Source organism: Pan paniscus, chromosome 1 (assembly GCF_029289425.2).
Source record: "Pan paniscus chromosome 1, NHGRI_mPanPan1-v2.0_pri, whole genome shotgun sequence".
Lineage (NCBI taxonomy): Eukaryota > Metazoa > Chordata > Mammalia > Primates > Hominidae > Pan > Pan paniscus.
Genome location: NC_073249.2, coordinates 215099418 through 215242050, shown reverse-complemented (window position 1 = coordinate 215242050; position 142633 = coordinate 215099418). Strand labels below are relative to the sequence as shown.

Genomic DNA, 142633 nt, shown 5'->3' with positions numbered 1-142633 from the left:
CATGTTGGTGTGCTGCCCCCAGTAACTTGTCATTTAACATTAGGTATCTCTCCAAATGCTATCCCTCCCCACTCCCCACACAACAGGCCCCAGGGTGTGATGTTCCTCCTCCTGTGTCCATGTGTTCTCATTGTTCAATTCCCACCCTATCACAAGGACAAAAAAAAAACACCGCATGTTCTCACTCATAGGTGGGAATTTTTGTGTGTTTAATAGATACAGAGTTTCACCATGTTGCCCAGACTGGTCTCGAACTCCTGACCTGAAGTGATCCATGCGCCTCAGTCTCCCAAAGTGCTGGGATTACAGACGTGAGCCACCACACCGGGCCAATTGCTGGACTCTCATGACACACATGGATATGGTATCACAAAGGCAATTTTTTCCATAATCCAATTTATTTATATTATTGGTAGTGAGCTAATGTTGACGTCCCCAAGTTAGCAATTCAGTGGCTATACCCATGACAAACGTTTCCATGCATCACGTGGTCAACAGCATTTGCTCCTGGGTTCAAGAGATTCTCTTGCCTCAGCCTCCTGACTATCTGGGATTACAGGGGCCCGTCACCACCCCAGGCTAATTTTTTGTATTTTTAGTAGAGACGGGTTTTTACCACATTGGCCAGGCTGGTCTCAAATTCCTGACCCCGTGATCTGCCTGCCTCGGCCTGCCAAAGTGCTGGGATTACAGGCATGAGCCACCACGCCTGGCCATTAACCATTCTTAAAATATCACATTGCATTCTTTAAAAGTTTTATATCTTTCATATACGTAAATTACAACACAAATATTTATACTCAACTAGTATTTACATTATAGTAAATTTTCTTTTCTTGCTCTGTCCCCCAGGCTGGAGTGCACTGGTGCGATCACAGCTCACTGCAATCTTCGCCTCCCGGGTTCAAGCGATTGTCCTGCCTCAGTCTCCTGAATACCTGGGATTACAGGCGAATGCCACCACGCCCAGCAATTTTTTTGTATTTTGAGTAGAGATGGGGTTTCACCATGTTGGCCAGCCTGGTCTCAAAATCCTGACCTGAAGCGATCTGCCCACCTCAGCCTCCCAAAATGCTGGGATTACAGGTGTGAGACACCAAGCCTGGCCATGACAATAGCCTCAGCCTCCCAAAGTGCTGGGATTACAGACATGAGCCACCGCTCCTGGCTCATAATAGTAAATTTTTAAAAATACCGTATAATATAATCCTTGCAACATTAAATTACACCATCTGGTCTGATCTACCAGCAGATGGCACCCGAGACCTATGGATTGGACATTTTACTCTTCTTAGGAATGAATCCAGTCCAGAAATGCCCACCCTGCCCCCTGCTGGCTCCTAGGGCTCTGCTGTTTGGGGGAGTCATGATGAAGTTGTGGCAGAGGGTAGAAGATGAGCCCCATTGCATGCCCTGGGTTCTTGTTGCCTCCCTGTTATCAGGAAAAGGAGGTGAGATTGAAAGATGAAAATTGCTGGGACTTCTGCTGAGAAGAGAAAAAAGAACAAGATGTATTCATCTAACTGTGTGCCAGTCCCCATGCCAAGCCCTAAACATGAACCATCTCATTGGATCCTTCCAGGGTCCTATAAGCTGTTGGACATCATCATCCTCATTTTACAGGGACCTGAGGCTCTTGGCTAAGATCCCTGACAGCAATACCAGCCCCTGAATCCTCAGCAGGATCCTTCACTTGGGTGCCCATTATGCAGGCTTCCTCAGCACAGGGAAGGTCACTCATCACCCACAGGCCCTTGATCATTATCCACCCTTTGATGATGTGAGATTCCAGAACACCCTGCACTGGTCTCTTCCTTGTTAGGGAGAGAGGGGAGTTGTTATGAGAAAATCTCTCATCGATCTGACCTAGCTCCCTAATAAGAAATAACTTTTTTAAATGACAGATGGAAATATTTAAAAAGTGTTACATACCTGTATAGTTTTAGTATTTTACTTAAAGGGAATGTGGCTGTCTTTACTGGCTACAACCAGTTTAATTCAAGAAGGGCTGCTAGTCATCAGGGGAAAAAGCAAGGGTTTGTGCTGCCCAGAGCCTCCAGCTAATACACAATATGGACATCCCCTTCCAGGGCAGCGGGAAGAGAGTGGCTCCTTGTGCAGTGAAGCTGACGTCCACCAACTAAGGCTTCTGGAAGCATGTGGAGACTCACAGGGAGTGGGCAGGGTCTCGGCATCTGGCTAGCGGTGAAAGACCCTGAGAAGAAGGTGCTTTCCATGTGGATTGGCTCACTGTTCTTGCCCAGTAACGTTCCAGGCCCTTGGTGTCCACCTAGTGTGTATTAACCCACTGAACAGCCACAGAAACTAACAAGGAATTAACAGACATCTAAAGAAGTGAAGAACTGGAGGAGGCCAAGCCAAGCGTGGTGGTCCACGCCTATACTCCCTGCATTTTGGGAGGCCAAGGCAGGAGAATCACAAGCTCAGGAGTTCCAGATCAGCCTGGACAAGACAGCGAGACCTTGTCACCACACAAAAAAACAAGCATACAGGCGTGGTGGCTCACACGCCTGTAGTCCTAGCTCCTCAGGAGGCTGAGGTGGGAGGATCACTTGAACCCAGGAAATTGAGGCTGCAGTGAGCTATGATTGTGCCACCGCACTCTAGCCTGAGTGACAGGAGACCTCTAAAAAACAAAACAAAACAAAAAAGCCTGACACAGTGGCTCACACCTGTAATCCCAGCACTTTGGTAGGCCTACTTGCGTGAATCACCCAAAGTCAGGAGTTTGAGACCAGCCTGACCAACATAGTGAGGAAACCCTGTCGCTACTAAACATACAAAAATTAGCTGGGCATGGTGGTGCATGTCTGTAATCCCAGCCACTTGGGAGGCTGAGGCAGGAGAATCATTTAAACCCCAGGTGGAGGTTGCAGTCAGCTGAGATGGCACCATTACACTCTAAACTCCATGCTGGGCAACAAGAGTGAAACTCTGTCTCAAATAAAAGAATGGGAGGAAACTGATTACAATAACCAAATTTCATTTAAATGCCTTGATTTTCTTGGGCTGCATCTTATTGATTGGACAACTCAGTCAGTGCCTTTTGTTTTTTCCATCAATAACTGAAGATTCCTGAGGCTTAAACTGGAAAACAGGTTACTTAATAATACAGGGCACCAGACAGATTCTGCTCAGTTTTCCTTTATTTCTGATTGTTTCTTTACAACCATGCATGCAAGAGTAACTCCCTCAAGTATTCTCAAGCCTGCACTCTAGACATTCAGATTCCCATTTTCGACTCTACAGGACACAGGTCCCCAAAGTCCCATCGAATCCATGGCAACATTTCCCGCAAGTCCGGCCCCTGCTTGATCAGCTTTCCTTTCCCACTTTCAGAGCCCATGTGTGAAACGATGGGTTCTGTGCTCCCTATAGGGTGTACCTAAGACCTAGGTTTTAGTTTCCAAGTGTCCAGAAGAAAGCGTTTGACATATCCCCCAAAATAGGCAGGCATTCAACAGCAGCATTGATCTGCCTCCAGGTCATAAAATGACCTGTCGCCACAGTCAGGGCAGTAGTCAGTACAGAACAAGATCCTCTTGGGGTGCCTTAAGTCCCTCACTCTCTTCATCAGCTCAGCCCTAAGTTGGGCAAATCTGCTCCAGCAGAGAGTACCATCAGCACCATAACTCTCCCGCGGGGCAGGATACAGCTCCAGGCATAACTTTCTGAGTATGATTGTGTGACTCAGCAGGTTCTCCAGGGTTGCCATGCAGATGGGATTTCCACAGAAGCTGAAGGTGTTGAGCTCAAAGCAGTGGCTCAAGGCAGGCAGGATGGTGTTGACTTGGGAGTCTACGATGCCACAGTCATCTAAATCCAGGTACTCAAGGGTGGCTGCAACTTTTTCTAGGAGAATTTGGAGAGGCACAAGACTGTAATTGGTCAGTCTGATGCCATTCAGGTCCAGGGTCTTTAGTTGACTGATGCTCGGGCACTGGGATAGATGCTTCAAGTCTGATTCCAAAAGCGCACAGTTAGTTATTGCGAGGATCTTTAACGAGGTCTTCAGACAGCTGCGGAGAGAGAGCAAGAAGTTAATTCTGGGGAATCATAGGGGTGAGTGGAGGGTGGTGGGGAATGACTTCAAGGTAATGGATGGAGACCATTTTACCCAAGCCCAGGGTCATTCTGATTGTCTGATGGTCAACACTTAGGAAGCAGCGTGATGAAGACCTTTGCCACTGAGGTCAATTCCACTTTAGGCCTGGCGCAGTAACTCACACCTGTAATCCCAGAACTTTGGGAGGCTGAGACAGGTGGATTCCTTGAGATCAGGAGTTTGAGACCAGCCTGCTGATCATGGCAAAACCTCCTCTCCGCCAAAAATCCAAAAATTAGCCAGGTGTTGTGGCAGGCGCCTGCAATTCCAGCTACTTGTGAAGCTGAGGCAGGATAATTGCTTGACCCAGGAGGTAGAGGTTGCAGTGAGCAGAGATCATGTCACTACACTCCAGCCTGGGTGACAGAGCGAGACTCTGTATTTAAAAAAAAAAAAAAAGGGAAAAAATAATTCCATTTGAGGCTGAGTCATTTCACCGTCATTTATAGGAATGGATCAGGTTCTCAGAATCCCTGAAGCTCCCTTTCCTCATCTGTCAGGCAGAAAACCACATCCGTGGGCTACAGGAGCCCAGTGGAGATTCAGGCATAAAGGACAAACCCAGACAGGATCCTGCAACATCAGCTGGGGTGGGCAGGCTGCAGGCGTCCCTGACACGCCTGTATCATCAGCAAACCATCTATCACTTTCACCATTCTTTGTGCCTGCTCCCTGACCCTCTGTTTCAGAATCATGCATTTCCTAGGTAATTAATTTACCTGGAGCTCAAAAGAAACTTTTACAACAGGGAATTAGAGATGGGATCATTCATGTTCACCAAACTGTGGGGCACAAAGCTGATTTTCTGACATGTGCAGGTTTGCTGAGCATTCCCCTCTTCAGTGCCCACTTCACTTCCCTACTTCCCATCATCTTCTTAAAAATTATCTTGTTGGCTGGGCGTGGTAGCTCTCGCCTATAATCCCAGCACTTTGGGAGTCCAAGGTGGGTGAATCACCTGAAGTCAGGAGTTGGAGAATAACCTGGCCAACATGGTGAAACCCTGTCTCTACTTAAAATATAAAAATTAGCCAGGTGTGGTGGCCCACGCCTGTAATCCCAGGTACTCAGGAAGCTGAGGCAGGAGAATCGCCTGAACCTGGGAGGCAGAAGTTGCTGCGAGCTGAGATGTCACAACTGCACTCTAGCCTGGACAATCAAAGTGAAAATCCATCTCAGAAAAAAAAAGTTATCTTGTTTGTTTTTACTTTTATTTATTCATTTCTGACAGGGGTCTTGGGATGTTACCCAGACTGGTCTTAAACTCCTAGGCTCAAGCTATCCTCTTGCCTCGGACTCCCAAAGTGCTAGGATTACAGGCATGAGCCACCGCCCCTGGCCTATTTTTCATCATCTTAACTTAGACACACGTCCTCAGGAAGAATTCAGAAAGGCACCCTCACTAGATCTGAACCCCCCAGTAGCTAGCTTCCTAGCATGGCAGCCTCTCTATAGCATCTCCCCTAGCTGATCCCTCTGCCTCTATTGGGAGGGTTGCGTGATACCCATTTCAGGACAGGGCCGCCAACAGGACAATGCATAGACATTCTAGTATCCCCTTCACTGTTTCATCCTCATAGGCTGGCTCACAGTAGAGGCCCACTAGTGTTTAGTGTAACAGGCTCTGCTGTGGTCTGCAGAGAAAGCTCATCACCCTCCCTCACCTGAGCAGCTGGTCCAGGTGGCCTTCGAGGAAAGAAACAGAGTTCATATAAAGCTTTTGGAGGCAGCGCAGCTTGAGGAACTGAGTGGTGAACTGGGTAACAATCTCCTTCTTCTGCTCTGGGGAAACGTAGCGAGAGACATCCATGTGGGAGAGAACGAGCTTCTGAAGATTCCTCATGTGGCCCAGGTATGGGGTAAACTGTGTCAGGATGGGCAGTATCCACTTGCAATTCACTTCCACCTCCTGGATACAGTCTAGGTTCACCATTTTCAGGATGCTTCTGATATTGTGGAAGGGCATTCCCAAAATTTTCAGCTTCTTACAGCACAGGTGTAGTAAATCTTTCCTCTGCTTGACCCATAGAAGGAGGTAGGTGAGGTATTCATCCAGAGTCCTGTTCTTGAGCCAAAGTTCTATGAACACAGTCAAGGGCTGCTGTCCTCTCATCCTTGGACAGTCCTGCACTGTTTTTTTGTTCCTCTTGGCATTGAGGAAGCACCCGTGGGCCATAGCTTCAGACCAAACCATCCAGAAGTTCTCACAGACATCCTGTAAATCCAGCACTTGAAGTTTCCATCTCCTGTGGGAAAATAGAGGTGAGACTGAGAATTTCAGAACTCATTTCTGAACTTAAACTCCACATCCTGGATAGCAGCTCCTCCTCTCCCTGCTTCTTGTCCCTCTCTCTGACTTTTCTTCACCCTGTTTTCCCCTTGGATCCTGCCCACTTCCACATTTTTTTTTTTTTTTTGAGACCAAGTCTCCCTTTGTCGCCCAGGCTGGAGTGCAGTGGTGTGAGGTCACCTCACTGCAACCTCTGCTTCCCGGGTTCAAATGATTCTCCTGCCTCAACCTCACAAGTAGCTGGGATTACAGGAACCCACCACCATGCCCAGCTAATTTTAGTATTTTTAGTAGAGTTGGGGTTTGCCATGTTGGACAGGCTGGCCTCCAACTCTTGACCTCAGCCTCCCAATGTGCTGGGATTACATTGTGAGCCACCGTGCCTGGCCCAGTTCTCACTTTTCATGGTGCCTTTCAGTGCCATTAGAGGAGAGGTTCCTGTTACCTCCATGGACCTTGCATGGTGAGCAGTGCTTTCCCTGAGGAGTTGGTGAATGACCAAGTCCTCTCAGCTTCCTCACCACCACCATCCCCCACTTGGGCCTCCTCACTTCTCATGACCCAGTTGTTCCTTCTGTTGGACACCTGGGCCCTCCCCACCAGCCCACCTGGGCCACCTCACCTGGGATGAACCCCTTGGGTAAGCAGTGCATCAAGCCCATCCAGCACAGCTTGGAATGCCTCCAGACAAGGCATCTTTATCAGAGGCCTCAGAGGGAGGCGGCGGAAGGGCCAGGCCTGCACCATCAGCTTCAGGGCCTCACAGCGTCTCCTGCTGAAGGCCTCCATGAACAGTGGGGGGAAAAGTTCCATGGGCAGCTCCTGCAGGGTGGAGATGGCCAAGGCTTGGTCCTTCAGCAGGCTCCGCCCCGCAAGCTCCAGGAGTCTGGGTGGAGTCCGGATGCTCATCTTCATGAATCTGCAGGGAAAACTTCCAGAGGACAAACCCAGAGAAAAGGCATCACTCTCAGGACAAGCCCATGCAATCTCATCTTCTCCTATGGCAAAAGTCACTGCTCTGGCAATGGTGAAAGAGCCCTCAGTTTACTCCAATTCTACTCTGTACTCAGTGGCCATTAAGCCAGCATTCTGCCTCTGCTGCATCAGCATGAGCGTCTCCCAAGCAGTGAGGAAGCAGGGCCACCACTAGCCCTTCCTTTCTATACAGTGTTCCATCCAGTGACTAGTGAGTGTGGAGGAACCTGAAAGCGAACCCCTCCTACCATTGGGGGAAATTACTAATTACTCAAGGTTCTAAAACAATGGGAATGGGAGTGTCACAAGCCTACATGCCCACATTTTCAGTTCCTACAAATAAGCTTGTTGGGAACATTCATGGAGCATCCCTAGAATAGGTTCTATTTGTTTTCTTTTCATTATTTAAGCTTGCTTTCTCTTTCTCTCTCTTTCTTCTTTCCTTCTTTCCCTCTCTCCCTTCCTTCTTTCTTTCTTTCCCACTCTCTCTCCCTTCTTTCTTTCTTGTCTTCTTTCCCTGCCTCCCTTCTCTCATTCTCTCTCTTTCTCTCTCTCCCTCTCTCACTCTCTTTCTGACAGGGTCTTGCTCTGTCACCCAGCCTGGAGGGTAGTGGTGGGATCTCAGCTCAGTGCAGCCTTGACCTCCAAGCTCAAAGGATTCTTCCCCCACAGCCTCCTAAGTAGCTGGGACCACAGTTATGCATCACCACACCCAGCTCATCTTTTATTTTTTGACTTTTTGTAAAGACAGTGGATTTCGCTATGTTGTCCAAGCTGCTCTTGAACTCCTAGTCTCAAGCAATCCACCCCCCTTGGCCTCCCAACATACTGGGATTATAGGTGTGAGCCTCCTCCCCAGCCTTATTATTGAAAATTTCAGTGAGAAGCTTTGAAAGCTATGTGACACTGTTATGCATCACTCGCAAGATAGACGTTTCCAATGCACACCTCTTACACATATTCAAACTGAACCACTTTGGCAGGGTGCAGTGACTCACACCTGTAATCTGAGCATTTTGTGAGGCCAAGGCAGGTGGATCATCTGAGATCAGGAGTTCAAGATGAGCCTGGCCAACATGGTAAAACCCTGCCTCTACTAAGACAGCAAAAATTAGCCAGGTGCAGTGGTTTGCACCTGTAGTCCAAGCTACTAGGGAGGCTGAGGTTGGAGGATCGCTTGAACCCAAGAGGCAGAAGTTGCAGTGAGCTGACATTATACCACTCCACTCCAGCCTGGGAAATAGGCTAGATTGAACAGAGAGACAGAGAGAGCTACATTTGACTAGACTTCTTAATCTCTACCCAGTTAATCCTGATTGGATTTTTGGCTTTCTTAAAGATCACTGATTGAATTAATATTCATCCATCAAAATGAAACATTTAGGGATAGGGTGAAAGTCCAAGACTCATTCACTGATTCCCTTCACAAACGTGGAGTTTTACTAATATGTGTCCTTCAAAGTCCTGAGTGTGAGATAGGGAAGGGTTGAATCTCTTCCTGATATTAGACACAAAGAAAGCAAACTTGAAAGTATCTTTGTTGAGGGATCCTTGGCCACATCAAATTTATCAAAATATTTCAGAGTTAAAACAGTTTTCAAAGACAGAGATGACAGTCCCTAAGAAAACACAATAGAAATCTTCATATATCCAATGATCACCTGGGTGGCATAAATTTTTTGGTGTTGAAGGAGCTGAATCTCACTTCATCGGCCAGGTAAGAGTGCAGTGGTGTCATCTCGGCTCACTGTTACCTCGGCCTCCAAGATTCAAGCAATTCTCATGCTTCAGGCTTCCACGTAGCTGGTACTACAGGCATGCACCCCCCACAGCCACGTCTCCATTCAGGGGGAAGAATTACAGTGAGGACGTGATTGGTTTAAAATTAAGGTCATAGATCCTTTTTCGTTAAGATATTGTTTTTGTTTTTTGGACAGGGTCTCTCTCTTTTGCCCAGGCTGGAGTACAGCAGTGGTGTGAGCATGGCTCACTGCAGCCTCAATCTTCTGGGCTCCAGTGATTCTCCCACACCAGCCACTCAAATAGCTGGGACTACAGATGCATGTCACCATGCTCGGCTAATTAAAAAAAAAAAAAAAAGTAGAGGCCAAGCACCAGTGACTCACAGCTGTAATCCCAGCACTTTGGGAGGCCAAGGCAGGTGGATCACTTGAGGTCAGGTGTTCGAGACCAACCTGGCCAGCGTGGTGAAACCCCACCTCTACTAAAAATACAAAACTTAGCCAGGCATGGTTTCAGATATCTGTGACACCAGCTTCTGTGGATGGAGACTGAGGCATGAGAATTGCTTGAACCCGGGAGGTAAAGGTTGCAGTGAGTTGAGATCGTGCCACTGCACTCCAGTCTGGGCAACACAGTGAGACTCCATCCCCACCCTCAAAAAAAAAAAAACACTGTGTAGAGGAGGGTTTTTGTCATGTTGCCCAGGTTGGTCTCAAACCCCTGGGCTGAAATGATCCTCCCACATTGGCCTCCAAAATTGTTGGGGTTAAAGGCGTGAGTCACTACTCCCTTCAAGAATTTTGAAATGACCTAAACCAAAGCACAATCAACTTTTTTGAAATAAAGACAGAACTGCATTTAGAGGAAAACATTCAAAGCCTCAAATTGTTCATATGAAAAAAAAAAAAGGACAGGATATAGCTCTGTGCCATCGTTGGCTGCACTGTCACAATCCCAGACCGACTGACTCTAGGTCAGATGGGAGTGTTCTTACAGAAATTAGTGACTTACCAGATCTGGATGTAGTCTAGAAGGTGTTCAGACCTCAGGAAGAACCAGGCAGGAACTCCAGGCTTGAAGACTTTGGGTCTCTCCTGTGGGTCTTTAGAAGCTTTTATTGACCTTTCTAATCCCAACTCCCACCCACGCCCCTCCACGTATCCGCTGCTAGCTTCCAATCAGAAAGTGATATCTGATTGCATTTGTGAAGCTCCACCCAGTTAATCCTGATTGGGTTTTTGGCTCTCCCCAGATTACCGGATTTAATCAGATGTCCATTCATATGACATATCTATATTCACTTCATGAAGCAAGAAATTGACAGTGTTAGGGATAGGGTAGAAGTCAAGAATACATTCATTCAAGGCCAGACGAAGTGGCTCACACCTGTAATCCCAGCACTCTGGGAGGCAGAGGCAGGTGGATTATCTGAGGTCAGGAGTTTGAGACCAGCCTGGCCAACATGGTAAAACCCTACCTCTACTAAAATTACAAAAATTAGCCAGGTGCGGTGGTCTGCGCCTATAGTCCAAGCTACTAGGGAGGCTGAGGCAGGAGGATCGCTTGAACCCAGGAGGCAGAGGTTGTAGTGTGCTGACAATACACCACTGAACTCCAGCCTGGAAAATACGCTAGGTTCAAAAAAAAGAAAAAAGAAAAAAGAAAAAGAAAAAGAAAAAAGAGAGAAAGAGAACTACATTTGATTCGACTTCTACCCAGTTAATCCTGATTGGATTTTTGGGTTTCTTCCAGATTTACTGATGGAATTAGATATTCATCCATCAAAGTGAAAGATTTAGGGTTAGGGTGAAAGTCCAGGACTCATTCACTGATTCCCTCCACAAACATGGAGTTTTACTAATATGTGTCCTTCACAGTCCTGAGTGTGAGATAGGGAAGGGTTGAATCTCTTCCTGATATTAGACAGAAAGAAAAAACTTGAAAGTATCTTTGTTGAGAGATCCTTGGCCACGTCAAATTTATCAAAATATTTCAGAGTTAAAACAGTTTTCAAAGACAGAGATGACAGTCCCTAAGAAAACACAGTAGAAATCTTCATGTATCTAATGATCACCTGGGTGGTATAATCTAACTTTTTTTGGTGTGGATGAAGCTAAGTCTGACTTTGTCGCCCAGGCTGGAGTACAACGGTGCCATCTCAGCTCAGTGTAACCTCCACCTCTGAGATTCAAGCAATTCTCATGCTTCAGCCTTCCACGTAGCTGGGATTACAGGCATGCACCCCCACACCCATGTCTCCATTTGGGTGGAAGAGGATGTGATTGGTTTAAAATTAAGGTCAAAGATCTTTTTTGATTGATTTTGTTTTTGTTTTTTGGACAGGGTCTCTCTCTTTTGCCCAGGCTGGAGTACAGCAGTGGTGTGAGCATGGCTCACTGCGGCCTCAATCTTCTGGGCTCAAGTGATTCTCCCACACCAGCCACCCAAATAGCTGGGACTACAGATGCATGTCACCATGCTCGGCTAATTAAAAAAAAAAGTAGAGGCCAAGCACCAGTGACTCACAGCTGTAATCCCAGCACTTTGGGAGGCCAAGGCAGGTGGATCACTTGAGGTCAGGTGTTTGAGACCAACCTGGCCAGCGTGGTGAAACCCCACCTCTACTAAAAATACAAAACTTAGCCAGGCATGGTTTCAGATATCTGTGACACCAGCTTCTGAGGATGGAGACTGAGGCATGAGAATTGCTGGAACCCGGGAGGTAAAGGTTGCAGTGAGTTGAGATCGTGCCACTGCACTCCAGTCTGGGCAACACAGTGAGACTCCATCCCCACCCTCAAAAAAAAAAAAAACACTGTGTAGAGGAGGGTTTTTGTCATGTTGCCCAGGTTGGTCTCAAACCCCTGGGCTGAAATGATCCTCCCACTTTGGCCTCCAAAAGTGTTGGGGTTAAGGGCATGAGTCACTGCTCCCTTCAAGAATTTTGAAATGACCTAAACCAAAGCACAATCAACTTTTTTGAAATAAAGACAGAACTGCATTTAGAGGAAAACATTCAAAGCTTCAAATTGTTCGTATGAACAATGCATCTTGTTCTTTTTTTTCCCCTCCTAATAGAAGTCCTAGCATTCTTCACCCTTCAATCTCACCTTCTATTCCTGATAACAGGGAGGCAGCAGAAACCCAGGGCGGGCAATGGGACTCAACTTCTACATGCCACCACGACTTAATCATGATTCCCCCAAACAGCAGAGCCTCAGCAGCCAGCAGAGGGTGCGATGGGCGGGGCAGGACTGAGTTCATCTCTAGTGATCATGAGATAAAAATTTCCAACCCATGAGACTCATGTGCCATCTGCTGGTTGCTCAGACCATCTGGTGTAATTTACTGATGCAAACAGGGTGATATTGAGTGATATCTCCAAAAATCTGCTGTTATGTAAATGTTTATAGAGGATAAATATTGTGATTTATATATAACACATTTATACATATTGAATATATATATATTGAAATTTTAACTTATAATGGCAATTTGGTATTTTAAAGTATGTAGTGCAATATTTTAAAAATGTCTGTGGGCCAGGCACAGTGGCTCACGCCTGCAATCCCAGCACTTTGGGAGGCCAAGATGGGTGGATCACGAGGTCAGGAGATCGAGACCATACTGGCTAACACAACGAAACCCCGTAGCTACTAAAAATGCAATAAATTGGCCGGGTGTGTTGGTGGGCACCTGTAGTCCCAGCTACTCAGGAGGCTGAGGTAGGAGAATGGCGTGAACCCAGGAGGCAGAGTTTGCAGTGAGCCGAGAGTGTGCCACTGCACTCCAGCTTGCGGGACAGAGTGAGACTCCGTCTCAAAAAAAAAAAAAAAAAAGAAAGAAAGAAAAAAAAAGAAAATGTTTGTGTTGGTCTGGGCAGCACATATACTAAAACTGGAATGATACAGAGAATATTAGCATGGCCCTTGCACAAGGATGACATGTAAATTTGTGACACGTTCCATATTTTTCAGGAAACAACAGATGCTGGAGAGAATGTTCAGAAATTAGGCATGCTTTGACACTGTTGGTGGGAGTGTAAATTAGTTCAACCTTTGTGGAAGACAGTGTGGCAATTCCTCAAGGATCTAGAACTAGAAATATCATTTGACCCAGCAATCCCATTACTGGGTATATACCCAAAGGATTATAAATCATTCTACTATAAACACACATGTACACATATGTTTACTGTGGCACTGTTCATAATAGCAAAGACTTGGAGCCAAACCAAAAGCTCTTCAGTGATACACTAGATAAAGAAAATATGGCACATATACACCATTCAATACTATGCAGCCATAAAAAATGATGAGTTCAGGTCATTTTCAGGGACATGGATGAAGCTGGAAATCATCATTCTCAGCAAACTAACACAAGAACAGAAAACCAAATACCACATGTTTTCAGTCATAAGTGGGAGTTGAACAATGAGAACACATGGATACAGGGAGGGGAACATCATACACCAGCGCCGTGGGGGTGTTGGGGAGGGATAGCCTTAGGATAAATACCTAGCGTAGATGACGGCTTGATAGGTGCAGCAAACCACCATGGCATATGTATCGCTATGTATCCCTATGCACATTCTGCACATGTATCCCAGAACTTAAAGTAGATTTAAAAAATGCTTAATGTGGTTTTGAGTCTCAAATAAAATGACACCTCCAAAACTGATTTTGAAGATCAATGAATAAGAAATGCTCTTATTTAAAAATATTTAAATTTATACAATTTTGGAGCTGGAAGGAAGTGCAATATTTTTAGGGAAATATGATTTATTTTCTTAGAGCAGTTATAAGGTTGCAGTGAAGTTGAGCAGAAAGTAGAGCATTCCCACATACTTCATGACCCCACTCTAGCACGGACTCCTAAAGGATCAACGTCCTGCCCCAGCGTGGTCCATTTGTTCCAATGCATGAACCACACGGACCATCCTTATCACCCAAAGTTCATAATTAACATTAAGGGTTCACATCTGGTGCTGTATATTCTATGAGCTCTGATGAATTGATGATGACAAGTATTCACCCTTATAGCATCATGCAGAGTAGCTTCAGTGCCCTAAAAATCACCTGTTCTCTTTCTATCCATCCCACTGTACCCTGACTCCTGGCCCCCCCAGGCTTTCTACTGTGTCCATAGATTTGCCTTTTCCAGAATGTCATGTGGCCTTTTCATGTTGGTTTCTTTCACATGGTTATGTGCATTTACTTTTTTTAATGTCTTTTACGACTTAATAATCTACACTGTCAGGATGTGCTACAGTATATACATCCATTTATCTGCTGAAGAACATGTTGGTCCCTATTAAGTTTTGTCTATTGTGAATGCAGTGGTTAAAAACATCCAGGTTTTAGGTTTTCTCATTTGGGTAAGTGCCAAGGAGCGTGGCTGCTGGGCCATGTGCCTAGGTTGTGTTTGATAATGATTTTTTTCCTGGACAATCTCATGTGGTAGACAGAGATTGCTTCTTCAAGGGGAGGGACTGTGTCTCTGTCACCCTGTGGTCCCACAGCAGAGCATGGAGCCTGGCAGGTGGCTGTAAATGCTCATTGATCACATAGTGCTTAGAAATCACTTTATAGCCACTACAATGCAAATGTCGGGCAGTCAACATGAGCTGCCACCAATAATATAAACACGTTGAATATGGATGAGGTCACCCTCCTTTTGCCGGAGTCACTACCTGTGTGTCACGGCAGTGCCGTCATCACATGGATGAACTTCATGTGTTTTTTATAGATTTCCCCCCATGTAATACAGGACACAGTCTTTAAACAAAGAGTCACCAGGGTTCCTGATGGCCACTGGCCTGAGTCTGTCCCCTTGGAACTAAGGGCCCTCATAACTGCACTTACCTACCACAGGCGTCCCTGTAAGCACCACTAGAGGGCGAGCATCTTCACCAAACCTGATGGACCCAAGAAGTCTGACCTGAATGTCTCCCTGCTAGGCAGGAGTCCTCAGAGCAATCTTCTATCCAGTCCAGATGGAGGGAACTGGAAGAGTCTCCTCAAACCCAGGACCAACAAAGAGATTCCCTCCAAGATCCCAATTAGGGAGCCAGGACAGGGACTGAGAGGGAACAGGGAAGGGAAGGCACCATAGGTCCCAAAACCTGGAACTGATGGAGAAGGTCCCCTCCAGAAACTGTTTGGAGAGAACCAGCTGGGAAGAATCAAAGTCTCTGAGATCTTCCACCTAAGAGCTGGACATCTGAATTCAGGAAGACTTACCTGAGGCCTTCCCATGGCGCAATCGAGAAGAGCTCACGGGGCTCTTGCCAGTGCAGGATGCATTGGTTCTGGAGGCATCAGGAAGAGATCGGAGGTCCCCTTTGAATCCCACTTCTAACACCAATGAGGTCCACTAAAAATTATGGGGTCTATAGATTTAGAAAAAAGGAGCGTAATTTCTTCTAAAGGTTTACAACCTGCTCGCTGGGAAATGGGCCTCCAGGGAGGACCTGAGGCAAGCGCTTGGAGGGAGGGAAGGTGACCCAGGAATCTATGCTGAACCTGTTGGCCGCCAAGTGTGCATATTCAGCAGGTTATTGGAGCAGCTATGAAAATTCACAGGGCGGGGGATGCATGCATGTATGGTGAGCAAATATACATGTCACATACGTCCCAGGTTCACCTGGTGGTTGAGGCTTTACATTTAAATGCATTATAATTAGGTTCTCTGCATCCAGAGGTGAAGTTGGGACATGAAGGTCCCCAATTCCTAACTAAAGGGCCTGGGGAGTCACCTTCTACAAATCACAAAGTCCCCTCAGAGGGGGTTTATTTAACCCTATATAAAGTGGCTTGAGGCTGAGCGCAGTGGTTCACGCCTGTAATCCCAGCACTTTGGGAGGCCAAGGCAGGCAGATCACTTGAGGTCAGGAGTTGGAGACCAGCCTGACCAACTTGGAGAAACACCATCTCCACTAAAAATACAAAATTACCTGGGCATGGTGGTGCATGTCTGTAATCCCAGCTACTTGGGAGGCTGAAGCAGGAGAATCGCTGGAACGCAGGAGATGGAGGTTGTGGTGAGCTGAGATCACACCATTGCACTGCAACTGGGGCAACAAGAGCAAAACTCGGTCTCAAAATCCATAAATAAATAAATAAATAAATAAATAAATAAAATAAAGCGGCTTGTTTTCCAGCCTGACTCAGGGTAGCCCAGAGTCTTCTGAAGGTGCTGGTGAGGAAGCTCAAGGAGGCTTTGGCCATTGTCCAGATCCTCAGAGAAAGGACTGCTCACCATTCAGGGTCCACTGTGGGAACAGAAACCTGCTTTTTCCCAGTGGAAGGTAAAGGGACTAGAAGTGGGGAGCAGTCTGAATCAAAAGAGAAACCGGACTGAGAAAAGTCAGAGAGAGAACAGGGAGCAATGAGAATGAAAGCAAAAGTCAGGGATGGCTCCTTCTAAATTCTGAGCTTCTCCCTTACTTTACCTATAGGAGGTGGAAACTTCAAGTGCTGGACTTGCTGGATGTTGATGAGAATGTCTGGGCCGGATGGCCTGGAGGCTAGGCCCTGTCCTCCTCCCCAGAGGCCATGAGTAAGAGGCAGACAGCAGAGGACTATCCAAGGATGGGAGAGCACCAGCCCTTAAAGGTGTTCATAGACGTCTGCCTCAAGGAAACACCCCAAGATGAATGCCTGAGATACCTCTTCCAGTGGGTTTACCAAAGGAGAGTTTTAGTACACCTGTGCTGTAGTAAGTTGGTGAATTATCTAACACCCATTAAATATCTTAGAAAGTCATTGAAAATAGTCCACCTGAATAGTATTCAGGAGCTGGAAATTCACAACATGTCCTGGCTGCATCTGATAAGAAAGCTTCATTGTTACCTGAAGGAGATGAAGAATCTTCGCAAACTCGTTTTCTCCAGGTGCCATCATTACACGTCAGACAATGACCTCGAGGAATGGTTACTCACCAAATTCAGCCTGTGTTCCTCAGGCTGGAACACCTCCAATTGCTTAAAGTAAAATTGATCACCTTCTTCAGTGGGCACCTGGAACAGCTGATCAGGTGAGAAATGATCGTGCACTTTCTCTGTAGACCACAACACAGCCTTTTTTTTGTTACAGCAAACGCTAGAAGGCATAACTTTTGTGTCAGCCAGTGGCGACATCACAGTGAAGGGGACACCAGAATATCAACACATTGTCCCATTCAGTGCTCCATGTTCTGGAGTGGCTATCACAGGATCTCTGCAATGAGGGCAGCGGGGTCACCTGGGGTAGAGGCTAGAGAGCTACATCATGTACAAGCCAGGTAGTGGGGGTTTCAGCTCTACTGGGGGGTGCATATGTGAATTTCTCGTTACAAAGTGTGTTTCAAGTTGATATGATATAAAAGAGGTAATACAGGAGGGTATGAAAGGAGGGATAGCACATCAAACCTGTGCATTTCACAGTAGAATCTCTGTCCTCACCAGCTTAGTGATCACAAATGATCCTGTCTCTAATTCCCTGTCTGTAAAAGGTTGTTTTGAACCCCCGGAAAGGTAACTGACATGGGAAATGTGTGCTTCTTGAACGGAGGCTGAGGGAGTAGGCGTGAAAGTGGTAAAAATGATAGGTGGTTTGCAGATGCAGGCACGTCAGGGAGCCCCTGCCAGTAGGTAGCCCTAGCTGATGACCCTAGACCTTGCTCAGTTGAGTTCTTCGTGCACATCTCCCACTGAGTACCTGTGGCCCAGAGATGAACTTTTCTGCTAAAAGATGAAGAAAAGAGGCTTTAGTGATGTGATTTTGTGGCCTTGAACCAATCACACAAGCAATGGTGAAAGGATCGAGGCTAAACTAGGACTGCCCCTGAATGATCAGAGTCCTCATCACACAGCAACTTGCATGTGGACCATCATCATATGATGGGAATAAACTTGTGTTTGGGTGAAGCAGACATTTCCCTTTCAGTTATTCCCCACCACCTTCATCTAACTGGTATCACTGCCCAGAACTAACTTCTTGATCTCCACAGGTGCCTCCAGAACCCCTTGGAGAACTTGGAGTTAACTTGTGGCTACCTATTGGAAGAGGACATGAAGTGTCTCTCCCAGTACCCAAGCCTCGGTTACCTAAAGCATCTGAATCTCAGCTACGTGCTGCTGTTCCGCATCAGTCTTGAACCCCTCGGAGCTCTGCTAGAGAAAATTGCTGCCACTCTCAAGACCCTCATCTTGGAGGGCTGTCAGATCCACTACTCCCAACTCAGTGCCATCCTGCCTGGCCTGAGCCACTGCTCCCAGCTCACCACCTTCTACTTTGGCAGAAATTGTATGTCTATGGGCGCCCTGAAGGACCTGCTGCGCCACACCAGTGGGCTGAGCAAGTTAAGCCTGGAGACGTATCCTGCCCCTGAGGAGAGTTTGAATTCCTTGGTTCGTGTCGATTGGGAGATCTTCACCCCACTTCGGGCTGAGCTGGTGTGTACACTGAGGGAAGTCAGGCAGCCCAAGAGGATCTTCACTGGTCCCACCCCCTGCCCTTCCTGTGGCTCATCACCGTCTGAGGAACTGGAGCTCCATCTTTGCTGCTAGGGAAGGCGTGCCTAGCGGGGTAGAGAAATCCAAAGTTCTCTTCTAGGCCCTTGGACACTAAAATCTAGTATGTAGGTGCAAGTTATGTTTGTTTTTTCTTATTTCCTTTTTTAATAATTCTAAAATTTTATTAAAGAACATTTGAGACAGGGTTTCGCTGTGTTTCCCCAGCTGGTCTGAAACTGCTGGGCACATGGGATTCTCCTGCCTTGGCCTCCTAAAGTGCTAGTATTACTGGCATGAGTGATTGTGACCAGGCCACATGCAACTTACAGGAAGCACAGAATTCTTTGCTTCAGGCAGGTGCTCAGTATGAGGGAAAAAACATAACAGCAGGGGGCAAGACTAGAGGAAAATGTTGAGGTGGAGTCAATGAGACCTTACAGGACCCATGACCTACAGAGTCAGAAAGAGAAGCTAAAGTTCTACAGTGATGAGAATGTTATCCCTGCAGGGACGGTTACCAAGGAATATCAGAAATAACCTCAATGAAAACTTTCTGGTGTCCTCTGTATTTGATTGACTTGTTTTAGCGATTTATACATCAGAAATCTCTAGTAATTGAGTTACTGATGGAAAAGTATCAAAGTACTCTGTTGTCTGTGATTGAGATTCAGCTGCAAAACATCTAATTCCCACCCATTCCTTTTCTTTGCTTTTTTTTTAAAAAAAAAAAATAAATAAAAGACAACATCTTGCTTTGTCACCCAGGCTGCAGTGCAGTGGTCCCATCTGGGCTCACTGCAATCCTATCCTTCGGGTCTCAAGTGATTCTCATGCCTCAGCCACTCTAGTAGCTGGAATTGCATGCAAGTGCCACCAAGCCTGCTACTTTTTGTATTTTTAGTAGAGACGTGGTTTTTCCATGTTGACCAGGCTGGTCTTGAGCTCCTGGCTTCAGTGATCTGCTGACCTTGGCCTCCCAATGTGCTGGGATTACGGGTGTGCCAATGATCTCCACCCATTCTTTACTTCTCTTCAGTCATCTGTTTTTTCCTTACATTTTCGCCTGCAAGGAGCAGCTCAGTCAGGCACAAAGGGACGGGCAGAGAGGGGCCCCGAGGAGAAGATGGGCTTGAGGTGGTAGGCAGAGCTGGGATCAAGCTACAGGGGCCTTTGTTGGGAAGCAGAAATGGCACCTAGTTCAATGACCCGGCCAGCTATGGGGCCACTGTGCCCACCCTGCTAACAGTGCCAAGTTCCTGGGTGTCGAAGGGAGGTTCTGTGCTAATCCTCCTGGGGCTGCATTTCCAAGATCTGCCCCCCACAGGGGTGACCACGGAGACTGACGTTCCTAATTGCTGGGTCTGGGGACCACGGTCCACTCCTGGAGGCACCCCACCTTGGCAGGGTTGTGAGCCAGGCCTGTGCCCCATGTTCCTGAGGCAGACAGCTGTGCCACCCACACCCTCTCATGGCTTAATGAGACCCGCTCCCAGGTCTGGAGCCTCTACAAAGCCTCAAACTCACTCCTCACTGCCTGCTGTTAGCCTGCAATATTCTTAACTAGAGTGCAGTTGGGGCTCATTAAACCAGACCCAGAAGCATTGGGTTTGTTTTTGCAGGGTTGGCCAGAGCTGCTGTGAAACTGCATCGCACCTGTCACCTCTGTGGAGAAACACAGAGAGAGGGCATAACTGAGGCTACGTTCAGTTTGAACCTGATGGGATCCTGGGACAAGAGGGAGTCCTGGCCCTCCTGAGTTGGCAGGACAGTAGCTCCAAAGGCACAACTGAAGCTGCCCAGGTCGCAGTTCCAACCAAGGTCCCCCAGTGCTCTTGAGGGCTCAGGAGGTCTCCCCTTCTCCTGCAGCATGGGGGTGTCTGCTCCCACTGTGTGGTCCCTCCTGGCACCTGCTGTAATTTTGGAGCGGGCTTGGGGTCAAGCATGTATGCTGTGGCAGCCCAGATGAGTGTGTGCATGCTCAGGTTAGTGCTGATGCACCGTCCGCCTGCTGTCTTGAACACTCTGGGCTTTGGGCCCTGATGAGCATGGGAGGGAGGCTGAGAGGGGGCTGAGGACAGATCAGTGCTGGCCTTTGGATGCTCCTTGATGCAAGTGACCTGGGCGCCATGGGTGGTGGTGGGAGGCAGACAGACACCTGGATGGGAAGACGAGGGTACCTGGTGAGGCTCTACCTTGTGACCAAGGAGGGCCTGAAGCCCGTGGGCTGGTCCACCAGTGCTATGGACCAGAGTGGGAATATGTGGTGCCTTTTCTGTGCCTGCCAATGGCTACCTATGACCCAAGCAGCACATACTTCCTTCCCCATGACGCCCCAAAAGCCCCAGATTCAGGGAAAACATCAGAATGAACAGTGGCAGAGTGAAACTACCCCCTCTTGGGATGATTTTCCTGCAGAGACAAGCAATCCACTCCGGGGCCTTTTCTCTACTGAGAGCTGTGGAGATGATGAGATGACTTTCCTGGAAAGAGCAGCAGACACCACTGTGTACTCCAGGGACAAACATGGAAGCTGCTTTTGCTGTGCCTGGTTCATTTGCAGCCTTGCAAAAATCTGGCACCTGTGCTGGCACCTGGAGCTGCCTGCCCCACTGCTGCAGGAGCCAGTGACTGTCCAAAGTGGCCAGACCCCCTGCTCACTCACACACCCCTCACTGCTCCAGTCCTGACCCTCCCTTAATAGGCATGTGATCCAGGCCTGAAGCATGAGCCAAGCATAGTCTACCAGTCTGAGTGGGCAGAACAAACCCAGTGAACCCCATCAAAACTCTGGCAAAGGTGCCCCCAGCCATAGAGGCTTCTGGCCAGAAAAGTCACATCCCAAGGATTTCATAAGAGAAAATTACTTAAATACAAAGAAAGACAATAAGAAAGGAAGGATGGAAGAGAGAAGTCTCTAACCAACCAGAAAACAAGAAATTAAATGGGAGTACTAAGCCTTTATCAATAACAACAATGAAGACAATATATCTCAGTTCTGCAAGTGAAAGTCTTAGGGTCGTTGAATGAGTAAAAGAATAAGACCATACTATATGCTGTTTTCCAGAAACTCACTTCACCTATAAGGACACATGTAGTCTGAAAGTGAAGGGGTAGAAAAAGATATTCCATGCAACACACCTGTATTTCCAGCTAACTGGAAGACTGACATGGCAGGATCATTTCAGCCTGAGAGGCCGAGGCTGCACTGAGCCGAGATTGCACCACTGCACGCCAGCCTTAGAAACAAGAGTAAGGCTCTGTCTTTCAAAAGAAGAAGAAAGAAAAGAAAAGCAAAGAAGATGTCTCTTCACATTTTATGCTGCACAGGCATTTTTTTTCTGATCTGCACTGCACTGCCAAGCCAGGTGTATTCTGTTGAGCTCACTTTGCAGCTGCCTTGCTTCTTGTTTATCCTAAGTAGCACCCAGAATAGTAGGTGGCACATTGCAGGCACTCAGTCAAAGGTTTTTTTTTGTGTTTCACATTTTTTTGTCTGTTTGTTTTGTTTGTTTGTTTGTTTTTGAGACAGAGTTTCACTCTTGTTGCCCACCCAGGCTGGAGTGCAATGGCGTGATCTCAGCTCACTGCAACCTCTGCTTCCCAGGTTCAAGCAATTCTCCTGCCACCACACCCGACCAATAGGAAGGGGAGGCACTGGATGTTAATAGTGTCAAATGTGCCAAAATCTTCTGTGTGGTTTTTCCCCAGAGTCTCCCCCTCCAGGGCCACCTGAAAATCCTCAGCCCGGGACAATGCAAGATTTTTTTTTGACTGAGGATCACTGTGCTCCTTCTAGATCCACCAGAAAGTGCCAGGCAGTCTGATAGGTCCTGGTTTGACTTACATCCAGCAAGACCTTCACCTGGTTGGCACGAGTAGATATGGGGTCACTTGGATGACAGGGACTCCAGTCCAGACCCCATTCTACCCCATTCCCTCCTGCAAAGATCAATCCTCACAGTCCTATGAGGCTGTGGCAAGTGCAGAGACAGAACTGCACCATATCCAATGTGCCTCCCTTCCCCTGGCCTCACACCAAGTCTCCCTCCCTCTGACATGTCCCTTGTCTTTGCATCCAGGGTGGATGTTTGCCATTGACTCTCTCTCCCCATGTCTCCCTGCTAGACTGACTCTTTGCCCCTGGGGTGAGATGGGGCAGCCACTGGAACCTCATGTAGACCAGGGTGAAATCAAAGGGCCTTAGAAACTCACAGCTCCACATCCAGGCACAGGTCCTTTGAGGATCTCAGACACAAGTCCACAGCTTATCAGGGACGTGGCTCTGTGAAAGCCAAATAACCCGGCCCCCTACCCTGCTGCCATCTCTCTCCTCTGTACTTACTCTGGCCCACATCAGCTCCTCTGGGCCACTCCCTTTCTGGGCCGTGTTCTTTTCCTTAGTCCCCCTGGACTAATCAGACCTCCCAGACCTCCCCCACCAATCACATGCCTATCATATAGTAAAACCCAGCCCATGGCCCCTAACAGGGGCCCTCTCAGCCCTTCTAATAACCTCCGGCCTAGCCATATGATTCCACTTCTACTCCACAACCCTGCTCGCACTAGGCCTACTAACTAACACGTTAACCATATACCAATGATGACGTGATGTAATACGAGAAAGCACATACCAAGGCCATCACACACCACCCGTCCAAAAAGGCCTCCGATACGGGATAATTCTATTCATTACCTCAGAAATTTTTTTCTTCGCAGGATTTTTCTGAGCTTTCTACCACTCCAGCCTGGCCCCCACCCCCCAACTAGGAGGGCACTGACCCCCAACAGGCATCACCCCACTAAATCCCCTAGAAGTCCCACTCCTAAACACATCTGTATTACTCGCATCAGGAGTATCAATTACTTGAGCCCATCACAGCTTAATAGAAAATAACCGAAACCAAATAATTCAAGCACTGCTTATTACGATTTTACTGGGTCTCTACTTCACCCTCCTACAAGCCTCAGAGTACTTCGAATCCCCTTTTACCATTTCCGATGGCATCTACGGCTCAACATTTTTTGTAGCCACAGGCTTCCACGGACTCCACGTCATCATTGGATCAACTTTCCTCACTATCTGCCTCATCTGCCAACTAATATTTCACTTTACATCCAAACATCACTTCGGCTTTGAAGCCGCCGCCTGGTACTGGCACTTCGTAGATGTAGTCTGACTATTTCTATACGTCTCCATCTACTGATGAGGGTCTTACTCTTTTAGTATAAGCAGTACCGTTAACTTCCAATTAACTAGTTTTGACAACATTCAAAAAAGAGTAATAAACTTCCTCCTAATTTTAATAGTGAATACCCTTCTAGCCCTACTACTAATAATTATTACGTTCTGACTACCACAAATCAACGGCTACATAGAAAAATCTAACCCTTACGAATGTGGTTTCGACCCTATATCCCCCGCCCGCATTCCTTTCTCCATAAATTTTTTCCTAGTAGCCATCACTTTCCTATTATTTGACCTAGAGATTGCCCTCCTATTGCCCTTGCCATGAGCCCTACAAACAACGAACCTACCACTAATAGTCATATCGTCCCTCTTATTAATCATTATCCTAGCCTTAAGCCTGGCCTACGAATGATTACAAAAGGGGTTAGACTGAGCCGAATTGGTACATAGTTTAAATAAAACGAATGATTTCGACTCATTAAATTATGATAATCATATTTACCAAATGCCTCTTATTTATATAAATATTATGCTAGCATTTACCATCTCACTTCTAGGAATACTAGTATACCGCTCACATCTGATATCTTCCCTACTATGCCTAGAAGGAATAATACTATCACTATTCATCATAGCCACCCTCATAACCCTCAATACCCACTCCCTCTTAGCCAATATTGTACCTATCACCATACTAGTCTTTGCCGCCTGCGAAGCAGCAGTAGGCCTAGCCCTACTAGTCTCAATCTCTAACACATACGGCCTAGACTACGTACATAACCTAAACCTACTCCAATGCTAAAACTAATCATCCCAACAATCATATTACTACCACTAACATGATTCTCTAAAAAACGTGTAATTTGAATCAACACAACCACTCACAGCCTGATTATTAGCACCATCCCCCTACTATTTTTTAACCAAATCAACAACAACCTATTCAGCTGCTCCCTGTCCTTCTCCTCCGACCCCCTAACGACCCCCCTCCTAATACTAACTGCCTGACTTCTACCCCTCACAATCATAGCAAGCCAGCACCACCTATCCAACGAACCACTATCACGAAAAAAACTCTACCTCTCTATATTAATCTCCCTCCAAATCTCCTTAAGTATAACATTCTCAGCCACAGAGCTAATTATATTTTATATCTTCTTCGAAACCACACTTATCCCCACCCTAGCTATCATCACTCGATGGGGTAACCAACCAGAACGTCTGAACGCAGGTACATACTTCCTATTCTATACCCTAGTAGGCTCCCTCCCCCTACTCATCGCATTAATCTACACCCACAACACCCTAGGCTCGCTAAATATCCTATTACTCACTCTTACCGCCCAAGAACTATCAAACACCTGAGCCAACAACTTAATATGACTAGCGTACACAATAGCTTTTATGGTAAAGATACCTCTTTACGGACTCCACCTATGACTCCCTAAAGCCCATGTCGAAGCCCCTATTGCCGGATCAATGGTACTTGCTGCAGTACTCTTAAAATTAGGTGGCTATGGTATAATACGCCTCACACTCATTCTCAACCCCCTAACAAAACATATAGCTTACCCTTTCCTCATACTATCCCTATGAGGTATAATCATAACAAGCTCCATCTGCCTACGACAAACAGACCTAAAATCGCTCATTGCATACTCTTCAATCAGCCACATAGCCCTCGTAGTAACAGCCATTCTCATCCAAACCCCCTGAAGCTTCACCGGCGCAGTCATTCTCATAATCGCCCACGGACTTACATCCTCATTACTATTCTGCCTAGCAAACTCAAACTATGAACGTACCCACAGTCGCATCATAATTCTCTCCCAAGGGCTTCAAACTCTACTCCCACTAATAGCCTTTTGATGACTTCTAGCAAGCCTCGCCAACCTCGCCCTACCCCCCACCATTAACCTTCTAGGAGAACTCTCCGTGCTAGTAACCTCATTCTCCTGATCAAATATCACTCTCCTACTTACAGGGTTCAACATACTGATTACAGCCCTATACTCCCTCTACATGTTTACCACAACGCAGTGAGGCTCACTCACCCATCACATTAATAGCATAAAACCCTCATTCACACGAGAAAACACTCTCATATTTATACACCTATCCCCCATCCTCCTTCTATCCCTCAATCCTGATATTATTACTGGATTCACCTCCTGTAAATATAGTTTAACCAAAACATCAGATTGTGAATCTGACAACAGAGGCTCACGACCCCTTATTTACCGAGAAAGCTCATAAGAACTGCTAACTCGTACACCCATGTCTAACAACATGGCTTTCTCAACTTTTAAAGGATAACAGCCATCCGTTGGTCTTAGGCCCCAAAAATTTTGGTGCAACTCCAAATAAAAGTATTAACCATGTATGCTACTATAACCACCTTGGCCCTAACTTCCTTAATTCCCCCCATCCTCACCACCTTCATTAACCCTAACAAAAAAGACTCATATCCCCATTATGTAAAATCCATTATCGCGTCCACCTTTATCATTAGCCTTTTCCCCACAACAATATTCATATGCCTAGACCAAGAAGTTATTATCTCGAACTGACACTGAGCAACAACCCAAACAACCCAACTCTCCCTGAGCTTTAAACTAGACTATTTCTCCATAATATTTATACCCGTAGCACTGTTCGTTACATGGTCCATCATAGAATTCTCACTATGATATATAGACTCAGACCCAAACATCAACCAATTCTTCAAATACTTACTTATCTTCCTAATTACCATACTAATCCTAGTCACCGCTAACAACCTATTCCAGCTCTTCATCGGCTGAGAAGGTGTAGGAATCATATCCTTTCTACTCATTAGCTGATGATACGCCTGAACAGATGCCAACACAGCAGCTATTCAAGCAATCCTATATAACCGTATCGGTGACATTGGTTTCATCCTAGCCCTAGCATGATTTCTCCTACACTCCAACTCATGAGACCCACAACAAATAACCCTCCTAAGTGCTAATCCAAGCCTTACTCCACTACTAGGCTTCCTCCTAGCAGCAGCAAGCAAATCAGCTCAATTAGGCCTTCACCCCTGACTCCCCTCAGCCATAGAAGGCCCCACCCCCGTATCAGCCCTACTCCACTCAAGCACCATAGTCGTAGCAGGAGTCTTCCTACTCATTCGCTTCCACCCCCTAGCAGAGAATAACCCACTAATCCAAACTCTCAGACTATGCCTAGGCGCTATCACTACCCTGTTCGCAGCAGTCTGCGCCCTCACACAAAATGACATCAAAAAAATCGTAGCCTTCTCCACTTCAAGCCAACTAGGACTCATGGTAGTCACAATCGGTATCAACCAACCACACCTAGCATTCCTACACATCTGCACCCACGCCTTCTTCAAAGCCATACTATTTATATGCTCCGGATCCATTATCCATAACCTCAACAATGAACAAGATATTCGAAAAATAGGAGGACTACTCAAAACCATACCCCTCACCTCAACCTCCCTCACCATTGGCAGCCTAGCATTAGCAGGAATACCCTTCCTCACAGGTTTCTACTCCAAAGACCTCATCATCGAAACCGCAAACATATCATACATAAACGCCTGAGCCCTGTCTATTACTCTCATCGCCACCTCCCTGACAAGCGCCTATAGCACCCGAATAATTCTCCTCACCCTAACGGGCCAACCTCGCTTCCCAACCCTCACTAACATTAACGAAAACAACCCCACCCTATTAAATCCCATTAAACGCCTAACAATTGGAAGCCTATTTGCAGGATTTCTCATTACCAACAACATTCTCCCCACATCCACCTCCCAAATGACAATCCCACTTTACTTAAAACTCACAGCCCTAGGCGTTACTTCCCTAGGACTTCTGACAGCCCTAGACCTCAATTACCTAACCAACAAGCTCAAAATAAAATCCCCACTATATACATTTTTCTTCTCTAACATACTCGGATTCTACCCTAACATTATACACCACTCAATCCCCTATCTAGGCCTTCTTACAAGCCAAAACCTGCCCCTGCTCCTCCTAGACCTGACCTGACTAGAAAAGCTACTACCTAAAACAATCTCACAATACCAAGTCTCCGCCTCCATTACCACCTCAACCCAAAAAGGTATAATCAAACTTTATTTCCTCTCTTTCTTCTTCCCACTCATCTTAACCTTACTCCTAATCACATAACCTATTCCCCCGAGCAATCTCAATTACAATATATACACCAACAAACAATGTTCAACCAGTAACTACTACTAATCAACGCCCATAATCATACAAAGCCCCCGCGCCAATAGGATCCTCCCGAATCAGCCCTGGCCCCTCCCCTTCATAAATTATTCAACTTCCCACACTATTAAAATTTACCACAACCACCACCCCATCATACTCTTTTACCCACAACACTAATCCTACCTCCATCGCCAGCCCCACTAAAACACTCACCAAAACCTCAACCCCTGACCCCCATGCCTCAGGATACTCCTCAATAGCCATCGCTGTAGTATACCCAAAAACAACCATTATTCCCCCCAAATAAATTAAAAAAACCATTAAACCTATGTAACCTCCCCCATAATTCAAAATAATAATACACCCAATCACACCACTAACAATCAATACTAAACCCCCATAAATAGAAGGCTTAGAAGAAAACCCCACAAACCCCATTACTAAACCCACACTCAATAAAAATAAAGCATATGTCATTATTCTCGCACGGACTACAACCACGACCAATGATATGAAAAACCATCGTTGTATTTCAACTACAAGAACACCAGTGACCCCAACACGCAAAATTAACCCACTAATAAAATTAATTAACCACTCATTCATCGACCTCCCCACCCCATCCAATATTTCCGCATGATGGAACTTCGGCTCACTTCTTGGCCCCTGCCTAATCCTTCAAATCACCACAGGATTATTCCTAGCCATACACTACTCACCAGACGCCTCAACCGCCTTCTCATCGATCGCCCACATCACCCGAGACGTAAACTATGGCTGAATCATCCGCTACCTTCACGCCAACGGCGCCTCAATATTTTTCATCTGCCTCTTCCTGCACATCGGCCGAGGCCTATATTACGGCTCATTTCTCTACCTAGAAACCTGAAACATTGGCATCATCCTCCTGCTCACAGCCATAGCAACAGCCTTTATGGGCTATGTCCTCCCATGAGGCCAAATATCTTTCTGAGGAGCCACAGTAATTACAAACCTACTATCCGCCATCCCATACATCGGAACAGACCTGGTCCAATGAGTCTGAGGAGGCTACTCAGTAGACAGCCCTACCCTCACACGATTCTTTACCTTTCACTTTATCTTGCCCTTCATTATCACAGCTCTAACAGCACTTCATCTCCTATTCTTACACGAAACAGGATCAAATAACCCCCTAGGAATCACCTCCCACTCCGACAAAATTACCTTCCACCCCTACTATACAATCAAAGACATCCTCGGCTTATTCCTTTTTCTCCTCACCCTAATGACATTAACACTATTCTCGCCAGACCTCCTAGGTGACCCAGACAACTACACCCCGGCTAACCCCCTAAACACCCCACCCCACATTAAACCCGAATGGTACTTTCTATTTGCCTACACAATTCTCCGATCCATCCCCAACAAACTAGGAGGTGTCCTCGCCCTACTACTATCTATCCTCATCCTAGCAGCAATCCCCATCCTCCATACATCCAAACAACAAAGCATAATATTCCGCCCACTAAGCCAATTGCTTTACTGACTCCTAGCCGTAGACCTCCTCATCCTAACCTGAATCGGAGGGCAACCAGTGAACTACCCCTTCATCACCATCGGACAAGTAGCATCCGTATTATACTTCACAACAATTCTAATCCTAATACCAATTACCTCCCTAATCGAAAACAAAATACTCGAATGAACCTGCCCTTGTAGTATAAGCTAATACACCGGTCTTGTAAACCGGAAACGAAAACTTTCTTCCAAGGGCAAATCAGAGAAAAAGTCTTTAACTCCACCATCAGCACCCAAAGCTAAGATTCTAATTTAAACTATTCTCTGTTCTTTCATGGGGAAGCAAATTTAAGTACCACCCAAGTATTGGCTCATTCATTAACAACCGCTATGTATTTCGTACATTACTGCCAGCCACCATGAATATTATACAGCACTATAAACACTTAACTACCTACAATACATAAAAACCTACTTCCACATTAAAACCTCCACCCTATGCTTACAAGCATGCACAATAATTAACCCTCAACTATCAAACATAAAACACACCTCCAAAGACAACCCTTCCCCCCCCGGATACCAACAAACCCATCCCCCCTTAACAGTGCATAGTACATACAGCCGTACACCGTACATAGCACATCACAATCAAATCCCTTCTCGCCCCCACGGATGCCCCCCCTCAGATAGGGGTCCCTTGACCACCATCCTCCGTGAAATCAATATCCCGCACAAGAGTGCTACTCTCCTCGCTCCGGGCCCATAACACCTGGGGGTAGCTAAAGTGAACTGTATCCGACATCTGGTTCCTACTTCAGGGCCATAACATTCAAAGTCTCCCACACGTTCCCCTTAAATAAGACATCACGATGGATCACAGGTCTATCACCCTATTAACCAGTCACGGGAGCTCTCCATGCATTTGGTATTTTCGTCTGGGGGGTGCGCACGCGATAGCATTGCGAAACGCTGGCCCCGGAGCACCCTATGTCGCAGTATCTGTCTTTGATTCCTGCCTCATCCCATTATTTATCGCACCTACGTTCAATATTACAGCTTAGCATACCTATTAAAGCGTGTTAATTAATTAATGCTTGTAAGACATAATAACAGCAGCAAATGTCCACATAACTGCTTTCCACACCGACATCATAACAAAAAATTCCCGCAACCCCCCCCTCCCCCCACTTCTGGCTACAGCACTCAAACACATCTCTGCCAAACCCCAAAAACAAAGAACCCTGACATCAGCCTAACCAGACTTCAAATTTCATCTTTTGGCGGTATGCATTTTTAACAGTCACCCCTCAACTAACATGCCCTCCCCCTCAACTCCCATTCTACTAGCCCCATCAATGCAACCCCCTACCCACCCCACCCAGCACATACACCGCTGCTAACCCCATACCCTGAACCAACCAAACCCCAAAGACACCCCACACGGTTTATGTAGCTTACCTCCTTAAAGCAATACACTGAAAATGTTTCGACGGGCTTATGTCACCCCATAAACAAATAGGTTTGGTCCTAGCCTTTCTATTAGCTCTTAGTAAGATTACACATGCAAGCATCCCCGTCCCAGTGAGTCACCCTCTAAATCACCACGATCAAAAGGAACAAGTATCAAGCACGCAGCAATGCAGCTCAAAACGCTTAGCCTAGCCACACCCCCACGGGAGACAGCAGTGATAAACCTTTAGCAATAAACGAAAGTTTAACTAAGCTATACTAACTCCAGGGTTGGTCAATTTTGTGCCAGCCACCGCGGTCACACGATTAACCCAAGTCAATAGAAACCGGCGTAAAGAGTGTTTTAGATCAATTCCCCTCAATAAAGCTAAAATTCACCTGAGTTGTAAAAAACTCCAGCTGATACAAAATAAACTACGAAAGTGGCTTTAACGCATCTGAACACACAATAGCTAAGACCCAAACTGGGATTAGATACCCCACTATGCTTAGCCCTAAACTTCAACAGTTAAATTAACAAAACTGCTCGCCAGAACACTACGAGCCACAGCTTAAAACTCAAAGGACCTGGCAGTGCTTCATATCCCTCTAGAGGAGCCTGTTCTGTTCCCAGACCTCCCCCACCCCAGGCTGCCACAAGCACCTTCTTAGGCATCCACTCTGCTCTCAGAGTGAGCTTCTCCTCAGATCTTTATTGGGGAAAAAAGGAGGGCAGCCCCTGATCTTGGAAAAGACGGTCACAAATGCGACCTGGAATGAGATCCTGTTGAGGACTAAAGAAGTCCAGCAGGGCCTGAACAGTGATTTCTACTGTTAGAAACATGGAGAGGGCAAACACCACAGGCAAAGAAAGCCCTGACTCAGAAACAGACTTACTGCATTCCAGGTGCAGCCTCGTCAGCAATAAGGCTGGGCAAGGGGATCCTAGAAGGGATGGGCCCCTGCACTGGGACCTGTTCCAGGCTCTGCCAACAGCCTGGCACTTCTAGGAAAACCAGAGGAGTCAGCTCTTCCTGTGGAAGGCAGACAAACTTCCCCTCCATTGGTCCTGGGTGCCTCTTTAGGTCCAGAAGAGCAGCTGAGGAGCTCCCTGCTTTGTGCCTTACTATGTGCACCCAAAAAGCTCAGTAGAATTTGGAGAGAATGTATGAGTCACTGCTGATTCCAGGGAGAGTGTCTCTTAGCATTGTTTGTGGCCATACTCCTCAGGTGCAGGAGAGATCGGCTGACATTTCCAGGAAGCAGAGGATTCAGCTTCTCTCACAGCTCAGGCTGGGGGAGGAAAACAGAAGTTCAGAAATATTTTAGAGACCCCCATCAAAAGCCTGGAGAAGCTTTGGAATCCCAGTAGAAATTCTGTGAGTGGAAATGAAGTCAGGCCGTCCCTTCAGATGGGCTCTGAAAGCTACTCTGACCTGGACAGCAGAGGAGCACCTTCAGAAGCACAGGCAACCAGAACATGGTAGAAAGGCCCCCCAGACTGCAGGATTCTCACTGGGGTCCTGAGGATGGTGCAGGATTCCCCCAAGGGGTTCATTTTTCTCCCAAATTCTTCAGATACACAGCTTGCACCATTCATGCTTCCAGATTGAAAAGTCTCCCTCCTTATGTCTGACCACACTGCTCCTCTCTGGGCTCTGCCCCAGCTCACACACTCAGATTCACTCTTCCCAAGGTGGTATTCTGAGGGAAGCCCATCCTGTTTGTGAGTAATGATGCTTCACCTTCCAGTAAGAGTCAAGACTGTGTCTGCCCTCTCTGCCCTCAAAGACACTGTGATGTTTTACGAGTCTGCATTATGTCTTTTGTAATTAGGTTTTTTTAATTTTTAAACTCAATCTAGAAGGAAGTCTTTCAATCCTTTTGTCTAGATGCCCACAAAATACCTGCCATGTTTTATGCCGTCTTGGTTCCCTCCTAGGGTCCCATGAAAACACTCAGTCCTGTCCAGCCCAGCCCCAACCTCACTTTGTAATTTAGGCCTGATTTCTTTCAGTGATGCCTTGACCTTAACCTTGAGATAAATTACACCCTCAGTAGTTCCTGTCTTCCACCTGAATGGGCATATGATCTACCATGTTAGGTAGCACAAAACCCAGGTGACCAGTGGATACACTGAGATTTTTATTGTGTTTTTAGGGATGACATCACTGTCTTCTTAAAGCTGTTTTAACTCTGAAAAGTTTTGATACTTTTGATGTGGCCAAAGGTTCTCCAATAAAGATACCATATATATATATATGTATTTCTAATGTCTGAAACAGATTAAACCCTTCCCTGTATCACTATGAAGGTCACATATTAGTCAAACTTTACCAATATTTATGGAATAAGTGAATAAATGAGTTTTAGTCCTTCACCCTGTTATTAATTCTTTCACTTTCATAAGTCCATATCTAATTTAATCACTTAATAAGAAGAAAGTTGAAAACTCAATCACCGTTAACTGGGTGGAAGTTCAGGATCCAGTTGGATGTCATTTTTGGATTGGAAGTTGGTAATTGAGAAGGGGGTCATGGTGAGAAAAGTCAATAAAACTCCTTAAGATGCACAGAAGAGACCCAAAGCCCTGGCTCCTGGAGCTACTGCTTGATTCTCGGAGAGGTCCCAGCACCCTGCAAAGTGAGTCCAGATCTGGCGAGTAACCACGTATTAGGGATGTGCCCATTTGATCTGATGTTCTGTATAGCGTGTCACACAAAAGTCTGGAAGACACTAGCACATACACTGTGAAGAGAAGTCTCAAAAAAAGGGAAGATTATAGAAGACACTTGCTCTGTGTTTTTGGAATGTTTTTCATTGAGAATTCTGTCCAGAGAAGGGAAAAAGAATGAAAAACGAGGAAGCTCACCCACATGTACCTCTATGTACCTTTTACCATGCTGGACTTTCTTTTGTTTTGTTTTCTTTTCTGTCTCTCTTTTTTTTTTTTTTTTTTTTTTTTTTTTTGATATGGCATCTCGCTCTGTTGCCCAGGCTGGAGTGCAGTGGCATGATCTTTGATCACTGTAACCTCCACCTCCTGGGTTCAAGCAATTCTCCTCCCTCGGCCTCCCCAGTAGTTGGGATGATACCTGCCACCATGCCCAGTTAATTTTTGTATTTGTTTTTATTATACTTTAAGTTTTAGGGTACATGTGCACAACGTGCAGGTTAGTTACACATGTATACATGTGCCATGTTGGTGTGCTGCACCCAGTAACTTGTCATTCAACGTTAGGTATCTCTCCAAATGCTATCCCTCCCCACTCCCCACACAACAGGCCCCAGGGTGTGATGTTCCTCTTCCTGTGTCCATGTGTTCTCATTGTTCAATTCCCATCCTATCACAAGGACAAAAAAACAAACACCACATGTTCTCACTCATAGGTGGGAATTTTTGTGTTTTTAATAGATACAGAGTTTCACCATGCTGCCCAGACTGGTCTCGAACTCCTGACCTGAAGTGATCCATGCACCTCAGTCTCCCAAAGTGCTGGAATTACAGACGTGAGCCACCACACCGGCCCAATTGCTGGACTCTCATGACACACATGGATATGGTATCACAAAGGCAATTTTTTCCATAATCCAATTTATTTATATTATTGGTAGTGAGCTAATGTTGACGTCCCCAAGTTAGCAATTTAGTGGCTATACGCATGACAAACATTTCCATGCAACACACGGTCAACAGCATTTGCTCCTGGGTTCAAGAGATTCTCTTGCCTCAGCCTCCTGACTATCTGGGATTACAGGGGCCTGTCACCACCCCAGGCTAATTTTTTGTATTTTTAGTAGAGACGGGTTTTTACCACATTGGCCAGGCTGGTCTCAAATTCCTGACCTCGTGATCTGCCTGCCTCGGCCTGCCAAAGTGCTGGGATTACAGGCATGAGTCACCACGCCTGGCCATTAACCATTCTTAAAATATCACATTGCATTCTTTAAAAGTTTTATATCTTTCATATATGTAAATTACAACACAAATATTTATACTCAACTAGTATTTACATTATAGTAAATTTTCTTTTCTTGCTCTGTCGCCCAGGCTGGAGTGCACTGGTGCGATCACAGCTCACTGCAACCTTCGCCTCCCGGGTTCAAGCGATTGTCCTGCCTCAGTCTCCTGAATACCTGGGATTACAGGCGAATGCCACCACGCCCAGCAATTTTTTTGTATTTTGAGTAGAGATGGGGTTTCACCATGTTGGCCAGCCTGGTCTCAAAATCCTGACCTGAAGCGATCTGCCCACCTCAGCCTCCCAAAATGCTGGGATTACAGGTGTGAGACACCAAGCCTGGCCATGACAATAGCCTCAGCCTCCCAAAGTGCTGGGATTACAGACATGAGCCACCGCTCCTGGCTCATAATAGTAAATTTTAAAAAATACCGTAGAATATAATCCTTGCAACATTAAATTACACCATCTGGTCTGATCTACCAGCAGATGGCACCCGAGACCTATGGATTGGACATTTTACTCTTCTTAGGAATGAATCCAGTCCAGAAATGCCCACCCTGCCCCCTGCTGGCTCCTGGGGCTCTGCTGTTTGGGGGAGTCATGATGAAGTTGTGGCAGAGGGTAGAAGATGAGCCCCATTGCATGCCCTGGGTTCTTGTTGCCTCCCTGTTATCAGGAAAAGGAGGTGAGATTGAAAGATGAAAATTGCTGGGACTTCTGCTGAGAAGAGAAAAAAGAACAAGATGTATTCATCTAACTGTATGCCAGTCCCCATGCCAAGCCCTAAACATGAACCATCTCATTGGATCCTTCCAGGGTCCTATAAGCTGTTGGACATCATCATCCTCATTTTACAGGGACCTGAGGCTCTTGGCTAAGATCCCTGACAGCAATACCAGCCCCTGAATCCTCAGCAGGATCCTTCACTTGGGTGCCCATTATGCAGGCTTCCTCAGCACTGGGAAGGTCACTCATCACCCACAGGCACTTGATTGTTATCCACCCTTTCATGATGTGAGATTCCAGAACACCCTGCACTAGTCTCTTCCTTGATAGGGAGAGAGGGGAGTTGTTATGAGAAAATCTCTCATCGATCTGACCTAGCTCCCTAATAAGAAGTAACTTTTTAAAATGTCAGATGGAAATATTTAAAAAGTGTTACATACCTGTATAGTTTTAGTATTTTACTTAAAGGGAATGTGGCTGTCTTTACTGGCTACAACCAGTTTAATTCAAGAAGGGCTGCTAGTCATCAGGGGAAAAAGCAAGGGTTGGTGCTGCCCAGAGGCTCCAGCTAATACACAATATGGACATCCCCTTCCAGGGCAGCGAGAAGAGAGTGGCTCCTTGTGCAGTGAAGCTGACGTCCACCAACTAAGGCTTCTGGAAGCATGTGGAGACTCACAGGGAGTGGGCAGGGTCTCGGCATCTGGCTAGCGGTGAAAGACCCTGAGAAGAAGGTGCTTTCCGTGTGGATTGGCTCACTGTTCTTGCCCAGTAACGTTCCAGGCCCTTGGTGTCCACCTAGTGTGTATTAACCCACTGAACAGCCACAGAAACTAACAAGGAATTAACAGACATCTAAAGAAGTGAAGAACTGGAGGAGGCCAAGCCAAGCGTGGTGGTCCACGCCTATACTCCCTGCATTTTGGGAGGCCAAGGCAGGAGAATCACAAGCTCAGGAGTTCCAGATCAGGCTGGGCAAGACAGCGAGACCTTGTCAACACTTAAAAAAACAAGCATACAGGCGTGGTGGCTCACACGCCTGTAGTCCTAGCTCCTCAGGAGGCTGAGATGGGAGGATCACTTGAACCCAGGAAATTGAGGCTACAGTGAGCTATGATTGTGCCACCGCACTCTAGCCTGAGTGACAGGAGACCTCTAAAAAACAAAACAAAACAAAAAAGCCTGACACAGTGGCTCACACCTGTAATCCCAGCACTTTGGTAGGCCTACTTGCGTGAATCACCCAAAGTCAGGAGTTTGAGACCAGCCTGACCAACATAGTGAGGAAACCCTGTCGCTACTAAACATACAAAAATTAGCTGGGCATGGTGGTGCATGTCTGTAATCCCAGCTACTTGGGAGGCTGAGGCAGGAGAATCATTTAAACCCCAGGTGGAGGTTGCAGTCAGCTGAGATGGCACCATTGCACTCTAAACTCCAGGCTGGGCAACAAGAGTGAAACTCTGTCTCAAATAAAAGAATGGGAGGAAACTGATTACAATAACCAAATTTCATTTAAATGCCTTGATTTTCTTGGGCTGCATCTTATTGATTGGACAACTCAGTCAGTGCCTTTTGTTTTTCCATCAATAACTGAAGATTCCTGAGGCTTAAACTGGAAAACAGGTTACTTAATAATACAGGGCACCAGACAGATTCTGCTCAGTTTTCCTTTATTTCTGATTGTTTCTTTACAACCATGCATGCAAGAGTAACTCCCTCAAGTATTCTCAAGCCTCCACTCTAGACATTCAGATTCTCATTTTCGACTCTACAGGACACAGGTCCCCAAAGTCCCATCGAATCCATGGCAGCATTTCCCGCAAGTCCGGCCCCTGCTTGATCAGCTTTCCTTTCCCACTTTCAGAGCCCATGTGTGAAACGATGGGTTCCGTGCTCCCTATAGGATGTACCTAAGACCTAGGTTTTAGTTTCCAAGTGTCCAGAAGAAAGCGTTTGACATATCCACCAAAATAGGCAGGCATTCAACAGCAGCATTGATCTGCCTCCAGGTCATAAAATGACCTGTCGCCACAGTCAGGGCAGTAGTCAGTACAGAACAAGATCCTCTTGGGGTGCCTTAAGTCCCTCACTCTCTTCATCAGCTCAGCCCTAAGTTGGGCAAATCTGCTCCAGCAGAGAGTACCATCAGCATCATAACTCTCCCGCGGGGCAGGATACAGCTCCAGGCATAACTTTCTGAGTATGATTGTGTGGCTCAGCAGGTTCTCCAGGGTTGCCATGCAGATGGGATTTCCACAGAAGCTGAAGGTGTTGAGCTCAAAGCAGTGGCTCAAGGCAGGCAGGATGGTGTTGACTTGGGAGTCTACGATGCCACAGTCATCTAAATCCAGGTACTCAAGGGTGGCTGCAACTTTTTCTAGGAGAATTTGGAGAGGCACAAGACTGTAATTGGTCAGTCTGATGCCATTCAGGTCCAGGGTCTTTAGTTGACTGATGCTCGGGCACTGGGATAGATGCTTCAAGTCTGATTCCAAAAGCGCACAGTTAGTTATTGCGAGGATCTTTAACGAGGTCTTCAGACAGCTGCGGAGAGAGAGCAAGAAGTTAATTCTGGGGAATCATAGGGGTGAGTGGAGGGTGGTGGGGAATGACTTCAAGGTAATGGATGGAGACCATTTTACCCAAGCCCAGGGTCATTCTGATTGTCTGATGGTCAACACTTAGGAAGCAGCGTGATGAAGACCTTTGCCACTGAGGTCAATTCCACTTTAGGCCTGGCGCAGTAACTCACACCTGTAATCCCAGAACTTTGGGAGGCTGAGACAGGTGGATTCCTTGAGATCAGGAGTTTGAGACCAGCCTGCTGATCATGGCAAAACCTCCTCTCCGCCAAAAATCCAAAAATTAGCCAGGTGTTGTGGCAGGCGCCTGCAATTCCAGCTACTTGTGAAGCTGAGGCAGGATAATTGCTTGAACCCAGGAGGTGTAGGTTGCAGTGAGCAGAGATCATGCCACTACACTCCAGCCTGGGTGACAGAGCGAGACTCTGTATTTAAAAAAAAAAAAAAGAGAAAAAATAATTCCATTTGAGGCTGAGTCATTTCACCGTCATTTATAGGAATGGATCAAGTTCTCAGAATCCCTGAAGCTCCCTTTCCTCATCTGTCAGGCAGAAAACCACATCTCTGGGCTACAGGAGCCCAGTGGAGATTCAGGCATAAAGGACAAACCCAGACAGGATCCTGCAACATCAGCTGGGGTGGGCAGGCTGCAGGCGTCCCTGACACGCCTGTATCATCAGCAAACCATCTATCACTTTCACCATTCTTTGTGCCTGCTCCCTGACCCTCTGTTTCAGAATCATACATTTCCTAGGTAATTAATTTACCTGGAGCTCAAAAGAAACTTTTACAACAGGGAATTAGAGATGGGATCATTCATGTTCACCAAACTGTGGGGCACAAAGCTGATTTTCTGACATGTGCAGGTTTGCTGAGCATTCCCCTCTTCAGTGCCCACTTCACTTCCCTACTTCCCATCATCTTCTTAAAAATTATCTTGTTGGCTGGGCGTGGTAGCTCTCGCCTATAATCCCAGCACTTTGGGAGTCCAAGGTGGGTGAATCACCTGAAGTCAGGAGTTGGAGAATAACCTGGCCAACATGGTGAAACCCTGTCTCTACTTAAAATATAAAAATTAGCCAGGTGTGGTGGCCCATGCCTGTAATCCCAGGTACTCAGGAAGCTGAGGCAGGAGAATCGCCTGAACCTGGGAGGCAGAAGTTGCTGCGAGCTGAGATGTCACAACTGCACTCTAGCCTGGACCATCAAAGTGAAAATCCATCTCAGAAAAAAAAAGTTATCTTGTTTGTTTTTACTTTTATTTATTCATTTCTGACAGGGGTCTTGGGATGTTACCCAGACTGGTCTTAAACTCCTAGGCTCAAGCTATCCTCTTGCCTCGGACTCCCAAAGTGCTAGGATTACAGGCATGAGCCAGCGCCCCTGGCCTATTTTTCATCATCTTAACTTAGACACACGTCCTCAGGAAGAATTCAGAAAGGCACCCTCACTAGATCTGAACCCCCCAGTAGCTAGCTTCCTAGCATGGCAGCCTCTCTATAGCATCTCCCCTAGCTGATCCCTCTGCATCTATTGGGAGGGTTGCGTGATACCCATTTCAAGACAGGGCCGCCAACAGGACAATGCATAGACATTCTAGTGTCCCCTTCACTGTTTCATCCTCATAGGCTGGCTCACAGTAGAGGCCCACTAGTGTTTAGTGTAACAGGCTCTGCTGTGGTCTGCAGAGAAAGCTCATCACCCTCCCTCACCTGAGCAGCTGGTCCAGGTGGCCTTCGAGGAAAGAAACAGAGTTCATATAAAGCTTTTGGAGGCAGTGCAGCTTGAGGAACTGAGTGGTGAACTGGGTAACAATCTCCTTCTTCTGCTCTGGGGAAACGTAGCAAGAGACATCCATGTGGGAGAGAACGAGCTTCTGAAGATTCCTCATGTGGCCCAGGTATGGGGTAAACTGTGTCAGGATGGGCAGTATCCACTTGCAATTCACTTCCACCTCCTGGATACAGTCTAGGTTCACCATTTTCAGGATGCTTCTGATATTGTGGAAGGGCATTCCCAAAATTTTCAGCTTCTTACAGCACAGGTGTAGTAAATCTTTCCTCTGCTTGACCCATAGAAGGAGGTAGGTGAGGTATTCATCCAGAGTCCTGTTCTTGAGCCAAAGTTCTACGAACACAGTCAAGGGCTGCTGTCCTCTCATCCTTGGACAGTCCTGCACTGGTTTTTTGTTCCTCTTGGCATTGAGGAAGCACCCATGGGCCATAGCTTCAGACCAAACCATCCAGAAGTTCTCACAGACATCCTGTAAATCCAGCACTTGAAGTTTCCATCTCCTGTGGGAAAATAGAGGTGAGACTGAGAATTTCAGAACTCATTTCTGAACTTTAACTCCACATCCTGGATAGCAGCTCCTCCCCTCCCTGCTTCTTGTCCCTCTCTCTGACTTTTCTTCACCCTGTTTTCCCCTTGGATCCTGCCCACTTCCACATTTTTTTTTTTTTTTTTGAGACCAAGTCTCCCTCTGTCGCCCAGGCTGGAGTGCAGTGGTGTGAGGTCACCTCACTGCAACCTCTGCTTCCCGGGTTCAAATGATTCTCCTGCCTCAACCTCACAAGTAGCTGGGATTACAGGAACCCACCACCATGCCCAGCTAATTTTAGTATTTTTAGTAGAGTTGGGGTTTGCCATGTTGGACAGGCTGGCCTCCAACTCTTGACCTCAGCCTCCCAATGTGCTGGGATTACATTGTGAGCCACCGTGCCTGGCCCAGTTCTCACTTTTCATGGTGCCTTTCAGTGCCATTAGAGGAGAGGTTCCTGTTACCTCCATGGACCTTGCATGGTGAGCAGTGCTTTCCCTGAGGAGTTGGTGAATGACCAAGTCCTCTCAGCTTCCTCACCACCACCATCCCCCCTTGGGCCTCCTCACTTCTCATGACCCAGCTGTTCCTTCTGTTGGACACCTGGGCCCTCCCCACCAGCCCACCTGGGCCACCTCACCTGGGATGAACCCCTTGGGTAAGCAGTGCATCAAACCCATCCAGCACAGCTTGGAATGCCTCCAGACAAGGCATCTTTATCAGAGGCCTCAGAGGGAGGCGGCGGAAAGGCCAGGCCTGCACCATCAGCTTCAGGGCCTCACAGCGTCTCCTGCTGAAGGCCTCCATGAACAGTGGGGGGAAAAGTTCCATGGGCAGCTCCTGCAGGGTGGAGATGGCCAAGGCTTGGTCCTTCAGCAGGCTCCGCCCCGCAAGCTCCAGGAGTCTGGGTGGAGTCCGGATGCTCATCTTCATGAATCTGCAGGGAAAACTTCCAGAGGACAAACCCAGAGAAAAGGCATCACTCTCAGGACAAGCCCATGCAATCTCATCTTCTCCTATGGCAAAAGTCACTGCTCTGGCAATGGTGAAAGAGCCCTCAGTTTACTCCAATTCTACTCTGTACTCAGTGGCCATTAAGCCAGCATTCTGCTTCTGCTGCATCAGCATGAGCGTCTCCCAAGCAGTGAGGAAGCAGGGCCACCACTAGCCCTTCCTTTCTATACAGTGTTCCATCCAGTGACTAGTGAGTGTGGAGGAACCTGAAAGCGAACCCCTCCTACCATTGGGGGAAATTACTAATTACTCAAGGTTCTAAAACAATGGGAATGGGAGTGTCACAAGCCTACATGCCCACATTTTCAGTTCCTACAAATAAGCTTGTTGGGAACATTCATGGAGCATCCCTAGAATAGGTTCTATTTGTTTTCTTTTCATTATTTAAGCTTGCTTTCTCTTTCTCTCTCTTTCTTCTTTCCTTCTTTCCCTCTCTCCCTTCCTTCTTCTTTCTTTCCCACTCTCTCTCCCTTCTTTCTTTCTTGTCTTCTTTCCCTGCCTCCCTTCTCTCATTCTCTTTCTTTCTCTCTCTCCCTCTCTCACTCTCTTTCTGACAGGGTCTTGCTCTGTCACCCAGCCTGGAGTGTAGTGGTGCGATCATAGCTCAGTGCAGCCTTGACCTCCAAGCTCAAAGGATTCTTCCCCCACAGCCTCCTAAGTAGCTGGGACCACAGTTATGCATCACCACACCCAGCTCATCTTTTATTTTTTGACTTTTTGTAAAGACAGTGGATTTCGCTATGTTGTCCAAGCTGCTCTTGAACTCCTAGTCTCAAGCAATCCACCCCCCTTGGCCTCCCAACATACTGGGATTATAGGTGTGAGCCTCCTCCCCAGCCTTATTATTGAAAATTTCAGTGAGAAGCTTTGAAAGCTATGTGACACTGTTATGCATCACTCGCAAGATAGACGTTTCCAATGCACACCTCTTACACATATTCAAACTGAACCACTTTGGCAGGGTGCAGTGACTCACACCTGTAATCTGAGCATTTTGTGAGGCCAAGGCAGGTGGATCATCTGAGATCAGGAGTTCAAGATGAGCCTGGCCAACATGGTAAAACCCTGCCTCTACTAAGACAGCAAAAATTAGCCAGGTGCAGTGGTTTGCACCTGTAGTCCAAGCTACTAGGGAGGCTGAGGTTGGAGGATCGCTTGAACCCAAGAGGCAGAAGTTGCAGTGAGCTGACATTATACCACTCCACTCCAGCCTGGGCAATAGGCTAGATTGAACAGAGAGACAGAGAGAGCTACATTTGACTAGACTTCTTAATCTCTACCCAGTTAATCCTGATTGGATTTTTGGCTTTCTTAAAGATTAACTGACCGAATTAGATATTGATACATCAAAATGAAAGATTTAGGGATAGGGTGAAAGTCCAGGACTCATTCACTGATTCCCTCCACAAACGTGGAGTTTTACTAATATGTGTCCTTCAAAGTCCTGAGTGTGAGATAGGGAAGGGTTGAATCTCTTCCTGATATTAGACAGAAAGAAAAAACTTGAAAGTATCTTTGTTGAGGGATCCTTGGCCACGTCAAATTTATCAAAATATTTCAGAGTTAAAACAGTTTTCAAAGACAGAGATGACAGTCCCTAAGAAAACACAGTAGAAATCTTCATGTATCTAATGATCACCTGGGTGGTATCATCTAATATTTTTTGGTGTGGGTGAAGCTAAGTCTCACTTTGTCGCCCAGGCTGGAGTACAGCGGTGCCATCTCAGCTCACTGTAACCTCCACCTCTGAGATTCAAGCAATTCTCATGCTTCAGCCTTCCACGTAGCTGGGATTACAGGCATGCACCCCCACAGCCATGTCTCCATTTGGGTGAAAGAGGATGTGATTGGTTTAAAATTAAGGTCAAAGATCCTTTTTGATTGATTTTGTTTTTGTTTTTTGGACAGGGTCTCTCTCTTTTGCCCAGGCTGGAGTACAGCAGTGGTGTGAGCATGGCTCACTGCGGCCTCAATCTTCTGGGCTCAAGTGATTCTCCCACACCAGCCACCCAAATAGCTGGGACTACAGATGCATGTCACCATGCTCGGCTAATTTAAAAAAAAAGTAGAGGCCAAGCACCAGTGACTCACAGCTGTAATCCCAGCACTTTGGGAGGCTAAGGCAGGTGGATCACTTGAAGTCAGGTGTTTGAGACCAACCTGGCCAGCGTGGTGAAACCCCACCTCTACTAAAAATACAAAACTTAGCCAGGCATGGTTTCAGATGTCTGTGACACCAGCTTCTGAGAATGGAGACTGATGCATGAGAATTGCTTGAACCCGGGAAGTAAACGTTGCAGTGAGTTGAGATCGTGCCACTGTACTCCAGTCTGGGCAACACAGTGAGACTCCATCCCCACCCTCAAAAAAAAAAAAAAACGTTGTGTAGAGGAGGGTTTTTGTCATGTTGCCCAGGTTGGTCTCAAACCCCTGGGCTGAAATGATCCTCCCACTTTGACCTCCAAAAGTGTTGGGGTTAAAGGCGTGAGTCACTGCTCCCTTCAAGAATTTTGAAATGACCTAAACTAAAGCACAATCAACTTTTTTGAAATAAAGACAGAACTGCATTTAGAGGAAAAAATTCAAAGCTTCAAATTGTTCATATATATATAAAAAAAAGGACAGGGTATAGCTCTGTGCCATCGTAGGCTGCACTGTCACCATCCCAGACTGACTGACTCTAGGTCAGATGGGAGTGTCCTTACAGAAATTAGTGACTTACCAGATCTGGATGTAGTTTAGAAGGTGCTCAGACCTCAGGAAGAACCAGGCAGGAACTCCAGGCTTGAAGACTTTGGGTCTCTCCTGTGGGTCTTTAGAAGCTTTTATTGACCTTTCTAATCACAACTCCCACCCACGCCCCTCCATGTATCCGCTGCTAGCTTCCAATCAGAAAGTGATATCTGATTGCATTTGTGAAGCTCCACCCAGTTAATCCTGATTGGGTTTTTGGCTCTCCCCAGATTACCGGATTGAATCAGATGTCCATTCATATGACATATCTATATTCACTTCATGAAGCAAGAAACTGACAGTGTTAGGGATAGGGTAGAAGTCAAGAATATATTCATTCAAGGCCAGACGAAGTGGCTCACACCTGTAATCCCAGCACTCTGGGAGGCAGAGGCAGGTGGATTATCTGAGGTCAGGAGTTTGAGACCAGCCTGGCCAACATGGTAAAACCTTACCTCTACTAAAATTACAAAAATTAGCCAGGTGCGGTGGTCTGCGCCTATAGTCCAAGCTACTAGGGAGGCTGAGGCAGGAGGATCACTTGAACCCAGGAGGCAGAGGTTGCAGTGAGCTGACAATACACCACTGAACTCCAGCCTGGAAAATACGCTAGATTCAAAAAAAAAAAAAAAAGAAAAAAAGAAAAAGAAAAAGAAAAAAGAGAGAAAGAGAACTGCATTTGATTCGACTTCTTCCCAGTTAATCCTGATTGGATTTTTGGGTTTTTTCCAGATTTACTGATGGAATTAGATATTCATCCATCAAAGTGAAAGATTTAGGGTTAGGGTGAAAGTCCAGGACTCCTTCACTGATTCCCTCCACAAACATGGAGTTTTACTAATATGTGTCCTTCACAGTCCTGAGTGTGAGATAGGGAAGGGTTGAATCTCTTCCTGATATTAGACAGAAAGAAAAAACTTGAAAGTATCTTTGTTGAGGGATCCTTGGCCACGTCAAATTTATCAAAATATTTCAGAGTTAAAACAGTTTTCAAAGACAGAGATGACAGTCCCTAAGAAAACACAGTAGAAATCTTCATGTATCTAATGATCACCTGGGTGGTATCATCTAATATTTTTTGGTGTGGGTGAAGCTAAGTCTCACTTTGTCGCCCAGGCTGGAGTACAGCGGTGCCATCTCAGCTCAGTGTAACCTCCACCTCTGAGATTCAAGCAATTCTCATGCTTCAGCCTTCCACGTAGCTGGGATTACAGGCATGCACCCCCACTGCCATGTCTCCATTTGGGTGAAAGAGGATGTGATTGGTTTAAAATTAAGGTCAAAGATCCTTTTTGATTGATTTTGTTTTTGTTTTTTGGACAGGGTCTCTCTCTTATGCCCAGGCTGGAGTACATCAGTGGTGTGAGCATGGCTCACTGCGGCCTCAATCTTCTGGGCTCAAGTGATTCTCCCACACCAGCCACCCAAATAGCTGGGACTACAGATGCATGTCACCATGCTCGGCTAATTTAAAAAAAAAGTAGAGGCCAAGCACCAGTGACTCACAGCTGTAATCCCAGCACTTTGGGAGGCCAAGGCAGGTGGATCACTTGAGGTCAGGTGTTTGAGACCAACCTGGCCAGCGTGGTGAAACCCCACCTCTACTAAAAATACAAAACTTAGCCAGGCATGGTTTCAGATGTCTGTGACACCAGCTTCTGAGGATGGAGACTGAGTCATGAGAATTGCTTGAACCCGGGAGGTAAAGGTTGCAGTGAGTTGAGATCGTGCCACTGCACTCCAGTCTGGGCAACACAGTGAGACTCCATCCCCACCCTCAAAAAAAAAAAAACACTGTGTAGAGGAGGGTTTTTGTCATGTTGCCCAGGTTGGTCTCAAACCCCTGGGCTGAAATGATCCTCCCATTTTGGCCTCCAAAAGTGTTGGGGTTAAAGGCATAAGTCACTGCTCCCTTCAAGAATTTTGAAATGACCTAAACCAAAGCACAATCAACTTTTTTGAAATAAAGACAGAACTGCATTTAGAGGAAAACATTCAAAGCTTCAAATTGTTCATATGAAAAAAAAAAAGGACTGGATATAGCTCTGTGCTATCGTAGGCTGCACTGTCACCATCACAGACCGACTGACTGTAGGTCAGATGGGAGTGTCCTTACAGAAATTAGTGACTTACCAGATCTGGATGTAGTTTAGAAGGTGCTCAGACCTCAGGAAGAACCAGGCAGGAACTCCAGGCTTGAAGACTTTGGGTCTCTCCTGTGGGTCTTTAGAAGCTTTTATTGACCTTTCTAATCACAACTCCCACCCACGCCCCTCCACGTATCCGCCGCTAGCTTCCAGTCAAAAAGCAATATATGATTACATTTGTGAAGCTCCACCCAGTTAATCCTGATTGGGTTTTTGGCTTTCCCCAGATTAATGGATTGAGTCAGATATCCATTCATATCACATATCTATATTCAGTTCGTGAAGCAAGAAATTGACAGTGTTAGGGATAGGGTAGAAGTCAAGAATACTTTCATTCAAGGGTGTGCGAGGTGGCTCATACCTGTAATTCCAGCACTTTGGAAGGACAAGGTGAGTAAATCACCTGATGTCAGGGGTTCAAGAGGAGCCAGGTCAAAAAGGTGAAACCCTGTCTCTACAAAAATACAAAAATACAAAAATTAGCTGGGCATGATGGCAGGCGCCTGAAACCCAGCTACTTGGGAGGCTGAGGCAGGAGAATTGCTTGAACCCAGGAGGCAATGGTTGCAGTGAGCCAGAATTGTGCCACTGCACTCCAGTCTGGGTGACAGAGGGACATTCTGTCAAAAAATAAAAAAATCATTCATTCATGAACTCCACAAACACTGATGGTATTTTACTAATATGTGCACTTCATAGCCTTGAGTGTGAGGCAGGGAAGGATTTGATCTGTTTACGACATTAGACAGAAAAATAAAATCTGAAAGTAGTGTTGTTAGGAGATCCTTGGCCACATCAAAATATAAAAATGCTTTATACTTTAAAAAGCTTTATAAAAACAGAGGAGTCATCCCTACGAAATCAGAATGAAAATCTCAATGTATTGAATGGTCTTCGGGATTTTGTATAACCTAAGGTAGCAGATTACATGCTCGTTCTGGTGGAGGAGAGTTGCCACTGAGGGCGTGAGTGGTCTCAGGGCTTAGGTTAAGGCTTCTTTGGAAGAAATTGAAACCACATCCATAAACTTTATTAATTTAATCAGTGAAGAAGGGAGGGAGAGAAACAAAAATAAACCAAGCTTGCAACACATTCAGCATTCATCAGGAGGTCTTCTTGCTCTCTGACCTGGTTCTTCATGGTTGCTGGCAGCCTACTGTTCCAAAATCATATAGACCTTAGATTACAGTTCCCCTTAACTTCCCTGCAGACAACGATTCAAGCATTGCAAAACATTAACTTTTTCATCTGAGATATTCTTTCAGGTTCTGCATGTCAGTGAAACTACTGATGCCAGCTGATCTGAAGGGCCCTGCAAGGCACCAACTCACCAAAGAATGCAGTTTCTACATCCTGTTGACTTCTTCCCTCTTACCGCTACCCCAACTTTCCGGCCCCTTGCTATCCAGCATCCACTGGAAACCCTCAGTACTCCTTGGGGAGATGAATTTGAGGATCTCCTCCTAGCTTCTCATTTAGCCGCCTTGTGATCAGTAAACTCTCTGCTGCAAACCCTGCTGTCTCAAAATATTGGTAAGCTACTGTGCAGCAGGCATAAGAACCTGATGGTCCTGTAATAAAGTCATGCGAAAATTACAAATGGGAAGTGAGGGTGGAGCTGGTCAGGGTTGAGCTGGGTTTTTAATGGGAACCTGGGAGTGAACCAAGACTTGCTGAACATGTTGGGGGTTATTGAGTGGGTGTAAGAGGAATCTATCTAACATTGCACTGATGCCCTTTTGGTTTTAATCCTTATGACCAAGTATGAGTCTTTCAAAACAATTTGTATAATCCTCCTTATTTTTCCTTTCAAAACCTTCAACTTCCTTTATCTCCCCAAATAATCTCACATCTATTCCCATTTCTTTGCTTACTTCATAATAAACATTTTTTTTTTACAGAGTCTTCTTCTCTGTTAAGTAGACCATATATGTTGTTGCCACACAAGATTCGCAACCTGGTTCTATGGACAGAAAGGGTCAAAAGGATCCCATTCCTCAACAGCTGGGGGTGATGTAAAGGTCATGGTTATTCTTTGTCATATCTGCACCTGCATATTGCCAGTGAAAACTTGCAGGTCACATTGGGCAGGCTTCCAAATTCACCACCTGTGGAAGGTCTTTTGCTTGGCTTACATCCTGTCCCTGAGTAAAGAGTCTGATCGTGACTTCATGAGTGCTTCAAACTCTACAAGTATTGATGAAGGCTTCCACCCACTGACAGTGAGAAGGCACTGATTTGATGCTGATCATGAAGTTTTGCTGGTTGTCTTGCAAGGAATATGTTTTATTCTTTTATCTTGTCATCTAAAGCCAATGATTGTAACCTCTGTATTGTCCCTTCCAATGGAAAAAACAAAAACAAAAACTCAACTCTATTTGAGCCTTGTCAGGTCAATAAAACAAAAGAAAATTTAAAAAATAATTGATAGGAGGAGTCCCATTCCCAGGCCGGGCACGGTGGTGGCTCACACCTGTAATCCCAGCACTTCAGGAGGCCAGGGCAGGTAGATCACGATGCCAAAAAATTGAGACCATCCTAGCCAACATGGTGAAACCCTGTCTCTGCTAAAAATACAAAAATTAGCTGAGCATGTTGGCACCCACCCATAATCCTAGCTACTCAAGAGACTGAGGCAGGAGAGTCGCTTGAACTCAGGAGGAGGAGGTTGCAGTCAGCCAAGATTTCACCACTGCACTCCAACTTGGTGACAGAGCGAGACTCCGTCTCAAAACGAACAAACACAAACGAACAAACAAACAAAGAAAAAATCTGGAAAAATAAATTCTGAAAGAATTTCCATCTCTATGAATTCATCTTCAGAACTGATAGCATTTCCTGCTTGGCATTTTTTGCCTACATTTTTGGCATAAGATCTATCAACAAAAAGTATGAACCCAGGTTTGTGTAATGGAATATCTTAAACATCAATAGGAGGAGTCAATAGTTCTGATGCCACACACACAGGTATGGTCTTCTCCATCATCAGGAAATGGTAACCAAGTGGTAGAGTTTTCCAGAGTGTAGCATTTGAAATGGAGATTTGAAGGTGACAAGGAAAGGATTTTGTAAGACATTAGTGTACAAGTTGAGCAATGTTGGTTCCTGTCACAATATTTTTATTGATTTATTTATTTTATTCATTTATTTTTTGAGATGGAGTCTCGCTCCGTCACCAGGCTGGAATGCAGTGGTACGATCTCAGCTCACTTTGACCTCTGCCTCCCCGGTTCAAGCAATTTTCCTGCCTCAGCCTCCTAAATAGCCGGGACTACAGGTGCATGCCACTACATCTGGCTAATTTTTTGTATTTTTAGTAAAGACGGGGTTTCACCATGTTAACTAGGATGGACTCAATCTCCTGACTTCGTGGTCTGCCCGCCTCGGCCTCCCAAAGTGCTGGGATTACAGGCCTCAGCCACCATGCCCGGTCGGTTCACATCAAAATTTAAGAGGTATTCAATTGCATATGAAACTTGTAGGCAAAGTTTATTTCTTTTTTCTTTAAAGCATTAATTAATTAATTTATTTATAATGTATTTATTTATTAATTTTTTTTTGAGATGGAGTTTCACTCTTGTTTTCCAGGCTGGAGTGCAATGGTGCGATCTCGGCTCACTGCAACCTCTGCCTCCCGGTTCAAGTGATTCTCCTGCCTCAGTCTCCCAGTTAGCTGGAATTACAGGCACAGGCCACCACACACAGCTAGTTTTTGTATTTTTAGTAGAGAGAGAGTTTCACCATATTGCCCAGGCTGTTCTGGAACTCCTGACTACAGGTGATGCACCCACCTCGGCCTCTGAAAGTGCTGAGATTACAGGCATGAACCACCGTGCCCGGCCTACACTCATCACTTTTAATACTTTCTACATCACATGAAGAAGAAGAGCAGAAACACTTGAGTACTTCATGAAGGTCAAGGTTGGTATGAGTTTGGATTCCAATATGATCAATTTCTGCTTTTAGGGAAACAAGCAGTTCAGGTTAAGGAAGGTCAGGAAACTCTAGGGTTTTCTCTCCCTCCAAAGAAAGCTTTACGCATCACCTTAACAGAGAAAGCAAATCTCATCCCCATGTTGTCACTTAATAAAAAGCCACACTTTCCTAAAAATGGTCCAAATGTCATTTGGACTGCTTCAAACACAGGAATTTTCTGAACTTCATGTGAAACCCCTCCTCAGAAATATTTTCCTTTCTCCAAGGGATTTGCTGATATATTGGCTGTAAACTGGATATGGCAGCCCTGGTTTCCACCAATACTGTACCTAAGTCTGCAATGATCTTAATCTCAGCTTCTCCATTTTTATTTAAAGCTATTATAGAAAACAATTTACCAGAGAGTTATTTTAAATTCCATCAATATGGAGGCATCAGAAATGTCCTCTAGCCAGATGTGGTGGCTCATGCCTGTAATCCCAGCACTTTGGGAGGCTGAGGTGGGGGAATAACCTGAGGTTGGGAGTTGGAGACCAGCCTAACCAACATGGAGAAACCCTGTCTCTACTAAAAATACAAAATTAGCCAGCTGTGGTGGTGCATGAATGTAATCCCAGCTGCTTGGGAGGCTGAGGCAGGAGAATCACTTGAACTCGGGAGGTGGAGGCTGCAGTGAGCTGAGATCCCACCATTGCACTCCAGCCTGGGCAACAATAGTGAAACTCTACCTCAAAAAAAAAAAAAAAAAGTCAGAATAGTAAAGAAAAACAAAAAAGAAATGTCCTCTAATGTGAACAACCTCTGGGACAAAGCCTTCTGTCCAATAGACACCTGGTGCATAGGTGGACAATTTTCATTCCAATGGCCTGTTTCAAAGGTGGCAGGCAACTCTAGCAGGGTTTCTGTGTTTACACCAAACTGGATTTGAGTTTTAGTAGTAAGGGGAGCTCCCCCATAAAAAACCAACAGAAAATAATGGATGCTATGAAGAATATGGAGAAATGAGAACCCTGGTACAACACTGGTAGTTATGTAAATTCGTACAGCTACTATGGAAAGCAGTATGGAGTTTCCTCCAAAAAATAAAAATAGGATTACCATATAAACCATAAATCCCACTGCTGGATATATATCCAGAAAAAAAAAAAAGAAATATATCCAGGAGATATCTACACTACCATGTTGGTCAGGCTGGTCTCGAACTCCTGATCTCAAGTAATCCACCTGCCTCAGCCTCCCAAAATTCTGGGATTACAGGCATGAGCCACCGCACTCAGCCTGCACTCTCCTATTTATTGCAGCACTATCTACAATAGCCAAAATTTGGAATCAACATAAGTGTCCATCAACAGATGAATGGATCAAGAAAATGTGGTAAATATACACAACAGAATATCATTGAGCCGTAAACATGAAGGAAATCCTGTCCTCTGCGACAACATGGATGGAACTGGAGGGCGTTATGTTGGGTGAAGTAAGCCAGATACAGAAAGACAAACATGGCATGTTCGCACTCATATTTGGGAATTAAAAAACACGAAACTTAAAAATAGTAAAATGACGGCTATCAGAAGCTAGGAAGGGTACTGGGAAATAGAGAATAAGAAGGGGATGGTTAATGGGAACAAAAACAGAGACAGGAATAAGATCTGGGGTTTAGTAGCACAATAGGGCAACTCATGTTGACAATAGTTCGTAGTAAATTTCTACATAATTAAAACAATGGAATTGGAATGTTGCTAGCAGAAAGAAATGATAAATTCTTGAGATGGTGGATATCCCAGTTACCATGATTTGAATATTACGCATTTTATGCTTGTATCAGAATATCAGGCCAGGTGCAGTGGCTCATGTCTACAATCCAAGCACTTTGGGAGGCTGAGGCAAGTGCTTTTCCTGAGGTCAGGGGTTGGAGACCAGACTGGCCAACATGGTGAAACCACCTTTCTACTGAAAATACAAAAATTAGCCAGGTGTGGTGGCGGTTCCTTGTAGTCCCAGCTACTCGGGAGGCTGAGGCAGGAGAGTTGCTTGAACCCAGGAGGCTGATTTCTAGAGACTTCTGATACATAAATGTCTAAAACAGGTTGATCAATCGTGGAAGACACCAGAAAGTTTCCATTCAGGTTCCATTTATTTTTGACATTTTTAAATAACCATCCTTGCGGTGGTAACTCCTGCATCAGTCTACAACTTCAGGCTCCATTTCTGAGTCTAGAACACAGGTCCCTGAAGGCCTCATTGATTCCAAGTCAGCATTTTTAACCCAGTCCTGCCCCCGGCTGAGTCACCTTTGTTTTTCCACTCACGGTGAGCAGGTGCCTGAAACACACAGCTGTGTGCTTCCTTTAAGAAACGGCTGACCGGGCCCGGCTGCACACACTTGTAAACCTGGAACTGTGGAAGCCCAAGGCGGTCAGATCACTTGAGGTCAGGAGTTAGAGGCCAGCCTCCGCCAACATTGTGAAACCCTGTCTCTACTAAAAATACAAAAATTAGCCGGGCTTGGGGCCCACACCCATAACACCAGTTACTTGGCAGGCTGAGGCAGGAGAATGACTTGAACCCAGGAGATAAAGCTTGCCATGAGCTGAGATTGTGCCACTACACTTCATCCTGAGGGACAGAGTGAGACTCTGTCTCAAAAATAAAATAAAATAAAATAAAAATATAAACAATTAAATTAAATTCAAATAAAAAATGCACCCATGTACAAGATTTTAGTTCCCAAGTGTCCGGAAGAAAGCTTATCCATCCCACTAACCAGGCCTTCCCTAGGAGCAAAGATGGAACTCCAGTTTCTCAGATGGCCATGAGCCACAGGAAGGGCAGGGGGTGGGACCAAAGAAGATCCTCCTGTTCTGCCTGACTTCCCTGAGTGTACGCATCAGCTCAGCCCGAATTGGGGTGAGGATCTCCCAATTGGCATGATCCCTGTTGTCAAGACACTCCAGAGGCGCAGGATACATGTCCAGGCCTAACTTGCTCAGCCTGCCTGTGTGACGCAGCAGATCTTTCAGAGCATTCATGGATGTCTGATTTCCATGAAAGTAGAAGGTGGTGAGCTGGGAACAGTGGCTCAGGGCAGGCAGGGAGACCCTGAGTTGGGGGGCCTGGATCCGACAGTTCTCTGAGACGAGGGTCTTCAGAGTAGCATCAACTTTCTCCAGCAGAACTCCAAGGGGCTCAAGATTGGTGGTCCCCATCAGGATATGAATCAGACACAGCTCCTTTAGCTGACTGAGGCTTGGGCACTGAGACAGACACTCCATGTCCCGATCAGTTAGGTAAGCATCACTGAATATAAAGGCCCCCAAGGGGTTCTTGAGGTACCTGGGGAGAGCAAGAAGTTAGTTATGGGCAATGGTGCCAGTTAGAGGAGGGGGGTGGGAAATCATCTCAATGGTAAACTTGAAGTGGGCATTGAGTAATTCTGCACCTTACTACCACACAGGTGTTATAGTAACTGCAACGGGGAAGCCTGTTTCACCCAAACACAAGTTTGTTCCCATCACCAGATGATGGTCTGCATGCAAGGTGCTGCCTGATGAAGACTCAGATCATTCAGGGGCAGCTCTATTTTAGGCTCCGTCCTTTCAGCCTCGCTTGTGTGATTGGTACCACTCTCACACCTACTCCCTCACCCTCCATCCCAGAAGCATGCACTTCCCATATCAATTACCTTTCCTGGAGTTCGAAACAACCTTTCACACACAGGGAATTACAGACAGGATCATTGGTGTTTATTAAGCTGCTGAGGACGGAGCTTCTACTGTGAAATGCACAGGTTTCATGCACTTTCCCTTCTTCTTTTTCTTTTCTTTTTTTTTTTGACACAGAGTCTCACACTGTAACTTAGGCTGGAGTGCAGTGGCACAATCTCAGCTCACTGCAGCCTTCACTTCCCTTGCCTCAGCCTCCCAAGTAGCTGGGATTACAGGTGCCTGTCACCATGCTCAGCTAAATTTTGTATTTTTAATAGAGATAGGGATTCACTGTGTTGGCCAGGGTGGTCTGAAACTCCTGACCTCGTGATCTGCCTGCCTCAGCCTTCCAAAGTCCTGAGATTACAGGCGTGAGACATCGCACCAGACTGCACTTTCCCTTCTTTCATACCCTCCTCTTTATGAAGAATACGTTTTCATCATATTAACTTTATACACACTTCCTAAGGAGGAATTCACAAATGCACCTTCACTAGATCTGAACCCCCAACTAACTAGCTCCCTATACATCTCTCTCTGTAGCATCTACCCCAGGCCATCCCTCTGCCCTTATTTGAGTGGTCTTGTGATACCAACTTCAGGATATAGAACACTGAACAGCTTAATGAGTTGACATTCTAGCATCCCATTCCCTGTGACATCCCCAGTGGATGGCACACAGTAGATGCCCACTAACGCTTACTGTGAAAAAGAACAAAACTATGTGTTATGGTCTGCAGAGAAAGCCCAGCATTGTTTCCTACCTGAGCAGGTGCTCCAGGTGCTCTTTGATATTACTGACCTTTCTTATATAATGCATCTGGGGGTAGTACAGGCAGAGGAATGGACAATCCAAGTCAGGAATGAACTGCCATTGGCCGCTCACGTATAACTCAGGCTCATAACCGAAGGCTAAAAAGTTTGCGAAGATTGCTCATCTGGCTCAGGTAAGGGGCAAACTTTCCTGTTTTATTGAGAGAGCACTTTTTCCAGACTTCCAACTGCTGGATACTGTCTGGGTATGTCTTTTCCAATAGATTTCTGAAACTTGAAGTTGGCATTGAGTAATTCTGCACCTTACTACAACACAGGTGCACTAGGCCTCTTCTGTAGTGGATCCACCTTCAGAGGTAGCTCAGGCATTCATCCTGTGTACTTTCCTCTAGGCAGAGGTCTATGAACACCTTCAAGGGCTGGCACTCTCCCATCCTTGGACAGTCCTCCACTGTCTTCCTCTTACTCATGGCTTCTGGGGAGCAGGGGAGGACCCTGACTCCAGACCATATGGTCCAGAAATTCTCATCAACATCCCTCAAATCCAGCACTTGAAGTTTCCACCTCCTGTGCGTAACATAAGGGAAAAGCTCAGAATGTAGGCAAGGACCGACCCTTGACCTGAACTTTCACTCCACATCCAGGACATGAGTCAGCTGCTCCTGTCCCAGTGCTCCTCCTTCTGTCTTTTCTCCATCCCGTTCCCCCTTGGATTCTGCGTGGTACCCACTTCTAGTACCTTTACCTTCCACTGGGAGGAAGCAGGTTCCTGTTTCCTCAGTGGACCCTGTATGGTGAGCATTCCTTTTCCGGAGGATCTGGGCAATGGCCAAGGCCTCTCATGGGCACCATCAGAAGCCTCTGAGCCACCCTAGCTCCCACACACTGCCACTCCTCCTGAGCCAGCTGTCCCTTCCCTGGATGCCTGGACCCTTCCCACCAGGCCACCTGAGTCACCTCAACTGGGGCAAACCTTCTGGAACACTAGTGTATCAAGTCCCTTCAGCACAGCTCGCAAGGTCTCCAGATGAGGTGTCTTCATCAGGGATCCCAGAGGGAGGTGAAGGGAGGGCCAGGCCTGCACCATCAGCTTCAGGGCCTCACAACATCTCATGCTGATGGCCTCCATGAACATCAGAGGGGAGACCTCCCTGGGCAGCTAGTCCAGGGTGAAGATGGTCAAGAACTGGTTCCTCAGCAGGCTCTGCCCTGCCAGCTCCAGGAGTCTGGATGGGGCCTGGAGGCTCATTCTGACAAATCTGAAAGGAAAAACTCTACAGCACAATCCAGCAAAAAGGCAAGTTCCTCAGGCCGATCCCCTGCAACCCCCAATTCTCCCAGGGCCCAAGTCATTTCTCTAGCATGTGTGAAAGAGCCCTCAGTTTACTCCAGTTCCTTTCTGCAATAAGTGGCCACAGAGACATAGTTCTACCCTTCTGGTACCATGAAGAATGTGTCCCAACTTCTAAAGAGCAGGCAAGATCCCTCCTAGTCTATGAATTATTAGCCACTGATCCACTAAACTCATAGCACTGCAAATGTTACCGAGGATCTCTGAAGCTCAGATCTCATACCCAGCTACTCTTTTATTTTTTGACTTTTTGTAAAGACAGTGGGTTTCACTATGTTGTCCAGGCTGGTCTTGAACTCCTAGACTCAAACAATCCACCCACTTTGGCCTCCCACAGTGCTGGGATTGCAGGCATGAGCCTCTGCCTGGTCTCATTATTGAAAATTTCAGTGAGAAGCTTTGAAAGCTATGTGACAGTGTTATGCATCATTGGCAAGACACAGATGTTTCCAATACACACCTCTCACACATATTCAAAATGAACCACTTTGGCAGTGTGCAGTGACTCACACCTGTAATCCCAGCACTCTGGGAGGCAGAGGCAGGTGGATTATCTGAGGTCAGGAGTTTGAGACCAGCCTGGCCAACATGGTAAAACCCTACCTCTACCAAAATTAGAAAAATTAGCCAGGTGCGGTGGTCTGTGCCTATAGTCGAAGCTACTAGGGAGGCTGAGGTGGGAGGATCGCTTGAACTCAGGAGGCAGAGGTTACAGTGAGCTGACAATACACCGCTGCACTCCAGCCTGTGAAATAGGCTAGATTCAAAAAAAAAAAGAAAAAAAAAGAAAAGAAAAGAAAACAGAGAGGGAGAACTACATTTGATTCGACTTCTTAAACTCTACACAGTTAATCCTGATTGGATTTTTGGCTTTCTTCCAGATTAACTGATTGAATTAGATATTCATCCATGAAAGTGAAAGATTTAGGGATAGGGTGAAAGTCCAGGAGTCATTCACTGATTCCCTCCACAAACATGGAGGTTTACTAATATGTGTCCTTCATAGTCCTGAGTGTGAGATAGGGAAGAGTTGAATCTCTTCCTGATATTAGAGAGAAAGAAAGCAAACTTGAAAGTATCTTTGTTGAGGGATCCTTGGCCACATCAAATTTATCAAAATATTTCAGAGTTAAAACAGTTTTCAAAGACGGAGTTGACAGTCCCCAAGAAAACACAATAGAAATCTTCATGTATCCAGTGATCACCTGGGTGGTATAATCTAATTTTTTTTGGTGTGGGTGAAGCTGAGTGTCACTTTGTCGCCCAGGCTGGAGTGCAGCAGCTCCATCTCAGCTCACTGTAACTTCCGCCTCTGAGATTCAAGCAATTCTCATGCTTCAGCCTTCCACGTAGCTGGGATTACAGGCATGCACCCCAACACCCATGTCTCCATTCGGGAGGAAGAATTACAGTGAGGATGTGATTGGTTTAAAATTAAGGTCAAAGATTCTCTTTGGTTAAGGTTTTTTTTTGTTTGTTTTGTTTTTGTTTTTGTTTTTAGCAGGGTCTTACTCTGTTGCCCAGGCTGGAGTACAGCAGTGGTGTGAGCATGGCTCACTGCAGTCTCAATCTTCTGGACTCAAGTGATTCTCCCATGTCAGCAAACCAAATAGCTGGGAATACAGATGCATGCTACCATGCCTGGCAAATTAAAAGATATATATATTTTGTAGAGGCTGACCACCATTGGCTCACGGCTGTCGTTCCAGCACTTTGAGGGGCTGAGGCAGGAGGATCACTTGATGTCAGGAGTTTGAGACCAACCTGGCCAGCATGGTGAAACCCCACCGCTACTAAAAATACAAAACTTAAGCAGGCATGGTGGCAGAGGGATGTAATACCAGCTACTCAGGAAGCTGAGGCTTGAAAAGCCTGGGAGGAAGAGGTTGCAGTGAGTTGAGCTCTTGCCACTGCACTCCAACCTTGGCAACAGAGTGAGACTCCATCCCCGCTTCAAAAAAAGAATGTTTTGTAGAGATGCATTTTTGCCATGTCGCCCAGGTTGGTCTCAAACACCTGGGCTCAAATGAACCTCTCGCTTTGGCCTCCCAAGGTGTTGAGGTTATGGGCATGAGTCATTGCTCCCATCAAGAATTTTGAAATGACATAAACCAAAGCACAATCCAATTTTTTGAAATAAAGACAAAACTGCATATAGAGGAAAAAATTCAAATCTTCAAATTGTTCATATATATATATAAAAGACAGATATAGCTCGGTGCCATCAAAGGCTGCATTGTCCCAGTCCCAGACCAGCTGACTATAGATCAGATGGGAGTGTCCTTCCAGAAATGAGTGACTTACTAGATCTGGACTGAGTTTGCAGAGTGCTTAGACCTCAGGAAGAACCAAGCAGGAACTCCAGACTTGAAGACTTTGGGTCTCTCCTGTGGGTCTTCAGAAACTTTTATTGATCTTTCTAATCACAATTCCCACCCACACCCCTCCATGTATTCAGTGCTTGCTTCCAATCAACAAGTGCTATCTGATTGCATTTCTGAAGCTCCACCCAGTTAATCTTGATTGGGTTTTTGGCTGTCCCCAGATTACTGGATTGAATCAGATATCCATTCATATCAGCTATCCATATTAAGTTCATGAATCAAGAAATTGACAGTGTTAGGAATAGGGTGGAAATCAAGAATTCACTCATTAAAGGCCGGGTGAGGTGGCTCACACCTGTAATCCCTGCACTTTGAGAGTCCAAGTTGGCTGGATCACCTGAGGTCAGGCGATCAAGACCTGCAACGCCAACATGGTGAAACCCCATCTCTACAAGAACACAAAAATTATCCTGGCATGATGGCAGGTGCCTGTAATTCAGCTACTCAGGAGGCTGAGGTGGGAGAATCGCTTGAATCCAGGAGGCAATGGTTGCAGTGAGCCAAGATTGCACCATTTCACACCGTTCTGGGTGACAGAGTTAGACTTTGTCAAAAAAAAAAAAAAAAAAAAGAATTCATTCATTCATGAACTCCGCAAACACTGATGGAATTTTACTGATATATGACCTACATAGTCCCGAGGTTGAGGCAGGGAAGGGTTTGATCGGTTCCGGATAGTAGACAGAAAAATAAAACCTGAAAGTAGTGTTGGGAGATCTTTGGCCACATCAAAATTATAAAATTGTTTTATAGTTAAAACAGATTTATAAAACAGAGGAGTCATCCCTACAAAATCAGAAAAAAAATCTCCATGTATCGAATGGTCTTGTGGGTTTTATATCACCAAAGGTAGCGATTTATTTGCTCATGCTGGTGGAAGAGAGGTGCCACTGAGGGCTTGAGTGGTCTCAGGGCTTAGGTTAAGGCTTGTCTGGAAGAAATTGAAACCGTATCTCTAAACTTTATAACTTTAATCAGTGAAAAGGAGAAGGGGAGAAACAAAAACAAACCAAGCTTGCAGCACATTCAGCATTCACCAGGAGGTCAGCTTGCCCTCTGACCTGCTTCATCATGGTTGCTGGCAGCCTACTGTCCCCAAATCGTGTAGAACTTAGACTACACTTCCCCTTAACTACGCTGCAGACAACAATTTAAGCATTGTGAAACATTCACTTTTTCATTTGAGATATTCTTTCAGGTTCTGCATGTCAGTGAAACTACTGATGCGAGCTGATCTGAAGGGCCCTGCAAGGCATCCACTCACCAAAGAATGCCGTTCTGACATCGTGATAACTTCATACCTCTTATTGCCATCAAACTACACCAACTTTCCAGCCCCTTGCTATCCAGGATCCACTGGAAACCCTCAGTACTCCTTGGGGAGATGAATTTGAGGATCTCCTCCCAGCTTCTCATTCAGCCACCTTGTGATCATTAAACTTTCTGCTGCAAACCCTGCTGTCTCAGAATATTGGTAAACTACTGTGCAGCAGGCATAGGAACCTGATGGTCCTGTAACAAATTTATGTCAAAATTATAAAGGGAAGTGAAGGTGGAGGCTGGTCAGAGTGGAGCTGGGTATTTTAATGGAATCCTGGGAGTGAATGAAGACTTGGTAAATGTGTTGGGGGTTATTGAGAGGGTGGAGGAGGAATCTTTCCAACATTGCACTGAGGCTCCCTTGGTTTTCATACTTGTGACCAAGAATGAGTCTTTCAAAAAAATTTATGCAATTCTCCTCATTTTTCCTTTCAAAACCTTTGTCTTCCTTTACCTCCCCGAATAATCTCACATCCATTCCCATGGCTTTGCTCATTTCATAATAAAAATCCTTTTTTTTTTTTTTTGTGGAGTGTCTTTCTCTGTTAAGTAGACCATATATTTTGTTGCCACACAAGATGAGTAACCTGGTTTTATGGAGAGAAAGGGACAAAAGAATCCCAATCCTCAACAGCTAGTGATATGAAGGTCAGGATTATTCTTTGTCATATCTGCACCTGCATATTGCCAGTGAAAACCTGCAGGTCACATTAGGTAGACTTCCAAATTAATCATCTGTGGAAGGTCTTATGATTGGCTTACATCCTGTCCCTGAGTAAAGAATCTGATCTTGACTTCATGAGTGCCTGAGACTCTTCAAGTAGACTGATGAAGGCTTCACCCAGTGACAGTGAGAAGGACACTGATTTGATTCTGATCGTGAAGTTTTGCTGGTTGTCTTGCAAGGAAAATATTTTTGCCTGTCATGTTGTCATCTAAAGTCAATGATTGTAACCTCTGTATTGTCCCTTCCAATGGAAAAAACAAAAACAAAAAAGCTCAACTCTGTTAGAGCCTTGCCAGGATAAAACAAAAGAAAATTAAAAAAAAACAACTGATAGGAGGAGTCCCATTCCCTTCTTTCAACCTTTCTTATAAAAGCATTCCAACTTGTAACAGACTTTGGAAAACACTCATTTTGTCAGTGTGTGTCTTCCAGGTCGATCCTGACATTTAGCTTCCAATGAAGCTTTGTTTAATTATTTCTGCCTCAACAGCCTGGGCAACAAGAGTCTGGGACACCACCTAGATTAGACCCAGTTACACTAATGTTTTCTATGCATAGAGATAAATTACCAGTAATGAAATCAATAATAGTCATAGGCCACCCATTTGCACCTATAGCTTCTTCCAGTACCAAGTCATTTAATTATCAATATTAACCAACCTTCCAAAGGAAGGATAACAAACCTTATCATGAAGTTAGCATCCTCAATTGCTTCCCAACTGTGTATGAGAGCAGGTTCTACTATTATTTGGGATCCTTCCCTTTCATCTAAATGACTCCATAGCCAGTAATTGCTTTGGTTAGTGAGAGTGGCTACATTTTGAACAGGAGACCTTAGAAAGTGTTTGGTTTGAGTGGTGAAAGTACCTAACAATATAAAATACAGGTTTGAGAATTTTGTGTTAATACAAAACAAAACCAAGTCTCAGTCAATGGAAGAAGATCAAATGGAGTCTTGCTCCATTGTCTTGGAAAAGCTGTCTGCCAGGTGATGATGTCTGCTTCTAGGGAAGACTTTTCCTAGGGTATCTTTAAGTTTCAGTCATCTGGTACGGTCCCGTCCATTGCTGCTCATGCGCAGATTTCCCTTGGTGTCATTTCTAAAGGATGCAATCTCCAAATGCTAGGGCAGGAAGATCTAAGCATCACTGAAAGCCTCCTTCACCTACTGGAAATAGTCTTTGAAATTCTGCATCAAGGTCTTGCAGTATTAATTCATATTGTTACTGAATGATGGGCTCACTCTCCTAAGTGCATAGAACCCAATACTATGACACCATCTTTGAGAAAAGAAAAAAAGATTCGGCCAGGTGTGGTGGCTCATGCCTATAATCCCAGCACTTTAGGAGGCTGAGGCAGGCAGATCCCGATGTCAGGGGTTCAAGACCAACCTGGCCAACATGGTGAAACCCCACTTCTGCCAAAAATAATAAAATTAGCTGGGTGTGGTGGTGTGTGCCTGTAATCCCAGCTACTTAGGTGGCTGAGGCAGGAGAACCCCTTGAACCCGGGAGGCAGAGGTTGCAGTGAGCCAAGGTAGCACCACTGTACTCCAGCCTGGGCAACAGAGACTCTGTCTCAAAAATAAATAATAATAATCCAGATTTCTTTGTCAGTTTAGCTAATTTTAGTTTAAAGATACCATTTGTTCACTCAACCTTTATAGAATACCAAGGATAATGAAGTTAATGCTAGTGTCATTGGATCTGTAAAATTTTATCTGTGTGATAACCTGCCCAGTAAACTGAATTCTCATACCATTAGAGATTTCTCCAGAATTGCCCCAGAAAGGAAGCACATTTTATAATCACTTATTTGCTATGACTGCATCATCAGCCTTTCTAAAAAGGTAAGCTACAACTCATCCTGAAAATGGAAACCCAATCACAAGAATTTTAGCCTTTTTACACGGCTCACTGTCATCATTTGTCCATGACAACCCCCCTTCTTGCAGCTATATATGTGTATGTCTACCTATTCATATCTATATCTATATCTATCTGTTTCCTTTTATTACCATTATTCACTTCCACTCCCCTTTCCATATATTGCCACTCTACTCTTTGACCTAGCCTTGAATTTGCATGTGACCTTATATAATATAAGTATATGGAAAGTATATAGAATATATACTTGCATTTTTATGTGTATTTATTTTAATCCACATATATGCTATTGCGTAGGGTGCTAGAGAAGAGGGCCTCACAATTAATTGTCCAGTCCCGGACACTTTGGAGAGTGAATGGACATGCTGTTATAATTATTATTAGTAGTATTTTTTGGAGATGGAATCTTGCTGTGTGGCCAGGCTGGAGTGCAAAGGTGCTATCTTGGCTCAATGCAACCTCCACCTCTCGGGTTCAACTGTTTTTCCTGCCTCAGCCTCCCAAGTACTTGAGAATACAGGTGCCTACCACCATGCCCGGCTATTTTTTGTATTTTTAGTAGAAATGGAGTTTCTCCATGTTGGCCAGGCTGGTCTCAAACTCCTGATCTCAGGTGATCCACCTGCCTCGGCTTCCCAAATTGCTGGGATTACAGGTATGAGCCACCATGCCCGGCCTCTCGCGTGCCTTTTTAAGTTGATGGGAAAATGACAGCCAGGATAATTTATGACCATAGTGAGAATTATTGGAAATCTTTAAGGCTGTTTTTCTTACAAAACCACAATGGTAGGATTAAACAGTCTGAATGGGACGCTAGCATGTAGAGCCTTCTAAACTCTCTTTCTCTCCTTTTTTGGGGAATTTGGGATCTGCCTACTGATTACAATTAATTGCACTTTTTTAACTGTTTGATTAAGATCTTTTTTTTTTCGACAGTCTGACTCTGCTGCCCAGGCTGGAGTACAGCACTGGTGTGAGCATGGCTCACTGCAGCATCAATCTTCTGGGTTCAAGGGATTCTCCCACCTCAGCCACCCAAGTAGCTGGGACTACAGATGCATGCCACCATGTGTAGGGAAAAGAAAGAGAGATCAGACTGTTACTGTGTCTATGTAGAAAAGGAAGACATAAGAAACTCCATTTTGACCTGTACCCTGAAGAATTGCTTTGCCCTGAGATGCTATTAATCTGTAACTTTGCCCCAACCTTGAGCTCACAAAAACACGTGTTGCATGGAATCAAGGTTTAAGGGATCTAGGGCAGTGCAGGATGTGCCTTGTTAACAATATGTATACAGGCAATATGCTTGGTAAAATCATCGCCATTCTCCATTCTTGATAAACCAGGGGCACAATGCACTGTGGAAAGCCACAGGGACCTCTGCCCTGGAAAGCCGGGTATTGTCTAAGGTTTCTCCCCATGTGATAGCCTGAGATATGGCCTCTTGGGATGGGAGAGACCTGACCATCCCCCAGCCCAACTCCCGTGAAGGGTCTGTGCTGAGGAATATTAGTAAAAGAGGAAGGCCTCTGGCAGTTGAGAAAAGAGGAAGGCCTCTGTCTCCTGCCTGTCCCTGGGAATGGAATGTCTCGGTATAAAACCCAATTGTAGATTTGTTCTATTCTGAGATAGGAGACAAACTGTCCTGTATTGGGAGGTGAGACATGTTGGCAGCAATGCTGCTCTTTTATTCTTTACTCCACTGAGATGTTTGGGTGGAGGGAAGCATACATCTGGCCTACATGCACATCCAAGCAGAGTACCTTCCCTTGAACTCATTTGTGACACAGATTCCTTTGCTCACGTTTTATGCTGAGCGCCGGTCCCCTGGGCCCCCTGTTCTTTCTCCATACTTTGTCTCTGTGTCTTATTTCTTTTCACAGTCTGTCGTCCCACCTGATGCGATATACCCACAGGTATGGAGAGGCTGCTCCCCTTCAACCATGCCCATCTCATTTTTTAAAAAAGAGGCAGGGCATTGGTGGCTCACTGGTGTAATCCCAGCCCTTTGGGAGGCCAAAGCAGGTGGATCACTTGAGGTTAGGAGTTTGAGACCAGCCTGGCCAACATGGTGAACTGCCATCTCTATCAAAAATATGAAAATGAGCTGCTCATGGTGGTGGGTGGCTATAATCCCAGCTACTCAGGAGGCTGAGGCATGAGAATCGCTTGAGCCTGGGAGGCAGAGGTTGGAGTGAGCTGAGATTGTGCCACTCCATTCCAGCCTGGGTAACAGAGTGAGCCTCCATCCCGCCCCTCAAAACAAATGTTTCGTAGAGACAGGGTTTTGCCATGTTGCCCAGGTTGGTCTCGAACCCCTGGGCTCAAATGATCCTCCCGCCTTGGCCTCCCAAAGTGTTGTAGTTACAGGCATGGGTCACTGCTCCCACCAAGAATTTTTTTTCTTTAAATTGCTGGTTTAATAAGGACTTGTTTATTTTGAGGAAAAAGGTCCCAAACATCAAGCTGTTCACAAAAACAACCCACAGTATCAACTTTAGAAAACACATTTGAAGACTAAAACACCAATTTTGTTTCTGAGGATGCATTTGACATGCCAACTCTCATTCACAAAAATACATTGTTAGATTTTTGTTGAACTGCCCCACACAGCACACTAATATGGGGTGTAACACACATACTTCTAACTCCAAGCTGCTTTCAGGAGCTACTCAACTGAATGAGATTGCCTTTGCAGTTAGGGAAGCAACTACTGAACTTATGTATGAAAGAAAAGAACCGTATTCCCTGCATAAAAAGAAATTATTTTGGAGACAGTTGATAAAAACCATACAACCTTTTTACTGTTAAGTCATAAAGAGGTGTCAAAATTAAAAGCAAAAATTACAGGGTAAGACTTAGGAAAACTACTAGGGGTGTCAAGGGAAGTGAAAATGGGACTAGGCGCAGGGCAATATGAATTAATGAATGTGGGAAGGACAAGGATGGGGAGAACAGTAAGCATGTGCTGAAGATACTAAGGGAGAGGTTCTGGTGAAAAATTTGTTGTTAGACAAGCTCCTAGGTAAAGAAACAATGGGATAAGATTTCTCAACCCCACTATGTGCTTAAGAGTCATCCTGGCCATTGGTGCTGTCTCTGTTATCCTCTCCTTCCTCAGCCTCTTTTTCATTATTCTTGATCAACTCTAGCTGGTTGTCCCCCTGATCTTCATTATCATCATCATCCAGTGGGTCCCCCTCCTCAGCAGAGTCTTCTGCACCCCCCTCAGACTCCATCTTCACATGAGTCTCATCGTTCTTCATGGAGCTACTGCTCTGCTCCTCTTCTGACTTAGCATTTTTCACCTCTACCTCTTGTTTGCTCTGTTCCTTTTCAATTTTTTCCAGGTTTTCCAGGAGAGAATCCACTTTCTGTTTTATCTGGGTCAACTCCTGCTTAATGGCCTGAAGGTCATCTCCTTTCAGCTTTCCAGACTTGGAAGATCCCCGCTTTCCACTCTTAGAATTGAAGCCACTTTTGCCCCTTCGTGAGGTGTTTCCTGATACACGCTGACGTTTCGAGGGCACTACAGTCAGAGCAATGGGAGGAGGAGGAGGTACACGTGCTGGGAAACTGTACATCCCATCATAATAATGCCGTTGAAAGCCATAGTCCAAGTCAAAAGAGGAGCCGTACATCTCCGCTGCTGATCGTTTCACACCTGCGTTTCCTCGGTTCACTTTTGGCTCTTCAGCCAGGTTAATATCTACAACTTGGCTAGCAATCATTCTGCCATCCTCTCCTGCTACAGCAGCCCGGGCATTTTTCTCCTTATCATATTGAACGAAGGCAAAGCCCTTATGAACAGAGCAGCCCGCAATTTTGCCATACTTGGAAAAGATCACCTCCACATCCGATTTCTTGACAACAAGAGTGTTGAGATTCCCAATGAACACACGGGAGTTCATGGAGTGAGGATCCGTCTTGTTGGTAACGTTGCTGGCCATTGTGTTGGATGATAAGGTTTCTCCAAAAGCCAAAAACAGGAGGAGGGAGGGAGAAGAGATTCGATTCTAAGTCTCCTACTGCCGGGTTCTACGTGGAGAAGCTGACTGCAGCTCGAGGCCAGAAATGTGGCCACAACAGCTCAGTCTTCCTCTCTTCACAAAATGGCTCCCAACAAGAATTCTGAAATGACGTAAAGAAAAGCACAATCAACATTTTTGAAATAAAGACAAAATTGCATTTAGAAAAAAAATCAAAGCTTGAAACAGTGCTCTAGAATAGCGTGGTAGCACTTTTACAGTTTCTGGTTAATTTTCTTTTTGAGATGGAGTTTCCCTATTGTTGCCCAGGCTGGAGTGCCATGGTGTGGTTTGGCTCACTGAAATTTCTGCCTCCTAGTTACATGTGATTCTCCTGCTTCAGCCTCCTGAGTAGCTTGGATTACAGGCACTCACCACCATGCCCAGCTAATTTTTGTATTTTTAGTAGACACGGGGTTTTGTCATGTTGGCCATGCTGGACTCAAACTCCTGACCTCAGGAGATCTGCCCACCTCAGACTCCCAAAGTGCTGGGATTACAGGAATGAGCCAGCACGCCCAGCTACAGTTAGCATTTCTATACATACCTTCCAAATGCTGTGGAATACCATCACACCACTTTTACAGTTCCAGTGAATTAGTTTGTTTTTTTCTGCGATGTACTCTGAGTGTGTCACCCAGACTGGAGTGCAGGGCCCTGAGCTGGGCTCCCTGGAAACTCTGCCTCTGGGCTTCAAGTGATTCTCCTTCCTCTGCCTCCAGAGTAGGTAGGATTACAGTCATGCATGACCACATCTGGCTAATATTTAAATTAATTAATTTATCAATTTGTTTATTTTTGAGTCAGAGTCCAACTCTGTCACCCAGGCTGGAGTGCAGTGGTACGATGTCGGCTCACTGCAACCTCTGCCTTCTGGAGTCAAATGATTCTTAATTTTTGTATATTTAGTAGAGACATGGTTTCATTATGTAGGCCAGGCTGTTCTCAAACTCCTGACCTCAAGTGATCTGCCTGCCTTGGTGTCCAGCAGTGTTGGGATTACAGACATGAGCCACAGCACCTGGTCCATTTCTGGTAGAAAATTTTCAAAATAAAAAATAATGGCATCGATTTTAGGGAGTCCCTTTACTGTTCCCCCAGCATGTTCATGGTGTAAACTGAGAATGGAGGCTGTCTGGGCCCACGGGACACTCATTCTGAATGCTTTAGGGTGGTAAGTGACAAGAAATTTTTCCTCAAAGAGGTAGAGCTTGGATTTCAGGATCCTCAGTGGCACTGTCCAGTGGTTCTGGGATTCAGTGGAGCGAAGGATGAAAATTAATGGGTCAATGGTCTCTTTGACCCCTCCTTCCTTGGTGTTTGGAAGATATTCTTCCTGGTTTCCTTGGAAGCAGGAGAAGAAGTATAGATGTGAGGCCACCAAGCACAGTGGAATTGGGGTAAAGTGGTAATTTTTCTACCTCTACCAGAGCAATGATATTGGTCCTAGGGGAAGATGAGGTGATTGTGTTTGCCCTGAGAGTGATACATTTTCCCTGGATTTGTCTTCTAGAGATTTTTCTTGAAGATTCATCAGGATGAGCATCCAGGCCCCACCGAGACTCCTGGAGCTGGCAGGGCAGAGCCTGCTAAGAGACCAGGCCTTGGCCATCTCTGCTGTGGAGGAGCTGCCCAGGGTGCTCTATCTCCCACTCTTCATGGAGGCCTTCAGCAGGAGACACCTCCAGACTCTGACGGTGATGGTGCAGGCCTGGCCCTTCACCTGCCTCCCTCTGGGATCGCTGATGAAGACGCTTCATCTGGAGCCGTTGAAAGCATTGCTGGAAGGGCTTCATATGCTGCTTACACAGAAGGATCGCCCCAGGTGAGGTGACCCAGGAGGGCTGATAGATAGGGCTTAGGTGTCCAGGGAAAGAACAGCAGGGTCAGGCAGAGAAGTAACCCAAGTGTGGCCCAGAGTCTTCTGATGGTGTTGGCGAGGAAGCTCAGGGAGGCTTTGGCCATTGTCCAGATCCTCAGAGAAAGGACTGCTCACCATACAGGGTCCACTGTGGGAACAGAAACCGGCTTTTACTCAGGGGAAGGTAAAGGGAATAGAAGTGGGGACCAGTCAGAATCCAAAGGGAAAAGGGATTGAGAAAAGACAAAGAGAACAGGGAGCACTGAGGACAGGAGCAACTGATTTATGGGATGAGAATGAAAGCAAAGGTCAGGGATGAGTCCTTCTAAATTCTGAGCCTCTCCCTTACTTTATCCATAGGAGGTGGAAACTTCAAGTGCTGGATTTGCGGGATGTTGATGAGAATTTCTGGGCCATATGGCCTGGAGCCTGGGCCCTGTCCTGCTTCCCAGAGGCCATGAGTAAGAGGCAGACAGCAGAGGACTGTCCAAGGACGGGAGAGCACCAGCCCTTAAAGGTGTTCATAGACATCTGCCTCAAGGAAATACCCCAGGATGAATGCCTGAGATACCTCTTTCAGTGGGTTTACCAAAGGAGAGGTTTAGTACACCTGTGCTGTAGTAAGCTGGTCAATTATCTAATGTCAATTAAATATCTCAGAAAGTCATTGAAAATAATGTGCACATGTACCCTAAAACTTGAAGTATAATGAAAAAAAAAGAAAATAATATACCTGAATAGTATTGAGGAGCTGGAAATTCACAACACGTGCTGGCCACATCTGATAAGAAAGCTTCGTTGTTACCTGAAGGGGATGAAGACTCTTGGCAAACTCGTTTTCTCCAGGTGCCATCATTACACGTCAGATAATGAACTCCAGGGATGGTTAGTCGCCAAATTCAGCTCTGTGTTCCTCAGGCTGGAACACCTCCAGTTGCTTAAAATAAAATTGATCACCTTCTTCAGTGGGCACCTGGAACAGCTGATCAGGTGAGAAAGGATTGTGCACTTTGTATGCAGACCACAGCACAGACTTGTTCTGTTACAGCAAACACTAGAAGGCATGTACTGTGTGCCAGCCAGTGGCAACGTCACAGTGAAGGGGACACCAGAATGTCAACACATTGTCCCATTCAGTGTTCCATGTCCTGGAGTGGCTATCACAGGATCACTGCAATAAGGGCAGAGGGGTCACCTGGGGTAGAAGCTAGAGAGGGACATCATGTACAAGCTAGTTAGTGGGGGTTTCAGCTCTATTGGGGGTGCACGTGTGAATTTCCTGTTACAAAGTGTGTTTCAAGTTGATATGATGTCAAAGAGATAATAGAAGAGGGTATGAAAGGAGGGAAAGCACATCAAACCTGTCCATTTCACAATAGAAGGTCTGTCCTCACCAGCTTAGTGATCACGAATGATCCTGTCTCTAATTCCCTGTTTGTAAAAGGTTGTTTTGAACTCCAGGAAAGGTAATTGACATGGGAAATGTGTGCTTCGGGGATGGAGGTGAGGGAGTAGGCATGAGAGTGGTAAAAAGTGACAGTTGGTTTGCAGATGCAGGCATGTCAGGGAGCCCCTGCTGACATGTAGTCCTAGCTGATGTCCCTAGACCTTGCTCAGTTGAGTTCTTTGTGCACATCTCCCACCGGGTACCTGTGGCCCAGAGATGAAGTTTTCTGCTAAAAGATGAAAAAAAAAGGCTTTAGAGATTTCATGGCCTTGAGCCAATCACACAAGCAATGGTGAAAGGGCTGAGGCTAAAATGGGACGGCCCCTGAACGATCAGGGTCCTCATGATGCAGCAACTTGCATGAGGACCATCATCAGATGGTGGCAACAAACTTGTGTTTGGTTGAAGCAGGTATTTTCCTTGAGGTTATTCCCCACTACCTTCATCTAACTGGTACCATTGCCCAGAACTAACTTCTTGATCTCCACAGGTGCCTCCAGAACCCCTTGGAGAACTTGGAATTAACTTGTGGCAACCTATTGGAAGAGGATGTGAAGTGTCTCTCCCAGTTCCCAAGCCTCGGTTACCTAAAGCATCTGAATCTCAGCTACGTGCTGCTGTTCCGCATCAGTCTTGAACCCCTCGGAGCTCTGCTAGAGAAAATTGCTGCCTCTCTTGAGAGCCTCGTGTTGGAGGGCTGTCAGATCCACTACTCCCAACTCAGTGCCGTCCTGCCTGGCCTGAGCCACTGCTCCCAGCTCACCACCTTCTACTTTGGCAGAAATTGCATGTCTATTGACGCCCTGAAGGACCTGTTGCGCCACACCCGTGGGCTGAGCAAGTTAAGCCTGGAGACATATCCTGCCCCTGAGGAGAGTTTGAATTCCTTGGTTCGTGTCATTTGGGAGATCTTCACCCCACTTCGGGCTGAGCTGATGTGTACACTGAGGGAAGTCAGGCAGCCCAAGAGAATCTTCATTGGCCCCACCCCCTGCCCTTCCTGTGGCTCATCACCGTCTGAGGAACTGGAGCTCCATCTTTGCTGCTAGGGAAGGCGTGCCCAGTGGGGTAGAGAAATCCAAAGTTCTCTTCCAGGCACTTGGACACTAAAATCTACTATGTAGGTGCAAACTATTTTTCTCTTTTCTTATTTATTTCATTTTTTAATAATTCCAAAATTTTTATTAAAGACAATTTGAGACAGGGTTTCTCTGTGTTGCTCTGGGATCCTCCTGCCTCCGCTGGGCTTATGGGATCCTCCTGCCTCAGCTTCCTAAAGTGCTGGGATTACTGGCATGAGTGACTGTGTCCAGGCCACATGCAACTTAAAGGAAGCACAGGGAAGTGCTCAGTGTGAGGGAAAAAAAACATAACAGCAGGGGGCAAGGCTGAAGGAAAATATTGAGGTGACATCAATGAGAACTTCAGGGACCCGTGTCCTACAGAGTCGGAAAGAGAAGCTAAAGTTCTACAGTGATGAGAATGTTATCCCTGCAAGGATGGTTACCAAGGAATATCAGAAATAAAGAGCCCCTGAATGAAAACTTTTAACCTGTTGTAGCAATTTATCCACCAGAAATATCTAGTTATTGAGTTACTGATGGAAAAATAATGAAATACTACTTTGTCTGTGATTGAGTTTCAGCTGTAGAACATCAAAGCAACCAAATAAAATTTGATCATTTTAAGTATTTCCCACCCATTCTTGTTCTTTGTTTTGTTTTGGAGACAATATCTCAGTTTGTCATTTAGGCTGGAGTGCAGTGGTGCAATCTGGGCTCATTGCAATCCTTTCCTTCAGGGCTCAAGTGATTCTTGTGCCTCAACCACTCAAATAGCTGGGACTGCAGGCACGTTCCAGCAAGACTGGCTGATTTTTGTATTTTTAATAGAGATGGGGTTTTTCCATGTTGATCAGCCTGGTCTCAAGATCCTGGCTTTGAGTGATCCACTGACCTTGGCCTCCCAAAGCGCTGGGAAAACAGGCATACAGATGATCTCCACCCATTCTTTACTTCTCTTCAGTCATCAGTTTTTTTCTTACTTTTTTGCCCAAGGGGAGCAGCTCGGTCAGGCGCGAAGGGACGGGCAGAGAGGGGCCCCAAGGAGAAGATAGGAATGGGGTGGTGCCACGCTCGCACAAGATGTGCGGATGCCAGGCCCAGAAGGCATAGCTGGGGCCATCCATTAGGGGGCCAGGGTGAGAAGCAGAAATGGCACCTGTTTCAAGGACCTGGCCAGCTATCTGGCCACTGTGCCCATCCTGCTAACAGTGTCAAGCTCCCAGGTCTTGAAGGGAGGTTCTATGCCGATCCACCCCATGCTGTGTTTCCGAGATCCGCCCCCCATAGGGGTGACCAGCCCGATTGCTGGGCCTGGGAACCATGAACCACTCCTGGAAGCACCCCCGTTGACTGGGTCATGAGGCAGGCCTGTGCTCCATTTCCCTGAGGCAGCCAGCTGTGCCACCCACACCCTCTCATGGCAAAATGGAACCTTGTCCCAGGTCTGGAGTCTCCACCACAGCCTCTACTTCACTGCTCACTGCCTGCTGTTAGCCTGCAAGCTCCTGGATGATAGTGCAGTTGGGGCTGGTTAAACCACACCCAGGAGCATTGGGTTTGTTTGTGCGGGGTTGGCCAGAGCTGCTGTGTACCTGCTTCTCAACTGTCACTTCTGCAGGGAAACACAGAGAAAGGGCACAGCCAAGGCTGCGTACACTTCAGAGCTGATGGGAGCCTGGGACAAGAGGGAGTCCTGGTCCTCCTGAGTTGGCAGGGCAGTAGCTCCAAAGATGCAACTGAAGCTGTCCAGGTCACAGTTACCAAATGAGGTCCCCCAGTACTCTCGAGGGTCCAGGAGATCCCCCCTTCTCCTGCAGCTTGGGGGTGTCCGCTCTCACTGCCTCATCTCTCATGGCACCTGCTCTAATTTTGGAGTGTGGTTGTGGTCAAGCCCAGATGCTGTCACAGCCCAGGCGGGTCTGTGCACACTCGGGTCAGTGCTGATGCACCATCCCACTGCTGTCTTGAACCCTCTGGACTTTGGGCCTTGATGAGTGTAGGAGGGAGGCTGAGGGGTGTTGCGGACTGATCAGCACTGGTCTTTGGATGCTCCTTGGTACAAGTGACCTGGACTCCATGGTTGGTGGTGGGAGGCAGACAGAATCCTGGACAGGAAGGTGAGGGTCACTGGTGAAGCTCCACCTTCTGATCAAGGAGGGCATGAAGCCCGTGGGCTGGGCCACCAGTCCTATGGACCAGAGTGGGAACATGTGTTGCCTTTTCTGTGCCTGCTCATGGCCACCTATGACCCAATGAGTGCATACTTTCTCCTGTCTGATGTCAAAAAAACCCCAGACTCAGGGAGAACATTAGGAAGACCAGTGGCAGAGAGGAACTACCCACTGTTGGGATGATTTTCCTGTAGAGACAAGCAACCCACTCCGGGTCCTTTTCTCTGCTGAGAGCTGTAGAGATGATGAGATGACTTTCCTGCAGAGAGCAGCAACCCACTCCAGGGCCTCCTCTCTACTGAGAGCTGTGGTGATGATGGAATGACCTGCCAGGAGGGAGGGGTCACGCACCCCAGGGCCTCCTCTCTGCTCAGAGCTAAACACTCATCAGGACGCCCTGGCTGTAGAAAGAAGTTACCCACTGTGGGTCTCTGAGCTATTCTATTGCTCAGTAAAGCTCCTCTTTATCTCACTCACCCTCCACTTGCCTGCATATTTCACTCTTCCTGGTCACAGGACAAAAACTTGAGACCCGCCTAATGGTGGGGTAAAAGAGCAATAACACAAATAAAGCTGAAACATGCCCCTTGCTCACCAAATTGTAGGTGAAGAGAAAAAGAGAAGAGCGACTACTCTTCCAGGAGCCCAGATGTGGGAGCTTCCTGAGCCAGGGCTGTGACTCCCTTTTGGGGGTTCTGCAGTTCCTGGCATTTCCAAGCTTTCAGTGTTGGTGTCACTGTGTATTCCAGTGACAACCATGGAAGCTGTTTGTGCTGTGCCTGATTCATTTGCAGCCTTGCAGAAATCTGGCACCCATGCTGGCACCTGGAGCTGCCCATCCCACTGCTGCAGCAGCAGCAGCCGGTGACCGTCCAAAGTGGCCAGACCCCCTGCTCACTCACACACCCCTCACCACTCCAGCCCTGACCCGCCCTTAATAGGCATGTGCTCCAGGCCTAAAACATGAGCCAAGCATAGTCTACCAGGCTGCATGGGCAGAACGAACCCAGTGAACCCCATCAAAACTCTGGCAAAGGTGCCCCCAGCCACAGAGGTTTCTGGCCAGAAGAGTCACATTCCAAGGATTCCAGAAGAGAAAATTACTTAAACACAAAGAAAGACAATAAGAAAAGGATGGAAGAGAGAAGTCTCTAAACAACCAAAAAACAAGAAATGAAATGGGAGCACTAAGCCTTTATCAATAAAAACAATGAATATAATTTATCTCAATTCTGCAAGTGAAAGGCATAGGGTCTTTGAATGAGTAAAAAAATACGACCCTACTATAGGCTGTTTTCCAGAAACTCAATTCACCTATAAGCATACATGTAGATGGAAAGTGAAGGGGTAGAATAAGATATTCCATGCAACTGGAAACCAAAAACAGCAAGAGTAGCTGTACTTATATCAGGTAAAATAGATGCCAAATCTCACAATGCACTCAGGTAAAACAGAATACAAATCTGAGCTTGTAAAATAATAGACTACGCTTACACAAACTATGCCTAGAAAGAACATACATCAAAATAATAGAAGCCAAAAATGACAAATCCACATGCAACATCATATTGAATGAAGAAACGTTGAAAGTATTCCTGCTAGGAACTATAAGCAGACAAAAATGCTCACTTTATCCACTTGTAATCAACATAGGACTGAAAATTTTTGTCAGAGCAATCTGGTAAGCAAAAGGAATAAAGTATAATTAAATTGGAAAGAAGGAAGTGAAACTACCTGTGTTTGCCAATGATGTGATCATATGTGCTTAGAAAACTGGAAAGATTCCACCAAGACTCGTAGATGCGATAAGTGAATTCACTTAAATCTCAGGTACAACATGAATATGTACAAATCAGTACCACTGTTTGATACCAACAACAAGCAAGCTGAGAATCAATTCAAGAACTCCATCCCTTCACAATAGTTGCAAAACAACAACAAAAACAGTGACAATAACAAAAACAACCTAGGAATACACTTAACCATTAGGTAAAGGATCTCTATCAGATGAACTACAAGACACTGCTGAAAAAAATCATAGACAACAAAAAAGTAGAAAAACATCCCATGCTCATGGATTGACAGACACAATATTGTGAAAATGACCACACTGCCCAAAGCAATCTAAAAACTGCAAACATCAAACATCAATCTAAAAACGTCAGTCTAAAAATTTCATACACCAAAATACAAACACCATTTTCACAAGATTAAAAAAAGAATCCTAAGATTCATATGGAGATGAAAAAGAGGCTGAAGAGCCAAAGCAATCCTAAGCAAAATGAACAAATATGGAGGCATCACATTACCTGACTTCAATTTATACAGTAAGGCAATAGTAAGCAAAACTGCGTGGTGCCAGTATGAAGGTGGAGACATAGACCAATGGAATGGAATAGAGAACCCCGGAATAAAGCCACATACTTACAACCCAGCGGTAGGACTGCTGCTTCTCAGTTTGTGCTGAGTGATGCCCCTTGGGGATATGGGGCCAAAGTTACTGGATTTTTCCCCCAAGAAAACCAGAGAGTGAATTGGGATATCCTGTGTGATTTTTAGACTGACTATTGCCATAGTTCTTAGGTCGTCTCCAGGTGCCCAGGGACTCAATCACCAACCAGTGTCCACATTCTTGTCACCGCTGCAAGAAAGAGTTTAGGAAGTAGGCAGAATGAAGCAAAAGGCAAGAAGTGTCTATTGCAAAGCAAAGGAACACACTCAAGAGAGGGCTTATTCAGGAGAGCGAGTCAGGTACAAGAGAGTTTGGGTTTCTAATTTTATAGGATTTCTAAGGAGAGGTGGAAATAATCATTAGGATTTTAAGAAAAAATGGTGAAGTTTCCTTAGAACTGAGGTGTCACTTATTTATTTATTTATTTATTTATTTATTTATTTATTTATTTATTTATGTTTTGAGATGGAGTTTCGCTCTTGTTGCCCAGGCTGGAGTGCAATGGCGCGATCTTGGCTGACTGCAACCTCTGCCTCCCGGGTTCAAGCAATACTCCTGCCTCAGCTTCTGGAGTAGCTGGGGTTACAGACATGCACCACCACACTCGGCTAATTTTGTATTTTTAGTAGAGACGAGATTTCTCCATGTTGGTCAGGGTGGTCTCAAACTCCCGACACCAGGTGATCCGCCTGCCTCAGGTTCCCAAAATGTTGGGATTACAGGCATGAGCCACTGCACCTGGCTAGGTGTTAACTATTTTTATACTAAATATGGGCATTCTCAGAACCGTCCTGGCGCTGGTGTGTGACTTACTGTCATAATAGGTGTATAATTAGGCCTGGGGTAGGGCAAGGGTCAAACCCAGTGCCATGTCTGACCAATTCAGTGTCAGCCAGCATAGCCCCTTCATGCTTGTTCGGATCTTATTGGTCAAGGCTTATCCTTATTCTTGCAGCTAATTTTACAAGCTCTTTTCTTGCTGCTATATGAAATCACTGCTTGATATTTTCATGCTTCTCCTGTGACCAGCCAGCTTTCCTATTTTATGGGTATTTCCTTTCTTCTCCCTTCCCTTCCCTTCCCTTCGCTTCACCTCCTCTCCTCTCCCCTCCCCTCCACTGTCTTGTCTTTTCTTTTCTCTTTCTTTCTTTCTTTCTTTCTTTCTTTCTTTCTTTCTTTCTTTCTTTCTTTCTTTCTTTCTCTCTCTCTCTCTTTCTATCTTTCTTTCTTCTTTCCACTTTAAGTTCTGTGGTACATGTGCAGAATGTGCAGTTTTGTTACATACGTATACACATGCCATGGTGGTTTGCTGCACCCATCAACCCGTCATCTACATTAGGTATTTCTCCTAATGCTACCCCTCTCCTAGCCCTCCACACCCCGAGAGGCCCTGATGTGTAATGTTCCCCTATCTGTGACCATGAGTTCTCATTGTTCAACTCCCACTTATGTGGTGTTTTGGTTTACTGTTCCTGTGTTAGTTTGCTGAGAATGATGGTTACTAGCTTCATCCATGTCCCTGCAAAGGAAATGAACTTATTTTTTATGACTGCATAGTATTCCATGATGTATATGTGCCACATTTGCTTTATCCAGTCTATCATTGATGGGCATTTGGGTTGGTTCCAAGTCTTTGCTGTTGTGAATAGTGCTGCAATAAACATACTTGTGCATGTGTCTTTATAGTAGAAGGATTTATAATCCTTTGGATATATATCCAGTAAAGGGATTGCTGGATCAAATGGTATTTCTGGTTCTAGATCCTTGAGGAATTGCCACACTGTCTTCCACAATGGTTGAACTAATTTACACTCCCACCAACAGTGTCAAAGCATTCCTATTTCTCCACATCCTTTCCAGCATCTGTTGTTTCCTGACTTTTTAATGATCACCATTCTAACTGGCCTGAGATGGTATCTCACTGTGGTTTTGATTTGCATTAGAGAAATGCAAATCAAATGACCAGTGGTGATGAACATTTTTTCATATGTTTGTTGGCTGGATAAATGGTTTTCTTGGAGAGTTGTCTGTTAGTATCCTTCACCCACTTTTTGACAGGGTTGTTTGTTTTTTTCTTGTAAATTTGCTTAAGTTCCTTGTAGATTCTGGATATTAGTCATTTGTCTGATGGATAGATTGCAAAGAATTTTCCCATTCTATAGGTTGCCTGTTGACTCTGATGATAGTTTCTTTTGCTGTGCAAAAGCCTTTATTGTAATTAGATCCCATTTGTCAATTTTGGCTTTTGTTGCCATTGGTTTTAGCGTTTTAGCCATGAAGTCTTTGCCCATGCCTATGTCCTGAATGGTATCACCTAGGTTTTCTTCTAGGGTTTTTATGGCTTTAGGTCTTACATTTAAATCTTTAATCCATCTTGAGTTAATTTTCGTATACGGTGAAAGGAAGGGGTTCAGTTTCAGTTTTCTGCATATGGCTAGCCAGTTTTCCCAACACCGTTTATTAAATAGGGAATCCTTTCCCCATTGGCTGTTTTTGTCAGGTTTGTCAAAGATCAGATGGTTGTAGATGTGTGGCATTATTTCTGAGTCCTCTGTTCTGTTCCATTGGTCTACATATCTGTTTTGATAACTGTACCATGTTGTTTTGGTTACTGTAGCCTTGTCGTATAGTTTGAAGTCAGGTAGCGTGATGCCTCCAGCTTTGTTCTTTTTGCTTAGGATTGTGTTGTGTATACAGGTTCTTTTTTGCTTCCATATGAAGTTTTAAGTAGTTTTTTCTAATTCTGTGAAGAAACTCCATTAGAGCTTGATGGGGATAGCATTGAATCTATAAATTACTTTGGGCAGTATGGCCATTTTCATGATATTGATTCTTCAGACCCATGAGCATGGAATGCTTTTCCATGTGTTAGTGTCCTCTCTTATTTCCTTAAGCAGTGGTTTGTAGTTCTCCTTGAAGAGGTCCTTCACATCCCTTTTAAGTTGTATTCCTATGTATTTTATTTTCTTTTAGCAATTGTGAATGGGAGTTCACTCATGCTTGGCTCCCCGTTTGTCTATTGTTGATGTATAGGAATGATTTTGATTTTTGCATATTGATTTTGTATCCTGAGACTTTGTTGAAGTTGCTTATCAGCTTTAGGAGATTTTGGGCTGAGACGATGGGGTTTTCTAAATATACAATCATGTCATCTGCAAACAGAGACAATTTGACTTCCTCTCTTCCTATTTGAATACTTTTTATTTCTTTCTCTTGCCTGATTGCCCTGGCCAGAACTTCCAATACTATGTTGAATAGGAGTGGTGAGAGAGGGCATCCATGCATTGTGCTGGTTTTCAAAGGGAATGCTTCTAGCTTTTGCCCATTCTGTATGATATTGGCTGTGGTTTGGTCATAAATGGCTCTTATTATTTTTACATATGTTCCATCAATACCTAGTTTATCTAGAGTTTTTAGCCTGAAAGGGTGTTGAATTTTATCGAAGGCCTTTTCTGCACATATTGAAATAATCATGTGGTTTTTGTCATTGGTTCTGTTTATGTGATGGATTACGTTTATTGATTTGCGTAAGTGGAACCAGCCTTGCGTATCAGGGATGAAGCCGACTTGATATTGGTGGATAAGCTTTTTGATGTGCTGCTGGATTCGGTTTGCCAGTATTTTATTGAGGATTTTTGCATCGATGTTCATCAGTGATATTGGTCTAAAATTCTGTTTTTTTGTTGTGTCTCTGTGAGGCTTTGGTGTCAGGATGATGCTGGCCTCATAAAATGAGTTAGGGAGGTTTCCCTCTTTTTCTATTAAGTGGAATAGTTTCAGAAGGAATGGTACCAGCTCCTCCTTGTACCTCTGGTAGAATTCGACTGTGAATCCATCTGGTCCTGGACTTTTTTTGGTTGGTAAGCTATTAATTATTTCCTCAATTTCAGAGCCTGTTATTGGTCTATTCAGAGATTCACCTTCTTCCTGGTTTATTCTGGGGAGGGTGTATGTGTTGAGGAATTTATCCATTTCTTCTAGATTTTCTAGTTTATTTGCATAGAGGTGTTTATAGTATTCTCTGATGGTAGTTTGTATTTCTGTGGGATCCGTAGTGATATGCCCTTTATCATTTTTTATTGCGTCTATTTGATTCTTCTATCTTTTCTTCTTTATTAGTCTTGCTAGCAGTCTATCAATTCTGTTGATCTTTTCAAAAAACCAGCTCCTGGATTCATTGATTTTTTGAAGGGGTTTTTGTGTCTCTATTTCCTTCGGGTCTGCTCTGATCTTAGCTATTTCTTGCTTTCTGCTAGCTTTTGAATATGTTTGCTCTTGCTTCTCTAGTTCTTTTAATTGTGATGTTAGGTTGTCAATTTTAGATCTTTCCTGCTTTCTCTTGTGGGCATTTAGTGCTATAAATTTCCCTCTACACACTGCTTTGAATGTGTCCCAGAGATTCTGGTATGTCATGTCTTTTTTCTCATTGGTTTCAAAGAGTGTCTTTATTTCTGTCTTCATTTCGTTATGTACCCAGTAGTCATTCAGGAGCAGGTTGTTCAATTTGCATGTAGTTGAGCGGTTTTGAGTGAGTTTCTTTTATTATTATTATTATGATTTAAGTTTTAGGGTACATGTGAATGACGTGCAGGTTTGTTACATATGTATACGTGTGCCATGTTGGTGTGCTGCACACATTAACTCGTCATTTAGCCTTAGGTATACCTCCTAATGGTAACCTATGCAGCCATAAAAAATGATGAGTTCATGTCCTTTGTAGGGACATGGATGAAGCTGGAAACCATCATTCTCAGCAAACTATCACAAGCACAAAAAAACAAACACTGCATGTTCTCACTCATAGCTGGGAATTGAACAATGAGAACACATGGACACAGGAAAGGGAACATCACACACTGAGTGAGTTTCTTAATCCTGAGTTCTAGTTTGATTGCACTGTGGTCTGAGAGACAGTTTGTTTTAATTTCTGTTCTCTTACATTTACTGAGATGTGCTTTACTTCCAACTATGTGGTCAATTTTTGGAATAAGTGCAGTGTGGTGCTGAGAAGAATGTATATTCCGTTGATTTTGGATGGTGAGTTCCGTAGATGTCTATTAGGTCCGCTTGGCGCAGAGCTGAGTTCAATTCCTGTATATCCTTGTTAACTTTCTGTCTCATTGATGTGTTTAATGTTGACAGTGGGGTGTTGAAGTCTCCCATTATTATTGTGTGGGAGTCTAAGTCTCTTTGTAGGTCTCTAAGGACTTGCTTTATGAATCTGGGTGCTCCTGTATTGGGTGCATCTATATTTAGGATAGTTAGCTCTTCTTGTTGAATTGATCCCTTTACCATGATGTAATGGCCTTCTTTGTCTCTTTTGATCTTTGTTGGTTTAAAGTCTGTTTTATCCGAGACTAGGATGGCAACTCCTGCCTTTTTGTGTTTTCCATTTGCTTGGAAGATCTTCCTCCATCCCTTTATTTTGAGCCTATGTGTGTCTCTGCATGTGAGGTGGGTTTCCTGAATAGAGCACACTGATGGGTCTTGACTCTTTATCCAATTTGCCAGTCTGTGTTTTTTAATTGGAGCATTTAGCCCATTTACATTTTAGGTTAATATTGTTATGTGTGAATTTGATCCTGTCATTATGATGTTAGCTGGTTATTTTGCTCTTTAGTTGATGCAGTTTCTTCCTAGTATCGATGGTCTTTCCAATTTGGCATGTTTTTGAAGTGGCTGGTACCAGTTGTTCCTTTCCGTGTTTAGTGCTTCCTTCAGGAGCTCTTATAGGGCAGGCCTGGTGGTGACAAAATCTCTCAGCATTTGCTTGTCTGTAAAGGAATTTATTTCTCCTTCACTTATGAAGCTTAGTTTGGTTGCATATGAAATTCTGGGTCGAAAATTCTTTTCTTAAGAATGTTGAATATAGGCCCCCACTCTCTTCTAGCTTGTAGATTTTCTGCTGAGAGATCCGCTGTTAGTCTGATGGGCTTCCCTTTGTGGGTAACCTGACCTTTCTCTCTGGTTGCCCTTAACATTTTTTCCTTCATTTCAACTTTGGTGAATCTGACAATTATGTGTCTTGGAGTTGCTCTTCTCAACGAGTATCTTTGTGGCATTCTCTGTATTTCCTGAATTTGAATGTTGGCCTGCCTTGCTAGATTGGGAAAGTTCTGCTGGATAATATCCTGAAGAGTGTTTTCCAGCTTGGTTCCATTCTCCCCATCACTTTCAGGTACAGCAGTCAGACATAGATTTGGTCTTTTCACATAGTCCCATATTTCTTGGAGGCTTTGTTCATTTCCTCTTATTCTTTTATCTCTGAACTTCTCTTCTCGCTTCATTTCATTCATTTGATCTTCCCTCACTGATACCCTTTCTTCCAGTTGATTGAATCAGCTACTGAGGCTTGTACATTTGTCACGTAGTTCTCGTGCCATGGTTTTCAGCTCCCTCACGTCCTTCAAGGACTTCTCTGCATTGGTTATTTTAGTTAGCCATTCTTCTAATTTTTTTTTTCAATGTTTTTGACTTCTTTGCCATGGGTTCGAACTTCCTCTTTTAGCTCAGAGTAGTTTGGTCATCTGAAGCCTTCATCTCTGAACTCATCAAAATCCTTCTCCCTCTAGCTTTGTTCCATTGCTGGTGAGGAGCTGCGTTCCTTTGGAGGAGGAGAGGAACTCTGATTTTTAGAGTTTCCCGTTTTTCTGCTCTGTTTTTTCCCCATCTTTGTGGTTTTATCTACCTTTGGTCTTTGATGATGCTGATGTACAGACTGGGTTTTGGTGTGGATGTCCTTTCTGTTTGTTAGTTTTCCTTCTAAAAGTCAGGACCCTCAGCTGCGGGTCTGTTGGAGTTTGCTGGAGGTCCACTCCAGAACCTGTTTGCCTGGGTATCAGCAGCAGAGGCTGCAGAACAGTGGATATTGGTGAACAGCAAATGTTGCTGCCTGATCGTTCCTGTGGAAGTTTTGTCTCAGAGGAGTACCTGGCCATGTGAGGTGTCAGTCTGCCCCTGCTGGTGGGTGCCTCCCAGTTAGGCTACTTAGGGGTCACAGACCCACTTGAGGAGGCAATCTGTCCATTCTCAGATCTCCAGCTGCGTGCTGGGAGAACCACTATTCTCTTCAAAGCTGTCAGACAGGGACATTTAAGTCTACAGAGGATTCTGCTGCCTTTTGTTTGGCAATGCCCTGCCCCCAGAAATGGAGTCTGCGGAGGCAGGCAGGCCTCCTTGAGCTGCAGTGGGCTCCACCCAGTTCCAGCTTCCTGGCTGCTTTGTTTACCTACTCAAGCCTCGGCAATGGCAGGCGCCCCTCCCCCAGCCTTGCTGCCACCTTGCAGTTTGATCTCAGACTGCTGTGCTAGCAATGAGTGAGGCTCCGTGGGCATAGGACCTTTTGAGCCAGTCACGGGATATAATCTCCTGGTGTGCCATTTGCTAAGACTGTTGGAAAAGCACAGTATTAGGGTGGGAGTGACCGGATTTTACAGGTGCCATCTGTCACCCCTTTCTTTGACTAGGAAAGGGAATTCCCTGACTCCTTGCACTTCCCAGGAGAGGCAATGCCTCACGCTGCTTTGGCTCACGCTCGGTGCACTGCACCCACTGTCCTGCACCCACTTTCTGACACTCCCCAGTGAGAAGAAACTGGTACCTCAGTTGGAAATGCAGAAATCACCCGTCTTCTGCATCGCTCATGCTGGGAGCTGTAGACTGGAGCTGTTCCTATTCGGCCATCTTGGCTCAACCCCCTAGTTAATTTTTTATCTTTAATAGAGACAGGGTTTCATCATGTTGGCCAGAGTCATCTTGAACTCCTGACTGAAGTGATCCACCCACCTTAGTCTCTGAAAGTGCTGAGATTACAGATGTGAGCCACTGTGCCTGGTCAATTGCTGGACATTCATGATACACCTGGAGTATCCACAGTATCACAAGGGCCATTTTTTTCCATAATCCAATTTATTTATATTATTGGTAGTGAGCTAATGTTGATGTCCCCAAGGTAGCAATTTAGTGACTATACCAATGATAAACGTTTCCATGCATCACGTGGTCAACAGCATTTGCTACCAAGTGCCACATTCCATGCTCAGCAGTGGGAACACAGGATGATGGAGACAAAGTTCCTGACCTTTAGCAACAATATCGAACAAGTGAGATTGTCAAGAAAGAAGAAATCATTGTAAAACATACCATACCCCTACAATTCCGTAATCATGCTCCTGGATATTTAATGAAGTGAGTAAACCCACACCTGGATGTTTACAGCAACTTATTCATAATCGCCAAAACTTGGAAGCTAGCAAGTTGCCCTTCGGTCAGTGACTGGATAAGCAAACTGATCCATCCAGTCAGTGAACTATTATAAAGCTGTAAAAAGACATGAAAAATTCCTAAATGCACGTTATTGTACAAGTGAAAGAAGGCAATCTGAAAAGACTCATCCTGTTAGACATACCAGAAAAAGCTTTTGCATTTTTCTAAGGAGACAGTAGAAAGCCCAGTGGATGCAAGGGGTTGGGAGTACAATGGGATGAATGGGAAGAGGACAGAGGACTTCTAGGGAAAGAAAACTACTCTCCATGATGCTCTAATGGTGGATACATGTCATTATCCCTTTGTTAAAATACACAGAATTTACAAAACCAGCAATGATCCCTCATGTGAACTATGGACATTGGGTGATAATGATGTGTCCCTGTGGCTCATTGGTTGTGATGAATGCTCTGTGCTGGTGTGGGTGCTGATCCTGTGGGGGTGCTGTGTATTGAAGGGGGAAGAAGGTAGATGAGAACTCTGCAGTTTCTGCTTAGTTTTTCTGTGAATCTAAAACTGCTGTAAAGAAAAAAATAGGCTGGGCGTGGTGGCTCACGTCTATAGTCGTAGCATTTTGGGAAGCCGAGGCGGGTGGATCACCTGAGGTCAGTGGTTCCAGACCAGCCTGGCTAAAATGACAAAACCCTGTCTCTACTAAAAAAAAAAAAAAAATAATAATACAAAAATTAATCAGGTGTGGTGGTGCATGCCTGTAATCCCAGCTACTCTGGAGGCTGAGACAGGAGAATTGCTTGAACTCTCGAGGCAGAGGTTGCAGTGAGCTGAGATCGTACCACTGCACTCCAGCCTGGGTGAAAGAGTAAGACTCCATCTCCAAAATAAATAAATAAACGCAAGGCTGGGTGCGGTGGCTCATGCCTATAAGGGCTCACTCCCAGCAATTTAGGAGGCCGAGGCAGGTGGTTCGCTTGAGCCCAGAATTTCAAGACCAGTCTGGGCAACATGGTGAAACCTGGTCTTCACTAAGAATACGAAAATAAGCCAGGCATGATGGTGCATGCCTGTTGTTCCAGCTAATCGGGGGACTGAGGCAGGGAGATCACCTGAGCCTAGGAGGTCAAGGCTGCAGTGAGCCGTGATCATGCCACTGCACTCCAATCTGGACGACAGAGTGAGACTTTGTCTCCAAATAAAATAAAATAAAATAAACTCAATATTTTTAAAAACTGTAATGTTTCCTTTCAAAGCTAAAATTGTATTATTCTAAATATATTTTAAAGCAGAAATGATTATTGTTCAGTGTATTTAAAATTAGTTTTTAAAATCTCATTTGTTTTGACATTTCAAACCAAGTTAAGTATTCTTTTTCTCACCCTCCTTGAGACGGAGTCTTCCTCTTTCACCCAGGCTGGAGTGCAGTGGTGCATTCTTGGCTCACTGCAACCTTTGCCTCGCAGGTTCAAGCAATTCTCTTGCCTCAGCCTCCTGACTATGTGGGATTACAGGCACCTGTCACCACGCCAGGCTAATTTTTTGTATTTTTAGTAGAGACGGGGTTTCATCATGTTGGCCAGGCTGGTCTGGAACTCCTGACCTCGTGATCTGCCCACCTCGGCCTCCCAAATACAGGCATGAGCCACCACACCTGGCCATTAACCATTCTTGAAATATCACGTTGCATTCTTTAAAACTTCTAATCTTTCATATACATAAGTTACAACACAAATATTTATACTCTAATAGTATTCACATTATAGTAACTTTTTTTTCATGCTCTGTCGCCCAGGCTGGAGTGCAGTGGTGCGATCTCGTCTCATTGCAACCCTCACCTCCCGGGTTCAAGTGATTGTCCTGCCTCAGCCTCCTGAATACCTGGGATTACAGGCGAATGCCACCACTCCCAGCAAATTTTGTGTATTTTTAGTAGAGACGGGGTTTCACCATGTTGGCAAGGCTGGTCTCAAAATCCCGAGGCTGCCTTGGCCTCCCAAAGTGGTGGGATTAGAAGTGTGAGACACCATGCCCGGCCATAATAATAAATTTTATTTTATCTTTTTTTTTTGAGACGGAGTTTTGCTACTGTTGCCCAGGCTGGAGTGCAATGGCTCAGTCTGAGCTCACCACAACCTCCACCTCCCAGGTACAAACGATTCTCCCACCTCAGCCTATCAAGTAGCTGCAATTACAGATGTGCGCCACCACGCCTGGCTAATTTTTTGTATTTTAAGTAGAGAAGGGGTTTCTTCATGTTGCTCAGGCTGGTCTCAAACTCCCAACCTCAGGTAATCCACCTGCCTCAGCCTCCCAAAGTGCTGGAATTACAGGTATGACCCACTGCACCTGGCTCATAATAGTAAATTTTTAAAAACACCATAAAATATAATCCTTGCAACACTCAATTATACCATCTGGTCGGATCTATCAGCAGATGGCTCCCGAGACTTACGGATTGGAAATTTTGATCTTATTATGAATGAATCCAGTCCAGAAATGCCCACCCTGCCCCCTGCTGGCTCCTGGGGCTCTGCTCTTTGGGGGAATCATGATGAAATTGTGGCAGAGAGTAGAAGTTGAGCCCCATTGCATGCCCTGAGTTCTTGTTGCCTCTCTATTATCAGGAAAAGGAGGTGAGATTGAAAGATGAAAAGTGCTGGGACTTCTGCTGAGAAGAGAAAAAAGAACAAGATGTATTGATCTTACTGTATGCCAGACCCCATGCCAAGCCCTAAACATGAACCATCTCATTGGATCCTACCAAGGTCCCATAAGCTGTTGGACATCATCATCCTCATTTTACAGGAAGCTGAGGCTCTTGGCTAACATCCCTGACAGCAACACCAGCCCCTGAGTACTCAGCAGGATCCTTCACTTGGGTGCCCATTATGCAGGCTTCCTCAGCACAGGGAAGGTCACTCATCACCCACAGGCCCTTGATCGTTATCCACCCTTTGATGCTGTCAGATTCCAGAACACGCTGCACTAGTCTCTTCCTTCATAGGGAGAGAGGGAAGGTGTTATGAGAAAATCTCTCATCAATCTGACCTAGCTCCCCAAAAAGATGTAACTTTTAAAATGTCAGATGGAAATATTTAAAAAGTGTTACATGCCTGTATAGTTGTAGTATTTTACTTAAAGGGAATGTGGCTGTCTTTACTGGCTACAACGAGTTTAATTCAAGAAGGGCTGCTGGTCATCAGGAGAACAAGCAAGGGTTGATGCTGCCCAGAGTCTCCAGCTAATACACAATATGGACATCCCCTTCCACGGCAGCGGGAAGAGAGTGGCTCCTTGTGCAGTGAAGCTGACGTCCACCAACTAAGGCTTCTGGAAGCATGTGGAGACTCACAGGGAGTGGGCGGGGTCTCAGCATCTGGCTAGTGGTGAAAGACGCTGAGAAGAAGGTGCTTTCCGTGTGGATTGGCTCACTGTTCTTGCCCAGTAATGTTCCAGGCCTTTGGTGTCCACCTAGTGTGTATTAACCCACTGAACAGCCACAGCAACTAACAAGGAGTTAACAGACATCTAAAGAAGTGAAGATTTGGAGGAGGCCAAGCCAAGCGTGGTGGTCCACGCCTATACTCCCTGCATTTTGGGAGGCCAAGGCAGGAGAATCACAAGCTCAGGAGTTCCAGATCAGCCTGGGGAAGACAGCGAGGCCTTGTCTCTACTAAAAAGAAGTATCCAGGTGTGGTGGCTCACACAGCTGTAGTCCTAGCTACTCAGGAGGCTGAGGTGGGAGGATCGCTTGAACCCAGGAAATTGAGGTTGCAGTGAGGTATGATTGTGCCACTGCACTGTAGCCTGAGTGACAGGAGACCTCTAAAAAACAAAAACAAAAAAAAGCCTGACACAGTGGCTCACACCTGTAATCCCAGCACTTTGGTAGGCCTACTTGCGTGAATCACCCAAAGTCAGGAGTTTGAGACCAGCCTGACCAACATAGTGAGGAAACCCTGTCTCTACTAAACATACACAAATTAGCTGGGCATGGTGGTGCATGCTTGTAATCCCAGCTACTTGGGAGGCTGAGGCAGGAGAATCATTTAAACCCCAGGTGGAGGTTGCAGTCAGCTGAGATGGCACCATTGCACTCTAAACTCCAGCCTGGGCAACAAGAGTGAAACTCTGTCTCAAATAAAAGAATGGGAGGAAACTGATTACAATAACCAAATTTCATTTAAATGCCTTGATTTTCTTGGGCTGCATCTTATTGATTGGACAACTCAGTCAGTGCCTTTTGTTTTTTCCATCAATAACTGAAGATTCCTGAGGCTTAAACTGGAAAACAGGTTACTTAATAATAGACGGCACCAGACAGATTCTGCTCAGTTTTCCTTTATTTCTGATTGTTTCTTTACAACCATCCATGCAAGAGTAACTCCCTCATGTATTCTCAAGCCTGAATTCCACTCTAGACATTCAGATTCCCATTTTCGACTCTACAGGACACAGGTCCCCAAAGTGCCATCGAATCCATGGCAACATTTCCCCCAAGTCCAGCCCCTGCTTGATCAGCTTTCCTTTCCCACTTTCAGAGCCTATGTGTGAAATGATGGGTTCTGTGATCCCTTTAGGATGTACCTAAGACCTAGGTTTTAGTTTCCAAGTGTCCAGAAGAAAGCGTTTGACATACCCATCCAAATAGGCAGGCATTCAACAGCAGTATTGATCTGCCTCCAGGTCATAAAATGACCTGTTGCCACAGTCAGGGCAGTTGTCAGTGCAGAAAAAGATCCTCTCGGGGTGCCTTAAGTCCCTCACTCTGTTCATCAGCTCAGCCCTAATTTGAGCAAATCTGCTCCAGCAGAGAGTACCATCAGCACCATAACTCTCCCGCGGGGCAGGATACACCCCCACGCATAAGTTTTTGAGTATGATTGTGTGGCTCAGCAGGTTCTCCAGGGTGGCCATGGAGATGGGATTTCCACAGAAGCTGAAGGTGTTGAGCTCAAAGCAGCGGCTCAGGGCAGGCAGGATGGCATTGACTTGGGAGTCCATGATGCCACAGTCATCTAAATCCAGGTACTCAAGGGTGGCTGCAACTTTTTCTAGGAGAATTTGGAGAGGCACAAGACTGAAATTGGTCAGTCTGATGCCACTCAGGTCCAGGGTCTTTAGTTGACTGATACTCGGGTACTGGGATAGATGCTTCAAGTCTGATTCCAAAAGCACACAGTTAGTTATTGTGAGGACCTTTAACGAGGTCTTCAGACAGCTGGGGAGAGAGAGCAAGAAGTTAATTCTGGGGAATCATAGGGGTGAGTGGACGGTGGTGGGGAATGGCTTCAAGGTAATGGATGGAGACCTTTTTGCCCAAGTCCAGGGTCATTCTCATGGCCTGATGGTCAACACTTAGGATGATGCGTGATGAAGAGCTTTGCCACCGAGGTCAATTCCATTTTAGACCCAGCCAGGTAACTCACACCTGTAATCCCAGAACTTTGGGAGGCTGAGACTGGTGGATTCCTTGAGATCAGGAGTTTGAGACCAGCCTGGTGAACATGGCAAAACCTCCTCTCTACTAAAAATCCAAAAATTAGCCAGGTGTGCTGGCGGGAGCCTGCAGTTCCAGCTACTTGGGAAGCTGAGGCAGAAGAACCACTTGAACCCAGGAGGTGTAGGTTGCAGTGAGCAGAGATCATGCCACTACACTCCAGCCTGGGTGACAGAGCGAGACTCTGTATTAAAAAAAAAAAAAGGAGAAAAAATAATTCCATTTGAGGCTGACTCATTTCACCATCATTTACAGGAATGGATCAAGTTCACAGAATCCCTCAAGCTCCCTTTCCTCATCTGTCAGGCAGAAAACCACATCCCTGGGCCACAGGAGCCCAGTGGAGATGCAGGCATAAAGGACAAACTCAGACAGGATCCTGCAACATCAGCTGGGGTGGACGGGCTGCAGGCGTCCCTGACACGCCTGTATCATCAGCAAACCATCTATCACTTTCACCATTCTTTGTGCCTGCTCCCTGACCCTCTGTTTCAGAATCATGCATTGCCTAGGTAATTAATTTACCTGGAGCTCAAAAGAAACTTTTACAACAGGGAATTAGAGATGGGATCATTCATGTTCACCAAACTGTGGGGCACAAAGCTGATTTTCTGACATGTGCAGGTTTGCTGAGCATTCCCCTCTTCAGTGCCCACTTCACTTCCCTACTTCACATCATCTTCTTAAAAAGTATCTTGTTGGCTGGGCGTGGTAGCTCTCGCCTATAATCCCAGCACTTTGGGAGTTCACGGTGGATGGATCACCTGAAGTCAGGAGTTGGAGAATAGCCTGGCCAACATGGTGAAACCCTGTCTCTACTTAAAATATAAAAATTAACCAGGTGTGGTGGCCCACGCCTGTAATCCCAGGCACTCAGGAGGCTGAGGCAGGAGAATCGCTTGAACCTGTGAGGCAGAAGTTGCTGCGAGCTGAGATGTCACAACTGCACTCTAGCCTGGACCATCAAAGTGAAAATCCATCTCAGAAAAAAAAAGTAATCTTGTTTGTTTTTACTTTTATTTATTCATTTCTGACAGGGGTCTTGGGATGTTACCCAGACTGGTCTTAAACTCCTAGGCTCAAGCTATGCTCTTGCCTCAGACTCCCAGAATGCTAGGATTACAGGCATGAGCCACTGCCCCTGGCCTATTTTTCATCATCTTAACTTAGACACACGTCCTCAGGAAGAATTCAGAAAGGCACCCTCACTAGATCTGAAACCCCCAGTAGCTAGCTTCCTATTATGGCAACCTCTCTATAGCATCTCCCCTAGCTGATCCCTCTGCCTCTATTGCGATGGTTGCGTGATACCCATTTCAGGACAGGGCCGCCAACAGGACAATGCATGGACATTCTAGTGTCCCCTTCACTGTTACATCCTCATAGGCTGGCTCACAGTAGATGCCCACTAGTGTTTATTGTAACAGGCTCTGCTGTGGTCTGCAGAGAAAGCTCACCACCCTCCCTCACCTGAGCAGCTGGTCCAGGTGGCCTTCGAGGAAAGGAACAGAGTTCATATAAAGCTTTTGGAGGCAGCGCAGCTTGAGGAACTGAGTGGTGAACTGGGTAACAATCTCCTTCTTCTGCTCTGGGGAAACGTAGCGAGAGACATCCATCTGGGAGAGAACGAGCTTCTGAAGATTCCTCATGTGGCCCAGGTATGGGGTAAACTGTGTCAGGAATTGCAGTTTCCACCTGCAATTCACTTCCACCTCCTGGATACAGTCTAGGTTCACCATTTTCAGGATGCTTCTGATATTGCGGAAGGGCATTCCCAAAATTTTCAGCTTCTTACAGCACAGGTGTAGTAAATCTCTCCTCTGCTTGACCCATAGAAGGGGGTAGGTGAGGTATTCATCCAGAGTCCTGTTCTTGAGCCAAAGTTCTACGAACACAGTCAAGGGTTGCTGTCCTCTCATCCTTGGACAGTCCTGCACTGGTTTTTTGTTCCTCTTGGCATTGAGGAAGCACCCATGGGCCATAGCTTCAGACCAAACCATCCAGAAGTTCTCACAGACATCCTGTAAATCCAGCACTTGAAGTTTACACCTCCTGTGGGAAAATAGAGGTGAGACTGAGAACTTCAGAACTCATTTCTGAACTTAAACTCCACATGCTGGATAGCAGCTCCTCCCCTCCCTGCTTGTTGTCCCTCTCTCTGACTTTTCTTCACCCTGTTTTCCCCTTGGATCCTGCCCACTTCCACATTTTTTTGTTTTTTTTTTGAGACCAAGTCTCCCTCTGTCGCCTAGGCTGGAGTGCAGTGGTGTGATGTCACCTCACTGCAACCTCTGCTTCCCGGGTTCAAATGATTCTCCTGCCTCAACCTCACAAGTAGCTGGGATTACAGGAACCTCCCACCATGCCCAGCTAATTTTAGTATTTTTAGTAGAGTTGGGGTTTGCCATGTTGGACAGGCTGGCCTCCAACTCTTGACCTCAGCCTCCCAATCTCCTGGGATTACATTGTGAGCCACCGTGCCTGGCCCAGTTCTCACTTTTCATGGTGCCTTTCAGTGCCATTAGAGGAGAGGTTCCTGGTACCTCCATGGACCTTGTGTGGTCAGCAGTGCTTTCCCTGAGGAGCTGGTGAATGGCCAAGTCCTCTCAGCTTCCTCACCACCACCATGCCCCCTTGGGCCTCCTCACTTCTCATGACCCCGCTGTTCCTTCTGTTGGACACCTGGGCCCACCCCACCAGCCCACCTGGCCCACCTCACCTGGGACGAACCCCTTGGGTAAGCAGTGCATCAAGCCCATCGAGCACAGCTTGGAAAGCCTCCAGACAAGGCATCTTTATCAGAGGCCTCAGAGGGAGGCGGCGGAAGGGCCAGGCCTGCACCATCAGCTTCAGGGCCTCACAGCGTCTCCTGCTGAAGGCCTCCATGAACAGTGGGGGGAAAAGTTCCGTGGGCAGCTCCTCCAGGGTGGACATGGCTAAGGCTTGGTCCCTCAGCAGGCTCCGCCCCGCAAGCTCCAGGAGTCTGCGTGGAGTCCGGATGCTCATCTTCATGAATCTGCAGGGAAAACTTCCAGAGGACAAACCCAGAGAAAAGGCATCACTCTCAGGCCAAGCCCATGCAATCTCATCTTCTCCTATGGCAAAAGTCACTGCTCTGGCAATGGTGAAAGAGCCCTCAGTTTACCCCAATTCTACTCTGTACTCAGTGGCCATTAAGCCAGCATTCTGCTTCTGCTGCATCAGCATGAGCGTCTCCGAAGCAGTGAGGAAGCAGGGCCACAAGTAGCCCTTCCTTTCTATCCAGTGCTCCATCCAGTGACTAGTGAGTGTGGAGGAACCTGAAAGCGAACGCCTCCTACCATTGGGGGAAATTACTAATTACTCAAGGTTCTAAAACAATGGTAATGGGAGTGTCACAACCCTGCATGTCCACATTTTCAGTTCCTACAAATAAGCTTGTTGGGAACATTCATGGGGCATCCCTAGAACAGGTTTTATTTGTTTTCTTTTCATTATTTAAGCTTGCTTTCTCTTTCTCTCTCTTTCTTCTTTCCTTCTTTCCCTCTCTCCCTCCCTTCTTTCTTTCTTTCCCCCTCTCCCTTCTTTCTTTGTCTTCTTTCCCTGTATCCCTTCTTTCATTCTCTCTCTCTTTCTCTCTCTCCCTCTCTCACTCTCTTTCTGACAGGGTCTTGCTCTGTCACCCAGCCTGGAGTGTAGTGGTGGGATCTCAGCTCAGTGCAGCCTTGACCTCCCAGCTCAAAGGATTCTTCCTCCTCAGCCTCCCAAGTAGCTGGGACCACAGTTATGCATCACCACACCCAGCTCATCTTTTATTTTTTGAATTTTTGTAAAGACAGTGGATTTCGCTATGTTGTCCAAGCTGGTCTTGAACTCCTAGTCTCAAGCAATCTATCCCTCTTGGCCTTCCAACATACTGGGATTATAGGTGTGAGCCTCCGTCCCAGCCTCATTATTGAAAATTTCAGTGAGAAGCTCTGAAAGCTATGTGACACTGTTATGCATCACTCACAAGATAGATGTTTCCAATGCACACCTCTTACACATATTCAAACTGAACCACTTTGGCTGGGTGCAGTGACTCACACCTGTAATCTGAGCATTTTGTGAGGCCAAGGCAGGTGGATCATCTGAGATCAGGAGTTCAAGACGAGCCTGGCCAACATGGTAAAACCCTGCCTCTACTAAGACAGCAAAAATTAGCCAGGTGCAGTGGTCTGCGCCTGTAGTCCAAGCTACTAGGGAGGCTGAGGGAGGAGGATCGCTTGAACCCAGGAGGCAGAAGTTGCAGTGAGCTGACATTATACCACTCCACTCCAGCCTGGGAAATAGGCTAGATTGAACAGAGAGACAGAGAGAGCTACATTTCACTAGACTTCTTAATCTCTACCCAGTTAATCCTGATTGGATTTTTGTCTTTCTTAATGATTAACTGATCGATTTAGATATTGATCCATCAAAATGAAAGATTTAGGGATAGGGTGAAAGTCCAGGACTCATTCACTGATTCCCTTCACAAACATGGAGTTTTACTAATATGTGTCCTTCAAAGTCCTGAGTGTGAGACAGGGAAGGGTTGAATCTCTTCCTGATATTAGACAGAAAGAAAGAAAACTTGAAAGTATCTTTGTTGAGGGATCCTTGGCTACATCAAATTTATCAAAATATTTCAGAGTTAAAACAGTTTTCAAAGACAGAGATGACAGTCCCTAAGAAAACACAATAGAAATCTTCATGTATCCGATGATCACCTGGGTCATATAATTTTTTTTGGTGTTGAGGGAGCTGAGTCTCACTTCGTTGCCCAGGCTGGAGTGTAGTGGCACCATCTTGGCTCACTGTCACCTCGGCCTCCAAGATTCAAGCAATTCTCATGCTTCAGCCTTCCACGTAGCTGGGACTACAGGCATGCACCCCCCACAGCCATGTCTCCATTTGGGTGGAAGAGGATGTGATTGGTTTAAAATTAAGGTCATAGATCCTTTTTGGTTAAGATATTGTTTTTGTTTTTTGGACAGGGTCTCTCTCTTTTGCCCAGGCTGGAGTACATCAGTGGTGTGAGCATGGCTCACTGCAGCCTCAATCTTCTGGGCTCAAGTGATTCTCCCACACCAGCCACCCAAATAGCTGGGACTACAGATGCATGCCGCCATGCTCGGCTAATTAAAATAAAAAAAAAAGTAGAGGCCAAGCACCAGTGACTCACAGCTGTAATCCCAGCACTTTGGGAGGCCAAGGCAGGTGGATCACTTGAGGTCAGGTGTTTGAGACCAACCTGGCCAGCGTGGTGAAACCCCACATCTACTAAAAATACAAAAATTAGCCAGGCATGATTTCAGATGTCTGTGACACCAGCTTCTGAGGATGGAGACTGAGGCATGAGAATTGCTGGAACCCGGGAGGTAAAGGTTGCAGTGAGTTGAGATCGTGCCACTGCACTCCAGTCTGGGCAACACAGTGAGACTCCATCCCCACCCCCAAAAAAAACGTTGTGTAGAGTAGGGTTTTTGTGGTGTTGTCCAGGTTGGTCTCAAACTCACGGGCTGAAATGATCCTCCCACTTTGGCCTCCCAAAGTGTTGGGGTTAAAGGCATGAGTCACTGCTCCCTTCAAGAATTTTAAAAAGGCATCAGCTAAAGCACAATCAACTTTTTTGAAATAAAGACAGAACTGCATTTAGAGGAAAACCTTCAAAGCTTCAAATTGTTCATATATATATAAAAAAAGGACAGGATATAGCTCTGTGCCATCGTAGGCTGCACTGTCACCATCCCAGACCGACTGACTCTAGGTCAGATGGAAGTGTCCTTACAGAAATTAGTGACTTACCAGATCTGGATGTAGTCTAGAAGGTGCTCAGACCTCAGGAAGAACCAGGCAGGAACTCCAGGCTTGAAGACTTTGGGTCTCTCCTGTGGGTCTTTAGAAGCTTTTATTGACCTTTCTAATCACAACTCCCACCCACGCCCCTCCACGTATCCGCTGCTAGCTTCCAATCAGAAAATGATATCTGATTGCATTTGTGAAGCTCCACCCAGGTAATCCTGATTGGGTTTTTGGCTCTCCCCAGATTAATGGATTGAATCAGATGTCCATTCATATCACATATCTATATTCACTTCATGAAGCAAGAAATTGACAGTGTTAGGGATAGGGTTGAAGTCAAGAATACATTCATTCAAGGCCAGACGAAGTGGCTCACACCTGTAATCCCAGCACTCTGGGAGGCAGAGGCAGGTGGATTATCTGAGGTCAGGAGTTTGAGACCAGCCTGGCCAACATGGTAAAACCCTACCTCTACTAAAATTAAAAAATTAGCCAGTTGCGGTGGTCTGCGCCTATAGTCCAGGCTACTAGGGAGGCTGAGACAGGAGGATCCCTTGAACCCAGGAGGCAGAGGTTGCAGTGAGCTGACAATACACCACTGAAGTCCAGCCTGGGAAATAGGCTAGATTCAAAAAAAAAAAAGAAAGAAAAAGAAAAAAGAGAGAGACAGAACGACATTTGATTCGAATTCTACCCAGTTAATCCTGATTGGACTTTTGGCTTTCTTCCAGATTTACTGATGGAAGTAGATATTCATCCATCAAAGTGAAAGATTTAGGGATAGGGTGGAAGTCCAGGACTCATCCACTGATTCCCTTCACAAAAATGGAGTTTTACTAATATGTGTCCTTCACAGTCCTGAGTGTGAGATAGGGAAGGGTTGAATCTCTTCCTGATATTAGACAGAAAGAAAAGACTTGAAAGTGTCTTTGTTGAGGGATCCTTGGCTACATCAAATTTCTCAAAATATTTCAGAGTTAAAACAGTTTTCAAAGACAGAGTTGACAGTCCCCAAGAAAACACAATAGAAATCTTCATGTATCCAATGATCACCTGGGTGGCATAATCTAATTTTTTTTGGTGTGTGTGAAGCTGAGTCTCACTTTGTCGCCCAGGCTGGAGTGCAGGGGCGCCATCTCAGCTCCCTGTAACCTCCACCTCTGAGATTCAAGCAATTCTCATGCTTCAGCCTTCCACGTAGCTGGGATTACAGGCATGCACCCCCACACCCATGTCTCCATTCCGGTGGAAGAATTACAGTGAGGACGTGATTGGTTTAAAATTAAGGTCATAGACCCTTTTTGGTTAAGATATTGTTTTTATTTTTTGGACAGGGTCTCTCTCTTTTGCCCAGGCTGGAGTACAGCAGTGGTGTGAGCATGGCTCACTGCGGCCTCAATCTTCTGGGCTCAAGTGATTCTCCCACACCAGCCACCCAAATAGCTGGGACTACAGATGCATGCCACCATGCTCGGCTAATTAAAAAAAAAAAAGTAGAGGCCAAGCACCAGTGACTCACAGCTGTAATCCCAGCACTTTGGGAGGCCAAGGCAGGTGGATCACTTGAGGTCAGGTGTTTGAGACCAACCTGGCCAGCAGGGTGAAACCCCACCTCTACTAAAAATACAAAACTTAGCCAGGCATGGTTTCAGATGTCTGTGACACCAGCTTCTGAGGATGGAGACTGAGGCATGAGAATTGCTGGAACCCCGGAGGTAAAGTTTGCAGTGAGTTGAGATCGTGCCACTGCACTCCAGTCTGGGCAACACAGTGAGACTCCAACCCCACCCCCAAAAAAAACGTTGTGTAGAGGAGGATTTCTGTGGTGTTGTCCAGGTTGGTCTCAAACCCACGGGCTGAAATGATCCTCCCACTTTGGCCTCCCAAAGTGTTGGGGTTAAAGGCATGAGTCACTGCTCCCTTCAAGAATTTTAAAAAGGCATCAGCTAAAGCACAATCAACTTTTTTGAAATAAAGACAGAACTGCATTTAGAGGAAAAAATTCAAAGCTTCAAATTGTTCATATGAAAAAAAAAAAGGACAGGATATAGCGCTGTGCCATCTTAGGCTGCACTGTCACCATCCCAGACCGACTGATTGTAGGTCAGATGGAAGTGTCCTTACAGAAATGAGTGACTTACCAGATCTGGATGTAGTCTAGAAGGTGCTCAGACCTCAGGAAGAACCAAGCAGGAACTCCAGGCTTGAAGACTTTGGGTCTCTCCTGTGGGTCTTCAGAAGCTTTTATTGACCTTTCTAATCACAACTCCCACGCACGCCCTTCCACGTATGCACTGCTAGCTTCCAATCAAAAAGCAATATCTGATTGCATTTCTGAAGCTCCACCCAGTTAATCCTGATTGGGTTTTTGGCTCTCCCCAGATTAATGGATTGAGTCAGATATCCATTCATATCACATATCTATATTCAGTTCGTGAAGCAAAAAATTGACAGTGTTAGGGATAGGGTAGAAGTCCAGAATACATTCATTCAAGGGTGGGCGAGGTGGCTCATACCTGTAATTCCAGCACTTTGGAAGGACAAGGTGAGTAGATCACCTGATGTCAGGGGTTCAAGACCAGCCAGGTCAAAAAGGTGAAACCCCGTCTCTACAAAAACACAAAAATTAGCTGGGCATGATGGCAGGCGCCTGAAACCCAGCTACTTGGGAGGCTGAGGCAGGAGAATTGCTTGAACCCAGGAGGCAATGGTTGCAGTGAGCCAGAATTGTGCCACTGCACTTCAGTCTGGGTGACAGAGGGACATTCTGTCAAAAAATAAAAAAATCATTCATTCATGAACTCCACAAACACTGATTGTATTTTACTAATATGTGAACTTCATAGTCTTGAGTGTGAGGCAGGGAAGGATTTGATCTGTTTACGACATTAGACAGAAAAATAAAATCTGAAAGTAGTGTTGTTAGGAGATCCTTGGCCACATCAAAAGATAAAAATGCTTTATACTTTAAAAAGCTTTATAAAAACAGAGGAGTCATCCCTATGAAATCAGAATAAAAATCTCAAGGTATTGAATGGTTTTTGGGATTTTGTATAACCTAAGGTAGCAGATTACATGCTCGTTCTGGTGGAGGAGAGGTGCCACTGAGGGCGTGATTGGTCTCAGGGCTTAGGTTAAGGCTTCTTTGGAAGAAATTGAAACCACTTCCCTAAACTTTATAAATTTAATCAGTGAAGAAGGGAGGGAGAGAAACAAAAATAAACCAAGCTTGCAACACATTCAGCATTCATCAGGAGGTCTTCTTGCTCTCTGACCTGGTTCCTCATGGTTGCTGGCAGCCTACTGTTCCAAAATCATATAGACCTTAGATTACAGTTCCCCTTAACTTCCCTGCAGACAACGATTCAAGCATTGCAAAACATTAACTTTTTCATCTGAGATATTCTTTCAGGTTCTGCATGTCAGTGAAACTACTGATGCCAGCTGATCTGAAGGGCCCTGCAATGCACCAACTCACCAAAGAATGCAGTTTCTACATCCTGTTGACTTCTTCCCTCTTACTGCTACCCCAACTTTCCAGCCCCTTGCTATCCAGCATCCACTGGAAACCCTCAGTACTCCTTGGGGAGATGAATTTGAGGATCTCCTCCTAGCTTCTCATTCAGCCGCCTTGTGATCATTAAACTCTCTGCTGCAAACCCTGCTGTCTCAGAATATTGCTAAGCTACTGTGCAGCAGGCATAGGAACCTGATGGTCCTGTAATAAAGTCATGTGAAAATTACAAATGGGAAGTGAGGGTGGAGCTGGTCAGGGTTGAGCTGGGTTTTTAATGGGAACCTGGGAGTGAACCAAGACTTGCTGAACATGTTGGGGGTTATTGAGTGGGTGTAAGAGGAATCTATCTAACATTGCACTGATGCCCTTTTGGTTTTAATCCTTATGACCAAGTATGAGTCTTTCAAAACAATTTGTATAATCCTCCTTATTTTTCCTTTCAAAACCTTCAACTTCCTTTATCTCCCCAAATAATCTCACATCTATTCCCATTTCTTTGCTTACTTCATAATAAACATTTTTTTTTACAGAGTCTTCTTCTCTGTTAAGTAGACCATATATGTTGTTGCCACACAAGATGAGTAACCTGGTTCTCTGGACAGAAACGGTCAAAAGGATCCCATTCCTCAACAGCTGGGGGTGATGTAAAGGTCATGATTATTCTTTGTCATATCTGCACCTGCATATTGCCAGTGAAAACTTGCAGGGCACATTGGGCAGGCTTCCAAATTCACCACCTGTGGAAGGTCTTTCGATTGGCTTACATCCTGTCCCTGAGTAAAGTGTCTGATCATGAGTTCATGAGTGCCTCAAACCCCACAAGTATTGACGAAGGCTTCACCCACTGACAGTGAGAAGGACGCTGATTTGATTCTGATCATGAAGTTTTGCTGGTTGTCTTGCAAGGAATATGTTTTATCCTGTTATGTTGTTATCTAAAGCCAATGATTGTAACCTCTGTCTTGTCCTGTCCAATGGAAAAAAACAAAAACAAAAACTCAATTCTATTTGAGCCTTGCCAGGTCAATAAGACAAAAGAAAATTTAAAAACAAACTGATAGGAGGAGTCCCATTCCCTTCTTTTAACCTTTCTTACAAAAGCATTCCAACTTGTAACAGACTTTGGAAAACACCCACTTTGTCAGTGTGTGTCTTCCAGGTCAATCCTCACATTTAGCTTCCAGTGAAGCTTTCGTTAATTATTTCTACCTCAACAGCCTTATCTTCTATTGACACAAGGTTGCATGGTAATGGTTTGAATTGGGGTGGGAAGAAAAAAATATTTCTATGTCTTTTATAAAGTAATCCTTGCATGTCATCTCCATAGAAGAATGAGTAGGTTCCTCTCCAAATATGTCCTGAGTATTGATGCATCCAATAAACAAAACTAATATTTATTTCATATACTAGAGCTATAGATGCATTCTATTTCCCTCTAGAATCTCCAATGAACCAATGTCTAGTTTCAGTAAGTTTCTCTGATTATATGGCAGAGGGTAACATGGTCATGTTCTGATTCTGTGTCTATGTCGATAACTATAGCGTTCCAGTCTTCATAATATGCGTCAAACCAGAGTTTATTCTAGTCGGAGTCTGGCACACCATCTAGATTAGACCCAGTTACACTAATGTTTTCTATGCATAGAGATAAGTTACCAGTAATGAAATCAATAATAGTCATAGGTCACCCATTTGCACCTATAGCTTCTTCTCAATGCCAAGTCATTTAATTATAAATATTAACCAACCTACCAAAGGAAGGATAACAAATCTTATCATGAATTTAGCATCCTCAATTGCTACCCAAATGTGTACGAAAGCAGGTTTTAGTATTAGGTGTGATCCTTCCCTTTCATCTAAATGACTCCATAGCCAGCAATTGCTTTGGTTAGTGAGAGTGGCCACATTTTGAACAGAAGATCTTAGAAAGTGTTTGGTTTGAGTGGTGAAAGTACCTAACAACATAAAATATAGGTTTGATAATTTTGTGTTAATACAAAACAAAACCACGTCTCAGTCAATGGAAGAAGATCAAATGGAGTCTTGCTCCATTGTCTTGGAAAAGCTGTCTACCAGGTGATGATGTGTGCTTCTAGGGAAGGCTTTTCCTCAGATATCCTTAAGTTTAAGTCATCTGGTACGGTCTGATCCAATGCTGTTCATGGGCAGATTTCCCTTGGTGTCATTTCTAAAGGATGCAATCTCCAAATGCTAGGGCATGAGGGTCTAAGCATCACTGAAAGCCTCCTTCACCTAGTGGAAATAGTCTTTCAAATACTGCATCAAGGTCTTGCAGTATTGATTCATATTGTTACTGAACGATGGGCTCACTCTTCTAAGTGCATAGAACCCAATACTATGACACCATGTTTGAGAAAAGTAAAAAAGATTCAGCCAGGCATGGTGGCTCACGCCTATAATCCCAGCACTTTAGGAGGCTGAGGCAGGCAGATCCCAAGGTCAGAGGTTTGAGACCAACCTGGCCAACATGGAGAAACCCCCTTTCTGCTAAAAATACATAAGTTAGCTCAGTGTGGTGACATGTGCCTATAATCCCAGCTACTCAGGAGGCTGAGGCAGGAGAACCACTTGAACCCAGGATGCAGAAGTTGCAGTGAGCCAAGGTAGCACCATTGTACTCCAGCCTGGGCAACAGAGACTCTGTCTCTAAACAAAAAATAAAAAGAATGCAGTCTCCTTTATTGGTTCAGCTAATTTTAGTTTCAAGATACAGTCTGTTCACTCAACCTTTGTAGAATACGAAGGATAATGAAGTTAATATTAGTGCCATTGGATCAGTAAAATCTTACCTGTGTGATAACCTGCCCAGTAACTGAGTTCTCCTCCCATTGGAGATTTCTCCAGAGATGCCCCAGAAAGGAAGCAAATTTTATAATCATTTTTTTGACTATGACTGTGGCATCAGTCTTTCTAAAAAGGTAATCTACAACCCATCCTGAAAACGGACACACAATCACAAGAACTGTAGCCTTTTTACATGGCTCACTGACATCATTGGTCCACGACAACCCCGTTTCTTGCAGCTATATGTGTGTATGTCTACCTATTCATATCTGTATCTATTTCCTTTTATTACTATGATTCACTTCCACTCTCCTTTCCATAGACAGCCACTCTACTCTTTGACCTAGCCTTGAATTTGCTTGTGACCTCATGGAACATAAGTATATGGAAAGCATATAGACTATATACTTGCATTTTGTATGTGTATTTATTTAAATCCACATATATGTTATAGCGTATGGTGCTACAGAAAAGGACCTCACAATTAATTGTCCAGTCCCAGACACTTTGGAGAGTGAATAGACATGCTGTTATAATAATTATTATTATTTTTGGAGATAGTGTCTGGCTCTGTGGCCAGGCTGGAGTGCAATGGCATGATCTCGGCTCACTGCAACCTCTACCTCTTGGGTTCAAGTGCCTCTCCTGCCTCGGCCTCCTGAGTACCTGGGATTACAGGTGCCCGCCACCACGCCTGGCTCTTTTTTGTATTTTTAGTAGGAATGGAGTTTCTCCATGTTGGCCAGGCTTGTCTTGAACTCCTGACCTCAGCTGATCCACCTGCCTCAGCCTCCGAAAGTGCTGGGAATACAGGCCTGAGCCACTGCACTCGGCCTCTCATGTGCCTTTTTAAATTGATGGGAAAATGACACCCAGGATAATTTATGGCCATTGTGGGAATTATTGGAAATCTTTAAGACTGTTTTTCTTACAAAACCACAATTGTAGGATTAAACAGTCTGAATGGGATGCTAGCACGTAGAGCCTTCTAAACTCTCTCTTCTTTTTTTGGGGAATTTGGGATCTGCCTACTGATTACAATTAATTGGTTGTCTTAAAAAACTCTTTGGCTAAGATTTTTTTTTGACAAGGTCTCACTCTGTTGCCCAGGCTGGAGTACAGCAGTGGTGTGAACATGGCTCACTGCTGCCTCAATCTTCTGAACTCAAGGGATTCTCCCACCTCAGCCACCCAAGTAGCTGGGACTAGAGATCCATGCCACCAAGCCCGGCTAATTTTTTGAAAAAGAAGCAGGGCATTGGTGGCTCACTGGTGTAATCCCAGCACATTGGGAGGCCAAGGCAGGTGGATCACTTGAGGTTAGGAGTTCAAGACCAGCCTGGCCAACGTGGTGAAACCCTGTTTCTACCAAAAATATAAAAATTAGCCGGGCATGGTGGCGGGTGGCTATAATCGCAGCTACTCAGGAGGCTGAGGCATGAGAATCGCTTGAGCCTGGGAGGCAGAGGTTGGAGTGAGTTGAGATCATGCCACTGCACTCCAGCCTGGGTAACAGAGCCAGATACCATCCCCACCCCTCAAAACAAATGTTTTGTAGAGATAGGGTTTTGCCATGTTGCCCAGGTTGGTCTCGAACCCCTGGGCTCAAATGATCCTCCCACCTTGGCCTCCCAAAGTGTTGGAATTATACGCATGAGTCACTGCTCCCACCAATAATTTTTTTCTTTAAATTCCTGGTTTAATAAGGACTTGTTTATTTTGAGGAAAAAAGGTCCCAAACATGGAGCTGTTCACAAAAATAACCCACAGTATCAACTTTAGAAAACACATTTTAAGAGTATAACACTAATTATTTTTCTGAGGATGCATTTGACATGCCAACTCTCATTCACAAAAATACATTGTTAGATTTTTGTTGAGCTGCCCCACACAGCACACTAATATGGGGTGTAACACACATACTTCTAACTCCAAGCTGCTATCAGGAGCTACTCAACTCAATGAGATTGCCTTTGCAGTTAGGGAAGCAACTATTGAACTTATGTATAAATGAAAAGAACCGTATTCCCTGCATAACAAGAGATTATTTTGGAGACAGTTGATAAAAACCATACATCCTTTTTACTGTTAAGTCATAAAGAGGTATCTAAATTAAAAGCAAAAATTGCAGGGTAAGACTTAAGAAAACTTCTAGGAGCATCAAGGGAAGTGAAAATGGAACCAGGTGCAGGGCAATATGAATTAATGAATGTGGGAAGGACAAGGATGGGGAGAACAGTAAGCATGTGCTGAAGATACTAAGGGAGAGGATCTGGTGAAAAATTTGATGTTAGACAAGCACCTAGGTAAAGAAACAATGGGATAAGATTTCTCAACCCCCCTATGTGCTTAAGAGTCATCCTGGCCATTGGTGCTGTCTCTGTTATCCTCTCCTTCCTCAGCCCCTTTTTCATCATCCTTGATCAACTCCAGCTGGTTGTCCCCCTGTTCTTCATTATCATCATCATACAGTAGGTCCCCCTCCTCAACAGAGTCATCTGCACCCCCCTCAGACTCCATCTTCACATGAGTCTCATCGTTCTTCACGGAGCTACTGCTCTGCTCCTCTTCTGACTTAGCATTTTTCACCTCTACCTCTTGTTTGCTCTGTTCCTTTTCAATTTTTTCCAGGTTTTCCAGGAGAGAATCCACTTTCTGTTTTATCTGGGTCAACTCCTGCTTAATGGCCTGAAGGTCATCTCCTTTCAGCTTTCCAGACTTGGAAGATCCCCGCTTTCCACTCTGAGAATTGAAGCCACTTTTGCCCCTTCGTGAGGTGTTTCCTGATACGCGCTGACGTTTCGAGGGCACTACAGCCAGAGCAATGGGAGGAGGAGGAGGTACACGTGCTGGGAAACTGTACATCCCATCATAATAATGCCGTTGAAAGCCATAGTCCAAGTCAAAAGAGGAGCCGTACATCTCTGCTGCTGATCGTTTCACACCTGCGTTTCCTCGATTCACTTTTGGCTCTGCAGCCAGGTTAATATCTACAACTTGGTCAGCAATCATTCTGCCATCCTCTCCTGCTACAGCAGCCCGGGCATTTTTCTCCTTATCATATTGAACGAAGGCAAAGCCCTTATGAACAGAGCAGCCCGCAATTTTGCCATACTTGGAAAAGATCGCCTCCACATCCGATTTCTTGACAACAAGAGTGTTGAGATTCCCAGTGAACACACGGGAGTTCATGGAGTGAGGATCCATCTTGTTGGTAACGTTGCTGGCCATTGTGTTGGATGATAAGGTTTCTCCAAAAGCCAAAAACAGGAGGCGGGAGGGAGAAGAGATTCGATTCTAAGTCTCTTACTGCCGGGTTCTACGTGGAGAAGCTGACTGCAGCTCGAGGCCAGAAATGCAGCCAAAACAGCTCAGTCTTCCTCTCTTCACAAAATGGCTCCCAACAAGAATTCTGAAATGACGTAAAGAAAAGCACAATCAACATTTTTGAAATAAAGACAAAACTGCATTTAGAAAAAAAAAGATCAAAGCTTGAAACCGTTCTTATGAAAAAAAGAAAAAAAGACAGGATAGAGTTCTGTGCCATCGTAGGCTGCACTGTCACCATTCTACATCGGCTGACTGTAGGTCAGATGGGAGTGTCCTTACAGAAATTGGTGACTTACCAGATCTGGACTCAGTTTGCAGGGTGTTCAGACCTCAGGAAGAACCAAGCAGGAACTCCAGGCTTGAAGACTTTGGGTCTCTCCTCTGGGTCTTTAGAAGCTTTTATTGACCTTTCTAATCACAACTCCCACCCACGCCCTTCCACGTATGCACTGCTAGCTTCCAATCAAAAAGCAATATCTGATTGCATTTCTGAAGTTCCACCCAGCTAATCCTGATTGGGTTTTTGGCTTTCCGCATATTAATGGATTGAACCAAATATCCATTCATATCACATATCCATATTCATTTCATGAATCAAGAAATTGACAGCATTAGGGATAGAGTGGAAGTCAAGAATTGATTCATTTAAGGCCAGCTGAGTTGGCTCATGCCTGTAATCCCAGCACTTTGGGAGGCCAAGACAGGCGGATCACCTGAGGTTAGGAGTTCAAGACCAGCTTGGCCAATATGGTGAAACCCTGTCTCTACAAAAATACAAAATTAGCCGGGCATGATGGCGGCTGCCTGTAATCCAGATACTTGGGAGGCTGAGGTGGGAGAATTGCTTGAACCCAGGAGGCTGAGGTTGCAGTGAGCCGAGATTGCACACAGCCCTCCAGACTGGGTGACAGAGGGAGACTCTGTCAACAACAACAACAACAACAACAAAAAGAATGCCTTCATTCACGAACTCCACAAGCACTGATGGAATTTTACTGATATGTCACCTTCATAGCCCTGAGTGTGAGGCAGGGAAGGGGTTGATCTGTTCCGGACATTAGACAGAAAAATAAAACCTGAGAGTAGTGTTGTTGGGAGATCTTTGGCCACATCAATATTTTAAAAATGCTTTATAGTTAAAATAGCTTTATAAAAACAGAGAAGTCATCCCTACAAAATAAGAATAAAAAGCTCCATGTATGGAATGGTCTTGTGGGTTTTATATCACCTAAGGTAGCAGGTTATATGCTCATTCTGGTGGAAGAGAGGTGCTACTGAGGGTGTCAGTGGTCTCAGGGCTTAGGTTAAGGCTTCTCTGAAAGAAATTGAAACCATACATATAAACTTTATGAATTTAATCAGTGAAGAAGGGAGGGGGAGAAACAAAAATAAAGCAAGCTTGCAGCTCATTCAGCATTCATCATGAGGTCAGCTTGAACTGCTTCCTCATGGTTGCTGGCAGCCTACTGTCCCAAAATCATGTAGACCTTAAATTACAGTTCCCCTTAACTGCCCTGCAGACAACAATTTAAGCATTGTGAAGCATTAACTTTTTCATTTGACATATTCTTTCAGGTTCTGCATGTCAGTGAAACTACTGATGCCAGGTGATCTGAAGGGCCCTGCAAGGCACCAACTCACCAAAGAATGCAGTTTCAACATCCTGATGACTTCATACCTCTTACTGCTACACCAACTTTCCAGCCGCTTGCTATCTGGGATCCACTGGAAACCCTCAGTACTCCTTGGGGAGATGAATTTGAGGATCTCCTCCTAGCTTCTCATTCAGCCACCCTGTGATCATTAAACTCTGCTGCAAACCCTGCTGTCTCAGAATATTGGTCAGCTACTGTGCAGCAGGCATAGGAACCTGATGGTCCTGTAATAAAATCATGCCAAAATTACAAATCTTATCATGAATGTAGCATCCTCAATTGCTAGCCAACTGTGATGAAAGCAGGTTGTAGTATTAGCTATGATCCTTCCCTTTCATCTAAATGACTCCATAGCCAGCAATTGCTTTGGTTAGTGCGAGTGGCTACATTTTGAACAGAAGATCTTAGAAAGTGTTTGGTTTGAGTGGTGGAACTACCTAGCAACATAGAATATAGGTTTGATAATTTTGTGTTAATACAAAACCAAGTCTCAGTCAATGGAAGAAGATCAAATGGAGTCTTGTTCCATTGTCTTGGAAAAGCTGTCTACCAGGTGATGATGTCTGCTTCTAGGGAAGGCTTTTCCTCGGATATCTTTAAGTTTAAGTCATCTGGTACGGTCCCATCCATTGCCGCTCATGCGCAGATTTCCCTTGGCGTCATTTCTAAAGGATGCAATCTCCAAACGCTAGGGCATCAAGGTCTAAGCATCACTGAAAGCCTCCTTCACTTACTGGAAATAGTCTTTCAAATACTGCAGCAAGGTCTTGCAGTATTGAGTCACATTGTTACTGAATGATGGGCTCACTGTCCTAAGTGCATAGAAGCCAATACTATGACACTATCTTTTGAGAAAAGAAAAAAGATTCAGCTGGATGTGGTGGCTCACATCTATAATCCCAGCACTTTAGGAGGCTGAGGCAGGCAGATCACGAGGTCAGGGGTTCGAGACCAACCTGGCCAACATGGTGAAATCCTGTTTCTGCTAAAAATACAAAAATTAGCTGGGTGTGATGGGGTGCGCCCATAATTCCAGCTACTCAGGGGGCTGAGGCAGGAGGATCTCTTGAACCTCGGAGGTGGATTTTGCAGTGAGCTGACGTAGCACCACTGTACTCCAGCCTGAGCAACAGAGGCTCAGTCTCAAAAGAATATTAATAATAATAATCCAGTTTTCTTTGTTAGTTTAGCTAATTTTAGTTTCAAGATACCATTTGTTCTTGAATACCTTTGCAGAATACCAAGGATACTGAAATTAATGGTAGTGCCATTGAATCTGTAAAATTTTACCTGTGTGATCACCTGCCTAGTAAACTGAGGTTTCCTACCATTGGAGATTTCTCCAGAGATGCCCCAGAAAGGAAACACATTTTATAATCATTTATTTGCTATGACTGTGGCATCAGCCTTTCTAAAATGGTAAGCTACAACGCATCCTGAAAACAGACAGACAATCACAAGAATTGTAGCCTTTTTACCTGGCTCACTGTTATGATTGGTCCATGACATTCCTCTTTCTTACAGCTAGATGTGTGTATGTCCATCTATTCATATCGATATCTATATCTATTTCCTTTTATTACCATGATTCATTTCCACTCCCCTTTCCATAGATAGCCACTCTACTCTTTGACCAACCTTGAATTTGGATGTGACCTTATAGGATATAAGTATATGGAAAGTATATAGAATATATACTGGCATTTCATATGTGTATTTATTTTAATCCACATGTATGCTATAGTGTATGGTGCTACAGAAGACGGCCTGACAATTGTCCAGTCCTGGACACTGGAGAGTGAATGAACATGCTGCTATAGTTAATTTTCTTTCTTTTCTTTTTTTTTTCGGAGATGCAGCCTCACTCTGTTGCCAGGCTGCTGGAATGGAATGACATGATCTCGATTCACTGCAACCTCCACCTCCTGGGTTTGAGTGATTCTCTTGCCTCAGCCTCCACTCTACCTGGGATTACAGGCGCCCGCCACCATGCCTGGCTATTTTTTGTATTTTTATTAGGATGGGGTTTCACCATATTGGCCAGGCTGGTCTCAAACTCTTGACCTCAGGTGATCCACCCACCTCAGCCTCCCAAAGTGCTGGTACTACGGGCATGAGCCATCTTGTCCGTCCTTGTTGTAATTCAGATTTTCAGAACAACAGGGTGAATGAAGGCTTATAATCAACTTAACTATAGACCTTGGTCTCTTACCAAATTTTTAACTAATATATCTTTCAAATATAATAAGAATAAAAGTATTGCTTGCCCTATGTCAAATCCAGCTTAAAGTACTTAAATAGATTAACTCATAACACTCTGTGAAGTCAATCTTGTGATTATTCCTTTTTATGGGTGAGTTAGCTGGGGCACAGAGGTTAAGTAAGTTGGATAAGATCATACAGCCATTGGCCACCGAGCCAGATTTGAACCTAAATTAATCAATCTGGATCTGGAATCTTTCCTACTGACCAAAATACCTATATGCCTCTAAATCCTAAGCTGCTGAGGGTCTTACCTTGTTTCATATCTCAGTAGGAAGGGAGCTAATGTTTATCCATTACATCTGATGTTTAATGCAAATTTTTAATATATAACATTTCATTTTCCAAAATATGTTATTATACATTTACTTTGATTTTTCTGCATTTTTTAGGAACCTTGCTTTTCCTCCTTTAATTTGTTAGTGTGGTGAATTATGCATAGATTTTTCTGAGATTGTCTGGCATTCCTGGAATGGCCATTATATATTACTTTCTTTTCCTTTTTTTTTTTTTTTAAGACGCAGTTTCACTCTTGCTGCCCAGGCTGGAGTGCAATGGCGTGATCTCGGCTGACTGCAACATCTGTCTCCTGGGTTCAAGGGATTCTCCTCCCTCAGCCTCCTGAGTAGCTTGGATTACAGGCACCCACCACCACACCTGGCTAATTTTGTATTTTTAGTAGAGATGGGTTTTCTCCATTTTGGTCAGGCTGGTCTCAAACTCCCGACTTCAGGTGATCCACCCACCTTGGCCTCCCAAAGTGCTGGGATTACAGGCGAGATTCAGAATGCCTGGCCTATATAATACTTTTTAATGCACTGTTGCATTTATTAGCTGACATTTTATTAAGAACTTTTGCTGTCTTGCTCCAGATCATAGAAAAAAAGGCTTTCAATTTCTCCATTCAGTATGATGTTGGCTGTGGGTGTGTGAAAAATACTCTTTATTATTCTGAGGTTTTTGTAGAGAGTTTTATCATAAAGAGATGTTGGCCAGTTGCAGTGGCTCACTGGTGAAACAGTGAAACGCCTTCTCTACAAAACATACAAAAAGAAAATTAGCTAGGCATGGTGGTGTGTGCCTCTAGTCCCAGCTACTCAGGAGGCTGAGGCAGGAGAATCACTTGGACCTGGGAGGTGGAGGTTGCAGTGAGCTGAGATTGCACCACTGCACTCCAGCCTAGGTGAATGAGTGAGGCTCTGTCTCTCTCTCTCTCTCTCACACACACACACACGTCCTTTCAGGACAAAACCTTGTTCACTCGTGGTGTATATTTAATGTGCTTCCACTAGAAGTGAGAAATTCTCATAGTTTACATAACCTTTTAAAATTATGAATCACTCCAAAGGCATATCTACTATTTGTAAAAGTACTAACTACTTTGTCTTTGACTGTATGACAAGCTCTAGTAGGGGTGTATCTTACTGTAAATTGTTCTGATATAAACTCTAAAATAAACGCAACAGAATTAACCAACTTTTAAAACAGGAAAAATAGGCTGGGAGCGGTGGCTCATGTCTGTAATCCAGCACTCTGGGAGGCCAAGTCAGGCAGATCACACAGTCAGAAGATGGAGACCATCTTGGCCAACATAGTGAAACCCCATCTCTACTAAAAAATATAAAAATTAGCCAGGCATGGTGGCACAGGCCTGTAATCCCAGCTACTTAGGAGGCTGAGACAGGAGAATCATTTCAACTACGGAGTCGGAGTTTAGAGTGAGCTGAGATCTCGCCACTGCACTCCAACCGGGGCAGCAGAGTGAGACTCCGTCTCAAAAAAAAAAAGAAGGCCGGTCGCGGTTGTGGCTCACGCCTGTAATCCCAGCACTTTCTGAGGCCAAGGCAGGCAGATCACGAGGTCAAAAGATTGAGACCATCCTAGCCAACATGGTGAAACCCCATCGCTACTAAAAAATACAAAAATTAGCTGGGCATGGTGGTGTCCGCCCGTAGTCCTAGCTACTCTAGAGGCTGAGACAGCAGAATCGCTTGAACCCAGGAGGAGGAGGTTGCAGTGAGCCAAGATCGCGCCACTGCACTCCAAGCTGGTGACAGAGCGAGACTCCATCTCAAAACAAACAAACAAAAACAAAACAACAACAAAAAACCCCAAAAAAGCTGGAAAAATAAATTCTGAAAGAATTTCCATCTCTATGAGTTCATCTTCAGAAGTGATAGCATTTCCTGCTTGGCATTTTTCTCCTACATTTTTGGCATAAAATCTATCAGCAAAAAGTATAAACCCAGGTTTGTGTAATAGAATGTTACACAATATTCATACTTTCCTCAGGCTTTTTCCACCCTGCTGTAGTCATTCACTTTTAGGCTTTCCCAGGTCCTAATACATTTGTGTCAACTGATATAAACCAGGTAACCCACAGTCACAGCCTCCTGCGAGGATTCTAATTTACTCAGTAGATCGGTGCAGTGACTCACATCTGTAATCCCAGCACTTTGAGAGGCTGAGGTGGGAGGATCACTTGAGGCCAGAAGTTCAAAACCCACCTGGGGAACATTGCAAAACTCTGTCTCTGAACAAATAAAAATAAAAATCCAACAGAAAATAATGAATACTACAGAGAATATGGAGCAATGAGAACCCTGGTACAACATTGGTAGTTATGTAAATTAGTACAGCTACTATGGAAAACAGTATGGAGTTTCCTCCAAAAAATAAGAATAGGATTAGCATATGAACCATAAATCCCACTGCTGGATATATATCCAAAATTAAATAAATACATCCAGGAGATATCTACACTACCATGTTGGTCAGGCTGGTCTCGAACTCGTGACCTCAAGTAATCCACCTGCCTCAGACGCCCAAAATTCTGGGATTACAGGCATACACCACTGCACCCAGCCTGCACTCCCCTATTTATTGCAGCACTATCCACAATAGCCAAAATGTGGAATCAAACAAAGTGTCCATCAACAGATGAATGGATCAAGAAAATGTGGTAAATACACACAATAGAATATCATTCAGCCATAAACATGAATGAAATCCTGTCATCTGCAACAACATGGATGGAACTGGAGGGCATTATGTTAAGTGAAGTAAGCCAGCTATAGAAGACAAACATGGCATCTTCTCACTCATAATTGGGAATTAAAAACACGAAACTTAAAAATAGTAAAATGACTGTTATCAGAAGCTAGGAAGGGTACTGGGAAACAGATAATAAGAAGGGGATGGTTAATGGGAATAAAAACACAGATAGGAATAAGATCCAGGGTTCAGTAGCACAATAGGGCAAATCATGTTGACAATAGTTCATAGTAAACATAGTAATTAGTTCTACATAATTAAAACAATGGAATTGGAATGTTGCTAACACAAAGAAATGATAAATTCTTGAGATGGTGGCTATCCCTGTTACCATGATTTGAACATTACACATCTTATGCTTATATCAGAATTTCAGGCCAGGTGCAGTGGCTCATGTCTACAATCTGAGCACTTTGGGAGGCTGAGGCAGATGGTTTGCCTGAAGTCAGGAGTTCAAGACCAGCCTGGTCAACATGGTGAAACCCCCCTTTCTATAAAAAATACAAAAATTAGCCAGGCATGGTGGCGGGTCCCTGTAGTTCCAGCTACTCAGGAGGCTGAGGCAGGAGAATTGCTTGAACCCAGGAGGCAGATTTCTAGAGACTTCTGATGTATAAATGTCTAAAACAGGTTGATCAATCATGGAAGACACCAGAAAGTTTCCATTCAGGTTCCATTTATTTTTGACATTTTTAAATAACCATCCTTGTGGTGGTAACTCCTGCATCACTCTAGAACTTCAGGTTCTATTTCTAAGTCTAGGACACAGGTCCCTGAAGGCCTCATTGATGCCAAGTCAGCATTTTTACCCAGTCCTGCCCCTGGCTGAGTCACCTTTGTTTTTCCACTCACAGTGAGCACGTGCCTCAAATACACGGCTGTGTGCTTCCTTGAAGAAGCGGCTGACCGGGCCCTGCTGCTCACACCTGTAAACCTGGCACTGTGGAAGGCCAAGGTGGTCAGATCACTTGAGGTCAGGAGTTTGAGGTCAGCCTTCGCCAACATCGTGAAGCCCTGTCTCTACTAAAAATACAAAAATTAGCCGGGCGTGGGGACATACACCCACAACACCAGCTACTTGGGAGGCTGAGGCAGGAGAATCACTTGAACCCAGGAGGTGGTGCTTGCAGTGAGCTGAGATTGTGCCACTGCACTTCATCCTGAGGGACACAGTGAGACTCTGTCCCAAAAAATAAAATAAAATAAAAATAAAATAAAACAAAATAAAATAAAAAATATAAAAAATGAAATAAAAATTTAAAAAATGCACCCATGTACAATATTTTAGTTCCCAAGTGTCCAGAAGAAAGCTTATCCATCCCACGAACCAGGCCTTCCCTGGGAGCAAAGATGGAAGTCTACTTTCTCAGATGGCCATGAGCCACACGTAGGGCAAGGGACGGGACCAAAGAAGATCCTCTTGGGCTGCCTGAATTCCCTGAGTGTACGCATCAGCTCAGCCCGAATTGGGGTGAGGATCTCCCAATTGACATGACCCTTGTAGTCAAGACTCTCCAGAGGGGCAGGATACAACTCCAGGCCTAACTTGCTCAGCCCACCTGTGTGACGCAGCAGGTCTTTCAGAGCATTCATGGAGGTCTCATTTCCATGAAAGTTGAAGGTGGTGAGCTGGGAACAGTGGCTCAGGGCAGGCAGGAGGACCCTGAGTTGGGGGTCCTGGATCCGACAGTCCTTTAAGACGAGGGTCTTGAGAGTAACAGCAACTTTCTCCAGCAGAACGCCAAGGGGCTCAAGATTGGTGGTCCACATTAGGATATGAATCAGACGCAGCTCCTTTAGCTGACTGAGGCTTGGGTACTGAGACAGACACTCCATGTCCCGATCAGTTAGGTAAGCATCACTGAATATAAAGGCCCCCAAGGGGTTCTTGAGGTACCTGGGGAGAGCAAGAAGTTAGTTATGGGCAATGGTGCCAGTTAGAGGAGGGGGGTGGGAAATCATCTCAATGGTAAACTTGAAGTGGGCATTGATTAATTCTGCACCTTACTACCACACAGGTGTTATAGTAACTGCAATGTGGAAGCCTGTTTCACCCAAACACAAGTTTGTTCCCATCATCAGATGATGGTCTGCGTGCAAGGTGCTGCCTGATGAAGACCCAGATCATTCAGGGGCCACTCCATTTTAGGCTCAGTCCTTTCACCCTTGCCTGTGTGATTGGTACCACTCTCACACCTACTCCCTCACCCTCCATCCCAGAAGCATGCACTTCTGATATCAATTATCTTTCCTGGAGTTCAAAACAACATTTTACAGACAGGGAATTAGAGCAGTTTGCTAAGCTGCTGAAGACAGAGCTGCTACTGTGAAATGCACAGGTTTGATGTACTTTCTTTTTTTTTTTTTTTTGAGACAGTCTCACATTGTAACCTAGGCTGGAGTGTAGTGGCACCAACCCAGCTTACTGCAGCCTCCACTTCCCTTGCCTCAGTCTCCCAAGCAGCTGGGATTACAGATGCCTGTCTGCATGCCCGGTGACATTTTTTTTTGTATTTTTAGTAGAGACGGGGATTCACTGTGTTGGCCAGACTGGTCTCAAATTCCTGACCTCATGATCTCCCTGCCTTGGCCTCCCGAAGTGCTGGGATTACAGGCATGAGACACCACAACCGGCCACACCTTCCCTTCTTTCATACCATCCTCTGTATGAAGAATGTGTTTTCATCATATTAACTTTATACACTGTTCCTCACAAGGAGTTCACAAATGCACCCTCACTAGATCTGAACCCTCAACTAACCAGCTCCCTACACACCTCTCTCTGTGGCATCTACCCCAGGCCATCCCTCTGCCCTTATTTGACTGGTCTTGTGATACCCACTTCAGGATATAGAGCACTGAAGAGCATAATGAGTTGACATTCTAGCGTCCCATTCCCTGTGACATCACCGGTGGCTGGCACACAGTAGATGCCCATTAACATTTACTGTGAAAAAGAACATAAGTCTGTGGTATGGTCTGCAGAGAAAGCTCACCATCATTTCTTACCTGAGCAGGTGCTCCAGGTGCTCTTTGATATTACTGATCTTTTTTATATAAAGCATCTGGGGGTAGTACAGGCAGAGGAATGGAGAGTCCAAGTCAGGAATGCACGGCCACTGGATGCTCACGTATAACTCACGCTCATAACCGAAGGCTAAAAAGAGTTCACGAAGATTGCTCATCTGGCTCAGGTAAGGGGCAAACTTTCCTGTTTTATTCAGAGAGGACTCTTTCCAGACTTCCAACTCCTGGATACTGTCTGGGTATATCCTTTCCAATAAATTGCAGAAACTTGAAGTGGACATTGAGTAATTCTGCACCTTATTACAGCACAGGTGCACTAGGCCTCTTCTGTAGTGGATCCACCCACAAAGGTAGCTCAGGCATTCATCCAGTGTACTTTCCTTTAGGCAGAGGTCTATGAACACCTTCAAGGGCTGGCGCTCTCCCATCCTTGGACAGTCCTCCACTGTCTGCCTCTTACTCATGGCCTCTGGGGAGCAGGAGAGGACCCTGGCTCCAGACCATATGGTCCAGAAATTCTCATCAACATCCCGCAAATCCAGCACTTGAAGTTTCCACCTCCTGTGAGTAACATAGGGGAAAAGCTCAGAATGTAGGCAAGGACCCACCCCTGACCTGAGCTTTCACTCCACATCCAGGACATCAGTCAGCTGCTCCTGTCCTCAGTGCTCCTCCTTCTGTCTCTTCTCCATCCTGTTCCCCCTTGGATTCTGCCTTGTACCCACTTCTAATACCTTTACTTTCTGCTGGGAGGAAGCAGGCTCCTGTTTCCTCAGTGGACCCTGTATGGTGAGCAGACCTTTCCCAGAGGATCTGGGCAAAGGCCAAGGCCTCTCATGGGCACTGTCAGAAGGCTCTGAGCCACCCTAGCTCCCCAACCCCACCACTCCTCCTGAGCCAGCTGTCCCTTCCCTGGATGCCTGGACCCTTCCCCGCAAGCCACCTGAGTCACCTCACCTGGGGCGAACCTTCTGGGCCACCAGTGTATCAAGTCCCCTCAGGACAGCTTGCAAGGTCTCCAGATGAGGTGTCTTCATCAGGGATCCCAGAGGGAGGCAGAGGAAGGGCCAGGCCTGCACCATCAGCTTCAGGGACTCAAAACGTCTCATGCTGAAGGCCTCCATGAACATCAGAGGGAAGACCTCCCTGGGCAGCTCATCCAGGGTGAAGATGGTCAAGAACTGGTTCCTCAGCAGGCTCTGCCCTGCCAGCTCCAGCAGTCTGGATGGGGACTGGAGGCTCATTCTGAGAAATCTCCGAGGAAAAACTCTAGAGGACAATCAAGTGAAAAGGCAAGTTTCTCGGGCCAATCCCCTGCAATCCCCGCTTCTCCTAGGGCCAAAGTCATTTCTCTAGCATGTGTGAAAGAGCCCTCAGTTTACTCCAATTCCATTCTGCAATAAGTGGCCACAGAGGCATAGTTCTGCCCTTCTGGTACCAAGAAGAGTGTGTCCCAACCTCTAAAGAGCAGGCAAGATCCCTCCTAGTCCATGAATTATTAGCCACTGTTGCAATAAACTCATAGCACTGGCAAATGTTACCGAGGATCTCTGAAGCTCGGATCTCATGCCCAGCTAATCTTTTATTTTTTGACTTTTTGTAAAGACAGTGGGTTTCACTATGTTGTCCAGGCTGGTCTTGAACTCCTAGACTCAAACAATCCACCCACTTTGGCCTCCCAAACTACTGGGATTACAGGCGTAATCCTCTTCCCGGCCTCATTATTGAAAATTTCAGCAAGAAGCTTTGAAAGCTATGTGACAGTGTTATGCATCATTCGCAAGACACAGATGTTTCCAGTACACACCTCTTACACATGTTCAAAATGAACCACTTTGGCTGTGCACAGTGACTCACACCTGTAATCCCAGCACTTTGGGAGGCAGAGGCATTGGATCATCTGAGTTCAGGAGTTTGAGACCATCCTGGCCAACATGGTAAAACACTACCTCTACTAAAATTACAAAAATTAGCCAGGTGCAGTGGTCTGCGCCTATAGTCCAAGCTACTAGGGAGGCTGAGGCAGGAGGATCGCTTGAACCCAGGAGGCACAGGTTGCAGTTAGCTGAGATTATACCACTACAATCCAGCCTGGGAAATTGGCTAGATTCAAAAAAGAGAGAGAGAGGGAGAACTACATTGGATTAGACTTCTTAAGCTCCATCCAGTTAATCATGGTTGGATTTTTGTCTTTCTTCCAGATTAACTATCAAATTAGTTATTCATCCATGAAAGTGAAATATTTAGGGATATGGTGAAAGTCCAGGACTCATTCACTGATTTACTCCACAAACATGGAATTTTACTAATATGTGTCCTTTGTAGTTCTGAGTGTGAGATAGGGAAGAGTTGAATCTCTTCCTGACATTAGAAAGAAAGAAAAAAACGTGAAAGTATCTTTGTTGAGAGATCCTTGGCCACATCAAATTTATCAAAATATTTCAGAGTTAAAACAGTTTTACAAAGATAGACATGACAGTCCCTAAGAAAACATAGTAGAAATCTTCATGAATCCAATGATCACCTGGGTGGTATAATTTAATTTTTTTCGTGTCGGGCGAGCTGAGTCTCACTTCATCACCCAGGCTGGAGTGCAGTGGTGCCATCTCGGCTCACTGTAACCTCTGCCTCCCAGGTTCAAGTGATCCTTATGCTTCAGCCTTCCATGTAGCTGGGATTACAGGCATGCACCTCCACACCCATGTCTCCGTTTGGGTGGAAGAGTTACAATGAGGATGTGATTGGTTTAAAATTAAGGTCAAAGATCCTCTTTGGTTAAGATTTTTTTTCCTTAATAGGGTCTCACAATGTTGCCCAGGCTGGAGTACAGCAGTGGTGTGAGCATGGCTCACTGCAGCCAAAATCTTCTGGGCTCAATTGTTTCTCCCATGTCAGCAACCCATACAATTGGGAAGACAGATGCATGCTACCATGCCCGGCTAATTAAAAAATATGTATATTTTGTAGAGGCCAAGCACCAGTGGCTCATGGCTGTAATCCCAGCACTTTGGGAGGCCAAGGCAGGTGGATCACTTGAGGTCAGGAGTTTGAGACCAACCTGGCCAGCATGGTGAAACCCCACCTCTACTAAAAATACAAAATTTAGCCAGGCAAGTTGGCAGTTGGATGTAATACCAGATACTCAGGAGGCTGAGGCATGAGAATTGCTTGAGCCGGGGAGGCAGAGGTTGCAATGATTTGAGATCATGCCACTGCACTCCAGCCTTGGAAACAGAGCAAGACTCCATCCCCCGTTCAATAAAGAATATTTTATAGAGATGGGTTTTTGCTGTGTTGTCCAGGTTGGTCTCAAACCCCTGGGCTGAAATGATCCTCCCGCCTTGGTCTCCCAAAGTGTTGGGGTTAAAGGCATGAGTCACTGCTCCCTTCAAGAATTTTGAAATGACATAAACCAAAGCACAATCCAATTTTTTGAAATAAAGACAAAACTGCATTTAGAGGAAAAAATGCAAAGCTTCAAATTGTTCATATGAGAAAAAAAACAAAACAGGATATAACTCTATGCCATCTTAGGCTGCACTGTCACCATCCCAGACCAGCTGACTGTAGGTCAGATGGGAGTGTCCTTACAGAGAGATTAGTGACTTACCAGATCTGGACTCAGTTTGCAGGGTGCTCAGACCTCAGGAAGAACCAAGCAGGAACTCCAGACTTGAAGACTTTGTGTCTCTCCTGTGGGTCTTTAGAAGCTTTTATTGACCTTTCTAATCACAACTCCCACCCACACCCCTCCACGTATCCACTGCTAGCTTCCAATCAACAAGTGATATCTGATTGCATTTCTGAAGCTCCACCCAGTTAATCCTGATTGGGTTTTTGGCTCTCCCCAGATTAATGGATTGAATCAGATATCCATTCATATCAGATATCCATATGAAGTTCATGAATCAAGAAATTGACAGTGTTAGGGATAGGGTGGGAATCAAGAATGCATTCATTCAAGACCGTGCAAGGTGGCTCACTCCCGTAATCCCAGCACTTTGGGAGGACAAGTTGGGTGCGTCACCTGAGTTCAGACATTCAAGACGAGCCAGGCCAACAAGGTGAAACCCCGTCTCTACAAAAATACAAAAATTAGCCAGGGACGATGGCGCATGCCTGTAATCCAGCTACTCAGGAGGCTGAGGTGGGAGAATCGCTTGAACCCAAGAGGCAATGGTTGCAGTGAACCAAGATTGCACCATTGCACTCCACTCTGGGTGACAGAGGAAGACTTTGTCAGAAAAAAAAAAATTCATTCATTCATGAACTTCACAAACACTGATGGAATTTCACTAATATGTGACCTGCATAGTCCTGAGTTTGAGGCAGGGAAGGGTCTAATCTTTCCCAGATATTAGACAGAAAACTAAAATCTGAAAGTAGTATTGTTGGGAGATCTTTGGCCACATCAAAATCACAAAAATGTTTTATAGTTAAAATAGCTTTATAAAAACAGAGGAGTCGTCCCTACAAAATCAGAATAAAAATCTCCATGTATTGAATGGTCTTGTGGGTTTTATATCACCTAAGGTAGCAATTTTTTCACTCCTGCTGGTGGAAGAGAGGTGCCACTGAGGGCTTGAGTGGTCTCAGGGCTTAGGTTAAGGCTTGTCTGGAAGAAATTGCAACCATACTTATAAACTTTATAAACTTAATCAGTGAAGAAGGGAGGGGGAGAAACAAACATAAACCAAGCTTGCAGCGCATTCAGCATTCATCATAAGGTCAGCTTGCTCTCTGACCTGCTTCCTCATGGTTGCTGGCAGCCTACTGTCCCAAAATCATGTAGACCTTAGATTACAGTTCCCCTTAACTGCCCTGCAGACAACAATTTAGGCCTTGTAAAACATTAACTTTTTCATTTGACATATTCTTTCAGGTTCTGCATGTCAGTGAAGCTACTGATGGCAGGTGATCTGAAGGGCCCTGCAAGGCACCAACTCACCAAGGAATGCAGTTTTGACATCCTGATGACTTCATACCTCTTATTGCCACCAAACTGCACCAACTTTCCAGCCCCTTGCTATCCATGATCCTCTGAAAACTCTCAGTACTTCTTGGGGAGATGAATTTGAGGGTCTCCTCCCAGCTTTTCATTTTGCCACCCTGTGATCGTTAAACTCTCTGCTGCAAACCCTGCCGTCTAAGAATATTAGTATGCTACTGTGCTGCAGGCATAGGAACCTGATGGTCCTGTAAAAAAGTCATGTCAAAATTACAAAGGGAAGTGAAGGTGGAGGCTGGTCAGGGTTGAGCTGTGTGTTTTAATGGGATCCGGGGAGTGAACCAAGACTTGGTAAACATGTTGGGGGTTATTGAGGGTGTGGAGGAGGAATCTTTCCAACATTGCACTGAGGCCCCCTTGGTGTTGATACTTGTGACCAAGAATGAGTCTTCCAAAACAGTGTATGTAATTCTCCTGATTTTTCCTTTCAAAACCTTTGTCTTCCTTTACCTCCCTGAATAATCTCACATCTATTCCCATTGCTTTGCTCATTTCATAATAAAAATCCTTTTTTTAAAAAGAATCTCTTTCTCTGTGAAGTAGACCATATATTTTATTGCCACACAAGATGAGTAGCCTGGTATTATGGAGAGAAAGTGTCAAAAGGATCCCATTCCCCACCAGCTGGGGGTGATATAAAGGTCCTGGTTATTATTTGTCATATGTGCACCTGCATATTGCCAGTGAAAACTTACAGGTCACATTTTTCAGGATTCCAAATTAACCACCTGTGGAAGGTCTTATGATTGGCTTACATTCTGTCCCTGAGTAAAGAATCTGATCTTGAGTTCATGAGTGCCTCAAACTCTACATGTATTGATGAAGCTTCACCCACTGACAGTGAGAAGGACACTGATTTGATTCTGATCATGAAGTTTCACTGGTTGTCTTGCAAGGAAAATGTTTAACTTGTTATGTTGTCAGCTAAAGTCAATGATTGTAACCTCTGTATTGTACCTTCCAATGGAGAAAACAAAAACAAAACAAAAACTCAACTCTATTTGAACCTTGCCAGGTCAGTAAAACAAAAGAAAATTAAAAAAAAAAACTGATAGGAGGAGTCTCATTCCCTTCTTTTAACTTTTCTCACAAAAGCATTCCAACTTGTAACAGACTTTGGAACACACCCACTTTGTTGGTCTGTGTCTTCCACATTGATTCTCACATTTAGCTTCCAATGAAGATTTATTTAATTATTTCTGCCTTAAGAGCCTTACCTTCCACTGACACCAGGTTGCATGGTGACAGTTTGAACTGGGGTGGGATGAAAAAATATTTTTATGAATTTTATTAAATAATCCTTGCATGTCATCTCCATTGAAGAATGAATAGGGTCTTCTCCAAATATGTGCTGAGTATGGATGCATCCAATAAATGAAACTATTGTTTATTTCATATAGTAGAGGTATAGATGCATTCTATTTGCCTCGAGTTTCCAATGAACAAATGTCTAGTTTCAGTAAGTTCTCTGATTATATGGCAGAGGGTAACATGGTCATGTTCTGATTCTGTGTCTATGTCAATACTTTTAGCATTTCAGTCTTCAAAATGTGTGTCAAATGAAAGAGTTTGATTCTAGGGGGAGTCTGGGACACTACCTAGATTAGACCCGGTTACACTAATGTTTCCTATGCATGGAGATAAGTTACAAGTAATGAAATTAACAAGAGTTATAGGCCACTCATTTCCATCTATAGCTTCTGCTCAGTGCCAAGTCATTTAATTATAAATATTAACCAACCACGTGTGAGAGCAGATTCTACTATTAGTTGTGATCCTTCCCATTCATCTAAATGACTCCATAACCAGTAATTGCTTTGGTTAGTGAGAGTGGCTAAATTTTGAATAGGAGACCTTAGAAATTGTTTGCTTTGACTGGTGAAAGTACGTAACAAAATAAAATGTAGGCTTGATCATTTTGTGTTAATACAAAACAAAACCAAGTCTCAGTCAATGGAAGGAGATCAAATGGAGTTTTGTCCCATTTTCTTAAAAAAGCTGTCTACCATGTGATGATGTCTGCTTGTAAGAAAGGCTTTGTTCCTTGGTTATCCTTAATTTTAAGTCACCTGGTATGGTCCCATCCAATGCTGCTCATGGGCAGATTTCCCTTGGTGTAATTTTAAAAGATGCAGTCCCTCTCCCTCTCCCTCTCCCCACGGTCTCCCTCTCTTTCCACGGTCTCCCTCTGATGCCGAGCTGAAGCTGGACTGTACTGCTGCCATCTCGTCTCACTGCAACCTCCCTGCCTGATTCTCCTGCCTCAGCCTGCCGAGTGCCTGCGATTGCAGGCGCGTGCCGCCAAGCCTGACTGGTTTTCATACTTTTTTGGTGGAGACGGGGTTTCGCTGTGTTGGCCGGGCTGGTCTCCAGCTCCTAACCGCGAGTGATCTGGCAGCCTTGGCCTCCTGAGGTGCCAGGATTGCAGACGGAGTCTCGTTCACTCAGTGCTCAATGTTGCCCAGGCTGGAGTGCAGTGGCGTGATCTCGGCTACCTACAACCTCCACCTCCCAGCCGCCTGCCTTGGCCTCCCAAAGTGCCGAGATTGTAGCCTCAGCCCGGCCGCCACCCCGTCCGGGAAGTGAGGAGCGTCTCTGCCTCGCTGCCCATCGTCTGGGATGTGAGGAGCCCCTCTGCCCAGCCACCATCCCGTCTAGGAAGTGAGGAGTGTCTCTGCTCAGCCGCCCATCGTCTGAGATGTGGGGAGCGCCTCTGCCCCACCGCCACCCCGTCTGGGAGGTGAGGATTGTCTCTGCCCAGCCGCCCCCATCTGGGAAGTGAGGAGCCCCTCTGCCCGGCAGCCGCCCCATCTGAGAAGTGAGGAGCCCCTCCGCCTGGCAGCCGCCCTGTCTGTGAAGTGAGAAGCCCCTCCGCCCGGCAGCCACCCCGTCTGGGAATTGAGGAGCGTCTCCACCCGGCAGCCACCCCGTCCGGGAGGGAGGCGGGGGTTCAGCCCCTGCCCGGCCAGCCGCCCAGTCCGAGAGGGAGGTGGGGGGCACCTCTGCCCGGCCGCCCCTTCTGGGAAGTGAGGAGCCCCTCTGCCCGGCCACCACCCTGTCTGGGAGGTGTACCCAACAGCTCATGGAGAACGGGCCATGATGACGATGGCGGTTTTGTGGAATAGAAAAGGGGGAAAGGTGGGGAAAAGATAGAGAAATCAGATTGTTGCTGTGTCTGTGTAGAAAGAAGTAGACATAGGAGACTTCATTTTGTTCTGTACTGGGAGGGGTTCTTCTGCCTTGGGATGCTGTTGAACTGTGACCTTGCCCCCAGCCCTGTGCTCTCTGGGGCATGTGCGGTGTCCACTCAGGGTTAAATGGATTAAGGGCAGTGCAAGATGTGCTTTGTTAAACAGATGCTTGAAGGCAGCATGCTCGTTAAGAGTCATCACCACTCCCTAATCTCAAGTACCCAGGGACACAAACACTGCGGAAGGCTGCAGGGTCCTCTGCCTAGGAAAACCAGAGACCTTTGTTCACTTGTTTATCTGCTGACCTTCCCTCCACTATTGTCCTATGACCCTGCCAAATCCCCCTCTGCGAGAAACACCCAAGAATGATCAATTAAAAAAAATAATAAAAAAATAAAAGATGAAGTCTCCAAATGGTAGGGCATGAAGGTCCAGTGATCATCAAAACCCTCCTTCACCAACTGGAAATAGGCTTTGAAAGGTCTTGCGGTACTGAGTCATATTGTTACTGAACGATGGGCTCACTCTCCTAAGCGCATAGAAAAGCAAAAAAGGCTGGGCATGGTGGCTGACACCTATATTTGCAGCACTTTAGGAGGCCAAGGCAGGCGGATCACAAGGTCAGGGGTTCGAGTCCAGCCTGGCCAATATGATGAAACCCTGTCTCTATGAAAAATACACAAATTAGCTGGGTGTGATGACCCATGCCTGTAATCCCAGCTACTTAGGAGGCTGAGGCAGAAGAATCGCTTGTTCCTGTGAGGCAGAGGTTGCAGTGAACCGAGATTGCACCTCTGCACTCCAGCCTGGGTGACAGAGCAAGCCTCCATTTTGGGAAAAAAAATTTATTAAGAGTTAACTGGGCTGGGCATAGTGGCTTATACCTGTAATCCCAGCACTTTAGGAGGCCAAGGTGGGCGGATCACAAGGTCAGGAGCTCCAGATCAGCCTGACCAATATGGTGAAACTCCCTCTCTATTAAAAATACAAAAATTAGCTGGGCATGGTGGTGCATGCCTGTAATCCCAGCTACTGGGGAGGCTGAGGCAGGAGAATCACTTGAACCCAGAAGGCCAATGTTGCAGTGAGCTGAGATCATGCCACTGCACTCCAGCCTGGGCAACAGAGCAAGACTCTGTCTCAAAGAAAAAAATAAAAATAAAAATAAAAAAGAGTTAACTGACAAGCAGATAGGAGACAAGTTCTAAACCTGTCTCCCCAATCTGGGGATGGTGCAGCAAGCTTGCATCATCTTTCCAACTGGTTTCAGATGATGCCAATTCAAACAGTCTGCCTGGCTGTGTTAATAGTTAAGAGGTTAAACCTTTTTCCCATCGGACATGCCTGAGCAATTTGGGCTTTGCGTCATCACCTGTAACAACTTAAGCAATGACTAATCTGTTGGAGTTGATCCTCTGGTTACATGATCAGAGCTAAAAAGTGCAGGGGATACATGAGGTTCTATTATCAAAGGCATAGGTTCTCCAGTAAATACTTAATTATCAGTGTTTCTGATTGCAGTTGGTAAAAATAAAATACCTTATGGGGGATCTGGCTGTGTTTTCCCATAGGGGGTGGTAAAAATTTCATTAAAGTAATCCAGTCTTGCTGGACATGATGGCTCACACCTGTAATCTCAGCACTTTGGGAAGCTGAGGCTGGCGGAACACTTGAAGCCAGGAGTTGACCAGCCTGGGCAACATGGTGAAACCCCATTATTTACTAAAAATACAAAAATTAGCTGGGTGTGGTGGTATACCTCTAATCCCAGCTACTTGGGAGGCTAATGCATGAGAATCACTTGAACCCAGGAGGCAGAGGTTGCAGTGAGCTGAGATAGCACCACTGAACTCCAGCCTGGGTAACAGAGACTGTGTCTCAAAAAAAAAAAAAAAAATTAACCCAGTCTCCTTTGTTAGTTTAGCTAATTTTAGTTTCAAGATACCATTTCTTCACTCGACCTTTGTAGGATACCAAGGATAATGAAGTTAATGGTAGTGCTGTTGGATCTGAAAAACCTTATCTGTGTGATCACCCGCCCAGTAAACGGAGTTCTCCTACCACTGGAGATTTCTCCAGAGACGCCCCAGAAAGGAAACACATTTTATAATCATTTATTCACTATGGCTGTGGCATCAGCCTTTCTAAAAAGGTAAGCTACAACCCATCCTGAAAACAGACACATAATCATAAGAATTGTACCCTTTTTATATGGCTCGCTGTCATCATTGGTCCATGACATTCCCCTTTCTTGCAGCTATATGTGTGTATGTCTATCTATTCCTATATATATCTATACTTAATTTTTATTACCATGATTCACTTCCACTCCCCTTTCCATAGATAGCCACTCTACTCTTTGACCTAGCCTTGAATTTGCATGTGACCTCTTAGAATATAAGTATATAGCAAGGATTTAGAATATATACTTAAGATGGCCGAAGAGGAACAACTCCAGTCTACAGCTCCCAGCATAAGTGATGCAGAAGACGGGTGATTTCTACATTTCCAACTGAGGTACCAGGTTCAACTCACTGGAGAGTGCCAGACAGTGGGTGCAGGACAGTGGGTGCAGTGCACCGTGCGTGAGCTGAAGCAGGGCGAGGCATCGCCTCACCTGGGAAGCACAAGGGGTCAGGGAATTCCCTTTCCTAGTCAAAGAAAGGGGTTACAGATGGCACCTGGAAAATCAGGTCACTCCCACCCTAATACTGCGCTTTTCTAATGGGCGTAACAACTGCACACCAGGAGATTATATCCCACACATGGCTTGGAGGGTCCTATGCCCACGGAGCCTTGCTCATTGCTAGCACAGCAGCCTGAGATCAAACTGCAAGGTGGCAGCGAGGCTGGGGGAGGGGCCCCCACCATTGCCGAGGCTTGAGTAGGTAAACAAAGCAGCCCGGAAGCTGGAACTGGGTGGAGCCCACCACAGCTCAAGGAGGCCTGTTTGCCTCTGTAGACTCCACCTCTGGGGGCAGGGCACAGACAAACAAAAGAAAGCAATAACCTCTGCAGACTTAAATGTCCCTGTCTGACAGCTTTGAAGAGAGTAGTGGTTCTCCCAGCATGCAGCTTGAGATCTGAGAACGGGCAGACTCCCTCCTCAAGTGGGTCCCTGACCCCCGAGTACCCTAACTGGGAGGCACCACCAAGTAGGGGCAGACTGACACCTCACACACCTGGGTACTCCTCTGAGACAAAACTTCCAGACGAACGATCAGACAGCAGCATTTGTGGTTCACCAATATCCACTGTTCTGCAGCCTCTGCTGCTGATACCCAGGCAAACAGGGTCTGGAGTGGACCTCCAGCAAACTCCAACAGAACTGCAGATAAGAGTCCTGACTGTTAGAAGGAAAACTAACAAACAGAAACGACATCCACACCAAAAACCCATCTGTACATCACCATCATCAAAGACCGAAGGTAGATAAAACCACAGAGATGGGCAAAAAAAAGAGCAGAAAAACTGGAAACTCTAAAATTCAGAGTGCCTCTCCTCCTCCAAAGGAACGCAGCTCCTCACCAGCAATAGAACAAAGCTGGATGGAGAATGACTTTGATGATTTGAGAGAAGAAGACTTCAGAAGATCGAACTACTCCGAGCTAAAGGAGGAAGTTCGAACCAATGGCAAAGAAGTTAGAAACTTTGGGAAAAAATTAGACAAATGGATAACTAGAATAACCAATGAAGAGAAGTTCTTAAAGGACCTGATGGAGCTGAAAACCATAGCATGAGAATTATATGATGAATGCACAAGCCTCATTAACCTATGCAATCAACTGGAAGAAAGGGTATCAGCGATGGAAGATGAAATGAATGAAATGAAGTGTGAAGAGAAGTTTAAAGAAAAAAGAATAAAAAGAAAAAAACAAAGCCTCCAAGAAATATGGGACTATGTGGAAAGACCAAATCTATGTCTGACTGGTGTACCAGAAAGTGGTGGCGAGACTGGAACCAAGCTGGAAAACACTCTGCAGGATATTATCCAGGAGAACTTCCCCAATCTAGCAAGGCAGGCCAACATTCAAATTCAGGAAATCCACAGAATGCCACAAAGATACTCCTCGAGAAGAGCAACTCCAAGACACATAATTGTCAGATTCACCAAAGTTGAAATGAAGGAAAAAATGTTAAGGGCAGCCAGAGAGAAAGGTTGGGTTACCCACAAAGGGAAGCCCATCAGACTATCAGCTGATCTCTTGGCAGAAACTCTACAAGCCAGAAGAGAGTGGAGGCCAATATTCAACATTCTTAAAGAAAAGTATTTTCAACCCCGAATTTCATATCCAGCCAAACTAAGCTTCATAAGTGAAGGAGAAATAAAATACTTTACAGACAAGCAAATGCTGAGAGATTTTTGTCACCACCAGGCCTGCCCTAAAAGAGCTCCTGAAGGAAGCACTATACGTGGAAAGGAACAACCAGTACCAGCCACTGCAAAAACATGCCACATTGTAAAGACCATCAAGGCTAGGAAGAAACTGCATCAACCAACGAGCAAAATAACCAGCTAACATCATAATGACAGGAACAAATTCACACATAACAATACTAACCTTAAATATAAATGGGCTAAATGCTCCAATTAAAAGACACAGACTGGCAAATTGGATAAAGAGTCAAGACCCATCAGTGTGCTGTATTCAGGAAACCCATCTCACGTGCAGAGACACACATAGGCTCAAAATAAAGGGATGGAGGAAGATCTACCAAGCAAATGGAAAACAAAAAAAGGCAGGGGTTGCAATCCTAGTCTCTGATAAAACAGACTTTAAACCAACAAAGATCAAAAGAGACAAAGAAGGCCATTACATAATGGTAAAGGGATCCATTCAACAAGAAGAGCTAACTATCCTAAATATATATGCACCCAATACAGAAGCACCCAGATTCATACTTTTTTTTTTTTTTTTTGAGCAGTAGCAAGATTTATTGCAAAGAGCGAAAGAACAGAGCCTCCACACTGTGGAAGGGGACCCGAGCGGGTTGCCCCACCCAGATTCATAAAGCAAGTACTTAGTGACCTACAAAGAGACTTAGACTCCCACACAATAATAACGGGAGACTTTAACACCCCACTGTCAACATTAGACAGATCAATGAGACAGAAAGTTAACAAGGATATCCAGGAATTGAACTCAGTTCAGCACCAAGCAGACCTAATAGCCATCTACAGAACTCTCCACCCCAAATCAACAGAATGTACATTCTTTTCAGCACCACGCCACACCTATTCCAAAATTGACCACATAGTTGGGAGTAAAGCACTCCTCAGCAAATGTAAAGGAACAGAAATTATAACAAACTGTCTCTCAGAACACAGTGCAATCAAACTAGAACTCAGGATTAAGAAACTCACTCAAAACTGCTCAACTACATGGAAACTGAACAATCTGCTCCTGAGTGACTACTGGGTACATAACGAAATGAAGGCAGAAATAAAGATGTTCTTTGAAACCAATGAGAACAAAGACACAACATACCAGAATCTCTGGGACACATTCAAAGCAGTGTGTAGAGGGCAATTTATAGCACTAAATGCCCACAAGAGAAAGCAGGAAAGATCTAAAATTGACAACCTAACATCACAATTAAAAGAACTAGAGAAGCAAGAGCAAACACATTCAAAAGCTAGCAGAAGGCAAGAAATAACTAAGATCAGAGCAGAACTGAAGGAAATAGAGACACAAAAAACCCTTCAAAAAATCAATGAATCCAGGAACTGGTTTTTTGAAAAGATCAACAAAATTAATAGACTGCTAGTAAGACTAATAAAGAAGAAAAGAGAGAGGAATCAAATAGATGCAATAAAAAATGACAAAGGGGATATCACCATTGATCCCACAGAAATACAAGCTACCATCAGAGAATACTATAAACACCTCTACGCAAATAAACAAGAAAATCTAGAAGAAATGGATAAACTCCTTGACATACACACCCTCCCAAGACTAAACCAGGAAGAAGTTGAATCTCTGAACAGACCAATAACAGGCTCTGAAATTGAGGCAATAATTAATAGCTTACCAACCAAAAAAAGTCCAGGACCAGATGGATTCACAGCCGAATTCTACCAGAGGTACAAGGAGGAGCTGGTACCATTCCTTCTGAAACTATTCCACTTAATAGAAAAAGAGGGAATCCTCCATAACTCATTTTATGAGGCCAGCATCATCCTGATACCAAAGCCTGGCAGAGACACAACAAAAAATAGAATTTTAGACCAATATCCTTGATGAACATTGATGCAAAAATCCTCAATAAAATACTGGCAAACTGAATCCAGCAACACATCAAAAAGCTTATCCACCATGATCAAGTGGGCTTCATCCCTGGGATGCAAGGCTGGTTCAACATATGAAAATCAATAAACATAATCCAGCATATAAGCAGAACCAAAGACAAAAACCACATGATTATCTCAATAGATGCAGAAAAGGCCTTTGACAAAATTCAACAACCCTTCATGCTAAAAACTCTCAATCAATTAAGTATTGATGGGGCGTATCTCAAAATAATAAGAGCTATCTATGACAAACCCACAGCCAATATCATACTGAATGGACAAAAACTGGAAGCATTCCCTTTGAAAACTGGCACAAGACAGGGATGCCCTCTCTCACCACTCCTATTTAACATAGTGTTGGAAGTTCTGGCCAGGGCAATCAGGCAGGAGAAGGAAATAAAGGGAATTCAATTAGGAAAAGAGGAAGTCAAATTGTCCCTGTTTGCAGATGACATGATTGTATATCTAGAAAACCCCATCGTCTCAGCCCAAAATCTCCTTAAGCTGATAAGCAACTTCAGCAAAGTCTCAGGATACAAAATCAATGTGCAAAAATCACAAGCATTCTTATACACCACTAACAGACAAACGGAGAGTCAAATCATGAGTGAACTCCCATTCACAATTGCTTCAAAGAGAATAAAATACCTAGGAATCCAACTTACAAGGGATGTGAAGGACCTCTTCAAGGAGAACTACAAACCACTGCTCAATGAAATAAAAGAGGATACAAACAAATGGAAGAATATTCCATGCTCATGGGTAGGAAGAACCAATATGGTGAAAATGGCCATGCTGCCCAAGGTAATTTATAGATTCAATGGCATCCCCATCAAGCTACCAATGACTTTCTTCGCAGAATTGGAAAAAACTACTTTAAAGTTCATATAGAACCAAAAAAGAGCCCGCATTGCCAAGTCAATCCTAAGCCAAAAGAATAAAGCTGGAGGCATCATGCTACCTGACTTCAAACTATACTACAAGGCTACAGTAACAAAAACAGCATGGTACTGGTACCAAAACAGAGATATAGACCAACGGAACAGAACAGAGCCCTCAGAAATAATGCCGCATATCTACAACTATCTGATCTTTGACAAACTTGACAAAAACAAGAAATGGGGAAACAATTCCCTATTTAATAAATGGTGCTGGGAAAACTGGCTAGCCATAAGTAGAAAGCTGAAACTGGATCCCTTCCTTACACCTTATAGAAAAATTAATTCAAGCTGGATTAAAGACTTACATGTTAGACCTCAAACCATAAAAACCCTAGAAGAAAACTCATAGGTGTTCTCACTCGTAGGTGAGAATTGAACAATAAGAACACATGGACACACGAAGGGGAACATCACACGCCGGGGACTGTTGTGGGGTGGGGGGAGGGGGGAGGGATAGCAATAGGAGATATACCTAATGCTAAATGATGAGTTAATGGGTGCCACACACCAACATGGCACATGTATACATATGTAACAAACCTGCACGTTGTGCACATGTACCCTAAAACTTAAAGTATAATAATAATGAAAAAAGAATATATACTTGCATTTTGTGTGAGTATTTATTTTAATCCACGTATATGCTCTAGTGTATGGTGCTACAGAAGAGGGCCTGACAATTAATTGTCCAGTCCCAGACACTTTGGAGAGTGAATGGACGTGTTGTTATAATTAATTGCATTTTTTTTGGAGATGGAGTCTCACTCTGTTGCCAGGCTGGAGAGCAATGGTTCGATCCAAACCATATCACAGGGGGTAATGCTGTCAGACAACGTATTTCTATTTCACTAGTAAAATTTCTTTGGAATAACAGATTTGGCAGTGAATATAAACATAGCAAACATTACACCTGATGCTCTGGACCCCAACTCTTGCACAAGCCTCTGACTGTGGAGTTTTATTTGAAAGGATGAAAATGAGCAGCAGATTTCAGGGACTGGGACAGTATCATGTCACCGCCAAAGATGTTGACAAACAGGCATTCCGTCATTCCAGTCCCACCACTTACAGGCTGTCTGGCCTTGAAAATTTCTCCCTCTCTCTTTGAATCTGTCTCTTTCTCCATCAAATGTGTAGAAGGATAATCTCAATCTTCAGGTAAAAATGCTGAGCCCAAAGCATGGGGCATAATAAACCCTCCATAAATGTTGGCTACTTTTGTTGACATTCAAAGACAACAGGCATAATCAGGAAAACAGTTGAGGCCACAGGGGATAACTCAGCCCTAAGGCAGAGTCCTCTCCTGTGCCAGCCACTCCCTCTGCCAGGACACAAGCTTCACATCCACCCCAGGAAGAATTAAGAGCAAGTCCTGCTGACTCTGCCTCCAGGACGTCCCCATGCTGTCCATGGCCACTCAAGTGGACACCAGGACCTCCTGTCTGGACAGTGCAAGAATCTTCTGATGCATGTCCCTGCCCTCTGGTTATCCCCCCAGGGAACACGGTCCTCTCAGCCACCTCGGGGATGTGGAAAATAGGCTTCAAGTGGCCTCACAACCCTAACCCCAAACTGCCAATGACCCCTGAGTCACCCTTGCCCCTGGCTGCACCTCTCCAGTCTCATCTCCCTGAGCCAATTCACAACCTGCCACTTCAGACACTGGTCTTCTCATTCTCTCTGTGTTTCCCCTAAAGCACGTGAACTAGTCATTTTGTCCTTCTTGCTGGGGTCTGAGTCACTGGCCAGTCAAGGCCAAATGCTGGATCAATGAGACAGGAGGAGGCCAATGACTCCAGGCCCCAGGTGAGTGGAAGGGAGGCTTTTATGAACTGGGTGCTATCGAGAACCGCAGGCCCAGTGGGCATCCCTACAATGACCTCATGGTGTTTACATGTTTATGTGTGTGTGTGGTCAGCTAGGAAGTCACAGCTCTCCAGCATGGCTCCATGGCAGAGACAAGTAAAATATCCCATGTCTCTAGCAGGGCAAGTTTCCCGTGAGTCCAGCAAGAAGGCATGGGATCTGTGGAAAGGAGGCCTCTGGGAAAAACCCCACCTTTGAGGATAATGTTAAAAGCTGAACTTGAGACCCTGAGAATCCTATGTCCTTCCCACTCCCCGCAGGGCTTCTCTTGATCCGGCCCTGACTCCCAGATGCAGAAGCCCAGGGAGGAGCTGGGAGACAGGGAAACTTGCTGGGACGCTCCATGCATTTGTCTCCAAGACGGTCCCCAAACCCAGGTGCCTGCAGCATCAGGGAGGCTCAGAGTTCCTGTGTCTGCCTGAAGGAAGCCTCATTTGCATGGATCCATGTAAGTTCTGAGATTCCTTCCCACACGTGGCCACCTGCAGGTGCCCCATAAATTCATCTTCCCAAGAAGAGCCAATGGGGTTAGGCGAGGACCCCAAACCTGCTCCCAACCCCACATCCACAGGACGGAGAGGGATCACCTGAAGCACAGGCCAGGGGGTGAGTCCTGACCCCACTGTCTCCTCCTAATCCCAGAGGGCAGTGGAGTGGCCACAGGCACCCCACCAAATCCTCCTGTACCCCAAGCCCAAGATGAACAAACTTCCCGACTCACTGGCCTATCCCAACTTAAAAAAAAGCAGGACAACTCTCCCAGGTGGAGAAGACACCAGCTGCCTCTGCGGTGCTGAGCCCAGGAGCAAGATGATCACTGTTCAAACTGCCTTGGCAAGTTGTTTCAAAGAAATAAAACCCTTGGCTTCTCAGTGTTTTGAGTCACATTGCACTTAGTAAATGTTCGTTTTACTAATGTTTTTCACTTCCCTGTATATTTATATTCAGCAGTGAGAGACCTCTTCATATTCCAACAAAAAGTGATTAAAGGATTTGGGACACCTGTGATTATCCCCATGGGTTATTATGATCGCTCTGCACCGCGCAGCCTGCACAGACATTTTTCTGACCGGGACTGCAGTGCTGAGCCTGGTGTCCTCTGCTGAGTTCATTTTCCAGCTTCCTTGCATTTTATTCATCTTCCCTGGTAGCACCTGGAATTGCAGGAAGCAATCCCAGGTGCTCAGTGAAGGTCTTTGAATGAATCAAGGGGAGAGGAGTCAGGGGGAGGCAGAGGGTGTGGGAGGAGTCACATGTGCCAGAATCTTCTCTTCAGACGTGTCACAGAGAGTCCCCTCCAGGCACTCTTGTTGGGTCTCAGTGCTGGACATTGGAGGATTTTTCTGACTGAGGATCATTGTGCCCTCTCTGGATCCACTGGAAAGCTCTGGGCAGCCAGATGAGCCTTGGTTTGACTTCCATCCTCCATGATTTTCCCTTTGCTTGTCAGAGGAGGTTTGGAATAACTTGGATGTCAGGGACTCTGAGCCAGACCCCATTCTCTTTCATTCCCTCCTGAAAAGCCCAGTCCTCACTGTCCCATAAGGCTCTGACCAGTGAAAAGATGGAGCTGCACGATTTCCAAACAGAATCCTTTCCTTGGCCTCAAGCCACAGCTGCTTCCCTCTGACCTGCTGCTTGTCTTTGGATCCAGGATGGACACTCGCCACCCGCTCTTCCTCTCCTGGGAATCCCCACTCTCCTGACTCTGTGCCCCTGGGGCAGGATGGGGCAGCCACTAAAATCTCATGCAGACCAGGGCACATAAAGTGTCTTGGGAACTCACAGACCCAAGTCCAAGCCCCAGTGCCCCAGGGTCTCAGACACAAGTCCCTGCCTTTCAGAGACACAGCTCTATGAGAGCCAGAGAACCTGGCTGCCTGCTCTGCTGCCACCTCCCTCCTTCCCCTTTATTTCAGCCCCATCAGCTCCTCTGGTCACTCCCCTTCTTGGCCCCGTTCCTACTTTCAGTCCCTCTGGCTCCGTCCAGCCTGGAGTGAGGGTGCAGACCTCCTCCCACCCCAGGCTCTGAGCACCTCCCTCAGCATCAAGTGTCTGCTTTCAGGGTGACCTTGTCCTCAGACTTGATTGGAGGAAGGAAGAGAGGAAGCCCCTATTTTAGCTCATGATATTCATGAATCTGACCTGGAATCAGACCTGGTTGAGGACCAGAGAAGGGCAACAGGGCCAGAACAGGGAGTTTGACTCTTAGAAATGCAGAGAGGGTGAACAGCTCAGGCTAAGAAGAGACCTGACTTGGACAGAAACAGACTGACTGCATTCCAGGTGCAGCCTTGTCAGCTCTAAGGCTGAGCCAGGGGAGCCTGGGAAGGGATGGCCCCTGCACCGGGACATTTCCCAGGACCTCTTCTCAGCCTGGCACCCATAGGAAGACCAGAGGACTCAGGTCTCCTTCTGCGTGCCAGGCAGGGTCACCCTCCAGCAGTCCGGTCCCAGGGGGCCTCTTTAGGGCCAGAGCAGCAGCTGAGGAACTCCCTGCTTTATGGCTTCTCATGTTCACCAAAATAGCTCAATAGAATTTTGGGAGAATTCCTCAATGACTGCTCTGGGGTGAGGGTCTCCCAGCATTGTGGCCATGTTCTGTTGTTCAGGAGATTTGGGCTGAGGTATCCAGGATGCATAAAGAGATACCTGCCTTGACAGCTCAGGCTGGAGGATGGAAACAGAAGCTCAGAAATATTCTAGTGACCCTCAGCAAGGGCCTGGGGGAGCTTTGGTATTCTGGTGGAGATTCTGTGAGTGGAGAAGGGGTCAGGTCATCTTCTCAGAGGGGCTCTGAAGGCTGCTCTGAGTTTGACAGCAGATGAGCACCTTGAGAAGAACAGGTGACAGGACATGGTAGAAATGCCCCCATGTGCGGGATTCTCAATGGGGTCCTGGGGATGGTGCTGGACCTTCTGAATTGGGCAGGAAGGGAAAGTTTGTCAATCAGTTCTTTTCAACATTTAGATTATTGAAATCCTTAGGGGATCCTCTAAGCCCCTCACCTGAGGGGTCTGTCCATCATTTGCTGCCTGAACACGGGCAGGTTCCTCTCCCTAGCCAAGTCTCAGGGTCACCACTTTAAAAATGGGGAATATAGCAACATGCCTTAGATTCCTCGTGAGGGAGAGCTGAGATCTCGGATGAATGGTACCAGTCCCTGCTGTGCCTTGTGCATGCTCAATCAACAGAGACACTCAGGATCACCTTTGGTGCTGAGCTCACCCTCAGCCTCAGGCTCACAAAGTGAGGGCAGGTGAAGTAGAAGCCGCACTGAGCACGTTTCAGTTTAACTCGATTGCACACATAGCAGGGCATTGATAGTGAGGTCAGAAATGTGGAGAAAGAACATTTACAGAAATATTCCATGATGGAGAACATCCTTCAAAGTACTGCAGTTTTGGAAGCCAGTGGCATCTCCGAGCTGTTTGGGTTTCATATGGAATGTGAGAGAAAGGCCTGGAGGACTTTCTGGAGGCGGGGGACGTTCTTGCTACTTTGTGCCCTAAAATAGCAGAAGAATGACTGTGTGATCCTGCTTAGGATGGGAGCCATCCCTGAACTTAGCAGATCTTTTAACATGAAATAGAGCTTCCAGGTTTTGTTGGGGAAATGTATTGTACATTTGCACACAATACAACCGGATGTGTGCACCGTTCTTAAAGACAGGAAGGCTGAGTTTCTCTCTCTTCCTTCCTTCCGTTCTTTCTTTCTTTCTTTCTTTCTTTCTTTCTTTCTTTCTTTCTTTCTTTCTTTCTTTCTTTTCTTTCTTCCTTCCTTCCTTCCTTTCTTTCTTTCTTTCTTTCTTTCATTTCCTTCCCTCCCTCCCTCCCTCCCTCCCTCCCTCCCTCCCTCCCTCCCTCCCTCCCTCCCTTCCTCCCTCCCTCACTTCCTTCCTTCCTTCCTTCCTTCCTTCCTGTGGCATCTGCCCCAGCTCACATTCTCAGATTCCATCTTCCCAGGCTGATTTTCTGAGGCGAGCCCATCATTTTTGGGAGTAAACACGCTTTCCCTTGTAGTAGAGGCCAAGACTGTATCTGCCTCCTCTGCCCTTAAAGACAATGTCGTGTTTGAAGAGTCTGCACTGTCTCTTTTGTAATTATTCCCTTTTTAATTTTTAAACTCAATCTAGACAGAGTCTTTCAATCCTTCTGTGGAGATGCCCACAAAATACCCACCATGTTTTATGCTGTCTTGGTTCCTTTCCAGGATTCTATTAGAACACCCGGTCCCATCCTGCCCAGCCCCCACCTCACTTTGTCATTCTGTCCTGATTTCCTGCAGTGAAGCCTTGACCTTAGTCTTGTGATCAATCACACCCTCCGTGGTTCCCTTTTCAACCTGAACCCACATATGACCTGCCCTGTTATAAAACATAAAACCCAGGTGACCATTGGATAAAGGAGCTTTTTAATCCATTTTCTTAGGGTGGACATCACTGTCTTTTTAAAGCTGTTTTAACTGTCTTAATGAAACGTGTTGATAATTTTGATGTGGCCACAGATTTTTCCATAAAGATATCATCAGGTTTTGTTTTTTCTTTCTAATGCCAGGAACAGATTAAACCTTCCATGTCACTATGAAGGTCACATATTAGTCAAACTTCATCAGTGTTTGGGGAATAAATGAATTAATGAGTTTTGGACTTTCACCCTGTTATTTATTCTTTCACTTTCATAAATGCACATCTAATTTAATCAATGAATCAGAAGAAAGTGTGAAACTCAATCAGGATTAACTAGGTGGAACTTCAGAATCTAATCACGTATCACTTTCTGATTGGAAGCTGGTGATTGAGAAGGGGAGGGTGTGGTTAGAAACATCAATAAAAGCTCCTGAGTTTGCACAGGAGAGACCCAAAGCCCTGGTGCCTGGAACTACTGCTTGATTCTCTGAGAGATCCCAGCACCCTGCAAACTGAGTCCAGATCTGGTAAGTCGCCACCTCCTTAGGAACATGCCCATCTGATCTGCAGCCAGCCAGTCAGGGATGGTGACACGCAGCCCAAAGTGGCACAGAGAATTTCCTGTCTGTTTTTTCAATTAAACAGATGTAGGTTTTGATTTTTCCTCTAAATATAGTTTTGACTTCATCCCTCAAATTTTGATTTCTGCTTCATTTTTCTCATTTCAAAATTCTTATTGAAGCAGTTTTTTAAAAAAGATATTAAAAATTTACAGTTGGATGAATTTTTATGTCTTGACATGTGAAGTTACTGGTTTCTGTGCCCTTCAGCTAGAGTTCACACACTTGGTGATATTGTGATTTTCTCGAGTCTTGTTCTGAACATGGGATTTATCTCTGCCCTTAGACTCTGTCCCTAAGTGGGTGATTGTGAGTATGTGGAAGGGATGTGTATTGGATCCTTCATCTGAGACTTAGTGTTTCCATCCGCACCTTCCAAGTGCTCTAGAATACTGCCACACTGCTTTTATAGTTTCTCTTATAATTTTTCAAAATAAAAACAAATGGCATTGATTTTAGGGAGTCACTTTAGTCTTCCCCAAGCATGCTAATTGTGTAAACTGAGAATGCAGGCTGTGTGGGGCCACAGGACAGTCATTCTCATTGTTTTTGGGTGGTAAGTAGCAAAAAAATTTCCCTCAAAAAGGTGGAGCTTAGCTTTCAGGATCCTGAGTGACAGATCCCAGTAATCCTGAGTTTCAGTGGAGCAATGCATAGAAATTAATGGGCCACTGGCCACCTCGTCCCCTCCTTGGTGTTTGGAAGACATTCTTTGTGGTAGTCGCAGGGGCACAGGTACAGATTTGTGGCCACCAAGTGCAGAATGGAATTGGGGGGAATTGAGGGCTTTTCCACCTCCACCAGAGCAATGAGATTAGCAATAGGAGAAGATGAGGTGATCGTATTTGGCCTTAGAGTGATGCCTTTTCTCTGGATCTGAAAAGAGCAGGAGTGAAGAATGGTAAAAGTGATAGATGGTTTGCTGATGGTACAGGCATGTCAGGGTCCCCTGCAACCTGGCCACCCCAGCTGATGTTGCAGGATCCTGCCTGGGTTTGTCATTTATGCCTGTGTCTCCATCGGGCTCCTGTGGCCCAGAGATGTGGTTTTCTACCTGAAAGATGAGGAAAGGGAGCCTTAGAGTTCATGGACTTGATCCAGTCACCTCGGTGATGGTGAAGGACTGAGCCTCGATTGGGACTGCACTGAAGGAACAGAGTCTCCATTCCCAAACCCCAGGTGCTGACTATCCTCAGATGAGCAGAGCAGCCCTGGGTTATGGAGAGCGTCATCTCTCACCCTGAAGTCATCCCCACCTCTCTCCTCTAACTCCTTCTTGTTCTCTCCCAGGTGTCTCCAGGCCCCCTTGGAGATGGTCGTTATGACCGACTGCCTGCTGTCAGAGTCGGACTTGAAGCATCTCTCTTGGTGCCCGAGCATCCGTCAATTAAAGGAGCTGGACCTGAGGGGCGTCACACTGACCCATTTCAGCCCTGAGCCCCTCACAGGTCTGCTGGAGCAAGTTGTGGCCACCCTGCAGACCCTGGACTTAGAGGACTGTGGTATCATGGATTCCCAACTCAGCGCCATCCTGCCTGTCCTGAGCCGCTGCTCCCAGCTCAGCACCTTCAGCTTCTGTGGGAACCTCATCTCCATGGCTGCCCTTGAGAACCTGCTGCGCCACACCGTCGGGCTGAGCAAGCTAAGCCTGGAGCTGTATCCTGCCCCTCTGGAGAGTTATGACACCCAGGGTGCTCTCTGCTGGGGGAGATTTGCTGAACTTGGGGCTGAGCTGATGAAGACACTGAGGGACTTAAGGCAGCCCAAGATCATTGTGTTCTGCACCGTCCCCTGCCCTCGCTGTGGCATCAGGGCCTCCTATGACCTGGAGCCCAGTCACTGCCTCTGTTGAATGCCTGCCATCAGGGTGGATATATTTCAAGCTTTCTTCTGGTCATTTCGCAGCTGAAACCTAGGCCATGAGTGCATGTTAAAGGGAGCACAGACCCATCGTTTCAAATGCCTCCTCAGTGTGAATGGGAAAGGAATGAGGATGCAGGAGGGGCAGGACTGGGGGAAAAGTTGACTTGGAGTGGATGGGCTCTTTAGAGACCTGTGTCCCAGAGAATCAGAAATGGGAATCTGAATTGCTAGAGTGAGAATCGGGGAGGAGAGACACATGAGAGGGTTACCCCTGCACAGATGGTTGTAAAGTAACAGTCAGAAATAAAGGGAAACTGAGTGGAAACTGTCTGGTGTCCTCCATAATTGCTTAACATGGCTTAACAATTAAACAATTTAAACCTAAAAAAGTCCAGTTACTGATCGAGCTAATAAGGCACTGATTTGTCTGTGACTGATGAGGTTCAGCTCCTGGAAATCAAGCCATCAAAATGGAATTTGATCATTTGGATCAATTCCCTCCTTTTCTTTTCTTCTCTCTGTGCATCTATTACCTTCTTGCTATTCTCTGTGCCTATTTAATGGGTTAATACACATGAGAGACGCACACAGGGCCTGAAGCATTCTAAGTGTAAAGTGAGTGTCAACCCCTGAAGTTAAGCACCTTCAGGTGCCCTCATTCTGTCCCAATGCCAAGACCCTGTTCACTCTCAATGGGTGGATTCAGAGCTCTCAGTTCCTGACTGTTACCTGTGCTGGGAAAGCACTTCACTGCCCAAGGCGTGGCCCTGCCCTGGAAGGGGAGCTCCACACTGTATGAGCAGGAGCCTCAGGGCATCATTAACCCATGCCTGTCATGGTGGGTAGCGGCCCTTGCTGAATTAAAGTAGTTGTGGCCAATAAAGACATCCAAATTCCCTTTTAGCAAAATACTGACATTACGTAGGCATATAATACCTATAACATCAATGAAAGACCTTTTCTTAACTCCTCCTTCTTCTCCCTGTGAAGGAAGACTAGTGCATGGTAGTAGGAATCACACATCCTTAGAGGGTGGATAATGATCAAGTGCCTGTGGGTAATTAATGACCGCACCTGTGCTGAGGGACCCTACACAAAGGGCACCTAAGTGTAGAACCCTGCCGAGGACTCAGGGGCTGGTGCTGTTGGGCACGAAACAGCCAAGAGGCTCAGTTTCCCTGTAAAATGAAGATGATGATGCCACCACCCTATGAGACTATCGTAGGACCCAATGAGACGGTGCACGGCCAGGACTTGGAATGGGGCCTGGCATACAGTAAGAGCTCAATACATGCATCTTGTTCTTTTTTTTCCCATCCTAATAGAAGTCCCAGCATTCTTCACCCTTCAATCTCACCTTCTATTCCTGATAACAGGGAGGCAGCAGAAACCCAGGGCAGGCAATGGGACTCAACTTCTACATGCCACCACCACTTAATCATGATTCCCCCAAACAGCAGAGCCTCAGCAGCCAGCAGAGGGTGCGATGGGTGAGGCAGGACTGAGTTCATCTCTAGTGATCATGAGATAAAAATTTCCAACCCATGAGACTCATGTGCCATCTGCTGGTTGCTCAGACCATCTGGTGTAATTTATTGATGCAAACAGGGTGATATTGAGTGACATCTCCAAAAATCTGCTGTTATGTAAATGTTTATAGAGAATAAATATTGTGATTTATATATAACACATTTATACATATTGAATATATATATTGAAATTTTAACTTATAATGGCAATTTGGTATTTTAAAATATGTAGTGCAATATTTTAAAAATGTCTGTGGGCCAGGCACAGTGGCTCACGCCTGCAATCCCAGCACTTTGGGAGGCCAAGATGGGTGGATCACGAGGTCAGGAGATCGAGACCATACTGGCTAACACAACGAAACCCCGTAGCTACTAAAAATGCAATTAATTGGCCGGGTGTGGTGGTGGGCACCTGTAGTCCCAGCTACTCAGGAGGCTGAGGTAGGAGAATGGCGTGAACCCAGGAGGCAGAGTTTGCAGTGAGCCGAGAGTGTGCCACTGCACTCCAGCTTGGGGGACAGAGTGAGACTCCGTCTCAAAAAAAAAAAAAAAAGAAAGAAAGAAAAAAAAAGAAAATGTTTGTGTTGGTCTGGGCAGCACATATACTAAAACTGGAATGATACAGAGAAGATTAGCATGGCCCTTGCACAAGGATGACATGTAAATTCGTGACACGTTCCATATTTTTCAGGAAACAACAGATGCTGGAGAGAATGTTCAGAAATTAGGCATGCTTTGACACTGTTGGTGGGAGTGTAAATTAGTTCAACCTTTGTGGAAGACAGTGTGGCAATTCCTCAAGGATCTAGAACTAGAAATATCATTTGACCCAGCAATCCCATTACTGGGTATATACCCAAAGGATTATAAATCATTCTACTATAAACACACATGTACACATATGTTTACTGTGGCACTGTTCATAATAGCAAAGACTTGGAGCCAAACCAAAAGCTCTTCAGTGATACACTAGATAAAGAAAATATGGCACATATACACCATTCAATACTATGCAGCCATAAAAAATGATGAGTTCAGGTCATTTTCAGGGACATGGATGAAGCTGGAAATCATCATTCTCAGCAAACTAACACAAGAACAGAAAACCAAATACCACATGTTTTCAGTCATAAGTGGGAGTTGAACAATGAGAACACATGGATACAGGGAGGGGAACATCATACACCAGCGCCTGTCAGGCAGTGGGGGTTTTGGGGAGGGATAGCATTAGGATAAATACCTAGCGTAGATGACGGCTTGATAGGTGCAGCAAACCACCATGGCATATGTATCGCTATGTATCGCTATGCACATTCTGCACATGTATCCCAGAACTTAAAGTAGATTTAAAAAATGCTTAATGTGGTTTTGACTCTCAAATAAAATGACACCTTCAAAACTGATTTTGAAGATCAATGAATAAGAAATGCTCTTATTTAAAAATATTTAAATTTATACAATTTTGGAGCTGGAAGGAAGTGCAATTATTTTTAGGGAAATATGATTTATTTTCTTAGAGCAGTTATAAGGTTGCAGTGAAGTTGAGCAGAAAGTAGAGCATTCCCACATACTTCATGATCCCACTCTAGCACGGACTCCTAAAGGATCAACGTCCTGCCCCAGTGTGGTCCATTTGTTCCAATGCATGAACCACACGAACCATCCTTATCACCCAAAGTTCATAATTAACATTAAGGGTTCACATCTGGTGCTGTATATTCTATGAGCTCTGATGAATTGATGATGACAAGTATTCACCCTTATAGCATCATGCAGAGTAGCTTCAGTGCCCTAAAAATCACCTGTTCTCTTTCTATCCATCCCACTGTACCCTGACTCCTGGCCCCCCCAGGCTTTCTACTGTGTCCATAGATTTGCCTTTTCCAGAATGTCATGTGGCTTTTCATGTTGGTTTCTTTCACTTGGTTATGTGCATTTACTTTTTTTTATGTCTTTTAGGACTTAATAATCTACACTGTCAGGATGTGCTACAGTATATTCATCCATTTATCTGCTGAAGAACATGTTGGTCCCTATTAAGTTTTGTCTATTGTGAATGTAGTGGTTAAAAACATCCAGGTTTTAGGTTTTCTCATTTGGGTAAATGCCAAGGAGCGTGGCTGCTGGGCCATGTGCCTAGGTTGTG

General features: G+C 45.3%; 7 protein-coding genes, 2 non-coding genes and 3 pseudogenes across 9 annotated transcripts; 5 read left to right on the top strand and 7 right to left on the bottom strand.

Annotated features, from left to right (window-relative positions):
- Nucleotides 1-3478: 3478 nt before the first annotated feature.
- Nucleotides 3479-7484, bottom strand: LOC117976428 (PRAME family member 15-like). The gene is made up of 3 exons (XM_055105536.2): nucleotides 7039-7484; nucleotides 5791-6372; nucleotides 3479-4040 (listed from the first exon to the last, which is right to left on the bottom strand). The coding sequence occupies exons 1-3, from the start codon at nucleotides 7329-7331 to the stop codon at nucleotides 3479-3481; spliced, it is 1437 nt and encodes a 478-aa protein (XP_054961511.1). The 5' UTR covers nucleotides 7332-7484.
- Nucleotides 7485-13001: 5517 nt separating this feature from the next.
- Nucleotides 13002-13108, top strand: LOC129395204 (U6 spliceosomal RNA). The gene has a single exon (XR_008622708.1). It is a non-coding gene; the product is annotated as a U6 spliceosomal RNA (small nuclear RNA).
- Nucleotides 13109-17518: 4410 nt separating this feature from the next.
- LOC129395026 (PRAME family member 1-like) lies at nucleotides 17519-18913 on the top strand. Its single transcript, XM_055105532.2, has 2 exons — nucleotides 17519-17649; nucleotides 18126-18913. Exons 1-2 carry the CDS (start codon nucleotides 17519-17521, stop codon nucleotides 18682-18684), a joined length of 690 nt encoding a protein of 229 aa, XP_054961507.1. The 3' UTR covers nucleotides 18685-18913.
- A 7268-nt stretch (nucleotides 18914-26181) lies between these two features.
- Nucleotides 26182-28452, top strand: LOC117978272 (NADH-ubiquinone oxidoreductase chain 5-like; annotated as a pseudogene).
- Nucleotides 28453-37675: 9223 nt separating this feature from the next.
- LOC117978274 (PRAME family member 15-like) lies at nucleotides 37676-41646 on the bottom strand. Its single transcript, XM_034951114.3, has 3 exons — nucleotides 41236-41646; nucleotides 39988-40569; nucleotides 37676-38237 (listed from the first exon to the last, which is right to left on the bottom strand). Exons 1-3 carry the CDS (start codon nucleotides 41526-41528, stop codon nucleotides 37676-37678), a joined length of 1437 nt encoding a protein of 478 aa, XP_034807005.3. The 5' UTR covers nucleotides 41529-41646.
- A 10285-nt stretch (nucleotides 41647-51931) lies between these two features.
- Nucleotides 51932-56385, bottom strand: LOC117978019 (PRAME family member 10-like; annotated as a pseudogene).
- A 9201-nt stretch (nucleotides 56386-65586) lies between these two features.
- Nucleotides 65587-66538, bottom strand: LOC117978021 (heterogeneous nuclear ribonucleoprotein C-like 2). Its single transcript, XM_055098074.2, has one exon. It carries the CDS (start codon nucleotides 66519-66521, stop codon nucleotides 65640-65642), a length of 882 nt encoding a protein of 293 aa, XP_054954049.2. The 5' UTR covers nucleotides 66522-66538; the 3' UTR covers nucleotides 65587-65639.
- Nucleotides 66539-68137: 1599 nt separating this feature from the next.
- On the top strand, nucleotides 68138-71143 carry LOC117978022 (PRAME family member 2-like; annotated as a pseudogene).
- A 17330-nt stretch (nucleotides 71144-88473) lies between these two features.
- LOC117978023 (PRAME family member 15-like) lies at nucleotides 88474-92341 on the bottom strand. Its single transcript, XM_055105430.2, has 3 exons — nucleotides 92034-92341; nucleotides 90785-91366; nucleotides 88474-89035 (listed from the first exon to the last, which is right to left on the bottom strand). Exons 1-3 carry the CDS (start codon nucleotides 92324-92326, stop codon nucleotides 88474-88476), a joined length of 1437 nt encoding a protein of 478 aa, XP_054961405.2. The 5' UTR covers nucleotides 92327-92341.
- An 11449-nt stretch (nucleotides 92342-103790) lies between these two features.
- On the bottom strand, nucleotides 103791-105271 carry LOC134728980 (heterogeneous nuclear ribonucleoprotein C-like 1). The gene has a single exon (XM_063596275.1). The coding sequence runs from the start codon at nucleotides 104670-104672 to the stop codon at nucleotides 103791-103793; it is 882 nt and encodes a 293-aa protein (XP_063452345.1). The 5' UTR covers nucleotides 104673-105271.
- Nucleotides 105272-107909: 2638 nt separating this feature from the next.
- LOC117979570 (PRAME family member 10) lies at nucleotides 107910-116013 on the bottom strand. Its single transcript, XM_034955667.3, has 3 exons — nucleotides 115727-116013; nucleotides 114752-115330; nucleotides 107910-113639 (listed from the first exon to the last, which is right to left on the bottom strand). The coding sequence occupies exons 1-3, from the start codon at nucleotides 116011-116013 to the stop codon at nucleotides 113054-113056; spliced, it is 1452 nt and encodes a 483-aa protein (XP_034811558.2). The 3' UTR covers nucleotides 107910-113053.
- A 25055-nt stretch (nucleotides 116014-141068) lies between these two features.
- Nucleotides 141069-141175, top strand: LOC117978310 (U6 spliceosomal RNA). Its single transcript, XR_004669177.3, has one exon. It is a non-coding gene; the product is annotated as a U6 spliceosomal RNA (small nuclear RNA).
- The last annotated feature ends 1458 nt before the right edge of the window (nucleotides 141176-142633 follow it).

Bases quoted from the DNA above. Each gene is read 5' to 3' on its own strand.
- LOC117979570 (XM_034955667.3), bottom strand. From the start codon at position 116,013: ATGAGCCTCCAGTCCCCATCCAGACTGCTGGAGCTGGCAGGGCAGAGC. The intron at 115,331-115,726 runs GTGAGGTGACTC...TGTTACTCACAG, and splicing joins GCCCAGAAGGTTCGCCCCAG to GAGGTGGAAACTTCAAGTGC. The intron at 113,640-114,751 runs GTAAGAAATGAT...TGCTCTCCCCAG, and splicing joins CACCTGGAGCACCTGCTCAG to GTACCTCAAGAACCCCTTGG.
- LOC117978021 (XM_055098074.2), bottom strand. From the start codon at position 66,521: ATGGCCAGCAACGTTACCAACAAGACGGATCCTCACTCCATGAACTCC.
- LOC129395026 (XM_055105532.2), top strand. From the start codon at position 17,519: ATGAAAGGAGGGATAGCACATCAAACCTGTGCATTTCACAGTAGAATC. The intron at 17,650-18,125 runs GTAACTGACATG...TGATCTCCACAG, and splicing joins TGTTTTGAACCCCCGGAAAG to GTGCCTCCAGAACCCCTTGG.
- LOC117976428 (XM_055105536.2), bottom strand. From the start codon at position 7,331: ATGAAGATGAGCATCCGGACTCCACCCAGACTCCTGGAGCTTGCGGGG. The intron at 6,373-7,038 runs GTGAGGTGGCCC...ATTTTCCCACAG, and splicing joins ACCCAAGGGGTTCATCCCAG to GAGATGGAAACTTCAAGTGC. The intron at 4,041-5,790 runs GTGAGGGAGGGT...CTCTCTCCGCAG, and splicing joins CACCTGGACCAGCTGCTCAG to CTGTCTGAAGACCTCGTTAA.
- LOC117978023 (XM_055105430.2), bottom strand. From the start codon at position 92,326: ATGAAGATGAGCATCCGGACTCCACGCAGACTCCTGGAGCTTGCGGGG. The intron at 91,367-92,033 runs GTGAGGTGGGCC...ATTTTCCCACAG, and splicing joins ACCCAAGGGGTTCGTCCCAG to GAGGTGTAAACTTCAAGTGC. The intron at 89,036-90,784 runs GTGAGGGAGGGT...CTCTCTCCCCAG, and splicing joins CACCTGGACCAGCTGCTCAG to CTGTCTGAAGACCTCGTTAA.
- LOC117978274 (XM_034951114.3), bottom strand. From the start codon at position 41,528: ATGAAGATGAGCATCCGGACTCCACCCAGACTCCTGGAGCTTGCGGGG. The intron at 40,570-41,235 runs GTGAGGTGGCCC...ATTTTCCCACAG, and splicing joins ACCCAAGGGGTTCATCCCAG to GAGATGGAAACTTCAAGTGC. The intron at 38,238-39,987 runs GTGAGGGAGGGT...CTCTCTCCGCAG, and splicing joins CACCTGGACCAGCTGCTCAG to CTGTCTGAAGACCTCGTTAA.
- LOC134728980 (XM_063596275.1), bottom strand. From the start codon at position 104,672: ATGGCCAGCAACGTTACCAACAAGATGGATCCTCACTCCATGAACTCC.